Below are 144,179 nucleotides of genomic sequence, written 5' to 3'. Positions count from 1 at the left end.
ATTTGGGTTCGAAACTGATTCAGCTTGAACTAAAAAAACCTGACTTATGGCCTATCAAACATCCTTTGTACATCTGCTTTAACCATTAAACTAAAGAATGCACTCTCTTAAAATAAGAATGCATACTTTCCCTCCTACACCCTATCGGTAATGACCATCTTACTCCCTTTCCTGACATCGGGGTCATGTTGACCTGCTAATTTGCAACTGAATTCCTCTTGAAACTTTGATAAATATGTATTCTGGGTGTGTTTGACGCTCTAAAACGGTATAAGACTGTGCTGAAAACCATTCTTCTCCAGAATGCTTCCTTCCTTTCTGGGAAAGGCCTTCCCGGGTTAGAATCCTCACTCTGGCTCAAGTAAAACTTGCTCACCTCTCTTATCTACAGAATGGTTATTGGTTATTTTGAGCCAACACTCTTCATACATCCTCCATTCCCATGAACTTCCCTGGTTCCAGCTTTTATTTCTCCTTACTCGGGTTCATTCTGTAGGGGAGCAGACAATTCCTCTACCCTCTCTCGGTCCTTCTGGCTGGCCTAAGAATTAAATTGACATGAGACAGAATAACAGGAGAAAATCAGCAAGGCTTTATAAGAAGTGTACATGGGAGAAACCCAGGAAAACTGAGCAACTCAGCCAGAATGGCTGAAGCTGTCATCTTAAATATGATCTTGATCTAAAGACAGAGGAGGGTGTTATGGGCAGGTTTGGGACTTCAAGGGGGAGGAAGGCAATTTACATGGAGATGGAAATGCAAATGTACCAACTATACACAATGTGACTTGAGAGACACATTTTACATTACATTATAGTTATCTTACAGTATTAGCTCCTTCCTGGAACAGGCCCTTCTATTTCAAATTCTTTTAGGAAGTTGAGGGGGCGGTCAAAGCTTTTTTCAGAGTCTTTTCTTTCTAAAAATAATCAAGCCAGCAGCCAACCCCGTGGCGAGCCGAGTGGTTAAAGTTCCACACGGTGCCCTTCGGCAGCCCAGGTTTGCAGGTTCGGGTTCTGGATGCAGACCTACTCTGCTCATCAGCCATGCTGTGGAGGCATCCCACATATAAGATACAGGAGGATTGGCACAGATGTTAGCTCAGAGCTAATCTTTCTCAAGCAGAAAAAGAGGAAGACAGGCAATGGATGTTAGCTCAGGGCAAATCTTCCTCACTGAAAAATAAATAAATAAATAATCAAGCCAAAGAAACACATTTTGGGGTGGCCAATTCTGATCCCCCACAATTCTTTACAAAGCAGCTAGACCATTTGCTAGGTTCAAATAGGCCCATGTCACTTTTTATCCCTAGCTTACTGAGATGCACAGTTGTGCACCACAGGGTAACGTTTTGGTCAATGATGGACCACAGGTATAACAGTGGCCCTGTAGGATGATAATGGAGCTGAAAAATTCCTATCACGTAGTGATGTTGTAGCCATTGTAACATTGTAGTGCAATGCATTACTCATGGGTTTGTGATGATGCTGGTGTAAACAAACCTACTTTACTACCAGTTGTATAAAAGTACAGCACCTACAATTATGTACAGTACATAATACACGATAATGATAATAAATGACTATGTTACTGGTTTATGTATTTACTATACCATACTTTTTATCATTATTTTACAGTATATTCTTTCTACTTATAAAAAAAGTTTACTGTAAAACTGCATGCTTTGTTACACTGACAGCAGCCTCATGCATCTCATCTTTACCACATCTCCTGATTGCATCATTTTCTCTTATGCTTGATTTAGGCTCATGTTATTTTGTTCATCATGGCCTCTAAGTGTAGAAAATCCACTGTTAATGTTGCCAGTAAGAAGCCACAATGAGTGATTGACCTGGAAACCAAATTAAGAGGGATGAAGGACTGTGAAGGAAGAAACTCAGTGATGGTTATTGCTCACCAGTCAGGCATGTCCCATTCCACTATAGCTATGATCTTGGACAACAAGAACAAAGTGATGGAAGCTGTCAAAGGATCTGCTTCATTGAAGGCAACTAGACTAACAGAAATTTGAGGAGGGCCTATATCAGACATGGAGAAACTTCTAATGACCCATATTGAAGACCAGACACAGAGGCATATCCCTCTCAGCATCATGGCCAAAGCAAAAAGTTTGTTTGCAATTTGAAAAACAAAGGAAAGACTGGACCCAACTAGGATGTTGAATTTACTGCTAGCTCTGGGTGGTTTAAACAATTCAAGAATCATTCTTCATTACCTAATGGAAAGTGAGTGGTGATGTGAAGGCAGCTGAAGAATTTTTAAAACTTTAGATAAGCAGATTGTGGAGGAAAATTATTTGTCAGAATAAATACTCAATAGTGATCAAACCTCCCTATTCTGGAAAGTGCTGAAAGGACTTTCATCCATAAGGAGACCAAGTCAATGTCAGGTTTCAAGGGTGTTAAGGACAGGATAACAGTCTTGCTTAGGGGCAATGTTCCAGGCTACAAATTGAAACCCTTTATGATCTGGCACGGTGAGAAGCCCAGGGCCTTCAAGCATATCAGGAAGCACACACTGCCAGTGTACTGCAGGAGCAATAAGAAGTCACGGATGATCCAGCTCCTCATCCAAGATGCCCTTCTGAACTGCTGTGCCAGCAGAATGGAGAAGTACTGTTTGGAGAATAACATACCTTTCAAGATTTTGTTTATTGTCGCTAATGCTCCCAGACATCCTCCTTTGGTGATTTTCATTCCAATATCAAAGCAGTGTTTCTCCCTCCAAACTCCACCTCTTTGATCCAACCAATGGATCCAGGAGTTATGGCAGCTTTTAAGGCTATTGCTGCTGCTAAGGAAGACACTGAGAAGACACTGGTGCAATTCTGGAAGGATTACAAGATCTATGACTGCCTCAAGAACCTTGCTTGGACTTGGGGTGAGGTCGCTAAGGAGTGTACGAGTGCCATCTGGAAGAAGACACTCAAGAGGTTCATCTCTGACTTCAAAGGATTTGCCAAGGATGAAGAGGCTGCAAAAATCAACAAGGCTGTGGTTGAGACGGCAAACAACTTTAGCCTGGGCGTGGATAAGGATGACATGAGGAGCTCCTAGAGGTGGTTGCTGAGGAATTAACTAATGAAAAATCGTTAGAACTGGAAAGGAACGCACAACTGAAGAAGAGGCAAGAGAAAAGGAAACTTGGAGAAGAAAAAGAAGAACCTTCAAGAAAATTCATAGTGAAGGGTTTAGCAGAAGCTTTGGCAGACCTCAACAAGCTCCTTAAAAAATCGGAAAATTTGGTGGGCCCCAACACTGAAAGGTACTCATCAATAGAGAGGAATGTTCATGGTGCATTATCTGCTTATAAGCAAATCTGTGATGACAGAAAGAAACAAACCAAGCAAACTACCATGGACATACTTCTGGGAAGAGTGGCACCTCCTCAAGAAGAGCCTCAGGCAGGTCCTTCAGGAGTATTCCAGAAGATGGCATTGTTATCCTAGGAGATGACAAATCCATGCGTGTCATTGCCCCTGAAGACCTTCCAGTGGGACAAGATGTGGAGGTGGAAGACAGTGATATTGATGATCCTGATTCTGTGTACATCTAGGCTAATGTGTGTGTTTGTGTCTTAGTTTTTAACAAAAATTTTAAAAAGTAAAGAAAACTAAAAAATGTTTAAAATAGAGAAAAGCTTGTAGAATAAGGATATAAAGAAAAAATACTTTTGTACAGCTGTACAATATGTTTGTGTTTTAAGCTAAGTGTTATTACAAGAGTCAAAAAATTTAAAAAATGAGGGGCTTGCCTGGTGGTGCAGTGGTTAAGTTCACACACTCTGCTTCGGTGGCCCAGGGTTCACCTGTTCAGATCCCAGGTGTGGACCTCGACGCCGCTCATCAAGCCATGCTGTGGCAGGCGTCCCACATATAAAGCAGAGGAAGATGGGCACAATGTTAGCTCAGGGCTAATCTTCCTCAAAAAAGAAAAATAGAAAAGTTCATAAAGTAAAATGTTACAGTCAGCTAAAGTTAATTTACTATCAAAAAGAAAGTAGTTTTTATAGATTTGGTGTAGCCTAAGTGTACAGTGTTTATAAATTTTACATAGTGTACAGTAACGTCCTAGGCCCTTGCATTGACTCACCACTCGCTCACTGACTCACCCAGAGCAACTTCCAGGCCTGCAAGTTCCATTCAAGGTAAGTGCCCTGTACAGGTGTGCCATTTTTTATCTTTTATACCATATTTTTACTCTACCTTTTCTATATTTAGATGTGTTTAGATATACAAATACTTAACACTGTGCTACAGCTGTCTACAGTATTCAGTGCAGTACATGCAGTAGACCTCTGTAGCCTAGGAGCAATAGCCTACACCAGGTAGCCCAGGTGTGCAGTCGGCTGTACCCTCTAGGTTTATGTAAGTGCACTCTGTGATGTTCACACGATGACGAAATTGCCTATGATGCATTTCTCAGAATGTATTCCCGTCGTTAAGCAATCACGAGTGTAATTGACATATAACGTTGTTAAAGTGTCAGATGTACAATGTAATGATTTGATATGTGTATATATTGCTAAATGATTTTCACAATAAGGTTACTTAACACATCCATCACTTCACATAGTTACAATTTTTTGTATGTGTGGTTAGAACTTTAAAAATCTACTTTCTGAGCAACTTTCAAATACACGAAACAGTATTGCTAACTGTAATCATCATGCTGTATATTACATCCCAATGACTTACTGATCTTATAACTGGAAGTTCGTACCCTTTAACCGCCTTCACCCATTTCCCCCACCCCTCTTCCCCTTGCAACCACTAATCTCGTCTCTATTTCTGTGAATTCAGTTTTTCAGATTTCACATATAAGTGATACTGTGCATTCTTTGTCTTTCTCTGCCTGACTTATTTCACTTAGCATAATGCCCTCAAGCATAATGTCATGTTGTTGCAAATGGCAAGATTTCCTTCTTTTTTATGGTTGAATAATAGTCCACTGTTTATATACTGCATGCCACATCTTCTTTATTCATTCATCATCAGTAGACACTTAGGTTGTTTCCATGTCTTGGCTATTGTAAATAAGGCTGCCATGCCCCTGCTATAATTTAGCCTTTCATGCTATGGCCTTGCATGATTTGACCCCTGCTTGTTTCACAAGCTTTATCTCAAGCCTCGTATCATCTACACTCATAACAGTTCTGGACTTCTTTCAGCTTCTAAAATACTCATTGCTCCTCCCCAAATCAGAGTCCATATAATACAATTCTCTCTACCTGAAAAAGTTCCTGCTTTGGCCTCCTTCTCTTTTAAATATGGGATAGTTTTAAGCTTAAACTGATCCTTGCTTAAATTCTATCTTCTTCTGTAGGAATTCTTGATGCAATGCAACATAGATTAGCTCCCACCCATCCACCACTGCCCGATTCCACCTCCAGGAAAGAAAACGTGCTCTCAGTTTAAGTTGTGCTCCAGCTGGCTTCAAATCTGGAGAACATAACAACTTAAATATAAAGCTATGGTGATGCAATGACCTAAGTTAGCGACAACAGTGAAAAACTCAAGTGTGCATTGATTGTAAAAAAAAAGAAATCTCAAAAGTCCTCAAAGAAAACATGGATAAAACCTATTAAGCTTTCAATAGGAAATCCTCTTTACCATGCTTTGCAACTTAGAAACCAAAGAAGAAAATATACAGTGTCATCATAAAATACTTTTGTGTATACTTCAGTGTATATTCAAGTATCTCCTTATTTATTCATTCATCAATATATATTTATTGAATGTCTACTGTGTACTAGGCCTTTTGCTGGCTCCAGAGTCAGTCCATCTTGAGGCAAGGGGGCCAGCCTTCTGTATTCTACTGTCAGTCAGTGACGGGCTATGGGTTACCCCAGGGTTGGATGGAGCAAGTGTAGCCTCCTAGACAAGATGCTCCTGTTGCTCCAAGGTCAGTCTCTAGAGAAGGTTGCAGCTGTGAGCTCTTAGTAGCCAAAACTCACAAGAGCTGTAGGGTGCAGACACCGGTCTTGTAAAGGGTACATGAGATCCCAACAGCTTTCACTAGAAGGTGTAAATGACAGAGCTGTAATCTTGGAAGCCCCAAAAATGGTACAAGTCTGGGGTAGGCATGAGTCTGATTAACATAAGTATTGTTTCAGGAATGAACAAGGATCTATTATATCATGCAGAACTATTTTTAATGCATTTTAGCACAGTGTGGCAACAACAGAAGCAACGGTGTTCCCAAACTGGGGCCAACTGGGTTGGTCAGTTTCTCTGGTTGTCTCTCCTTGAGACATTTGGAAGCAAGGCTGGCTTCCTTGGATTGAGTAAGTCCTTGGGGTTCTTGATCCATTTGGAGAACAGAAAGGGACAATAAACGTTACGAAAATCCATTATATAAGGGATTCAGATGATTTCCTTAAAAAAAAGAAAAAAGACACGACCCTACTTGTACTCTTACGCTAGTGAAGAGAGCTTACAAAGTAGGGGTTGGAGAGGAGTTGGTTATGGGTGGGGTGTGGGAGAGGCCCTCTAAATCGCTGTTTCTCCCTCTGTGTGGGGCTGAGAATTAATAGCTTTGGAAAGAGGAAATAGTAATCAAGTACCAGGAAGGGCCAGCCTTCAGGCCAAGAAATGGAAGAGGAGACGCACGTGAAAGGGCTCCATGCTGACTGACCCACTCAGCTAATTCTCTCCATTTGAGCAGGGATTGTTGACATGTCAAACAAACACTGATGAATACTTAAGTAATTTAGTAAAGATGTTAAGTACTTTAAAACCAAAAATCTCACAAACTTTCCAAAACTCTGCTCAGATTTACTTCTTTTGTTTGTTTTGCAGCACTAATAGCAATATTTGAAGTTTCATGAAAAGATGCATAATTTTTCTTAGGTCCGTTAGTCTTGTTCTTGCTCTTACAAAACCTTGGCTTTGACCTTTAAAATATCAGGTCATGGGGCTGGCCCAGTGGCACAGTGGTTAAGTGCACACGTTCTGCTTCAGCGGCCAGGGGTTCACAGGTTTGGATCCTGGGTACGGATACGGCACCGCTTGGCAAGCCATGCTGTGGTAGGCATCCCACGTATAAAGTAGAGGAAGATGGGCACGGATATTAGCTCAGGGCCAGTCTTCCACAGCAAAAACAGGAGGATTGGCAGATGTTAGCTCAGGGTTAATCTTCCTCGGGGGGAAAAAAAATATCTGGTCACTAGATAACAAATAGTTCAGCATGAACACTTAGATTTTTTGTTTTACTTATTTTTTTGATTAGGTAATAAATTCACATGGTTCAAAATACGAGAGCTGCAATATGGGAAACAGCGAAAGGCAGGGTTGTGCTGGAGACGGCTGTCAGTGGCTCACCCGCGCTCTTGTACACAACTTTTCCCAACTCTGTGCTCACTGACATCACGTTGGTATCTTGAGAGTGGACATGGTGGGAGTATTCACACCACAGAAATTGGCAAATACTACAAGCCAAGTCCCTCCACGCCCACCTCACTGTTAAACACTTACCAGAACGCCACTGGAGAAAGATCTGCCTCCTCACTCTTCTACCTGGCCTCCTAGTTTCGCTCCCCACTTGCAACTAATATTATTTGGGTTTACTGGGATGTCTTTCTACACATATTTTAAGCATACGTCAACAATATGTTAAATGTAATAAATATATACATTTATTTATTTCTCCCTTTGTGGCACAAATAGTAAGATTTCTTACATGCTCTTCTGCTCCTTGGTTTTTCACTTAACAAAGTACATTGGAGATCGTTTCACAGTGGTGCATAGTGTTTCCATTCTTTTTTTTCCCTTTTTTTTTTTTTTTTTTTGACAGCAAGGTGATCCATTCTATGGATGTACCATAATTTTTATTTAGCCAAACATTTGAGCATGTAGATTGTTTTCCAACTTGGGATGGCGTGATGCTCAGTGATCAGCCTGTACATTGGTCATTTTACATGTGTGCAAGTGTTTCTGCAGAATAAATGCCCAGAAGTGGACTTGTTGCATCTAAAGGCATGTGTATTCTGAATTTTGATGGAGAATGTGATATCGTCTTTCACAAATGTTCCAGTTTGCGCTCCCATCAGTGGTATATAAAGTAAACATTTATAATTAAATTCATAACCATCCTATCATATAGTCAAGATAAACTCATTGTTCTTTGTTAGAAAGAAATACAGTTTTCTATTATTCCTCAATAAATACAGAATAGATACAGAACCCTACTGTTTCATTAAGTAAAAAGCCTTCTTTAACTAAAAATCTCTTCTGCAACTGCTCTATTCTCACTAGTAGTGTTTTGTGCAAAAACGGCTTCACTTAAAACCCTTAGGAAAAAAATTCATAGGATTTGACACAAGAGAAACCTTTTTTGTATTCTTCTCCAAATTCCTTTTCTATCTCATTATTGCCACACACACACAAAAAGTATGAAATGAAACAGAGAACTTTAGTTAGGCAACGATTTATCAGAAAGAGCAGGAACATGCATTTAAAATGCTCATCTTTAAGGAAAAAGAAGGAACAAGATTTTAAAAATGACTTTACTGTACATCTAACAAAAGAATCAATATCTGGCTTTTGCAGGAGCAATCCCATAGTGAAAATAAAATCACTCACCCTTGCAGCTTGAAACAACAAGCTTCTGTGCCTAAGGAGAAAAGAGCGTTTTCTAGAGAAGCTTTAAAAAATAATGAGAAGTGGAAATTACTCATGTTCCATTCTTTTAAAAGCCTTGTTTCTTGAAAATAAAATAATTAATGCACCATTTCTAATGCCCAAAGGCCTTAAATAATTCTTCACAAAGTTTACTAAATAGTCAAGGTTGAAGTGCACGTTAGCCAAGAAAATTTAAAAAGAAGAGAGAATCTGCATTTCATAAAGTATTGTTTAACTTGAAGACCTCAAGCAGATAAAATGCCAATGGAGTTGTTAGAATAAGCTTTTCAAAAGCTACAGGCAGGAAACAAAGAAAAGATACACAATATTTTCTTTAAACGAAATAAGAAGAAATGCAAAGCAGGAAAAGTCAATATTTCACAACTGCCAGTAGCCTTTAGGTTATGGTCCTAAGCCTCTGATTCAACCGTATTCAGTGCTTTGAAAGTCTGCAGTATCTATGAAAATGAAAAAAGAGACAAAGACACACCCAGCATCAGCTGGTATAAGCTGGTCCATTTCTTGCCTCTGAATGCACTTCCATATATGTTTAAATTAAAACTCTCTCCGTTGATTCTCATAATCAGGCTTTTTGGCACATTGGACTCTGGAAATGCATGGTCCTCAGGGCAAAGGTCTCCTTTACACCTGTCTCTTAAAGATTCCTTTCACTGCAGCGTGTGTTCCCTTCCTGCCTGCTATGTATAAAAATGCATTTATAAAAATTTATTTGGAGCAACTGAACGACCAAAAGAAATTCAGAAGCAGGAAGTTGGAAATGCAAGTCTGAGGCTCAGATACAGGGGTATATTTGGAACTCTTCAACATAAAGCTCACAGTAAAAATACGTCGTGAGGGAGAGTGAGGGGAGGAGAATAATGAAATAAACATTACACGGGAGAAGGAGCCAGGAGAGACCGAGGGGCACAGTGCTGGAGGTCACAGCTGCGTGGACAGCAGCTGGTGGAGACAGCCTAGCAGGGGCTGCCTGTGGAACCTGGGCCAACTACAAGGCCTCTCGCTGCCTCAGTTTCCCCATCTGTAAATAGAGGGCCTGTCTAGATCTGACACCCCGTGGATCTCTGATTCTATGCTTGTGCAGGTGTGTGAAAAGGAGGAGAGTAGGGTTGGAGGGCATTACTAGGAATTCTAACTTCCCCCATCCCCTCTGACACGATCTGAAGCATAAATGGTGCTGCCCCCCAAACGGCGCTCCACGTGTCCCAGCCTTCTTGTACTGAGGTGGAGCCATGTGAACAGATGTGGCCAAGGCGCTGTGAGGAAGCTCTGCATCTTTTCTAGGCTGAAGCATAGAAGACCAATGAATGGCCCTCCAGCTGTCTTCCTGCCACAAGAAATTCCACAGCCTGGGTCCCTGAGTGTCTAAGTGGAGCAGAGGCCCCCCCGACCCATATTCCATATGTATCACGAATGAGAAGTAAACTTTTGCTGTTTGTAAGACACAAATATAATATATATTTCATATGTATATATATTATATACAGTGATATACAGTGAATAATACTATATATAGTGTGTAGGCAGATGCTCTTGTCTCACCTCATAAAACAGCAGAACAGTAAACAATGGATAGAGGAAATGTGCAAACACCTGTCAATGAAAAGAAAGGAGTGAGAAGAAAACAGAAAGAGAAGAAAGTGACATGGTAAACCAGGAAATGACTGGTAGACAGAGGCTGTGAACAGGACAGTCTAGAAAAGCGATCAGACCCAGTGGGAACTGTTGCTGTGTGTTATCAGGGGACCACCAGGCTGTAAATCCTCCTACGGAGAAAAACCACAAGAAATATACAGGTCTGTGTTTAGTGGGGGAGGAGAGCATTAAACAGTTAATCATCTTAGGTTTAGTGTGTTGATTCAGAATCAAAATGTCTATTCTTTAAAAAAAATAATTGTTCATTCTTTCATTTCCAGCTGAAGCCCAGTAACCACGCCGTCGGCATTCGGCAGAAAGATTGCACCTCAGGGAGACCTGCTCAAAATAAAAACTCAGAAACGGGTGGTGAGAACACATCTCCAGAGACCTCATCCAAAAATGCTAAATATAAGAGGACAAGGCTAGCTTTAAGAGAGAAAATCACTAAAAAAAATAGTGTTATTTCAAAAGAGGTGTTGCTTCCACACTGTGAGCAAGTCATTTTCTCGGCTAGCAGGAGGCTGACGACGCAGCGCTGAGCCTTAGATGCACAGAGACCTGGAACTCTGCAACAGGAAGCTCCCAGGTGAAATGTGGCGTGAGGCAGATGCTCTGGTTTGGTTTAAGCAGCACGCATTCCGGCACATACCTTGATGGTCCTGTGCTGTAGATCAGGAACCCAGACAAAGTCGCTTCCCAGGCATGCTTCTGACTAGCGCTCCACGTGTGGCCTGGTTCCAACCAGTCTGTGTGTGTTTTTGATGTGACAGTCAGTGAAAAAAGGCAGCTGCCAGTCACGGAAAGAAGTCGTTTTCACACGGGAAGGCATGGTGGCAGAGGCCCTGGGTCTTCTGGGATAGCTGTGGTGGAGGTCCTAGCACCCCTCCCCAAGCATCCTGGAATCTGAGTGATGAGGCTGGTGACTGTGGTTTCTCCTGGGTTTTTCAGCTGGCTGCACTGCTGCTGGTTTTACATTTCAGCCTTGTCCCCAGGAACCCTGGAGTTCCTGTGAGTTTCCCAATAATGTTTTACATCTTTTTTTTTTGGTGAGGAAGATTGGCCCTGAGCTAACATCTGTTGCCAATCTTCCTCTTCTCACTTGAGGAAGAGTGTCACTGAGCTTAAATCCATGCTAATCTTCCTCTATCATGTATGTGAGATGCCCCCACAGCATGGAGCGATGAGTGGTGTGTGGGTCTGTGCCCAGGATCCGGGCCCATGAACCCTGGACCACTGAAGCAGAATGCATCAACTTAACCACTATACCACCGGGCCAGCCCCATTTATGAGTCTTTTTACTTTTAAATTAGTTGGAGTAGATTTTGTGGTCTGCAAGTAGGAGTAAATTATCTAAGGAAGCAGTGAAACACGAGATCCAAACTGGGAAAGAAATATCCAAGAGGAGGAGGGGAAGAGGAGAGTACGGGGTCCTTGTCCCATCCCCAGGTGGGATTCAAGTTTAGATACTATTCTGTCATTAGGGAGGAGACAGGTGTCTCATCCTACTTGGTCTCATCCTTCTGTGTCCTCTGTCCCCCTCACCTGGCCCAGGAGAAGACATTCTACATGGCTGTCAGGTCCTATCTAGTCCTTGGGTGTCACTTGCTACTGATAACAGCAGACCCGGCAATTACTGCTGATGACAAGATCTCTGCCCTCTACAGTTTCCTGGTCCCAAACCCTGTCCTCTTCTCCTCACCGCTCCTTTCAGCATTTCTAAGCCTTGCGTGGGCCCCAGAAACTCTCAGCGGCTTCTTCTGTGCCTCCCGGGCCTGAGGGGGCCCTCCAAAGCTGCTCTCAGACCCACGGCTCTGGAAACTCTCCCTGCCCTTGCTCAGCTACTGCCACCAGGCCATGCGGAATGCAGAGGCACACCAAACAGGGACTTTTCTGGAGCCTCATCGCATCTGCCGGAAACGGCTGGCAAGTGAGCACCAGACTGGAAATTCTGATTGAGAACACCACTCGCCTTTCCAGAATTTCAACTCAAGTCGAGGAAGCCAAAACACTGCTATTTGTTGCAGACTTTGAGAAGTCTAGTTTGGAGAATTCTCATACACTTTGAGTGCAAATTAATACCACCTCTATGGAGGATAATTTGGCAATATTTAACAAATTTTAAATACACATGGCATTGACTAACAATTCTACCTTTAGGAACTTAGACTACAGATATGATCACGTTCTCACAAAATAGCCTTTTTATGAGGTTATTCATTGTGGGATTATAATAGTAAAATACTGTAAACAACCTAAATGACCATCACTATGAAATTGGTTAGATAAAAATGACTGAAAATTCACATAATGGAATATTATGAGGGCATGAAAAATAATGAAGTGGCTTTTTATGTACTGATTTGTAAGATCTCCAAGATACATCTTGAAGGTTTACACCAAAACCAAGACTATTGATTGTGCAGGAAGGAAGTGGCTGAATAAGGTTTAGAAGAGACGGAGAAATTTCACTAGATGTTCTTTTATACTTCTTGAATTTTGAACCATGTGACCATAAACCCTATAAATACCTATAATACATTTTGATCTTAAAAATACATTTGTTTAGGGGCCAGCCCCGTGGCCAAGCAGCTAGGTTCATGTGCTCTGCTTTGGCAGCCCGGGGTTTTGCTGGTTCAGATCCTGGGTGCAGACATGGCACTGCTCATCAAGCCGTGCTGAGGCGGCGTCCCACATGCCACAACTAGAAGGACCTACAACTAAAAATACACAACAATGTACCGGGGGCTTTGGGGAGAAAAAGGAAAAATAAAATCTTTAAAAAAATACATTTGTTTAATTTTTTTAAATATATTTTTTTCTAAATAATATGCACATGTAAATTTTAAAAATTCTTCCAAGTGAACAATTACTTCTTTGTTCTTTGGAGCATCCACATTCCCTGAAGCAACACTTGCTTCGAGTCTGAGGACAATGAACGGCAATTACTAGTTCCTCAGAAAGAGCGCTCACTGGCAACTAGAATTTAACTGTATCAGATCAGCATTTTCAAAACTGCCTTCTCTCTACATATAGTCAGCAGTTGGGATTCGCATCATTCTCTATTCGGACCCTTGTGTTTTCAGTGTTTCTCCTTAGTTCATTTCAATATTTACATTAAAACTCATTCTAAACCTGTCATTCTACAGTTTTTGTAGATTCCATAAAATTATCTCTTAGATATAAAAGGACAACCACAGAGCAATCCTTTGGTTATTCTCAGACAGCTAACAGCAGCCAAGAGTATCACAGAGGGCTCCGTGCACACCAGGCATGCGCTGAGCTCTCTGCTCTCTGTGTTTGTTTAATACTCACTATGACCCTGTTAAGCAGGTACTTTTATCATCATTTTACAGATGAGGAAACTGAGGCACAGAGAAGTTCACCAATGTCATAGAGACAAGAAGTGGTGAACGGAGGATTCATAGCCTAGATCCTGCCCCAATAATGATGATGGGTGTAATAACTAAGATCTTTTGAGCAGTAATGATGTGTCAGGCACTGTCCTAAATTCTTCCACGGAGTAATAATTTTTGAAGAATTAATCAATTTAATCCTTACAACAATCCTATGAGTAAGTACTTAGTCAGTTCCACCTGCTATAACAGAAATCCATAGACTGGGGGCTTCACCAACACACATTTGTTTCTGAGTTCTAGAGGCTGAGAAGTCCAAGATCAAGGTGCAGGCAGGTTCAGCATCTGGTGAGAGCTGGCTTCTTGATTCATACATGGCCACCTTGTCACTGTGTCCTCACATCGGGGAGAGGGGACATAAACATTCAGTTTATAGGACAAAGATACACTCCTTAGTGGGTATCAAGGCACCGAATGTTTAAGAACTTCATCACGTTCTTACCTGCTATAATATAGCACTGCATCACCAAAACAAACCCATGGGGCAAATAAGTTTGTCTGATGTGATCTGACCTAAGTGAATATACATCCTCACAATTGGCAGGTTCTTCTGGGTGAATATTGATGATCTATCATAATTAGGACTCCTTACTAGCTACTGCACTGTCAGGGGATCTGGAGCAATGAGACCAAGGTTCAGACTGATTTCTGTCAAACACACAAATATTCAGTGGCAATCAGGAGTACCAATTCTCTCTCTCTTTAGGTAACCTCACAGCAATTTTCTCAGAAGTTTCACCCCCAGGCAAAGATGTTAACACTGTTATCATAAATTTTCTTTTCTTTTTTTTGCTGAGGAAGATTGGGCCCTGACGTAATGTCTGCTGCCAATCTTCCTCTATTTTGTACATGGGGTGCTGCCAGAGCATGGCCACTGACTAGTGGTGTAGGTCCACACCCAGCAACTGAACCCAGGTCACAGAGGCAGAGCACGCTAAACTTAACCACTAGGCCACTGGGGCTGGCCCTCACAAATTTTCTTTAAAGAGCTGACAGTAGTTCAGTGAAATTTCCTGGTTCACAAAGTAACGAGCAATGGAGAAAGAGTTTGCATCCAGCCCTGTCTGCCTTCTACAACCTGAGCTCTTCCACATGACACCACTGTGCTCCTCCCTAAAGAAAGACCCCTGGAGCCTGTGGCAGATCGCCAGGCTCTGGGCTTAGCTCTGGCACTGACCAGCTATTTGTTTTGTCCAACTTTTCTAACCTTGCTGAGCTTTAATGGGCACACTTTTGAAAAGAGAGAGGAGAACCAGGTGGTCTCTAAAAACGCTGACAGCCCTGGGAGGTTCTGCCATCCAACGATGCCTTTGCTCATGCTGAAACCTCTGCCTTCAAGGCTTCTTCTTTTTCCACTTTGAGGGCTCGAGTCTGTAGTATTCTTCAAGTCCCATGTTAACAGCCTCCTCTCTGTGAGTCCTCCCCTGTTCTCTCTTCCCATTTTGGAAGTCATCTCTCTTGCACCTGATTTAACTTTTTCCCTAACTGCTCACGGATGTCAAAAGCACAGAGAGCACTGCCATTTTATTTGTTTTGTGCTATTATTCCAGCAGTTTTTCTGGTCTAGAAATTCTTCATCATCTCAGGCCAATTCTGCCTGCTACACCGGAAGTCCATCTTAATTTTTTACATGTGAAACCTATAACTATGTTTCTTTAACAAGCAAAGTAATCCCGGTTCCTTTGGCCTTTTCTAAAAGGGTATTTTCTCCCTATTAATATCTTCATTGATTTTCTCTGCCTCTCTCCAACTTTCCTCTCTCCCACTCCCTTCCTCCCTCCTTCGTCTTTCTTTCTCTCTCCTTCATTTCTTTCTTTTTAAATGCATAAATTCAACTCAATTTAGCAAGTATTTGTTGAAGTCCACCTATGTTCAGGACTCTATCACTGGCATTATAGAGGTTAAAAAATTCAGAAATAATCTCTCCCCTCAAGGAATTTATAATCTACTCAGAAAGAAATATGCAAAAACTAATTATGACACAATACAATCTAAGAAATGCTTGGGGAACTGGAGAACAATATTTTAAATCAAATAATGAAATACACACACAAAAGCTATCTTAAAAGCAAACGAAAGAAACACAACACATTTTCAAAATTGCATTAGTTTTACTAAAAGAGAACCCAAGATACAAATTAGTTATAATTTGAAAGTTCTTCCAACGTTAATAAAACAGAAAACCAGCCCATTATTATTGTTAGTTCAAAAACTCATTAAATAAATTTATATCTGGAAGACAAAATGACTTTCTTCTATAGTTATTTAAACAGAAATTAACCTTTCATTTCTGGTATAAAATTTATCTCATTTTTTTGGTTTTTCTTTTGGGGTTGGGTAAGTATTAAGTGGCATTTAGCGGACCCCCCAGCGCTCTGTGACAATGTTTATAAGGTAGTTTGCTTTATGTGGAAGAACCTCAAAGGGTGACGCTATGACGAAATGGCGAGAAGCTATTTACCATCCCAGGCAGTCCAGCAGATATTCTTGGCTCTAACAGGCCAAAGACTGCCTTTCCCATGGTTTATATTCCCCAATTCTAGAACAGGCAGCTTTAGAATCCTTGGAATCTAAGCTCTGGTAGAGACTTCCTTCAGTGGCCCCATCTTGGCCAGAGCGACGCTCCTCAGTCAGGTGAACCACCCCAGAGGCCACTATCTCCCTCCCTGGCAGAGACCAAAGGCAATTTCATTCATTTCTCTGTTTGTCTCAAATGAGCTCTTCCGTATTTTATAACCGCCACAAAAAAAAAAATAGGTCTTCATACATCTGTTAATATATTAGGTTAACAATATAATCAGTGTTATTAATTTACTTTCGTATTGAAGAAATAGAAATAGTCCAAATGACATTACCTACGTAACATAATACAATTCTAGCATTTGGTATTATAACACTTTCGTTGCTGATTTTTGTCACCAAGATCACGTGTCTCAAACATTAGACAGTACACTTACTGAAATAAATCAAAATAATGCAAAAATGTGGTCCAAGCACACATATGTAAACATAAATAATTATGCACATATATGAGTGGAGGATGAAGAAACAGAGGTTGTCATTCCACGGCCCCTCCCGCTCACTTTACAATATCCTACTGTCAAATTGAATTACATTTCTTTTCTCCGCATAACCAAAAGCCTACATATTAAAATATCTCACACATTGAAAAGTAACTTAGTACAAAACTCAGCGAGCAACTGCTCTGCTGAAAACAATTTTGGATAATTATTGTCACTATACTGGCATTGTTCATCTGTAGCGTCAGTCATATACATCTTTATAATGTTCCAATTCATCAGCTTGAAAAACCTAGACAGTATGTAAGTGAAACCCACTAGAACTCTCCCATTATTAACAAGAGGAAACATAAATACAACCTCCTCTCTCTTCCAGGGTGTCCTTAGCAAGATTTGCAATGCATTTTATTATTATATTCACATAAACTGTGCAAAAGGAAATTTAAAGTACAACATAGACGTTGATTTATTTCTACTCCTTTTCAACGTTTCTTCTGATGTGGCTTTGAAATAATGAGTAACACCATATTTTAGTCAATAAAATCAATATTCTGTTTTCAAGAAGTGAATTATAGAAAATTTTTAAATTAATAACAGAAAAATAATACATTGGCTGGGATTCTGTGTATTTCAAAAATCCTGTCAATGGCATAAATATATTTTAGGACTATGACACAAGAAGAATTTTATTTGGCTTATGAGTGTATTTTTATCTCTGCATATTCTATTTTGAGGAACATTGATGGAATGGTTTGCTTCAGCCAGAAACGTTTTTTAGAAAATCAAACAAAGTTTAGGGTCTTTTTCTCTTTATAAATGCAAAAATGTTAGCTGCAGAAGCTTTATATAGTACAGAAAAGTGGAAAGAAAAATAATTGCCCATAATCCCACTAACTATTAATAATATTTTTGGTACAATTTCTTTTGGGTTTTTAATGCATAATTTTTCTTCTGGTGTTATTTTTCCCCCATGGTTAGCATAATGCAATTTGGCATCTCTTTTTTTCACCTTTTCTTCAGCTTTAGGTGCAAGGAAAGGAACGTTAGAATGATATTCAAACCCCCAGCTCTGCCTCTGACTAGATTTTGTCACTGTGGCAAATCACTTATTTCTCTAAGCTTTAAGTTGCTCATCTATCAAATGGGGATAATATTGATATTTGTCTGTTGTGATCTGACCTAAGTGAATATATGTCCTCACAATTGTCACGTTCTTTCGGGTGAATATTGGTGATCTATCATGAGGACTCGTCTCCAGCTACCGCGCTGTCAGGGGATCTGGAGCAATGAGAACAGGCCCAGAGTGATTTCTGTCAAACACACGAATATTCAGCGGCAATCAGGAATACCACTTCTCTCTCTTTTAGGGAACCTCACAGCAGTTTTCTTGGAAGTTTCACCTCCAGGCAAAGGGTCAGCTCTCCTTCTAGCTGGAGCAGATGATGACGTCTAAAGCGCTACTCTAGAGACATTAGGACCTGGCCCTCTGGATTCAGTACACCATTCGGGTAAGTTTGCAGGTGTCTATAAAATACATCTAGCCAGCCCTGGTGGGCTAGTGGTTAAGATTTAGCGCTGTTACCACCGCGAAGGAACCTCGGCTTGGTTTCCCTGTCAGAGGACCACCCAGTCTGTTGGTTGTCATACTGTGGCAGCTGCGTGTTGCTGTGGTGCTGAAAGCTATGCCACTGATATAGTCCTCTCTTCCTTCTCCTACTCATTATTGAAAAAAAGCTGTTTCCTTAGAGAAGACTCTCTTTTCCCACAGACGATCCCTCTAATTCCGAAGAGACTGTGGGTGGTGCAGCTTGAGCAGCAGAGCTGCTTGTCGCACAGCCTGGGCATGCTGCAGAAACCTTTCCTACGCCATGCTTCCCTCACCGCTCACAGCCTTTTGTGTCACTTGGGAAATGAGTTAGAATCATTTTCCAATCCTGGCATATACTCCCTATAAAAGCTGAAGTGGCCTACCAGGCACTGTGCTTCCTTCTAAATGGCAGGAGGTACAACACGCAGCAATTTGTTCTTTATTTCTGAGGGGATATCCCAACACGCCCCCGACACTGGAGTCCTATAACCTACACAGATGAGGACAAGACCCTGAACTTTCATAGGGTTTATTTCTTCCTTTCTGGCCTTTAATGTACTTGCAGATTCTTACTTACCTGGTCCAATTAACATATAATGGATTTAACGGACCAATGTGATGTTCTGCCGATCATCTCAATAGTCCAGGTCCTTCTGACTGTTATGACAGAAGAGGACAGCTGACAGAGGTCTGGAGCAAGACCATAAATGTTTACTCTTATCAATCTCAAGTGAATACAAACTATTTCTGTCTCTTTTCCTGATAGGGTTGGAAAAGGATGAATTCACCAGATCAATGGCTGGGTACTATACACCTTAGGCCACTCTGGCAAAGATGCCACATCTGGCACTGTTCACTCTCATACTTCAGGATTTGTCCAGTTTACATAGAAAGTGATTGGGACCACCAATTCTGCATCCTTCAGTTTAAGGCAGCAGTAATCTCTGCCATTCCCCATGGGAACTGTGATTTACTATTTTGGTAGGGGATATGGGAGCAGTCTTAGAGGCTGCCACTTGGCTTTCTCCCTCATGGTAACTCTTATTCCACAGACCAAGGAATCAATGTGGAGGTTCTTCCAACTGCTGAGTATGCCTGTTGCAATTATTCATTTAGAAATGGGAAAATGATCACTGGTGGTTCTGTGGATCGTTATAAGTAGGACCTGGGCCAAGATTCCACTTATTGTCTGACTCCCAAATACTCATACTCAAACAAGAGAGTTATGTTGCTACTCTGTAGGTCCTTTTGTGAAAGCACAGGGGAATCATTACCGTGTGGCTTTCACTGCTCATTCTCCCGGGAACTCAACCTCTGTTTCATTAAGTGGGTTCTGGGTTCAAAAACAGGCTCATTGTTTGGAAACTAGGCAAGCGGTCTTGACTTTTTATTAGGGACTTCCTTCAATCTCCCGACTATCTTTGATTTCTCTTGACTGTGCACATTTAGAAATATCTATGCTGGCTGCTACCTGTCTTTCTCCTTAAGATACTATATTCTATTAATCATCTTCATAACTCTCTATATTCCTAAATTAGCAAAATTCAAAAAGGCTATTTGAAAGGGATACTGATTGACAAGCACTGTGAAAGGTCTGAGACTTTACCTTACTTGTAAGCTAACTAGTTACCCAACCACAATTTCATGAATGCCTGTTGAAGATGCAAGACTTTGGGGTCAAAGAAATAAGACAGTTTATTACTCACAGCAATAGCAGTAGTAGCCAGGGTATCAGCAACTTTTGTGCTGGTTTCCTAAGCCCCAATTCCCAAAGGGTAATGCAAAGGGAATCAGATGATACTTGCATATGCAGCAGGATGTGTTATAGGAAAGGAACTCTGAGCTTAGGGAACCTGAATCTTTTATAATGGGCAACAAGATGCCTGTCCTTTGTTCCTCGAAGGAGACATTATCTTTATTATACTAGACAGTAAGCATGCCTGCCCTTTACTCTGGAGGGAAACACTATCTCTACCTTCCAAGGCTGTTTGCTATACAGGTAACCTTGAAAAGACAGTTGAAACAAAGAACAGACAGTGCCTCACTTCTCAAGATATGGAGAAATATGAGACACGCATGGAGAATTGTGTCCCAAAACTGATAATATACTTTGAAAAATTTCACAGCATTTGTTCAGTAAAATATGTGGGATCTAAAGTGTTGATCCAGGGAAGCAAACTCTTAATTAAGGGATCATAGTATTTACCTAGGAGAGTAATTTGTTAACGATTCCTTTGTTAATTGAGGTTTTTAAGTTTTGGATTATGTGACTACATTTTATTGATCATGGAGAGATTCTTTTTGTTTGTTTTTTTGAGGAAGATTAGCCCTGAGGTAACATCTGTGCCCATCTTCCTCTCCTTTATATGTGGGATGCCTGTCACAGCACGGCATGCCAAGCAGTGTCATGTCCACACCTGGGATCCGAACCAGCAAACCCCGAGAAGCAGAACGTACAAACTTAACTGCTGCGCCACCGGGCTGGCCCCTATTTTTCTTGACTCTACTGAAATTATATTATTATACTCTTTTGAATTTAAGATCTCAAAGATTACAAGACGTATGATTACTCTATTTACCACTAAGAAAAAAAATTGTCTAATAATTATATGTTGCAATGCTTTCTCATCACATCTGTTGTAAACTGGTTAATGATTTTAAATTAAGGAAAATGTATGTGTCTTACAATCAATGAAATATGCATTTATTTATTGTCTTTCTTTCCCAGCCTGAAGTAAAACTCAAGAGGAAGATAGAGATTTTGTCTATAGTGATCATCAATATGTACCCTAGAACAATGTCTGGCATATAATATAAAATATTTGTTGAATTAATACATGAAAAATTATAGGCTTTATCTCCTCCACTTTCTTTCCCTCCTCACCCCCAACTTTGGTCTACAATAGTAGTTCTCAAATCTACCTACATATAGAATCAACTAGGGAGCTTTAAAAATATGCCAATGACTGGGCTCTATCTAGACTAATTAAGTAAGAATTTCTTGGAACAAGATGTAGACACAAGCTTGCTGTCAAAGCTGTCAGGTGAGTCTAATGCACACTGAGAAGTTCAGAATCGCTGATCCATGCTATGCCATTAATAACATGTACACACGCAGCAGCCATGCATCTCTGCATTGCATCTGCTTCTCCGTATGTAGACACTTGATCACTTGCTGGATGAGAAAAAGCCTTCTAAAGGAAATCATTGATATTCCTTCAAAAAATAATAATCCAATATGGGTGTATAATACATCCTTATTAGCCATCTCATTTGATCCTCAAACAGGTGAGGAAGGTAGAGCAAATATTATCATCTCAAAAACTGGAAAAATCTGCATCTCAGTGATTTACTCAAAGGAAAGGGAAGGCTGTGCACAGATTTTCTTCTTCTCTTTTATGATCTCAAAAAGAACCATCTAAATTATCATTTTATCTCTATATTCGAACAGCATTTCCTAATCAATGTGTCAGCATTAGCAAAACACTGAGGGAAGATCTGATGACCACGAGCCCTTTGACAAATGCTCACTGAATGTTGACCTGTTTCTTGGGTGCCTGCAGTGTTTCAGCTGCTGTTCTAAGGCAAGCTGAGCCTTCCCTGAGCCTTTCACTCTGCGCAGGCAACCTGTACCTTTCCCACGCTCCCACCTCCCACCACCCTCGTGACCTTTCTTTGACTATCCCAGTTCAAGCTGGCGCTCTAGGTACATCAAACAACACAAGTCTATTCACACTATTCTATTGTTTGAAAGATGGTTAATTTTCTTTTGAACTACAATGTCTTACTTTCTTCATGCTTCAAGTCATGATTCTGTGCTCTTTCCTTTCCCTTGTTAGCTTTTAAGCTGTGAGTTTGGGGCCCCTTGAAAACAGATTGAAACATGCTAAGAATAGTATCCAATTAACCATGGGAGGAGTAAAACTTGAGAACTGGGGTCAATTTTGTTTTTCGTCTTTTCAGAGAAATCAAAGTCCCTATATCTCTAATGTGTTAGAAAACATTTTTCCTTGAGGGTGAAGAGAGCCATTAAACTCTCATTATCATTTTATAAACTTAGAAACATTTGCTAGAGTTATAAGAGGGTTAGTTCCAGCAAAGGGAAAATCTGCACTAAATGATTTATGCCCATAAATGAATGGGACTTACAAGAAACCATTTTCCTGAAACAACCGTAAAAGACTCCTGGAGTCAAAAGTCACCATGATGAAAATGTAGGCAAAATAGGTAGTCTGTTCTAACGATCTTTAGCGATAGACCTAATTTCCTCCTAATTTATAACATTATTAAAAAGTTAACAGGATATCAGCCATCCCTGGAAACCTTTAATCCCAAGGATTTATATTACATAATTAAGGTCCTCAATAAAGAATTTAACGTCATTCATAGGCATTTAAATTTATACAGAAACAATAATTCTCTCCTTTGGTTTTTACGCAGTTTATTTTTAAATTTGAGATGAGGCTGGGGATGCAGGATCCATCGTCTCTAAGTACATATTTAAAACCATTTCACAAACATGTGTTCTGTTTTACAAAACATTTCACAAACACTGTTCCATCTAGACTCTCAACATGTTCCAAACATGTTCTTTGGAGATACTGTATACTATTGTATACTATTTCCTTCCTGTGCAAATGTTCACTATCACCTCGAAGGTTCTAATACGACATACAGTGAATTGGGCGACCATACACACGTTTGCCTAGAGCAATCCTTGTCCTTTTCATAGCAACCACAAAAATCACTTGCAGGAAGTAAGTGTGGCAGAAGGAAATGAAGACACAGTCAGGTACATAGGAGAAGGAACCAGTGCGGCCTATCTTTTTTGGGTTGAGGACATTGTTAAACCGTAGCTATGGAGTATCTGGTCTACCATCTTCCATGAGTGGCGGAACCAGGCCTCTCACAATTTTCCCATCTCAGCTGTACCTTAACAAATACACTGGGTGGATTATGGCTGCAATCCATAGCAGCAGGGTTTGCACGCCCCTACGTTAATGACCTAAATTCACTTCCTCCCACTGCTTACCACCTATTATCACCCTTAAATATTGCTGGTCAATGCCAAAAAAAAGCACTGCCCAGTAGCCAGTGGTGGAGTTGCCCTCACACAAGCTTTGTGGTTACCCAGCCTCCATTTCAATTCCCCACTGGCCTTGGCTGGGTTGAGGGAAGACAACATCAAAATCAGGGTAATTCCACTGCTGTAGGGTGGTGGGTTTTTGTCTGTGGCAGTAGATGTCCCAGGGAGTGTAGTTGGTCTGAGAAGTTGACAGCAGCAGAGGATTCCTCTTTGGAGAAAAGAACACATGACCAGGGGATGCTCAAGGTGACTATCATTTTTGCTCAGGCCAGTGTCCTTTTTGATGGGATAAAAGAGAGGAAGACAGACTTGTATCATGATCACTGTCAGAGGACCTTGCAGAGAGAAACAAACCCACATAATATCAAAGACACATCACTACAATTCAAATTCTTCAAATATTTTGTTTTTCCATCTGATCTACTTTTAATGGCAAACTCAACTCCAGAGAAAATCATTACACTAGCCAAACAAAAACCATTGATTACACTGAAATAGACAATTCCTGACAATAAGAAAACCAATTACCATCTCAAACAATTTGTTTGTAACTAATAAGTTACCCAGTGTTCTCTGGAAACCATTTTCTGGAGAATATTCGGGCCCCAAAAAGACCTTCCAATATTGTCCCATATCATTCTTAAATATTTATATGCACTAGTTTTCCCTGTAACGATAGCTAACACTTATACAAAGCTTCCTGTGTCCAAGCACAGTTCTAACATTTAATCCTCCTAACAGTCTTTGGAAATAGATATAAATACTACTGCCCCCATTTACAGATGGGAAAACTGAGATGCAGAGAAGTTTACTAACCTGGCTGGTAAGTAGCAGTCTGTCATGCCCTTACTTACCACACTGCCCCTCCCTCTTTGTAATATGGTATATCTTTATTTGAAATCTTTCGAGGAAAAGTACTATATCTTTTTTGTCTTCCTTTTTCTAACATCTCATACCCTTCCTTACATACTGCAAGCAATCAAGAATGGATGTGATAAATATTTTAATCAATACTAATCATGTTTCAGATAAATGAAAGACCGGTATTCCACAAAGATGTGCCTAGGGCATAGGAAAAGTTCAATAAATATTCGTTGATTCTTTCTGATAAACTGTGCGGAGACTCTGCCAGCATTTCCTTAAAATAGTATCATTAAGTTGCTTCCTAATTCTTTAGTTGGATAAAATTCAATAAAAATTAAACAAAATACTTCCCAAAGAAAATTGCTCAACTGACAGTTGAAGTACACGAATACCAAAAATAGATTCTGAGCCATTTTTCTTTTTAACTGTTAATTTTTTCTTTGCAATGGTTAAGGCACTGTACTGGGTTGAATAGTGTCCCCCCAAAATTTGTGTCCACCCAGACCCTTAGAATATGACTATATTTGGAAATAGGGTCTTTTCAGGTGTAATTAGTTACGATGAAGTCATACTGGATTAGATTGGGCCTTAAATCCAATGACTGGTGTCCTTGAAGAAGGCAATGGACATATACAGGGAAAACGCCACGTGAAGACAGAGGTAGATTTTGGGGTGATGCGTCTACAAGCTAAGGAACACCACGGATTGCTGGCAACCACCAGAAGCCAGGAGAGAGGCATGGAACAGATTCTCCCTCAGAACCAGCAGGAGGAAGCGCAGACACCTTTATTTCAGACTTCTAGCCTCCAGAACTGTGAGAGAAGAAATTCCTATTGTTTTCAGTCACCCAGTTTGTGGTCTTTCGTTATGGCAGCCCAAGGAAACTAAACTAATGGAGACACTAACGTCAAATTTTAATATTTGTTCATTGTTAGCTAGAAATTTGCTGTTGCCATGATTGTTTAGACATTAGCAAGAAAAACTATTTTATAACTATCACTCTTCGTATTTCTGTTGTAAACATACATGGTCTTAATTTATTTAAAATCATCACTTTTCAAAGCAGTTTTTAAATATTTTGTTTAAGCTTTTGAATAAGCTTAATCTCTGCCAGTTAATTACTTGTTGCTATGCATGATGTGAAACTAATACTATATTTTCTCCATTAACGTTAACAATAGATTGTTTCATTCCTGCCTGACAGATAATGGTGTAGGCTTCTCATATTGTACAATCAATTTGGTAGAACCTTTAGTGAAAGGCAAGGTAGAGCTGTTCCCATTGTCTCTTCAAAATGACGGCTTTTCCTTCTTGGTTGTTCATAAAGAGAATGCAACAGCTTTGGAAATAATTTTAAAAGCTACATTCAATCCATTCATTAATAAAATGTTAAATTATTGAATAATGAATTTGGCAATAATTTCACTAAGTTGACAAAAGAAAAAAATTGCTAAAGTCAGTTCTGACTATATGAAGCCATTTGTAATTACACAAAAATAATTTAACTATTTGTTTTATTTGCTCACATAAATCCCTTCCTTTTTACCCAGGAATATTTTCAGTTTGAAATAAGAAGGACAAAGAAAAATTATTAGTATTTAGAATTTGCTTCTGATACCACTTGGCGACTGCATTAAATTCTGAAAATGTAATTCAGATATACTTTACAATAGTGACAACATTAATTAAGGCTAGAACTACTAAATTTTTTCCTATTTTAGCAATATCTTGGCTTTCTAAGAAATACCACTTAAGAAGCTAGGTGCATTTCCAAGCAACAGGGAGAAATATGTGATTTTCAATCAGTCCAAAAGTAATATTTACAGTTGCAATATTTTTCAAATTTTACATTTGGGACTTAGGTGTGTTTGAATCACTAAAAAAGCTTACTTGCTCTTGGCATCATCTATACGTTTACACATATCCTGGAACGGCATCCCTGGGGAAATAACATAGAGAAAGACATGAGAGAAGAGTATGAGATGAAGGTGCTCACTAGCTCTTTATTCTAGCCATCGAAACATGAACAACAGTTCATTAATTTTTCATACGTAAGGTAAAGGCAAGATTATAGTTTCTAAGCACAAAAAGAAGTATTCGAGAGGCAGTATAATAATTGAAGGATTTCTACTCAAATTGTGTTCTAGGAAATATATACAAGTAAACGTTGTAGTCCCGCTTAATTCATCAATTTTATATGTGGATGAGGCTGCTGAGTTACCTCTTCATGAAGACAGACCCTATCCTCATAGCAGGCTCTCATACACATAGTATTAATGCTACACTATGAAGTTTTCATGGAATATATTTCCTAATGGCTATGGCCATCTTAAATGGCTATTGAGAGTTCCGTTTTAAATGAGGACACTCTTTAGAACATAGACATTATATAAAAATTATTACTCATATCCAGCCATAGAATGTTTTCTTTTCAAAGCTATCTGAAAACAAAAAGTATAACATTAAGATTCCTTTCAGAAGCCAGTTCCTGGCTTAGTATAAACTTTGTCTTATTTTTTACTCTTATGATATCAAATTTAAAAAAGGAATGGGATGTTGGCCAGTGGCCAGCTGGTCCTTCCGCCTGGATCTTGGCTCGCAGCATCTTGACTTTACCAGGCTGCTGGTATAAGAAGAATGGTTGGTGGGTGCAGAGGAAGGGACCACAGCCAAGGGGGCCAAGCTTGCCTATAAACACGGAGCATACACATCAGTTCAAAAGCTGAGAACAGACCACAGGGAAACACCCAAAGGATTAAAGCCACATATGCCTCTGCTGTGCCATGTGCATAGGCACACTATTTACGAATTCAGCTGTCTGTCCTCAAAAACCGGGAATATTTATAGATGTAGAGCTGCAGTCATGGTCTCCATTCCGTTAGCCTTGACGGTGCCCATGAGCCTTCCTACAGCTCCGAGGCAATAGAGGCCAAGGTCCTATGAAAAGGGAGAACAGAAGAGGCTCCCCAGGGCTGTTAAAACCCACTCCAAAGTTGGGGTACAGAATAAAGTTACCAACTCCTTTAAGAAATCAGAGTCAGCAATCTATTGGGATGAAAGTAGCTACTCCTAAGGTTTGCAAGGATCATAATCTTTGAACGCAATATATATGCTTTTTACTTTACTCACAGCTGAAGGCAAACAAGATGTGCGGGCTTTAGGCAAATCCATCTGCAGCCCTCCTTCCTCATTCCCCAGCCCCGAGGCAGCCAGCATCCTCTGGCTCTTACTCAGCAGCAGATTCAGTAATATGCACGTTAGTGACCTGAGATTTTGTGGAGGTGGATGAACTGCTTCACCCACCCGGAACCCTGTGCCAAATCGTTCATTCCTGATTGAGGACTTCAGGTCTTCAAGTTCTAGTGTTCAGGTAAGGACATTTCGAATATTAGAAAGCTGGTTAGCAAAAAAAGAAGAAACCAATAACAACAAGACGGGAAAAGAACAAGTAGGAAGTACCTCTATGGTTCATTGAAGTTACAGCAGCCCGGTGAGATATTGCACTGGAGATACTCCCAGAGGCCAGGAAAAGGGCCCCAGGGCATCCAGACACAGATGCTCCTGACCTGGGCTGTCCTGTGGTGTAACCAACTGGTAGTATGCAAGAGTCAAAACTTCAATGTGAGTGTACACATTAAATTCAAATGCATTCTCAAAGTGAGAAGCCAAGATTTCCTTTTGCAGTCCCCTCCTGCGTGACCTATATTTCTAGGTTCAACACTGGCATTTCTTCCCTTTCTAAAGGTACATTATAGCTGATTTTCCTCCCGATCCAGTTTCCTTCTTATTAAACATGGATTGTACTCTTTAGCCACCTTAGGAATTTTGTCACACTTCAAATAACATATTTCTCCTGCTGTTGGAGGAGTCTTCAAGGGGATGTGGCCGCTGGTTGATCTGTGAGCTGGTCCCAGGCAAGCAGGGGTCCCTCACACCCGCATCTGTCCTTGGAAGGTACATTCTGTCCACCATTCCCACACTAGGAGCTATTTCAAGGGTACAGCCTTGAGAGAGTAAGGCGTTGAGGCCATCTGGACAGGATACATGGCTCAACCCAGTTAAGGCCTCTATATAAACTTTTAAGATTCTGTGGAGCCGGTGTGGTGACCTCCTCATCTTGTAGCCATCCAAGACAAGCCTTGTATGTCAGTTCCCTTGCTTATTAAATCTACCGCCTACCAATCTGGAGTGGCCTGCCTCTGTCATGGGTCTGTCCTTGCCTGCCGTGTACGGGGGCCAGTTTCGGATTTCAACTGGGAACTCCTGGGTTGCAAACCAACACCTGCTTTACTCTCAGGATTAGCAGGCTTTTCAATCTAAAAGCCATCCCGGAGACTTAAATCAATTGAACTACCCTAATTTAACCACAAACATTGCATCAGGGTCGCTGTGCTTTCCTCCATGTCTTGGAAAATTTCTGGTCTTGGCTTGAATAGAAAACTTCTGGTCTTGGGCTAAATAGCACATGTTCGTGAATGAGAACTGCTGTCCAGGTTGCGAATAAAGAACAGGGCTGGCTGCCATGAGACAACCGCCCTCCAGGGCCCCCGCCCCAATCACAGAAACGAGAGGCAGAACGAAGTAGCTGCTTTGCCTTGTGGTTGACTTCTCGGTGTTCACTTGCATTTTGCACGATTTACATGTCTGTACATAGAGCATATGTTTCCATGTCTCTAAAGTTTTAGAAAGTTCCCTAGTGAATATCTGAATAAACGCTGCTTAGTTTGCTAGGTCCCCAGATGCCCTGGGATGCCCTGGACGTGGGTTAATGGCGAGAAATTCAACCAGGGCTGTTTATGTGTTTGTGTGGCCATGCCTGTGCACTGAGACTGTTTGCACAACTTTTTTCTTAGTGAAGATAATCGTCTCATTTTCCTCATATGCTGTTGGTTTTCCACAAGGCAAATCCATAAAAGTGACACTCTCCTGATCATTTTAAAGTCAGGCTGTGGACAGGGCAGATCAGCTTGGATTACTTCTCAGTTCCCGTTGGCCAGACAACTGCTTACTTTATTCTTCTGCCTCCAGCCAGAGTGTCCCAAATCACTGGAGATTAAAGAATTTATACTGTTTTTAAGTTCTTTGAATATTTCATATATTGAAAGTTCTGGTAAGACCTGCCTACCACGCAACATCATTCAAAGGAAAAAGACAATAAATTCAGGGTTAGTCTTCTGGCCTCCGAGCTAAGAAACAGCTCGGGGCTTCCATGTCCAGCCTCTTCCTCAGTGAGTCTTAAATGTGGATGAAGGGAAAAGAACCTTAGGAGTTGTGCACGTCTGATGAGGATTCGGTGATCCCAAGCACAGCCTGAAGGCTGCTGCCATTATTCCCATTTTACGAGGGAGCAAATGGAAACACATAAAGATCAGGAAACCTGCCTAACTTCAGAAAGTTAGAGAATAGTGCAGCCAAGAGACGAATTCCTATCCATCTCCTTGTCTCCTTGCCTCATGGCGGGAAGGAGCAGAGACACCTGTTGGGATTCTCCCAGAATATTCAAATTGTGATGTTCTCACCATTATATGCATTATGATAGCGAGATACTGAGTCAGGACCAACACTGCCATGGAATAGAATAAAATAGGAAGGGCACAAGTTCTTCTTGAAACTTCTGCTTCATTTATATGATATATACACACATATCCATGCACACTGTTTTGTGAAATAAAATGTATTTATTGCTTCCTGTGATCCTACTCAGAAATGAAACCAATTAAACTGCCAAATTACTCTCCTTTTGGGATTCTTCGTTATCCTATAAAAACCACACTTTATCGGTTTGAGAAACATTGTTTTGAGGCAAAACAATTGCATTGTGAGTTTTTTCTCCAAGAGCAGAGATTAATAGAAGTATTGATGCGTGCAATTGCCCACTGCAATCTTCTGAAGTTCCCCCACTGTGAATCTGAGAGGAAGCCATATCTCACTATTAACAGTATTCATAATTTTCCTTGAAAGACTTCAGCATTGACAATATGGTGTATTCTATACATGGATGTGTGCATATGTGTGGTTAGAGGAGGTTGTTAACTTAGGAAGATGACACTAACAGGGCCCCAACTGTGCAGGAACATCCCAGAGATGGTGGATCAGCTCTTGAAAGAATCTAATGCAGTGACTCCCAACCCTGCTGTATGCTAGAATCATCGGAGGCTTTTAAAAAGAATTAAAAGTTGTGATATTTTTTTAATTATCATACAAGATTAACCATTTCTCCCCTTTTGTTGTACAGTTCTTTGAGTGTTAATACATGTATAGATTTTTGTAACACTCTCACAATCAGAACACAGAAGAGTTTCACCATCCACAAAACTCCCTCATGTATCCTATCCCTTTAGGGTCACACCTCCCCGCCACCCTAACCCCTGGCAATCGTGATTTGTTGAGAGGCTCTTAAAAACTGCCAGTGCCCAGGCTCCATCCTCAGAGTTTCTGATTTAATTTGACTGGGGACGGGGCTGGGGTCTTTGTTAAGTTTCTTCAGTGGCTCTCTATGTGCATCCGGGGCTGAGAAACTGGGGCTTTCGTCAATGCCCATCCTTAAGAGGCTGCTGCCACAAGATCTTCTACTCTCTTCAGCTTAAATCAGCACTAAGTGTTTTGTTAGACAGCATCATGAATATTAAAGATTTTTTTTTTCCATTCTGGAAATGAATGGTGCTCAAAATATGTGGGGGAGCTGGTGTGAGTCCTGCACAGGTACCTCCCCGCTTCTACAAAGAGGGCTGAGCACCTGGCGAGCCCAGCACCCACTGCAGAAGGGCCGGGGCCTCTTAAGGGAAGACTGGCGGGCACAGGATGTGACCAGAAGTTTCGCTGAATTTTGTCCCTGGAATATTACAGCATCTGTCCTAAGCAAATCCTTCATGCCCCGTGCCTGTCTAGCATGCCTAAAAGGATAGGGATCCGTGACTTTATTGAGACTTCAGAAAAGTTTAACGTCTGTTTCTGCTTGCCTGTAAATATTTGCTTTGCAAATTTGGTCTGAGACTTGCTTTCATTGTAATTTACCATCTGGCAGAGAGATGTTGGGGAGGCAACATTACTCTTTCCACCTTCTCACTTGGAAAGCAGCAGTTCTCAGTTTCAGCTGCACCTTACAATCACCTGGGAAACTTTTTAAATCCTGATGCCCAGACTATACCCTGGTGCAATTAGTTCAGAGTTTCTAGGAGTGGGACCCAGGCATCACTATTTTGGAAATTCTCCAGGTTGAGAACCACTGTATTCGAGGCTACTAATATCTGCCAAGAATAATCTAATAATTTTGAAAGAATAAATTGTCTTAAATTTATTCAACTCATTAAGTTGAACTCCATCCTCCCTTGCCAACACTTCTAGGTCTGGCTTCCAGCACAGCAACTGGCTAGATGCCCAGTTACACCACGCAGCTATACATCATCTTCACCACTGGTCACTCCACTTTGAGACATAAACACCCCTTAGAAGATGTATGAGTTATCTACTGCTCTATAACCAATTACCCCAAAACCTAAAAGAATAAACATTTGTTATATCAAGTTTGTATGGGCCATGAATCTGGGAACGACTTATCTGGATGGTTCTGGCTCAGGGTTCCTAACGAGGTTACAATCAAATTGTAGACTGAAGGCTTGACTGGAGCTGGAAGATCTCCTCCAAACTCACTCATGGGGCTGGTTGGCAATAGGTCTCTGGTCCTCACTTGCTGTTGGCCAGAGGCTTCCATTTCTTGCCACAGAGATGTAGGTGTCAACCTAAGGCTGTTTGAAGATGCTCATGACTTTCTGGCTGACTTCCAAGAGAGAGCATGGAGGAAGCCACATTGTCTTTTATGACCTAATCTCTGAGTCACACACCATCACTGCCCTTTAGTTTTATTTGTTAGAAGCCAGTAACTAAGTCTAGCCCATACTCAAGGGAAGAGGAATTGGACTCCACCTCTTGAAAGGAAGACCATCAAAGATTTTATGGACAAATCTTAAACCAGCATGGAAGATAATTGGTCAGGGTTAGGGGAATATAAAAGGTGCTTGAATTGCCTTTATGGAAAAAAAGTCTAATTGCACTAGGATGCAAAACTTAACAGGAATCAGACACCCGTAGGACCCAAAAAACTCTTGGAGTTGAGATCACAAATTTGATTATTGTTAATGTATTAATGTGCAGCCATGGTAATTGGTTCCCATACCTTAAATCCTAAAAGGAGAAAGAACACACCAACCCAAAAGAAGTCATCTCATCTTGCTCAAACCCACGTTTTCCAATGAATCAGTTCTTTAAACGACATGCATTTTATGGGGAATGTTGTGTATGTGTTAACAGATAAACAGAAATGACATTTAATTTCAAGCTCCATTAGTAACATACAGGGAATAGTGAGAACAAAGTCAGCCAAGATGGTAAAGGACAAAAGTATTCCATTTCCAATTACTTAGTGTACAAATGCAGCAGCTAAGATAACGTTGAGTGCTTGCCAACTTAAAATGGAAGGGATTATAAGAAATAGAAAGCCCTGCTATCTAAAGATCTCAAAATATTTGTATTGTCTGTTGAAATAATTGTTTTTACAGCAAGCAGGTGAAATCTGGCATGATTTCTGTTTATTTAAATAAAGTTTTATTGGCAAACAGCCATGCTCACTCCTTTATGTATTGTCTCTGGCTACTTTCAGAGTACAACAGCAGAGGTGAGTCATTTTGAAACAGGCTCTATGGCCACAAAAACTAAAAGATTTACTATCTGGCCCTTTACAGAAAAAGTTTGCCAATTTTTGGTGTGGACTAAAGAATGGGGATATATGAGTATTCTTAACTTTATTACAATAATCTCTAGGGTTTTTTTACACGTTCTCTGGGCCTTAAAGATTGATCCAAGAGAAAACATGACGATCAAGATATTGGCAAAAAGCATGTCATTATTTTTTAAAACTTGCTACATTTAGGGCAATAGGACTAAAAGTTAATGAAAAGTATTTCTTCCCACCCTAATGTTGTTCTGCCTCATAAAGAAAAACATAGTGCTGAAGTCAGTCAGTATTCTTTAGGCTGTGCTAGAAAAGAACCTCAAACTTGCTTAAGGGAAAAAAAGGGAGATTTATTGGCAAATAAAATCAAAGAAAGTCAGAACCTGGGAATTTGAACACCATTTTCTTTATGACTCTGTCTCTCTCTCTCTCCCTTTCTCACTTTTCTTCCCCCCTCCCCCCCCCCCCCCCCCCCCCCCCCCACAACTATACAATAATCCCGTCCCTCTTTCTGTGTTGGCTTCATTCCTTCCTGGTACAACTGGGTTTTCTCAACATCATGAAGAGGATGACTCCCGGCAGCTCCAGATGTACATTTCCTGCCATCACCAGAGCAGCCAGAGAGCATTTCTCTTAACTGGCCGCAGTACAGAAACTGCAGAAGATGGAATACAAGGATTGGTTTGGGGCCACCCCTGCGGTTATAGGGTTAGGCCTTTCTACAAATGAAGAGCAGAAGAGGAAATGGTGTGCAGACAAGAGAACCACCAGTGGATGAACACATTAGACTACTCCACCATTATCAGCTGGCCGTCCCACAACAGATAGTCACAAGACCCAAGAAAATTCCAAGGGGATATTGCATCTCTTCCTCGGCTTAGGCAGGGCTCTTGTAAATCTTAATTCTTTAATACATTCGGATTTGAAAACCTCTCTAGATTTCACAACTCCGTTCACCTGTTTCTCAAGAAATTCTTTATTCCTGATGCTACAACTGATGCTTTGAAGAAGACAGACATACAATGTTACATCTTCCTTTGACTATGTCTTTCTCAGGTCAAATAATACCAATTTCTTGGTTCCTCCTCAAGATCCTATGGCTGAGACTTCACTTTTTTTTTTTTGACTCCCATTAAGATTTGTTTTTGCAAAATTGAACATACCTTCTTAATGTATTAAACTCAGAATGTTACACTGGATAGTGAGCCACATAACCCCGGCTATATTTGAGATTCATATTGGAATCTGATTCACCCAGGAAGAAATCATAGCTCTGCCACTTCGTCGTATGATCTTGAAATAATCAATATCCCCATTTTACAGATGAGGACTGTAAGATATTCATTTAGTAAATAGTTACTGAAGGTATCAGTGCTTGGGATGCAAAAAATAAACAAGAGAAATAAGGTCTCTACCCTCATAGAACATGTATGTCAAGGAGAGAACAGACAAGTTCATAGGCTGTTTCCATACACTGTGGTAAGCTCTTTGCTATGAAATACAGGATGCTACTGCGGGACAAAGAAAAGGTGTGCAACCTAGACTGAAGGTGGGGTGGCAGTGAACGGGAGAGAGACCCCTCCTAGAGGAAATGCTGTCTGAGGTGAGACCTAAAGCAACGAGCCAGGCAAAGTAGAAGAGGAGAGAGAATAGGGATTGACCAGCATTTCTGGGGAGAGTAGGTAGCAAATATACCATGATATCAAAGCATAATGATTTAAAGGAACCGAATGTTAGTCAAGTATTACTCAGGAATCTCCAGGTGGCAAGTGACAGAAATCCATTTCCAACTATCTCAAATGAAAAAGTAGTATTTATTGGCTCATTAATCAACCTACGGGTAGACCTGGCTGGCATCAGGGATGGGAAGGTATGGGGACTGAAAAAATGCCACAACTCTTTTCATCTCTGCCTCTGCCTTGTGCTTATCTTTGTGGATTAGGTCTGTTCTCTACTTCTGAGGAGTATTTTCTCCACACAACTGACAAAAGCTGAAGAACACTAATATTTAAGGGACAGGCATAAGAAGAGAAACCAGCAAAAGACTAAGAAAGAGCAGCCAAGATGATAAGAAGAAAACTAGGAACAGACAAAAAAAGACAAAAGCTGATTCCAGAATAGAAATTGACCTTATTTTTTTTAATAGCTATGCAACATGCCACAGTATGAATGTATCATAGTGTAATAAGAAAACTAAAAATGAAACAATGAACTCAAACCGGTTAAACGGTGTCAAATGCTCCAGGAGGACAAAATTCTTCAGTTGTGAGAGAGGGATTCTAACAACCTTAAAAGAGCAGTGTGGGAATAAAGCGGGTCCTATTCACACACTCTTTATACTGTGAAGGCATTCAGTAAACGTCAACAATTTTCCTTTATAAAAGTGAGTCGCTATGACTTACACGTGGCTCAGATTATACTTACTCCTTGATCTTTTTTAATCACTCTTACAAATATCCAGTCATTTCTTTTTTTTGTCCTCTTCTGCACTTGTCCCTAATAAACTGCCTTGTTTTTTTTCTTCTGATTATGCCACTTGTACCAAATTCTTTAACTTACTGGTTGCACCGAAAGTCACGGATTAATTTGCAGGATAAACAAGTGACATTTTATTTCTGTTCACCTCATTAATGTAGATCAGCTCTGGCTGATTAGTTCTCCTCCAAACATTAGCTGACATGGCCCTATAACTTTGTGCCATAGAGACAGCAGAATGGGTTGAGGTTGCTGCTTTCCTGGGGGTGAGTTTAATCGTTTCATTATTTTACGTGTGTGCCACATGAGACTCTCTTACATTTCTGTACCTATTTGTTTTTTCTTCCCCCAGAACCAGCTCAAATAAAATAAAAACTCTTAGCTCTTTCTTTAGGAAAGGGAAAAAAAAAATCACATACTAATCCAAGTAGAGAAGGAGATAAGGAATCAGGAACAGGTTGGGAGAGGCATTTTATAATTCATTAATATATATTGATACCTCTTAGAAGTTTTCCTTTTATGAAAAGGAACTGAGGGATAAGATCAGAAACTAATAAGAAATCACATACTTTAAAAATTTACCACTTGCTTTTTATAGCTTTATTGACTATTACCAAGTTTCAATATGCTTCAAATAATTAAATACTGCAACTGGGACATTAAAAATACAACTAATTTACCAAAATAATTGTATTCTGAATATTATGTACAATATTATACATTTTACATTACATAAAGGGTTTTTATACACAAATGTAAGATTTGATTTATGATTATTGAAAATCCAAAATACATTTGAACAAAACATCCCTATTCACACATACACAATCACTCAACTGGGATAATCAAACCATACATGAGTATGGTTGTTAAAAAATAAAATTACATTCATACAATGGTAGAAATTGAAATTTGTTTTTATTAATTTGAGAGTATTATTATAAAACCACACACATAGGAATTATATAACCTAATTTTACATATTTAAAAATCTATGCTTGAGACAGAAATATGTCTCTATCTCAAGGGAAATTTTTGATTTTTAATTTTTTTTATTTTAAAGGATTGTTATAATTCATAATCACTAAAATGCTTATATGTGGGCAGAATGCAGGCCCAGTCCCAGCAAAAAACAGAAAAGCCATGAGAGTCTGTCATATCGACACGTGTATTTCACCGTACAGTTTTCAAAAAATAATCCTATTCAATTGTACAATTTGGTATGCCTTCATATTCAGATTTGTCACCAAAGTAATTACATATTGAGGCACAGAGCTTATAGGGGAAATATATATTACTGTAGAGAACTAGATACTGAAACAAGGATTTCACTAGGTGACTTCAGGAAAAAAACAGGATAGGTGCTCACATAGAAAACACCACCCATACACACTAAATTAGTCAGTAAACAAGGAGTCAGTCCTTCAAAAAGGCGAATACACTCATGTGTCATACCTTGTCGAATACTGAAATATCTAAGTCCAGAATACTGTGACGTGAGTTTTAGTATTATTCCATTTGTAAATTTAATTCCTTTCACGAAGAACAGCTGTGATTTTAAGTAAAGCCAAACATTTTCTTAACTGATCTGAAAAGTTGGAAACAAGTTCTTTACAAGAGAAATGTCTTTCCAACTGCATGTCACTCTGTACGTGGCTCTTACTTGAGAGCGAGACAGACTGTGACAATCCCATCAGAACTATACACAAGACCCTGGGAAGGGCAGACGGGAGTCAACTGGCCGTTCTCCTGGAAGTCTGCACGGCACCTTGCAGTGTTCCCTCTTCAGAAATCCTGTATTTTATCAAAGGCAAACAACAGATCACCTGGAAACTAGAAGATAGGAAAGTTGAAACATGTACAAAATCGACATCCTTCCCAACACCACATAGTCTATAAAAAGTCAGCTCCAGAGTCTAAGGTTTGCTTTACTGTTTTTCTTCCTGCTCATGTTTAGTTTGAATATAAAAGAAGCTCTAACCTAGGTTATCAAAATATATTTGTATAAATGTATGAGCTTTTCTAATACAAAAGTTAAAAAATGTCTAAATTCTTAATTTTTGTAATTAAATATCCTAGAGTTCAGTAGGCAGATGTATTTTCGAGCAGCGTGAACAGAAGCCGCTGGCTGAGCGCTGTGTGAAGGCGGCACCGTTACATTTCAGCTCGTCGCCGGGACTTCTCAGCAACAGCAGCCCCGTCTTCCTCCTCCTCTTCCTCCTCCTCATAATGTTCCTCTCGGCCTTTGGGGCGGTTGTCATCTCGAACTTCCTGTTCTTCTCCATCGTTGTTTTTCTCATCAGCCTTAAAGTTAAAAGAAAAGAAAAACTAAGAGAGAGGGTGTGGGGTTGGTGATGTAACTAACTCCCTCTAGAAAGTAAAGGGTGCGATGGTACTCCTTCTTGGAGAAAGGAAACAAGTGAAGAAAAATGTTCCAATAGGCAACACTGCTGCAGTCTTTCCCAATCTATGAAGGTTGTCACAAATTTTCTGAACTCCAGGTTGGCCTGTTAAACCCCATGGCACCTTAGAGGCACCTGCTGGTATCTATCCGACTAGACAGACAGATCTCCTACACATGCGCACACACGCAGCAGAAATATAGATCCTACACATACGTTTTCATCATTTTCACCGTAGGTCTCTTCAGCATTATGCTCCAATTCCCTTTTTTTCTCTTCGGTCAAATCTTCCTGAACCTAAAACAAACCAGAGATACTGGGTGACGCTTTTATCATTTAAACACTTGCAACATATTTTGATTTCCAAAAAGTTCATTCAGAGTAGCAGGAACAAAAATAAACTAAAAATAAACTTGAAAAAAGATAAAAGTCAAAGATGTGACTTGTCTATCAGCTATGAAGAAATGTGTAACACACCTACTACAAAAAATCAGGGTGAATGATTCAGAACCTAGGACTTTTGAGACTGAGTTTCTGATTTATTTGAATAAGGGTTAACACCCCAAGTGTAACACCTGAAGAAATTCAGCTGATGAAATTTAAAATTCCCCTTTTCGAAACGGGAGAACTATAGACGTCTGAAGGCTCTGACACAATGTAAGCTCTACAAAGACAGGAACCATCTGGCTTCCTCAACTAATTGTCTTTAATACCTAGATGTTTACCCGACACACTGTAATTGCTTAATAAATATTCAAGGAATGAATCAATCAATCAATGCAAAAAAAATCTGCTCTGTAACAGCAAACAGACACCATTACTTATATACAACGCAGTAGAAAACTGAGAAAAAAAAGTGTATCTATATTTTTATAACTAGGAATAAACTCCTCTGGCTAAAATATCTCTAACGTAGAACACAATCATTTCAATTTCTTCATGAAACAGTTATTAAAGTGCCTCAAATCCCTACATCTCTTTAGTGTTCTAACACAGTAGTTCTGTTTTAAGGAGCTTTCTGTTATGTAAGCTAATACTGTTATGTGTCAGTGATCTCCATTATTTTTTCAAAATGCAAATCAAAGCAAGCATCCAAATATTTTTGCTGAATAATCTTGAACAACACACAAAATGACCTGATACTTTTGGGGGGGGTTTAAATGGGCAAGGGAAGGAAAGTCTGCGGGTGCTGTAATTAAGGGCTGCCTCAAGGTGTCCAGTCCAGGGGCCTGCCAGACAAGCTGTAGGGGGAGGCTGGCCTGTTCGGAGCCTACAAAGACGACCCTCAAAGACGCCCTTGGACAGAGCCCAGCCTTCACGAACCTCTTCTAACCAGCCCTATGTCGGCTGGACTCACAACTCCTAAACTCCATTGGCACCAAATACCTTCTGAGGACAGAGGATAGAGCATCTTTTGTATTCACATGTCCTGGTGGGGCGAGCTAAAGAGAAGACACCCCTGTCTCACCAGCAGACTGGTGGCCCAGGACATCTCTTCTGCCCTGAGTCACAGAAGCTCATAACACCAGCCCCAGGACTCTAGGATGAAAACAAGGAAGCACTTATTTCAGGATCTAATAATGTTTCGCTAATTGAAACATAGTTAAATTGTTGTGTCCTGGTCGATTTCAGTAAACGAAGACATGTTTTCTGTAGCCTCTATAATGAAAATATACTAGGACACCAAACGTGGTTTCATTGGCGTGGGGAGGGAACTGCCTGGAAAGCACTATGGTGGAAAGAATACATAAATCAGGGCCAGCAAACTTCTTCTGTAAAGGGCCAGATAGTAAATATTCAGGCCTTCTCAGCCATAAGGTCTCTGCAGAAACTACCCAGCCCCACCGCTGCAGGGCAGAGGCAGCCTTAGATGCTGCGTAAAGCAGGCTGGCTGTGTGCCAACAAGACTTTCTTTACAGAAGAAGCCGAGGCTGGCACTTTGCCAGCCCCTCACACAGATTGCGCAGTCAGCCAGACCTGGACAAAACCTTGGGTCTCCAACTTTCTGGCTATATAAACAATGAGGTCATTTGTTTTTATGATGAAAATTTTCAAGCACATACAAATAAAGACAATAATTCAAGGAACCCCTTACAGCCATCACCAAGCTTCAAAAGTCATCTCAGTGTCGCCACACTGTATCATCTATTCTTAAAAATTCTAGACATCATGTAATTTCACCCTCACCCATCTCAGTATACATCTCTAACATCCATGGACTTTTCTTATATAACCATAATGCCATTAGCATCCTGATAAATAATACCACGGTATCATCTAATGTCTAGTTCATACCTACATTTTCCTGATTGTCTTAAAAATGTCTATTTACAGTTGATTTGCTCTAATCATGATCCAAAGGCCGCACACACATCAGTTCCACTCCTCTCGTTTTTCTTTATTGCTATTGATTTATCGCCCTGGAGAATGACCCGCATTCTGGATTTATCTGCCTCTTTAAGGTATCACTTAACTCATTCCTTTAGCCCCCACATTTCTCGTAAAAGGAAGGTTGCTTAAAGGCGTGAAGGAATTCAGATTCAATTTGCAAAGCAAGGGTTTCAGAGGTCATGTGGTAGCTTTCAGATCTTGTCTGGCTTTCAGTGGGGCTAAGATTGGTCAGTGAGCTCAGATGGTGACGGCCTGATCGCTCCATGGTAAAGTTCCCTGACCTCCATTCACCCAGTGATATCATCCACTGATGAGTGCTCTGAAATCAATAGTTTTAATTAAGAGTCACAAAAATAGTAACTTTCTAATTCCATCATTCCTTCTGTATTCACCTAACTTCTATAAAGAAGGACTTGCCCACATCAACTATTTAGTTATCTTGCTTGGTATACTTAATTATGGTGGCCTTTAAAATCAGACCTGGGTGGGCTCTAATCATGGTTCTAACAATAACAAACTGTGAGACCTTCGAAAATTTAGCTAACCTCTCTGAAACTCAAATTTCTTATCTGTAAAATAAAAGGGATGGGTAAACATCATTGATTTTTAATCTTCTGTGTGTGTGTGTGTGTGTGTGGTAGGGGGTCGTGAACCCTTTTAAGGATTTGGTAAGAAAGGCTTCAGCAAACGGGCATAGATACACGTTATTTTGCATAGAAGTTTCAGGACGTTCAGACTTCCCCAAGTCCACCCGCAGCCACAGGTCCTATACTGCTTCTCTAAACAGTGTGTTCTGGAAATGTTGGCATCAGCTGGGGGCTTGTGAAGAACTCTGACTTCTAGGCCCCAGCACAGATAAAATAAAAACCTCTAAGCTAAGGTCTGGCCCAGGAATTTGTATTTTTCACACACCCTCCAAGGGATTCTCAGCCACAGCAAAGACTGAGCACCACCTGCCCAAGCGACAACGGACGCCAGGTTAATAATGTCTCCGGCTGAAGAGATGAATACCCTTTTGTTAGTTCTTTCTTCACTTCTCTTGGGATCTCTTGTAGAAAATTCAGGTGGTTTCCCAGTTGTCAATATACTTTGAAGTGGGAAGCACTGAATTAAATTACTCTTTAATTTAGGGAACCCACAAATGAAAATTTTGTAATTTTTCAGATTTACAGATACTCCTTATTATTCTAATAATATATTCCTCATGTTTGGGGCAAAAGTAATTTAAACTCATCTTAAAGGCATTACTGAAGAGGAACAAAATCATATGGAGTTTCTAACTTTAAAATATGCTTAGACTAATCACCAGAACCAAATGTTAGTTTCCCTCTCGTGACATAAACACACCAGTTATGTCTTCCACGTTCGGCCCTCTTTAGTGTCCTGCTCAAGCTGATGCAAACATTTGTCCAAGATTTCCCAGCACTGCTCCTCGTTACTCATTTTTATTCGCTGAAATATAATGTTTTAGGCATTTTAGAAATGGTCCATATGCGATATGGCAAGTTTAATAAATAGCCCAAACCCCAAGTAGAATAGGTCTACTGAGTTTGAAATGGGCATAGGCCAGCTACCCCATCCCTGTAGGTATTAATGCCTTTCTTTACACATCAAAGATGTTACAGGAACTAGAAGGCTGAACCTCAAGTAGTCAAGAACGCGGAGATCCCAAGAGGCGGATGGAATGGGACAAAGGAAGGGCCTTCAGCAACGTCAGCTGCAGCGATGGACACCACTGCTTGCTGCGAGATGTCTACTAGGAGAGTTTTTGCCATCCATCCGGACAGCTTCTTGACGTGGTGATTCACAGGCCGCAGGACCACGGAAGGCGGGTCAATAAACCACGCTCGCTCTCTCAGGGGTCTTCCGATCCATCTGTTGTCAGTTATACCGGGGAGACAGAGCACTCAGATTTTTCAAGCAGTCACTGAATCTATATATTTTTTTGAACATTCAAATAATTTTAAAGCACAAATAACACTTTTTGGCAAAGTCATAATTTGCCTTGTTTGCTCATAAGTAGACACAAAATCTGGAAAGTAGGCAACAGGAGGATGGCATCACCACGTGGACACGTTCCACTGGAACAAGCCCCCCAACGAAGAGGGAGTGCTTGTTAAGAACGCTGCTGTGCTAAGACAAGAGAAGGCAGGGGGAGTGCCAGCCGCCTAACATCACACTTGTGTTGGGTCCTCTCCCCTCAGAGCTTAAGTCACAAGCCTGATGGGCTGGATCTCAGAACAGGGACAGTCCTGGCAGGACACTGTCCCTCCCGAGGAGCAAATGCCGACAGAAGTCAGGGTGACTGTGGCCAGGCAGGAGGGGACTGAGGGCAGCAATGGGCCTTACACTCGGGGGCCAGCTGCGGCAGCGGAAGACTCTGAGGCTAATGGAGGGAAGAACGACGCCCATTACCCAGCCTTCGAGGGTTTTCAGAGGGCCCTGCAAAAGCTGTCTCACACACACGTGGCTTATACACAGCACAGCCCGCGTGCGCCCCTGCTGTAGTGCTCGCATGTGTCTCCCTCTGCTGCAGTCGCTGAGCAGCTCCTCTCCGACTATCACAAGTCCCTGAAGGGTACTGGGGAACCACCCTCCTCAAGGGAAGAACTAGGAACAACAGGAAGGGGTGGGAAGACCCAATACAGCGGGCTGAGGGGGGAGGAGGAGCAGGGCCCCAGGGGAAGAGGAGAGGGGTTCTGAGGGAGGAGGAGCAGTGATCTGAGGGAGGAGGAACAGGGGCCTGAGGGAAGAAGAGTGGGGTTCTGAGGGGTGGAGTTTTGAGGGGTGGGGGTCTGAGGGAAGAGGGGCAGGGGTCTGAGGGAGGAGGAGCAGGGGCCTGAGGGAGGAGGAGCGGGGTTCTGAGGGAGCAGGAGCGGGGTTCTGAGGGAGGAGGAGCAAGGGCCTGAGGGAGGAGGAGCGGGTTTCTGAGGGAGGAGGAGCAGGGGCCTGAGGGGGGAAGGATCAGGGGCCTGAGGGAACAGGAGTGGGGTTCTGAGGGAGGAGGGGCGGGGTTCTGAGGGAGGAGGAGCAGGGGCCAGAGGGAGTGGCTGCGGAGTGTCAGGCGCTCACCTCCACCTTGTCACCACTCTCCTTCCCTCTTGCCTCTCTGTCTTTTCTTTCCATCCTGATCCCTCATGGATCACAGGATTTCTCCCTCCGCCTTAGCTGATATAATATAGAGGTAAGAAGTATCAGTAAATACTGATTAAAATTTTATGTTTACCCTTTTGAATTTTTAAAAAGCAGCCAAGGTGACTCTCTTCTCTTTTAATCCCTCAAAGACTGCTGGCATCTGACAGAATGGAACAAAGTAATATTAGTCTAGACATCCTGTTACAAGAGAAATCCAGATGAATATCTTTTCCTTGCCAAATGTCTTAATATCCAAGCCTGCTGGTTTTCTAATGCTCTCTTCTGATAAGACAGCTCAGGGTCTTGATTAGGATGAACAGCAGGAAGAGAAGAGAGAGAGGGCAAAACGATCCAGTCAGTTAGAGGCACGTGACCAGCGATGTAGGTCACCAAGGGCTGCAGAGAGCAACATCCTTTTCTGTTTTCCTGGTATAAGCACAAATTTTAGCATCAGCTCTGAAAGGCTGACAAATGCAATAAAAATGAGAAAGCGGACCTAGTCAAGGGAACTGTGGACGTGAGCACAGAAGCACGCGTATTCTGAGCAGAGTCTCCAGCAGGGGGTGCTTGTTCAGGCTGCCATTTGTCCATCCTCTTGTGTGGCTCCCTTCAGGGTCAAAGGCGCACATATGTAGGACGCTTGGCCGAGAAGCACCTCTGAAGCAGGATTGTAGTGCAATGGCTCATTTACTGGTCCAGAGAGAGACTAAACGTGGGGCCTTGGCCTCATCCCTATCATATTCCCAAGTCCTGAGCTTCAGTGGTCCACACAGTAGAGTGCTGTGACTAACCAGCTACGACCAAGAGCACTCATCGCTCAGTCACGCAAACGCGGCACCACGAGAGACATCTATAAACTTCAATGACAATTATATGCTAGAAGTTCACAATAAAAAGCAAACTAAAATGAAACGTTAAGAAATTCCACCCAAATGCATTTTCTCCAACTGAGCTCCTTCTATATTTTTCCTTTTATTGTTAAATTTAATTTAGGTCTTAAATTCTCAGGAGGGAAGAAGCTAAAAAAGTAGAGACCATAAATTTTTTTAAAAGTCTGGAGGGTGCTGAGTGTATTACGATGGACACTCTGGGGTACCCCTCAGAGGCAGGCCCTGTGGCGACATCTCCAGAGAAAGTCACAAGGGTTAGTCCAGACTCCCTCAACCTGCCGAGGTTTTTCTCTCTTTTATGAGGGAAAGAGATAGAAGAAAATATTCTTAGAAAGATCACTTCAATCACATTCCTGAAAGGCCAAATTTCTTAATTCAAAATTTCTAGTGAGAACCAAGGAGGATTCTATTACCCCGTTTTTATCTTCTATCCAAATGTCTCCACTGCCATGGTCCATTTCCTCTTGAAACTGTCTTCCTTATCCTGCCTAAGTCTTTCTGAACATTTCTACAGAGGGCCTGTCAGAGCTGATGCTGCTGAGGTTTGTTTAGGGTTAGGGCTATGACAAGCAGATCGCTCAGAGTTCCTACCTCCTCCTCTCCCTCCTCCTGGTACTGCTCATCAACATTGTCCTCCTGCTGGTCTGGATTTCCTGCCATCTGTTGAAACAAAAGAGGGGGCTCGGGTGACTGGTCACTGGAGACGCGTTTTACAGAACTCTGGGACAAAGAACAAGCACGCCCCGTGAAAAGCGCACTTTCAATGCATCAGTGGCCAGGAAATGATGAATAATCATTCTCAGCACAAAGCCCAGGATGTCCGCTACCCTCTCCCTCTGAGAGCAGGCATATCATTTCATGCAACGGTCTGAAAACCAACCAAAGAGGCAAACCTTTCATCAATGGAGGTTCTGACTAACTTTTTGCATATACCAGGCCCTTATGAAAATACCCAGGTTACCACCACCCTCCGCTGTGGCATCTGCTCACCACCAGATGCTCCTCCATTTCTGCATTCTGCTTTTGATTACTTTGTTTTTGCTCTTCATTTTCATCTGGCAGATTTTCTTCTCTCACTTGCTCGGCTTCCTCAAATTCATCTTCGCCTTGATTATTAGGGTCATCTGCTGGGTTTATATCCTCTACAGCAGCCCTCTGTAAAATTTTAATAAAAATCAACCGCCACTTCAAAATCCAGGATCAAGTTTAATTTCATTTGAAAGGCCACACACTGGCAGAAAATGAACTTGTCCTTCACCAGCTTGTTCAGATCTATCCTTGCCGAGACTCACAAGGACACAGCCCACCGTCAAAAGATAGAACTCCTGCTTTGTCAGTGGCTGATGAATCACAACATACAAGTAGCACTTATTTTCTGCAAGTGACTGCAAAACAGTCCTCAAAATGATATCACAGGTAGTGAGCATAACCAAACAGACAACAAAAAAAATAATTAATAAAAGCCAAAAGACCAAGTAGGAGAAATAATTAAAATGGGAGATTTAGATAGGCAAATAGTAACTTTTTTCACTGGTATGATGATTTTTATACAGATGAGCTTTCCTTTGCAAGCAACATTTTATATCTAAGTGGGTGAAGAGCAGCTGAAGAAAGAGAAAGCCCACACCAGAAAGGACCCAAGAAGAGGGCCTGCCTGCAAAGGAGACAAGAAGAGGCCTCATTCAAAAGTAAATGACCAATTTCTAGTACGGAGCAAGTTTCTTTATAGGAAACACTACCATGAACCTGAGATGTTGCACTGGCAAGGGACAGGAGAAAAAGAACTGAGCTCACCCAATCATGGCGATATATTTTGAAAAGCATCTCCCCCACCCCACCTCCCAAGGTAGTTCTCAGTTACTGTGCTCAGCAAATGCCCTTCATATATTATCAGCTTCAGAATTATCTCGATTTTCCACTTAAGCTCCCAAAGCACCTTTTAAAATAACACACGTCCTCATAAAGATTCAGATTTTAGAGCCTGAGCTGGGCAGAAACGGAGTTGCTTGCAGGAGCTTTCCGACCACTCCAGGGTCATCAATAGGACACTTAACGGAAGCAGCAAATGCTTCTCCCCAGAGACGGGGGTGCTCAGAGTAAATTTAGTCTCTATGGGTGTGCTCCAGACCGCAGGACCCCACTTCAGTGCACTTCCGAGCCTTGAACACGTTCAAGAGCTCCGGGCAGGCTCGGCTGATCCACTGTCTGCACATCCTGGCTGGAGACTTCATTCAAGTGCCAATGACACTATTCTTGGGAATACAGAGCGTGACAAACAGTCACCTTCACGCTGAACTCCAATCACTCCACAATGTCCTGTCATATGGATTTCTATTTGTGTGTGATCAATATTTTGTGTGGAAATATACGAAAAGCGTAACACACCTTCTTCAGAAGAAAGATGCCAAAAGCTTTCGTAAAAGCTCATAAAAATGTACACACTAGCTTCAACTCTCATCAAGAAACAAGCAGTGAGGTTTAACAGGCATGACTGTTACATTTAGATAAAACAGTTAGATGATCAATTATACCTCAACAAAGCTGGACAAAACACTTTTTAATTAAAAAATAAATAAATAACTAAAAGAGTTAGATGAGACAAAGAAGGACAAGCCGGCAACACTTTCTAATGAAAAGAAGGCACGGTAGAAAGGCCACTTCTCCAGAACAAGTAACCTGGTGAGAAGAGAACAGAGGATTGCACAGTCAAGGAACAAAAGTGCACAGCGCCTCCCCAAGGTCAGTGACTGAGCACTCGCCCTCTCCCTGTCCCTGTCGGGCGCTCTCAGGCATGCTCTCAGGCACGCCCTCAGGCTTGTGCACACTCCCTTTCTTGTTCTCCTACGGACACTCCGTGGCTCTTTCATATTCTCCGGCTCTCTCATACTCTCCGACTCTCTACAGCTCTTGCTCTTTCCAGAAAATATTTCAGGGCTGGGATCCCTGAAGCTACTTTCAGATATGCTAACTCAGGGGCTGGCAGGTGAACACGCGCTGCCACATCTCTGTGCAAGTTAAGTGGAAAAGCCGTTTCCATCAAGGCGGCTTTAAAGAGCTATCAGGAAGACTTTCTCCATGATTATCAAGGCAGGATGTGGATCCTCCGTCCAGCCCATGGGATCCACCCAAACAGGACCCACATGCTAGCACAGACTGAACTCTATACACTGGGTGGTTCACTTACTAGCAGAAGATGACAGGAGAGCTAAAGTAAGTTGAAAAAATCATCTATACAAAAGCACAAGAACACACTCACTCAACATTGCTTGCCTTACTTGTAGGCAGAGGCACAGCCCCAGACAACCCAGCTGAACTGGGAGTCTTGGTCCTTTCTTGGTAAACACAAACAACATTCCTGGTTATGAGGTCTCTACTTATATATATTCTAATTTTTCTATAGCATCACGGTACCTGAGCCATTTTTTTCATTTCTCAAACCACACATCCTTATCCATGTATTTATTAAAATGGTCACTGACTGCTGGGAGATTACAGAGTCAGAGGACATACATCACACCCTAGCAGACTGCTCGCCATGCTCCATAATGGTTCATTTCCTTTCTCAGGTTCTCCAACTCCCACACTTGTTTTATTTTTCATCTTTCAGAATTACTACATATTTCAATGCCTCTCAATTTTGCTTTTCGCAGTTTTAATTTTATTCATCTAAAAGTCACCAGAGGGAAACTCCTTTGCTGTTTTCCCAGAGCAACGCCCCCCCCGCACCCCGCCGTGGTTTATAGTTAACAACCCTGCTCACATCATATGATAATGCAAGCCACCTTCCTTCTGTGTTGATGAAACAGCAGACATATCTGGAGCCAGACGCGTGGGGTCAGGCAAACCTTCAGGTTCCCTTTCTGCCTTGTGAGTTTCCAGGTGTTGTACCAGAAGAGAGGACACTTACATCTGCCTCCGATTCTGGGTCAGTTTCATGAGGCCCTTGTTCTCGAGGTTCACGTCCATTGTCTGGGTCTTCTTCTGCCTCATCTTGGTGCTGGTTATCTCTCTCATAGGCTAGCAAATCAAAGGAACTAACATCAGCCCAGATGAACCAGACAGGATTCTTCCCTTTCACTCAAAGAAAAGCCACCGGTGGGCTTTCCTAAGACCACCTCATCCCATTTCTCCTCCAGCGAGGGTAAGTCAACGTCAGGCATAGTCTCAGCTTTCCCAAATAAAGTTACATCTTTTTCCCAGACCGTGCGTTGAAAGAGACCGGGCAGGTGAGTGACACCATTCTAACCCTCTAAAACAAATGTTCATAACAGAAGCTGCAATTCTTACCCTGTTATGCAAAAAATAACAACACTTTCTCAACAAAAGAAAACCCAGTCAGGTGGACATTGCTAAAATTATCAACTAATTTTTGGTAACATCAGAGGAAACAGCAAGTACCAAAAGAAGAAATGGATAATGTTTCAGGAAATGAAGGAAAGAACAACCCCATTTGTGGAGCTCAAGACAAATACGGCCATCCTGTGTTCTCTGATATGGCGGTGGTGACTGCCACACTCAGAGACATCCCACATTTACTCTCACACAGACACGCACTTGCCACTTTTCAAAAAAAATTTCCACAAAGAGAATTTAGATAAGAGGAGACAAAGAGAAAAACAAACTAATTTTTAAAGAAGGCATAAGAGGAAAGGTTAAGTATATGGTTGAGCATTCAGCCTACAGAAAACAGAGACGCTGGGTAACTTACCATTAGGTTTCAAAGTGCACCAAGGGATTCATTAAATAGAGAAGGGAACAAACCGTTCTCTAGTCTTACTGATAATGAAACAGAAGAGCTTAAAGTGCTGCACGGGGGGACATAAGGAAAACAATTTCTGACTGTAAGGGCTATAAAATATCAGAATAGGCTTTGGGTAATCATCTTCCTTTAGACTCTTTAGAAAAGGATCCATATCTAAGTGTTAGTGTTGCCAGAGAGACAGTTTCTTTCTAGTTCTATTAGCACAGTCAGCGATATTTCATAAATTACATACTAGATACGCACTTAAATGAAAGCTACCATCGACTTAACATGAAAAACTTCTAAGGCAATGACCCAAAGCCTCCAAGGTAAGGAGAAAATGTAGAAGTTGCCCAAAACATAACAGTCCTATGATAAGGTGTCAGAAATAACTATTTAGTATAAAAAAAGCTTAAATTACCATCTCCTTTCCATTCTAAAATTTTAGAGAGGAAATAGATTATCTTGGGCAATTTTGACTACCGATGTGCACTGTTTGGGAGGATTCAGGAAAACACAAGGACAACGACAACATAAACACAGTACACAAATCTTCTTTGTGTGTACTCAGATATGCATATAACTCAGAGTTGATATTACAAATTACCAAGCAATTTTATTAAAACATTCATCATCTAAGAAGTCTCACCACCTCCTTCCTCTTCCTGGATGCCCTGGTCCTCTGCTCCCTGAACAATATCATTATCCATAGCATCGTAATGAGCTTGCTGCCTGCAAGGGACACAAACATTATCCACTCGGTGACACAAATTACGTAGCACAGTTTGACGTACGTCATTTATCTTTAAAGACAGTTAAACAAAATTTTCAACATTTTTTAAAAAGCCATAAGAAGATGTGATATTTATACACAATGGAATACTACTCAGCCATAAGAAATGATGAAACCTGGCCATTTGCCACAACATGGTTGGTCCTTGAGGATATTATGCTGAGTGAAATTAGTCAGAGGGAGAAAGTCAAATACAATATGATCTCACTCATAAGCAGAAGATAAAAACAAGGACAAACAGACACATAGCATTGGAGATTGGATTGGTGGTTACCATAGCTGAAGGGGGCAGGCCAAAAGGGGTGATTAAGCTCACATGTGAGGGGATAGACTATAATTAGTTTTTGGGTGGTGAACATGATGTAATCTACGCAGAATTCAAAATATATTACAATGTACATCTGAAAGCTATATAATGTTACAATCCAATGTTACTGCAAATAAAAAAATTAAAAATTAAAAAGCCATACTAATTTTTTAAAAAACTATGTGATTAGGTTTGATAAAGATTCCAGATATACTTTCAAAAGATACCTTAAAAAAAGATAAAACATATTTCGAATGCTAAAATAAAGTTAGCGCAAGACCTGCTAGGTTATTTTGAGACTTCAACTATCACTTTTAAGCAGAAAAAAAAATGTTGATTATTTTTAAACTGAAGTCCTTGGAATTTCTCAGGTGGTTGTTCTGCCTCAGCTACATGAGCAATCCGAGCCCCTCAAGTTCACAGAGGACAAATAACAGATCTGTTTTAATCTGCCTCTGAAATCTACACGCATCAGGCTACCGTGGCTGCTGCGGGCGCTGCTCCGGCCCCTCCCCCTCCTCGGGCCCCGCCGGTCTCTGCTGTGCCGTCTCTCTGGCCAGGAGCTGCTGCTGTTGCTGCTGCTGCCGCAACAAGTGTCCCTGCAGCCTCTGCTGGTGCAGGGCCTCCTGCTGTCGTCTCAGCCGCTGGGCCTCCTCGTCCCGCCTCACTGCCAGTCTCTGCTGCTCCAGCTGCTCCTCATACGGTGATCGGAATCTGGTGATCGGCTTGGCGGAAGGATACACCTGGGGAAAAAATGAGCGGGTGCTGAGCAAGAGCAGCCAGGTCCCCTGGTCTCCCTTCATTTGTTTCTCACGACAAACTCGGGAGTCAGAGGTGGTTTATTAACCCCGATCTGTCAGGTGAACTGTGATTATACATCAGGTCCAAGGTCACCCGGCGCTGGAACGCTTGTTTCCCAGCTCCCTCCCAACTCGCCCTGGGCGTCTTTTGGCAACCCATCTTCCCAATTTGCTGGCACTGAGGCAGATTTTTAATGTGCTCCCTCTCAACTGAAGAGGACACAACAGAAGAAACCAGTTTCAAACCTTAACAAAACCTGTGTTCAGAAGGCTCTGCTACGAGCCGGCATGGGTAACCTCATCCTAATCGGGGACTCCGTGAGCTGGTGCTGAGGCTAAAGCCTTCCATGAAGAGTGAACAACCTAGGGATGCTAATTAACTCCAGCAACGAATATACCAATCTCTGGCTAAGCACAGCCAAAAAAGGGTCAAATTTCAGATTAGGATGGAAAAGCAGAGAATCAATTTTCTTCAAAGCAACAAAGAATGGGTGAGAAGACAGTACCTTCTGATTAAAGGAAAAACAGGAATTCTTAAACTCTGCTTCTCCTTAAACAATCTACCACTCTCTCCTCCACCCCCCAACTAACACGAGCACACAGGGTTCTCACAAAGGGGACAGGGTGCACGTGGAGGGGAAGTAAACTGGCGCGAAGGACTTCTGAAGAAAGCGATGAAGGACACAAGATGGGAGAGGCCTCTCAGTGCTAACTTTGCAACAACCTAAGAATGCAACCACCGAGGCCTTCAGACTTACTCAGCCTACAGCCTCAAGCAGCTTGAAGTCTTGGAAAGTCTGAGGCCAAACGAAGCTTCAGAGTTAGAAATAAAAGCTGACAGCATCTATGTAAAGGCCAGGTAGCCTATTGTTGGGTTTCAGCTTAGAGACAGTGAGGAAAGGTACCTAGCTATGCACAGTGTTGCTGTAAGATCTTCTAAAGTATCATTTATAATAATGAAGGATATTTTTTCCTTTCTTCTTCTTTTTTTTGGTGAGGAAGACTGGCCCTGAGCTAACATCTGGGCCAATCTTCCTCTATTTTGGATGTGGATGCCATCACAGCATGGCTTGATGAGTGGTGTGTAGGTCTGCACCCGGGATCCAAACTCTCGAACCCAGGGCCCCCGAAGAGGAGCGTGCCAACTTAACCACTATGCCACTGAGTGAGAGGGCAGTGCTCAGACGTGGAAGCCTGAGCAGGGACTGGTTAAACACACCACCTAGTGGAATAGCCTTAAGTGATAAGATCAGCTTTTAGATAACTTACTAACCACCTGGCAAGTGAATGTGCAAAAGCCAACATACAATTCGACAGTAAATGAACAGGGAGAAGAGGACCTTTGACGATAGAAAATGAGACACTTCTCAGCCTCAAGATGCCCCCAGGACCGGAGCACAAACCGGGAAGGTGCCGAATCAGGTGCTCAGCTCTTCTCTTACTGTTAAAGGGATGTGAGTGTGTCTCCCTTCCTGGGCACTACGGACAAAGGGAAGGCATACATACACAACAGCCCGTCCTCTTTACCCCAGTCATCTTTCTGAGGGATGTAAGTAGCTATGCTATTAATATTACATTAGAAAACTTCAATATGGGCATGTAACATTTAGTAATATCACTCAAATTTTAGTTTAGAGATTTTTATAAATGGGGAGGGGCTCTTTCTTTAATATTTAAAAACGAAGCCACACTCCCTATTCCAGCCAGCAAGACACAATCCCAGCCGACCTGACGTGGATGGCCTCGCACCTCCGCAGGAGCGTGCCCTTCCAGAAGGTGGGCTTCTTCCTTTTGTTCCCGCTGCTCCTTCCACTCCCGATCCTGCTCCTCTGGGGACGGGTCGTGTTCCTCCTCCAGGTGTTCCGCCTGCCCGACCTGCTCCATGGCCTCCTCTTCGAGGGCCTTTCTGTGCTCCTCTTCCGCCTGACGCTCCTCAGGCCCTCTACGTTCTGCCTCTTGCTGGTGCAGATCTGCTGGGGCCTGGAATTCCGCCTCCCTCTGGGTGGGAGAATACGGTTTTGTTTCTTCTGTTCTTCCAGGAACTGCTTCATGGTCCTGCCACACATCACTATTTCGAGATACCTAGGCCAAGCACGTCACCGGAAATGACACTCTTGCATCTCAAAAGGAGTGACAGAATTTCTTTATTATCATGTCTGTGGGGTTACAACATAAGCAAGATCCTGGATTCTAGAACAGAGACTCGTGACTGAGAAGTATGGCTGCAGTGGAGCCACTCAACTCCCCGCTGTGTAATCTCACCTCTAACATGGAGATAACATAAGCAAAACGTCCTCTCAGATCACAGTAAATGACCTAAAAGTAAAGCTCAGGCGTAACCACATCTCAGCAGACCCTTCCCACACAAGCAATCTAACTGCTATTTTCCCACAGAAAAAACAGGAAAAAAAACCCTCAAACTTCGTGATGAATGTTTACATAATTTTCCTCAATGTAAATTTTGTTTTCAAGAATTATTTGAAAAGATAAGATCAAAGTGAGGATGAGTTGGGTTCACTTTTTATTAGCTAATAAAGAAAAAGAATGCCAAATGTCACTACTAATGGACATCCGTGGTTAGCTAAAAATAGCGCCCACTAAACCAGATACAATAAAACATTTTTTAATGTATTAAAGTAGTATTTCTTCATGAACTAGAGAAAGTCTTTGGTAAATATTTTGTATTGTTAATATAAACTCTGAATGGAAAAAAGACATCTTTTACTCCTCTTCTCAAATTGGTTGATTTAAACCAGTTTTCCTTGCAGTTTCAGAGATTTCTATATGGTCTTCATGACTTAGAAAAGAGGGGTTAAAAAGAGATGATATAATGTCAACAGGAAAATTTGTCACTTTCCCCCCAACCTGCTTTATGCGAAAAATAACTTCTTTGGTCAGATTGCTCTCCCGTAATTGACATAAAAGTGAAGCCTTCTTAAATTAGCAGAAATATAACTGAGAAATTGGACTGTATAAATAAATAAACCAAGGGGAAAAGTCCATTCTCAGACATCTGAGGGTAACTTTTGGAGATGGACATCTTACCAGGGTCTTTGCCTACCTGCCAAGTTTTACATTACACTGCCCTGGCTTTATATGAAATATTTCTCTGAAGAGCCCTATGTGCTTTCAAACACCTGTCATTTATCTCCACAATGCCCCTGTGAGAAAGGTTAGAGCAGACAACTACTCTCTCTCTACCTCACAGATGGAAAAACTAAACGTCTGCCCCATTAAAAGATTAACCCAGTAAACTGGTAATCAAACTAGATAGTGAATAGAATGGATTCCCAGGCCAGGGATGTGGTCGGTTTTCTTCAGCCAGTACTAGCCGAAGACCCAGACGAAGGACAAGCACCCACGAGGACACGGAACTGTCTGTGAAGGAATGTTCTGCACGGAGTGAAGACTCTTATGAGCTCCACTCATCTCAACTTATTTACTCCCGTAAGGCGGTAACTTGGGGCAACTTTTCTCAAACATTGTTCTCAAACACAATGTTAAATACAGCCTTGTCAGGGTTTGGATAACCATACTTGCTACACATGTGATTGCAAAACAACTTTGTTCGGGATAAGGGTGACACTACTTGTGACGTTCCACTTGTGAAATATTCTTAAGCAAGGCTTAATTTTTATGAAGAATACAAAAAGTGGATGGAGACACTAGCACCTAGAGCCATAGTAGTTTTAAAAGGTCTCCTAATACAAGTTTTGGCATGTTTGGGGGGGACCTAGCACTGCATTAACTTTAACTATATTATCAGCTTTAATATAACAGTGGGCTGACCGTCACATAATATCCTCATGATCATTTAACCTTCTCACTCTACCCCCTGAAAAAAAACCCTTAAAAAGCTCAGACAGGACAGCTCCTTTCAAACAAATAAACCCACGAATAAAGACACAGCCAGTAGAGCAGTAGTTCTCAAAATGCACCTCCCCAGACCAGCTGAGTCAGAAATGCAAATCCACAGGCCTCACCCCAAATTAACTGAATCGGAAACTCTGGGCTGAGGCCCAGCTATCTGTGTTTTAACAGCCCTGCTGGACACTCTGATACACACTAAAATTTGAGAACCACTGTTCTACAGGAAGAGTTGGCAATATTTTGAGCAGTTCACCTGATGACAGCTTAACAGGGAGAGTGACGCAGTGGGCCACAGATTAGCGGTTCACGCCCCTTACCTCCCGCGGCTCTCCAGCTGACTTCTTCCTTGCTGTGCTGTCACCTTGTGGAGAACGCGCCAGCTGGGTAAAATTCTGCTGCTCTGCCTGTTCTGGTTTTCGAAAGCTTGGAATCCTATTCAGAGTATCTTTCAGTTGCTTATATTCTGCAACTTGAGTCTGCACATAAATTGCACAATTGGATGCAAATTGCACAATTTGGGGAGGGAAAAAGATATCATTCATGGATGGTTCACTGGAAAAGTAGACAAAAAATTTATACCTAAATATAAGTTAGGAAAAATATGCAGATTGTCTCCATGCATTAGCTATACTTACTTGGACATGCTTAACCATTTTTAAGCACATGCAAAATAGAAGTAGAGTTAAAGGGAACAGAGAAAAAATATCTAAGACAGGTGTTAGTTTCCCATGCTACATTAAACAAAGTCAGAATTTTTATAAATAATTTTTCTAGTATAAATACCATTATTAAAAGTAAGACAGCTATGTAGTCAGTTTTATAGCATTAAAAAAAATCTATTAAAAAATTCCACAATTATATAAATACAGGTGCAGATATCTTTTACCAGTACAGTCTGAGTAACACTCTTCAGTGGAAAGGAATCATAGGTTTAAAATAAGTAACTGAATCTATATATTAAATCACTCAGGCCACCCTCTTGCCCCAGGCCACTTGTGCTCAAACAGGGTCCCTTACTTTCCAGAACACTTTTAGTATTGTGCTGTGTGGTTTTGGAAAGCAGGAGCATAGGTGTGAAATGAGGCTGGACTTTTGCTCCTCAATGTCCTTTTCTGATACAGCATAAAGGCACTAATGTGGGTATAGGACTAGAATATACTCATATTGGTGTATCTATGTATATGTGGTGGAGTGTGTGTGTGTCTGTGTGCACGTAATATTTTTAATACAAGAAGCTAAGAAGGCAGAAAAAAATCAAATACTTTAAGACAATCAATAGACACTGCTTATCTTAGCACATCATATGTACCAACACTGTTCTCCTAAGACAGAAATGCTGTGTGCAAACACACATTTACATAAACACATACAAAGAACACAGAAACCTTTTCTGAACAAGCCTCCCAGACAGGGCCACCTCCCTCAGTGTGCACAGCAGAGCTGCCAGCAGAGGCTGGAATCCAGCCGGCGCTCCCGCTGCCACATCCGTGCACCCAGCCCAGGAAGAGGCACCTTTCTGCCTTTTTTTAATTCACACAAAGGTGAAGTGCTTGCCAAATCTGTCTCAGGGGAGTACCTCTTTATAACGTGTACAAAGGTGTGCCATACGGCTAACAGCAGGCCTTAGCTCGAAAATCTATCAAAACATTTGCAAACTAACTTTGGAGGTCAAAGGAAAAAAGAAATGACATCCACAGGATGATACTTTTAATAAGACAAATATGAAGGAATACACAAACCTTATTTCTAGCCTTTTTTCTTTCTTCTACTATGTATAATCTTAGAAGGCAGTGACGTGGTGGTTCTCAAATAGTGTGCATTAATAATCACAGAAGGATCATGTTAAACATGCAGGTTCCTGGGCCTCCACCTTGAAATCATGACTCAACGGGTCTGGGGCAAGGCCCAGGGAACCGATGTGGGGAAATTTCCAAAAACACTGGTGGGCTTAAGAGTGAAGCATGACTCTGACGTCAGGTTGACCTAAGCTTCAAGCCTGGTTCTTGGGCCAGCTACCTTATTCCTTTGGACCTCACTTTATTAAGTTATAAAAAGGGTACAATATTATATAACTCAATACGTTGTGAATAGTAAAGAAATTTTGTATATAAGGTTATTGTGGTAATCCTTAATAAATTGTAAACTCTCAAATTCTATTCTGTTCTTGCTTTCTTAGACAGAATCTCTTACGATGATTTACATGAAAAATGCAGAGGCCTGAAACAGCACTTGATTTCTTAGGAGACTCAGGAGAAGTTTTAATACGGGATTAGACGTGGACGCTAAGTCTTGTGCCTAGTTCTGCCATAACTACCAAAAAAAGGGAGGGGGCAGGACAAACTTGGAGCCCCTTCTCAAAAGAGCCAAAAAGATATTTAAAGAAATAGAAAACTATAAAGGTATATATATTTTTTCTATACAAAACCCTGTCAGTAATATTCCTAGTGTATTAACTACAGAATTTGGTTTTGGTCATTAAATGAGCTATTTCACTTATATTTCTCTGAACTTGCAAATTGTTGCTTAGTCTAATATTTTTGGCCATTGTAGCACATAGAGTATTCAATTGGTTTGTCACATTTTTCAGTATGGAAAATAGCCTCATATAAAAATAATAATACTTGACAAAAATTTTATAAAGTTTTGAATGAAATCATCTCCTCTAAAGTCAACTTGATTTATACCCATGTAAAAAATCACCACACAGCTGCAGTTTCGTAGGGAGACACCCCATCAATGACAACCTTGAAATGGGGTCCCCCAAACACAGATGCCACACCCTGTGAGATGGGTCAGGGCCCAGCATATGACACTTTGAATAATTTTATAACAACAAAAAATAATAGTTGGTCTCCTGCTAAGTACAGATAAAGTTGGTTTTCCTTTGCCCTTTCCTCTGAATTCTTCCAAGAGAAGAAAAGTGAAGACTAGTGGCTAAGAAGACAGTGACTAAGCCCACCATTTCCATTTCTTTGCTTCCGCTAGAAAGCAGGACAACACTCAGCATGATATTGCTGTAATTAGCTCCCCAACACTTGTGTTTGATCGTTTGTTCATTCAGTAAATATCTGCTGAGGGCCTGCCTTGTGCCAGGGACTGTTCTAGGCTTTGAACAAATGGAGCTTATAATTCTCATTTTTTGTTCTTTATTGACATGAGATCTTTTCTTATTTTCTGTAATTTGACCAACAGCACATGAGCCTAGTCCCAAAAGGAGTGTGTGTGGGCTGCGATGCTGGGAGCAAGGGCGGGAGGGGCGGAAGAGAAAGTATGACAATGATTTGCTTAGGTCGCTGGCATCATAAAATCCCACAGATCATATAGCAGGAGTCAACAGAGGTCAGAGAGTGGCCAAAGACCATATTTATAGGATAATTTCTATGATTTAAACAAGTATTAATCTACTGCATGTAGGGGCTGATGGAAGGTAGAAATAGTCATATGCAGCCAACTACTAGTGCAAAAAACAACGGAAGGTTATTTAATATTCCCTTGATTGAATTCTGAAAGCATGCACGATGCTCAGGATCAGGATAGCGCTGTCCGAAGAAACCCACCGAAGGTTGGGTGGTGAGAGGCTACATGCAGAAAGGAATTCAGAAATGTTAAAGCAGACTTTAAAAAGAACCCAGAGGCTGCGACCCTTCTAACCTGCGCAGCAGCCAGCGCACTCTTGTGGTCTTCCAAAGTCACTACAAGCTGCTCATGCTCGGAGAGTAAATTCTTATGCTGTTGCTACACGAAAAAGAATTTTACACATTGAGTTTTAACATTCGAAGACAAATCCCACTTTGGCTGACAGTGGTGTGAGCACCCACATAGCGCTTGCGTGTTTCTCTGTTGTGGTTTTGGCAGCACTGATTAAGTTTAAAAGTCTTTGTAGAGAACAGACTATGATTAATGTAGTATTCCAAAATCTAAAACGTGCTACCCGAATATCATAATCACGTACAATGAAATCGAAACAAAAAGAAAAAATATTTCATCATTAATAAACCTTTGTAAATAAAAAGCTTATGAAAATGCAGCCACCTAGCAAAAGAATCATTTCTGTACTAATGAACATGTTTGGATTTTCAGATCATCTTTTGGCTTATGATGCAGACGTGATAGAAGTATTGGGCGGATTCCAGTTTATGCAAAGCCCAAAATGATAACGTGGATTAGGAAAGCAGGTCAGTTGGGGAGTGACTTTTACAGCCATTCTACAAAGTACAGTAGGCAAACAGCACAGAGTCAGAAGCTCAGTTTTTCTTTACCTTGACGTCTTGGAGCTGTGTGTGCATGTCCTGGTGCGCTTTCCTTAGCTGTCTATTCTCTTCTCTCAAATTGTACACGGTTTCTATTTTAGAACAAGAAAAATCACACATAAAGCCTTGAGCTTTTCAGTTTTTTGAGTCCACTGTTTTCATATCCACAGCTTCACACAACTTGTTTTAGGATTTGTTTTGAACTTTGACAGTATAATATTCCAAATCAACAGAAACTGTATCATTTTGGGATGTGGTCTGGATTGGGCTGGACATCACAATACGATCTGGTTCAGTAGTTTAAATACTTTTAAACAAACTACACAATGGAGAAGAAGTTAAGGATTTTTAATTACTCAGGAGTTAAAAATGAAATATCTGCTAATAAAGCATGTCCTCAGGAATAAAATGTCATGGGCAGGGGTGGTCTAAGATTTGAGTCTCTTTACAAATTTAAGTTATCAAGAAGTACAAACTCTGTTTTTTATGGCATGAATAATTTCCACAGATCCCAAAAGGTATTTCAATTATGAAGGCAACTCAAAGAAATAAAACAAGAGAGTAAAACCCCACTTACCTGTTGAAAAGTTCTAAATATATTTTCTTTCTCCTACCATTGAGTTCTTGATGGATCCGAATTCTCCCTCCAATAGCTACAGGCCAGTTCCTTCCAGGACTACCAGTGAGACTGCAGCAGTCAGAGCCACGTCCCAGAATTTCCCCACCCTCACACCCTCCTGTTCGGGGAACAGCCTCAGTGACTTAAAGATTCGGGACGCATCTCTGTGACCCTCTTGGTAATTTTCTCACACTCCCTGTATCTGAACATTAGATGTTATGAACTGGTAGCCGTTGGGCTGAATCCAAATCACAAACATTTTTTTTTTGCCCCTGCAGTGTTGGCTTAGACAGCGTCTTCCACATTTGAATAGTTGTCACCATTTAAAAATCAGGAATCTGGGTCTGGTAACACAAGGCCAATTCTCTGTGACAACACTCAGCAGAAGCTGCCTGGTGGCAGGGTGACACTGTGATTCATTTTTTCAATGGGAGGTACTTTCGAGAATGAAAGTGGATGCTGAGACGGCAGGGGTAAGCCTTGCCTGCGCTGGGCAAACCGTCTCTGAGTGGCATTGCCCTCTGCAGACGAAATCCTACCTCTCCAGCGTGGCACTCGGCGCTGAAGGAAAGTGCCAGGCACCATCTCTCACTGTATTTTCTGTCCCTTTCACTCCTTTTTAGTCCCTGCCTAATCCCTGGGCATTGGATTGGTCATGGGTTTAGGGGAGAGATCAAGAGCAAGATGGGAAATGTGGCTAGTGTCCACCTGCATGTAATGATGGATTTTCTCAAAGGTCAAAACAGGATGCCGCTGCCAATCCAAGAGGACGGTAAGTGTGCTGTTGGTTGCATGGGGCTTCAGTCTAGACAGACAGACAGACAGACAGAGAGAGACACACACACACACACACACACACACCTGAAATACACAAACTTTGCTAGCTTTTAAATGGATTTCAGATTATAAACTTATCAGCAGTGGCTCCCGTGCCTTTGCTGTGTTACCTTGAGCAAGTTATTTAACTTTAGTAGGACTCAATTTCTTCATTTGTTAAATTGGGCTAAACATAAGGCCTACCTTACAGGTTGTTATGAGAATGAAACAAGATTGCATGAGGAGTTTCACCGAGTACTGGCACATGGTAAACATTTGTTGAGTGTCAGCTATTTTTATAACAATAATGAAAAGGATAATTAGGTAAGCTTCTATGCTATCAGCTCATCGCTAGACATAGTCTAAATTCTAAATTCTCTCCTCATATCACATGCAACCACCACAGACTACTTAGACTACACACCTTACAGTTTGCACTACTGACCTGCATCTTTCACAATATGCTTTCGCTTACTATCCTAAGCTTTTATCAAGGACCATAATCAACAAAAGTGCTGATGTGAAAACTGCTTATGAAAGTGTCATCAAAAGCACTGTCATACTCTGTTGTTTCAGGTCTGAGAAATGCTTTCCAAAAATTAACTGGTACCAGAAATACTGTTCTCTTTCTCGCTCTCTTTTACTCTCTGTCTCCGTCTCTCTCTCTGTCTCTCCCTCACCCCCATGATACTAGTATATTCTCTCTTTCTGATAACAAGAGCCCTATAACTTACTCTATTTCCTCTTTTGTCCTGGGTGCCAGGAAGTTCAGACCAAGTTACAAGATTTGAATTATCCCACTACGCAGAACTCACATACATGTGTCCCCCTATTTTCTGTGGTTCTGATTTCTTGTTAAAATTTTATTATACATGGACTTTGTTTTAAAGAAAGGAGTAAATATAGAGTAGACATAAGAAAACATGACTTTCAGGGCTATTGCTAAAATTAAATGAACTAAACTATGTAAAGTATGCCATGCAGAGTTCAGATATCTAGAAAATTTTCTTTCTCATTCCTTAACAAATCTACTTGGTATCAGTATAATTGAATGTACTTACTCAGCTCAGGTCAGGTTTGCAGATGCTAAACAGTGAATCCAAGAAGCCCAGTGTCTCCTCCCTCACCACCCACAGCAGAGCTTCCCCAGGCCCGGCAAGTGCTCCCTGACGCTGGAGACCTTTCCTCCTCTACACTGCCTCTGTGAGGACCTTCCGTGTTCAGTCTTTCTTCCTTTCTCTGTTTGTTTCTTCAATGACCCCTCACCACCTGGCACATCACCAACAAGCCAAGGCCCCACATGTCCACATCTCTTGGATATCATCTGAGGACACCTGGACCAACTCAATCAAGGCCACCTCAACCCTTTGCAGACCGCCTTAATGGCTACTTAACTCCCATGTGCCTTTTTCTGGTAACCTATTATTTTGAAATACTTATAGATAGAACATTGCAAGAAAAAGTACAGAGAGATCACCCAGCTTCCTTCTGTGATGACACCTCACATAAAACCAAGAAATTGTTTGGCACAGTACAATTTACTAGACTACAGACCTTACTCAGATTTCACTATTGTTTTTCCCAGCACCACGTGCCTTTTTAAAGCAATTTTCACACTTTAAACTTACTTAGCACCTGAACAGGTGATTGTAGAATACGCTATTTCTCTTTTCCAGAACTCACATCTACTCAGAGAAGTGATGCATTTTGATCCATATTACTATGAAAATAACTGCTGCTGATACGGACGGCAGTTAGTGTATACTGAAGGTTTACCATGTACCAGAAACTGTTCTAGGTGCTTACATAAATTATTTAATCCTCACACCAACCCTGCGAGGTTGATACTTTTTATGACTTTCCCAGCTTCACAGATGAGGATAATGAAGCCTGCGGTGACCACACAACATGCCTATGGTCATATAACCAGTAAGTGAAGAGGCCAAGATTCACCAGGACAGCCTGACTTGGGAGCCTGGGCTTTCTGAAGCTACTATTAGCAATCAACAGGGGGTCTTCTTGCCCCTTTGGAGATCTAGAAATGCATGGGGCAATTTTCGGTCATCACAATGACAGGGGAGCACTGATGGCATTTTGTGGGTAGGGGTGAGAGATGCTAAATTGTTCTTGCAACACACATAAAGAGCCCTGTCTTGCCCATCACGGCCAGTGTGCCCTGTTGAGAAACACTAAGTATTCTATTCTGATTCCCTAAACAAACCCAGAGATCAGGACAGATATGAAATGTTACAAAGAAGTAAGTGGCTGGTAAAGGACCACATGATAAATGTACATCAGTCACCATGCAAAAATCAAAATACAACAAAAAGTCTACTGTTCCATTGAAATGTTAATGTGAGCACTTATTTCCATATAAACTGGCTAATTAGATTTCCAAATACCTTTTAGCTTAGAAAGCTCCTGTTCTTTCTCTTGCTGCAGCTGCAGGTATTTCTGCTTATGGTCATTGAATGTCCGACTGAAGTCTTCTCCTTGTTTGCGATGTTCCTCTTCCAAGTCACTGTGCTGTTTCTTTAGCTCCTCATGTTGACTCTGCAAAGATGAAAACTTGAGCAAACATGGACAGTCTCTAAATTCCATTAGAGTCTATTTCTTGACAGCATAACCTTTCTCTTGCAAGAAAGTAAGAACCAGTGAAGAAGTGAAGAAGGCTTCGTTTTCCTCTGGTCGCTTTTAATTTGTGCAGCTCCCTTCCATTTCCCTCACATTCCAAACGAATAGTTTGAGATCACAGCCAAAGAGAATTTTCTCCTTAATGTTTAACATTAATGTGAACAAGCAGAAGTTAGAAATTCGCATGACAGATAGAAAGGAGAGGGATTGGGGGAAATTCCCAGGGACTCAAATTACTGCGGAAAAAAGTAAGGCTAATGGAACAATGATCCCTCCCCGGGTGCTCCAGACTTCCTCTTTCAATCTATGTTTGCCCAGCAACGTTTCTGATCTTCCTTCTTTGATTTCCAGCCTTCCTGGTAACCTGGTTTAAAGGAGAAGAAAGAAAAAGACTCTTTTCTCTTTTGGGGAAGTAATAAATTTATTGTTTATAGAATGATTCTTATTTATCTCACTCCTGATTATAATACCATGCTGTCATCACAATCTAGATAAATTTCCCAGTCTCTAAATGCTTGCTGTGAGAGGATGGTCTACTCTAATTCACGTATGGCTTTCTTGATAATAGGAAAGGTTCTGGTTTCAATAAAAAGCACACGCCCCACTGCTACAGGAGGAAAGGCAATCCCAACACCAAGCTGGGTGCTGGGGTGGAGATCACCGCCCGGGCTTCCTGCAGCGCAGAATGCATAATGGCAGCTGCTCATCTCCTCCAGCTTCACAGAATCAAGGAATCTCTTTCTTTCTCTCTATTTTTTTTTAGTCTTCCTGACACACAATAATGGGTTTTACCCAAGAACCAAGGAAGGAGAATCTTTAAATATAAATTGCCTTCCTGTGGTCGGTAAAAGGATGCATTAAATATTAGTAACACGAAGGAAGCATTTTAATAGTTCTACTGCCTCCAGTGTGTCTAAGGGAAAACAAAATATCTAAGGAAAACAACCATGAGAAATTAAACAAACAAAAAGCCTTAAAGGATAAAGAGAGGAACAACATTAAAAATTCATTGACCAGGGAGCCTGATTTATAAGAAAATGTGATAAGGTAAATATGTTCTTTGTAATTGGGTGATGTATATGATAGGGCATTACAACTATACATCGTTTTTAGCCAAATATGACTTTAATATACATTATTACAATACAAATCAACTTTCTGCAAACTTTCCTTAATCACTTAAGCTAGTTAGCCTTCCATTCATTCATGAAGAACAACTTTAAATTACTCACTTTCAACATCTGATGTTGCACATTCAATGCACTGTATCTACTATTGGAATCTTGCTGTAAATCAAAAAGAAAATAGTTAAGACAAAGATGAAAAATCTGTCCCTTTTGCTAAACACAGCTTAAAGCTCTTAAGAGAAGAATTCATTCATTTCGCTTGTGTAACTAAAATGAATTCTACGTTTGAACCAGGATGTCTCTGAGGCCATCTCTTTATAGAATAGCTGAAGTGAGGTTTTAACATTCCCTTAAGTTTGCTAGATTTTAGTAATGAAAAAGCAGGACATCGAATCACAAAACAGAGCTTGACAGGGCCGGTGGAGATGACTGACTTCCATTCTCCTACTGAGAACCGAGGCCCAGACGCACGAGGAGCTTGTCCTGAGACAGTCACCACATATGGCTAAGACATTGTGCTCCAAGGGGACGAGGGCATAAACCAGCTAGGACCAGGCCTCACAAGCCTAGCATGGCTTCAAGGAGGGAGAAAAAAGGCGCTTTCCTTCCCTGAGCTTCAGTGGGTAAGAAATTCTACATACATTACTTTACCTCAGTAAGACTCCATTGCACAGAGTGAGAAACTGAAACAGGATAAGGAAGGGGCCAGGGGCAAACATTTCCTTTAGTAGCAGAGCCAGGACTGAAACTTGAACTTAAGCCTAAGCCGACCTCCATGTTCCTGTAGCACATCTTTGTTGCCCGGAGGAGCATCTTCACCCGTGGACCTCACACATTGCCACAGGCCTGGGCAGCCATAACCAGTACAAAGGATGCCCGGAGGTTCTCTCCCCAGGCTGCCTTGTTCTACCTTACGGGCCACAATCCTCGCTCTACCCCACCGCCAGCACAAGGACACTCTCAATCATATCTTTTTTCCAAATTTTTACAACTTCTAAAATGAACTGCATTTTTGCTTTACCACTTTATTGCTTTACTATTTTAATTTATAAGAAAATTACATTATAAAATGCACACCAGGCTGCACACAGTTTGATTAGGGCTTGTAAAAGCAAGTAAGAGTTGAGAGCTGGCTGAGGGCCTCCCGGCGCCCAAGGAACTGACTCTTTTCAGTTTTAATACCCAAAATGCCAGTGTTTTATTCAACTCATGCTTATATTCTTTCTCTAGAGTAAAAGAAAGACTTGTTTTTCTCCAGTTAATTTGGACTTTAAAAACTTTTTTAAATGCCAATATCATCTATTTATTCATTCATTCCACAAATGTTTTTGAATGTGGACTCTAAGCCAGGGACTGTGTCAGACTACACAGTAACAAACCAAAAAAATATTGCAGTCTATAGAAAAGAGAGACTACACACAAATGAACAAATAAGTGGATAAAAATAATCTTCTCTTTACTGTTGAACATTAATAAGGCCATTCCTAACGTATCACTATCATCAATAACATGATAAGTAAGGGTAATCTTTAAAAGAACAATCTTTGAGGTCTTCTTCTTGGAATTTTTTGGCAGTAAAAAAGAAAAGCGTATTTTAGCCCTACAATCCTAATGATCAACAGAGTAAAAGATTTTTCTATTACATTTCCCTCTCCTTTAAGTTTCATTTAAAAAATTAAGGAAAAAAAACTTACCCTTCCTTTATTTAGTGTTTCTTGTGCTTCTAATTTATAAACAAGAAAATCTAGAAAATACCAAATGAAGAAAACAGATGGTAAGTTAATTCACTGTGGAATTTTTAAACATCTAAAAGAATACAGGCAAACTTTACTCAGACTTCTAAAAAATGTTTTAGGTTTAAAAGAATCTACTTGGTGCCTTACATACTTTATTTTGCCTCTTAATGCTTTAAAAAACTATTGTATAATTCTCCTCTTTACCTTAAAGCTGTAAATCTTAATCAACTAGTTGATTAAAAGTGCATTGAGAATGTGCACTCTATGACTCACTCTCCTTGAAATTAAGGAGAAAAAACCATGAAGCACACTTAAAGACAGACACGACTTATTGCTATCCACTAGATGGCACACGAAAATCACGCAGGACCTGGAAAGACGCATCAAGCCGTGGAAACCATCTTCAATGCTCTTAAAGCTTTACTATCCACTAGATGGCCCTGTAAAATCACTCTGCATTTCAAGATACGAAAACCCAAATCCTGTTGAAGCATTTTTATGACAGTAAACTTCTACTCCCCACACAGGCTTCATTCGAGGGTCAGTATGACATCCTAACCATACTGGCCTCCCTGTTCCCCCTCCTCCTACCCATACCGGGGTAATCAGACAGAACACCGACCTGAAATCTTAAGATTTATCAGAAAACATGACGAATAAATGAATGCTGATGACTTCAAATCACGAGCTGTATAAAGCCTATGCTTTATAGAAAAATTCCAATAAAAATCAATAGCATTGCCTAATACCTGTGCTACATGTTAATTTTTCAAACTGAACCAATTGGCTGTGCCAAAAAAAAGGCTTCCCAAGAAAAAAACAAGTGCATAACTTAAAAGACACTATACAATGTGATCAATTCATTATGTTATAAATGCGAGTGTGTGTACGTGTATCTGCACGTATATATACAAAATCTGTCATATTCCGAACAATGTATGCTGCTACTTTCTAGATATCTGTGGTCAGAAGTTCCAGGTATGAGTAACATGTGTGTGAGCTTCACATGAAAAGCTTTTATTTCTGAAGCAATATGTAGACACAATATAAGTATCTCAAGGCGGCACAAACTGAATTAAAGATTCTGAATGCCATCTTGAGCAGGAATTATTTTATTGCATGGTGCAGAGCATAATCCTTAACATCTCTTTCTCTATCCACTTATAAAACTGACTTTGGGTTGATTTGAAAGATTTCTCAGCAAAAAAACAGTAAAGCAAATGCATGATGCTTCAGTGAAGACACGGCAAAAACACAGAACACAATCATATTATTTATTTACCTTCCTTTGCTTTCTTATGTTCAAGTCTTTCCTTTTGCAAGGATTTCTCTAATCTTGATCTGTGTTCATACACAACTGTAAAACAAAAGAGTTAAAATTTGTCTTCAAAGAATCAGAAATTCTCAAGTAAAATTTTCAAAATAAGAGGAAAACAGTTTAAGGTCTTCTCACAATCAAAATAAAAACGGATGTATTCTAAGTTCCACATTCAGTAAAAAACAGACGCAATAACAGACATCATTCTGCACTGACTCCTATGGAGTCTGCCCCTCTATAGAACCAAGACTCCAGAAAAGGCGTCCACCTTCTCTGCCAGCTCCTTTTCCGTCTCCTGCTTCTTAAACTCAAGCGTCTCTGTGAGGTTCCACGTCTCTCCCTGGGCAACCGTGTCCACGCTCATGACTTCAACCACCACTGGCACAGCATCTACCCCACATCTATACTGCCAACTTCCACCTCTCTATTAGGCACGAGAAGAACATTTTCTAAAGCCTACACGTTGTTTCCATACTGATACCCCACACGTACTGCCAAGTCGACATGATATGAATCTGAGTTAAGGCTGCCTGGACCAGTGAGGAAACCTCCGTAGTGTACCACTGGGATGAAAGAGGTAGGGTGCACTCCCGTGTGTCAAGGAAAACACACGTGAGAGCGCCTCGGAAATGAAGGAGGGAGGGACTCTCCAAAGAACCTATACAAGTGCCCAGAGAAGAACAAGTCAGGTTTACATCTGCCTTGGCCAGAAGAAACAATGGCAAACTGCTGTCACTCTGTCAGACCTCCCTGCACGTCACCATCCCTACCTAGCCAGTCTACTCGGAAGCAGCCGGAGTCACCTGGCAAGTCGAGGAGGAAGAGCAGATGTGTTGGCGGCAAGCAGGGAGAGGAAGCCTATTAGAACTCTCTTCCCCACTACAGGCTCCACATCTACAGCAAAGGGAGGCTGCAAGAGAGGGGAAGGTTCACCTTTAACGAATAAAGTACCTATTACACCGGACTAGACCAGACATGATACTTACTAAACTGAGACTGTGTTTATGAATAAAAGCTATTGAAAGGTTTTTTTTTTTAATCTGAGAGAAGCCAAGAACCAACCAAGTGTGTCTTAGATTTCATCCAGGGACAGAAAACCCAGCCCCACAGAATGGATTGAATAGGCAAGGAGAGGAGAGGAGAAGAGGATAAAGTAGATTTCTGATGGACCCTTTGAATCCTGTTGGTTCAACATTATGGTCACATATGATCTCATTCCCTGGCAAACTAAACCAAATCTGTCAAAGTCATTTAGTTCTTTTACCAGTCTCCAGCTTCCCACGACTGCCTAAGATACAATTTCATCATCAATCATGGACTGAGCATACAAATCCCCCCATGGTCGTCCAAAGTTGCCATGGTCACAGCAGTTCCCCTCCCTACACCTGCTACAATCTCTTGCTGCTGAAGGTCCTTCCTCTCATCCTTTCCCCACTGCCACTGTTGTCCTCCTTCTAACACAACCATCATCTCCTGGGTCTTCCACCTTCTCCCTACACTGCATCTCTCATCTTCTTGTCCCATATAAACCCATTCCCAGGGCTCCATCTATGACTACCACACCCCTACCTCTGCTCACACCTCTGCTATCATCTCTGTCCACAACTCCTAGAATGTCTGCCACCACCCAAACCGGTATAGTGTTGTCCCCTAATGGCATAGCTGCCTCAATCTCATCTCTTCCCTCATCCTCACCCCCCTACTAATCATTGCAATAATCCCTGCCCCATTCCCCTTCTCCACCTGGGTTCCTATTCTATGCGCCAGATGACCTCTTTCCCCCCACTGCTATTATTATAAAGGAATCCAGTACAACTCTAGTTATTGAGCCCCTGCTATGTTCCTGGCACCGTATCACGAGTAGAAATGCAAAATGGATAGACGTGGGCCTTGGCCTCAAGAAGCTCAAGTCTAACACGGGAGAGAGCTCTGGATGGGAGAGGGGTGAAGGAAGACCTCTCAGAGGTGGTGATCTCCTGGCTGGTTTTGAGAGTGAAAAGACCAACTTGGTAGACAGGGGCACCAGAGGAGAAAGTCACTCTTGGAAGACACCCCAGGGACAAAGGCAATGAGGTGTGAAATTGGACTAAACGTAGCTGTTTTCCAAAAAGCTTAGTTCCAGTCCATTGTTGAGAAATCACATTTTTTAAAACATATACATGTACGGTATATAAGTCACTGAGCCAATTTCTAAAAGCCTGTTAAAACCAAGAGGTTCCTTGGATTGGTACTATCAGTACCATCTTGAATGATGATTGCAACACGGCAGCAAAAACAAGGATTAGCGCTACAGAACGTCACCATGCCAAGCCCTGAACTGTGGCTCAGTCTCTGGGAATTTCAGGCAGGTCGGGGAAACGTACAGGAAACAGCTAAATTACAACGCTGTCAGGACATAACAGAGGCAGGGACAGAATGCTATAGGACCACCTGAGCTCCCCAGCTGGGAGAAAACACACTCCCTCATCTCCAGTCCACCGGCCAAAGGTCCCGTGTTCTGGGTGGAGGGCCCCAGGAACGTAAACATGCCAGTTAAAAGGGAATCTTGCTGGACGAACTGGACACATTATAGACGACTGCAGCAAGCATGTGCTTCACTTTCCAAGAAAGGAACCAGCAGAGTCATCACCATCATGCTCCAATGGAACTGAAGTGGCAGCGGGAGTCCGAGTTAGGGGGCTCCTGCAGAGGTCAGGCTCATTAGGGGGAAACAATTCCAGCCTAGCAACACCCATGATAAAACACACACACACACACACACACACACGTCAGGAAGACCTACACAAGAGGACTGCTCATCACCCATCCCCAGCCACCTCAGACTCTAAGTGTTAAACATTAGCGTGGAAGGGTAAGCACAGAGGGGAAAGGCTGCATTTACAAATTACAATCCTGTGAAATTCTTCTTTACTTAGTAAAATATAGCAGAATCACTGTAAAGTCACTGTTGCAAACTCAATGTTGTGCGGTACTCAGTAATGATGTAATGATTATCTTTGGTTTAGGAACCATAAAACTCGTCAGCATGGATTCATCTTCACTAAGAGTGGAGGGTCTGCTGGATTACACCAAAGAGAGAGGGAGAGTGGGCGATGGGGTGTGGGAGGGCAGGAGATGGTGCTCCCTTCTTTAGTCTCTTCTCTGTGATTCAGTCAGGAAGACAATGTGCCACAACTGGTCCAAAGTACCCATTTATCAAACTGAATGACACACTGTCTTTGACAGTTTTGCCCTCAACGCGAATTTACACATTCGACATATTAATATATTAATAGCAGTGTGTCTCAAGAGCCAGGAGATCACAGTTATAAACTTTCACAGATAACCTGAATAGATGCCATATGATGTCCACAAAGAGGCAAACATGGCTGTGGATTATAGTCAAAATTCCAAGGTCTTGGGAAATCTAAGACATATTCATGAATACACAAAATGGCATCACCAATAGCAAGATCTAAGGCAAGAATGCATTTTCGCAATTGTAGTAGAAAAAAATGATGTGGTAAACAGGAATAGAGGATATATATAGAAACCATGAGGTAATCATACTATTATCTTACTCAGAACTGGTCAAGCCATTATTATAGACCAGCTTCTAGTCCTGATATAATGTAACTTAAGAATGCAGAAATGGTTTGGGGTTGGACAGAATCACCAAGGAGGAAGATGAGAGAATGGAGCGGCAGTGGCTGATGGAAAGTTGGAGAAGTGTTCTTCTTCATTAGGCTCAGAAAAAGGAAAACAAGCCAAAAAGGAGCCTTAAACTATATGCTGAGAAAACCCTATTAGGGAAAGGAAAGTGAGAGTGAAAATTAACCCTTGGAATTAGAAATCCTAAAGAGAAGGGGAGAGGGAAAGAGGTGGGTGGTGACAGAATGGTGGAAAGCACACACTCTGGTGTCTGGGTTCGCATCCCAGACCAGCTGCTTCCAGGGCAAGCTGTTCAACTTCTCTGTACTTCACTTTCCCACACGGTCTGCGGGGATAATGACTGCAGCCATCTCTTTGGGAGGATGTCAGGGCTAAACGTGTTAATATATGTCAAGTACTTAGAACAATGCTTGGCACAAAATAAATGCTAGAAAATACTAAAATGTTGTTTCACCTATCTGTGATGGCTTAAAAGTGTCAAAGAACTGGGTGATTCCCCGAGCCCTTTCAACCCTACAATTAAAGTCTAATAGTAACAAAGTAATGAGAAAGAGAGAGACAGACACTCAAAAAGGCAATAAAATATTCATCTGTTTTCTTTTACTTAAAAAAAATTTTCCTTAAAAAAAGAGAAAGCAAATAATCATTCCAACAGCTTAGTAAAACGCATAAGCCTATTATTTTTTATAAAAACTCAAGGACAGTAAACAGACCAGACAGAATCTCTATGTCCTTGTAGCTCTTCTAGAAAATTTCCCTATCAATTAAACACAGATGCACACACTCACGCTACCCTTAATTCTTTAAACATGCATTCTCCAGGCTTCTAAGCTAGTGATTTATCTAGATAGGTTTACTGTTTCGCCTACCAGGAGGATTGCTAATCAATCCTTGTCACCTATCTCTATTTTTCTATTTATACTCTGAAGTCAAGGGCATCGGTCAAGATGAACTAATGCTGATACAACATCTGCAACTGAAAAGGTCTATAATGAATATTCGCAAAGCACCAAACAAGTTTCAGGAAAAATAAGTATAAAAATAAAGGTTCAATCTCAGCATTCAGAATCTTTAACGCAGAGTAGCACTGCAACAGGGACATAACCCTGCAACGGGGACAGGATTTGAATCACAAGACCTCATGAGAAAAAGATGAAAATCCACAATACTCAGCATCTCCTCTGTTTACCGAAAAAGAGTTTAATATTTTCCATGCAGCTGAGAATGGAAAGAGGTTTTATTTCCCCTTAAAGCACTCAAGAGTTTAAAAACATGCCAGCTTCTTACAGCAATTTTCCATTCTAACTCTGATTTCCATCTGAAAGTCACAAGAGAAATTAGCTGTTTACATCCACTTATGGGCAAAATACATATCTATGACATTTCAGGGCAAACTGCTCCAACTCAGAATTAGAAAGCAACCCTCTTAAAAATAGACACAAAACATTGCTCAGTGTTTTAACACCTTAAGCCAAGAGAGGGCAATGTTTCTTTGGCAGAAGCAACAGCCCATGAAATTTTGCTTTCAGGCCTGACAATAACATAAGGTTTTATCTTTATTTAAAACACAAAAAACTGAGGCTTGGTATGAAAGCACACAATTCAACTTTTGAAAATATTAAGATTTCCAAGTACCTTTATCATTTTACATATGATAAAAGTTAAGATGAACAAATTTGTGCTTTTGATAATTGTGGCTGAAGATTTTCAAGTAGGATAGCAAGAGAGATAAAAAAAGGAAAATAAATTAAAATCAATACAGTGCCCAGAACACAACACTTTTGAGGTTTTGTTTTGTTTTTGTCTTTTAGGCCTAAAATCGTAGATATTTCTCATAGTCTTTAGGAACAGTTTCCAGAGGTGGCTCTAAGCTGCCAGAAGCAGGTGGAGGCCAGCCTCTTGCCCACTCCCCGCTCTGGAGAACAATGAGTTGGTACATAACATGAAGACAACCTCACAGATGCAGTTTCCAATTATCTCTCCTTCCTTCTTTCATAATTTTACCTCCTAAGAAGTCTGAGAAAGAATACAGGAGCCTTCCATAGAAAACAACCCACATAAAACAAGTAAATAAAAGAAAAAAGAAGGGGGACAACTATTGCCATTTTGAGGACCAGACTGGAGAGAAGGGCACCCCTAAAGCTCTGTCCTCAGTGTCTCAGCAGCCGCTGTTGACAGTCTCCTGAGCTCCGCGTCCATCTTCATGACTTCACTCCGACCTCTCCCAGACGACTAAACCGTTAAGTCCAGCTTTTACTTCTCAACTCCACCCCAGTTTCACATCTCCCAGTACACCTCAACCTTTCCAGTCTGCCTGACCATTTATAGCTGAGTTTAATTATTAATTAACCTTTCCCTGTGGTTAGCTCCCTTTACTAAATTACATATTCACCTTCCAGGCCTGGGGGCGAAACCTTCCAACAGCTTCCCTCCACACCCTGAGCAAACCTCCAAGTCCTCCAGGCCTCACCCCATTGTTCATCCCCCTCCAGCCACCGCAGCCTCCTTGTCATTCCCTGAGCACGCCTGGCACACCTTCACCTCCGCACCTCAGCCCGCCTCCTCCGGCACCCCACCGCTCCTCCTCCAGACCTGCAGGACCAGCTCCCTCACTGCCTTCAGATCCCGACCAGAAAGACGCCTTCTCACCAAGCCCTTTCCTGGCCAGCCCATCTAAACTTGCAACCTCCTTCCCACCCTCAACACTTCCAGTCTCCTTTTCTACTTTATTTTTCTCCTTAGCACTCAACACTTGCTACCGTATTTTTCACTTATTTATTGCCTTTCTATCCCAGCTCAGTCAAAGCAAGAATTTCTGGTTTGCTTTATTTCACTACTGTATCTCCGGTACACTGAACTGTAGGCAGTCAATAAATAAATAAATAATGAATGAATGAATGAATGAACTCTAAGAGCATTGAAGGCTCAGATTGGCTGTCTCCTTTTTCCTTCTCTTCTACAACCCAAACCCTCACTACCACATCAGTCCCAATGCCCCAGCTCTAGTATCTACTGATATTCAGTAATAGTTGTTAAGTGAATGAGCACATTTAGAAGACATTTCCTTCTTTTCCTCATTTGCCTGCCATTCTTTATGTCCCAGCACTTTTAAACTGAATTTCCACATTTGTTGGATCATTGGAACTCGCACATCCCAGAGAAGAGGCCAGTAACAGAATAGAGATTAAATATAAATTTACCTGTTGATGTACAGGCTCATAAGATTAGTGTTAGTTAAATCTTAGCCCTGAAATGTAGAAGCTTTCAGAATGCTGAGAGAAAAAAGGACAGTCTGATTAGGTATTTTTCTACTGCATAGCAACTGAAGTATTCTTTTTACTGCACAATAAAGTTCCTATAATAGTTCACACAAGAGTCTATTTTTAAGTTTGCTAATGCACACAGTTTATGAAGCTGTTTAAATGGAAATTTTAACCATGATTTGAATTGGTGCTTAACTGCCTTTTCTATTTTGGATAAAACTATACGCAGGCTTTCCCTTATGACACTATCTAATTGAGATTTGGCTTTTTCAAACACGTATTATATTAGCTGACTTAAGATATATTTCTTCATTCAAGTCTTCTTTTGGCATTCTTTCAAGTGGTGAGCCACTAGTAATCACTCTTATTATTAGATGAAATCTATTCACCCCTCATGAAAGGATGCTTCTCTCAGCTGCTCAGAGGTATTATATCACAGCCCAGCAGTGTGCCAGGCACCTTGGGAGACACTAAAGTGTAGAACTGACTCTTAAAAAAGCTTATAGTCAATAAATTCAGGCTGTGAGATGAGGCCAAGACAGGTAAAACAGTAAGAAGACAATCAGAGGTCACCAAAGGTTAGATGAGCTGGGATGACATAATGACTTGCCGAGCCCGCAGATTTCACACAGAATCCCTTTGCAAGCCGACAGGAAAATAGCCTCCTGTCCCATGAAAACGCTGTGCTCTACAAAGCAAAAATGACACGTAGAAGTATACATGCATATATACTGGAAACTTAAGGACTCACAGAAGCAGACGGTATCCCCAAATTAGATGGATATAAATAGACCCTGTTTAGTAATACTCTTCTTACCCAGAAGTCAGATTTCAGCAGGACAGCATCATAGCATTTCAGGAAATGATGCATGAGAGACAGAAAAAGAGAGAAAGAGGCTTAGGTTTCTGGTCGCCCCAAACTGATGCAAGGATGTATACGAATGTCCTTCAAATGGGCTAAAATATGCAAAAGCACATTGGTTTTATAATGGGACTACGAATTTCTGCAAATACTTTTCAAAATTGATGTGTTTGAACCAAACTTAAGACATTTAATCTTCATAAGTTTTATGAGCTCTTCATGGGAACCTGCCTCAATGGACACTTCAAGTAATGTCACCAAAGAGAGAACAACCGAAAATTCAGTACTCAGGTATCAACCCCTCAGAGGTTTTTACTTTGAATAAACCTACACCCCAGAGAATACCCACAACTAAGGCAGGTGAGCCAGGCTACAAACGGCTTCTCCTTCAAATCATCGCACCAGTACACAAGCAACCCCAGCTTCATCCGAACCCCCAACGTCAAGTTTTCACTTCAAAATGTGAAAATATGGAATGCATCTTGGAAAAGCTTTCATGAAAATCTTCCTTACAAAGAGATACTATTTAAGGTCTCCTATCTATTGCATCCTGAATATTTCATTCAAGAAATCAAACAATATTCACTGAGCACTTACTCTGTGCTAGGCATTGTTCTGATATTTGGGAATACATCATGAGCACAACAGTAAAAAACGTCTGCCTCAGGGGAGTTCATATTCTGGCAGAGAGATAACAAACATAATTAATAGTATATTAGAAGTTAGTGAATGCCACAGAGGCAAAAAAGAGCAGAGTAAAAGAGATTGGCGGGGGTGGCCAGGTGGCGTGGTGGTTAAGTGCGTGTGCTCCGCTTCGGGGGCCCAGGTTTTGCAGGTTTGGATCCCGGGTTCAGACCTAGAACTGCTCATCAAGCCACACTGTGGCGGTGTCCCACATAAAATAGAGGAAGATTGTCACAGATGTTAACTCAGTGATAATCTTCCTTAAGCAAAACGAGGGAGACTGGCAACAGACGTGAGCTCAGGGCCAAGCTACTTCACACAAATCAAGGAGACTTGAGATGAGGGAAGGATGGGTCAGTCTTCTTTGTTAAATTGGATGGTCGAGGCAGGACTCACTGGGAAGATGGCATGTGATGCAAGATTTGAAAAAAGTGAAGGAGTGAGTACTACAGACATCTAGGGAGAAATGTTCCAGAGAAGGAACAGGCAATGCAAAAGCCAACCAGTGCGAGCACACCTGGGACGTTCTACGAAAAGCAGGGAGGCCCGTGTTGCTGAGGCAGAGGGAGCCTGGCAGGTCAAAGGGTGAAGGTGAGGACAGGGCAGATGGCGATGGGCCTCTCGGGACCTACTGAAGACTCTGGTTTTCACTTTGTGAGAGATGAGGAGCCTTTGGAGGGTTCTGAGCAGGAACATGTGATGCTGACTTAAATTTTAAAATAACGATCACTCTGACCACAAGGGTGCAAGCTGCAAGCAGGGAAACTAGTTATTAGCAGGCTTCTGCAGTCATCCAGGCATGAGGTAAAACAGAAGAGGAGCAGTGTGCAAGCTGTGGCAGATTCTGCATTTACCCTGACATAACGGCAGTGCGTGCTGTCAGCTGAGAGGGGGAAGGCCACTAGTGGGATAGGTTTGTGAGGAAGATCAGGAATAGGCACTTACTGATTGCACAGTGATTTACTCCACCTGCAGGGGTCAAGATGGAGTCCCAGAGGCAACATCTGTGTGGATGGTAAAAGATGACAACGGAGGAAGGACAAAGAAAAATCCAGACAGTGGGGAGAGAACGTGCAAGAGCACTGTGGGAAAAGCAACAACCTGCTGGCAGTATTTCTCAGGTTTCCCTGAAGTTAAGAGTAACCTGGAGTGCTTGTTAACAGCACAGATTCCTGGGGCCCAACCTGAATCTACTCAATCAGAACTTCCAGGGAAGATGCTGGATAACTTGAATAGTCAGCAAGTGTGCCCCTCCTGTTCCCCCATGAAGTTTTACAGGGGGATCTGGAAACACTGTGTTTAGCATGGGGCTGATAGGAAGGCGGGGAATCAGGGTGAGGAGAGAATGGATGAGACGCGGCTGCAACTGAATTGGCCGATCTGCGTGGTTATAAAAAACCACTTTATGGGAAGTGTAGAAGATAGAGAATGCAACAGAGTAGAGGCCGATAGATTACTTAGGAAGTCATTGCAATAACCTAAAAGAAAGTAACGTGAAGGTTAAACTTCCATATTGACCAAATGTAAGATGATCTCCAGTTCTGCCAATAAATAAAAGTTGATTTTTTTCTTTTTGCCCACAGGAATACACCAAACTTTAGGGCAGCAAAAAAGAGTGGGAAGTGAAAAAGAAAATGAACAGGCACTTAAAGATATTCTAATAGTGATTAAATGTATGAAAAAGTGGTCAAATCAGTCATCAGGGAAATGAAATCAAAATCATGCACTGTCACTATTCTCCCACCAAAATGGCTCAAGTTAAAAAAGACAGAGAATACCAAGAGTTGGCAAGAACGTGGAGGAAGGAACTCCCCCGCTTTGCTGATGGATGCTTAAACTGGTAGAACCATTTTAGAAAACTGTTTGACACTATCTGCCAGAGCTGACGAAGGCATACTTTGTGGCCAATAAATCCCGCTGCTAGGCATGTACCCAACCAAATGCTTGATATGCAGTCACCAGAGGTCACACACGAGAGTCTTAAGGGCAGCACTATTCCTAACAGTCCCAAACTGGAAACGACACAAACATCTATCATAGAATGGATAAGCTGTGGTTGTTCAAAAAATGAAACATCACTCAGCAATGTGAACAAACTAAATGGAAGAAGAAGATGAATTTCACAAACATGATGTTGAGGACAGAACCAAACAGCAAAGTGGTACTTACAGAATGATTCTACTTATAAAAACTTCAAAAACAAGCAAAACTAATCCGTGGTGACGGAAGACAGGATACTGCTCACACTGTGCATATGGCGGTGGGAGGCGGCAGGCGAGGACTGGAAGAGAGCAGGAGGGGGCGTTTTCGGGTGCTGGCAATGCTCTGGTTCTTGGTCTGAGCGCCAGCTACACTGTTTGCTTTGTGAAAATTCGTTGAGCTATATACTTAAAATTCATATACTTTTCTGAATGTATAATTGTTTATATAAGATCATGGTATTTGTTATTTTTGGTTACATTAATAGTGAAATATAAAACACATTTAGAAATGTCACTTGTTTCTCAAGCCACATCTCCCCAAACAATTTGCTTCAAACTCCTCATGTGTGTGTCTGACACGTGTATCTGCATCACCTCGGGTCAGCGTTTCGTCCTTGGACGGTTTTCTCAAGCACACCCATCTTCACTGCAGATACAGCATTTGTGGCATCTCTGTCTGATGCCATCACTGGAAATGTCCTAAGCCACAGATATTTGGTAAAAATTAGGATAGCTGCTGTTTTCATTTGTCCTGTAGGTGCATATTCATGCTTTCTATATCCCTAACTCCTGAAAGTACTGGGTGTTTTTTGGGGGGGGGGGGGGGGGCAGAGGGGACTGGTGAAAAGGCTTGTTTATAAAAACATTTTGCATTTGCAATTGGAGGACACATTCCTGGGAAATAAATGCCACATTATTTTAAATGCTACTCCATCCTTTAAAAAAAAAGATTTTGTCGAGTGCCCTCTATAAATATCTGACGGCACTACACGAGGTCATTTTGGGCTAATGTGTCTTGCTCACACAGTGCTCTGCTGTTTAAAATAAAGCAGTCGGGAAAGCACCCAGTAATAGCAGAGGCTTTGTACGGACTCCAATACAAAAAGCCCCCCTCTTTCCTGAGGGATAATTTTGCAGTATGAAGGGATCCTTGCCTTATAATATTCAAGCATATGCAATAATCACTTGACAGACAGAGAGGAGTGCACAGAAGCAAAATATATTTAAGGAAACAAAATCAAAATGCCTGAATGATTGATTTAAAGTACACCAAGAAGGTGGATCCAAGGATGGGACAAATATTTCTGACTTAGGCTACTGTGTGAAAGTGAATCCAGGACCAAGGAGGACTAGGGGGTGGGCACATCACGCATCCCACGTTGGACGTGGGTAATGTTTGATGGGGATAATCAAGATAGCACAGAGAAGGCCAGCCTCGACGGCCTAGTGGTTAAAGTTCAGCATGCTCCACTTCAGCAGCCCGGGTTTGGATCCTGGGCACAGAACCACACCACTCATCTGTCAGCGGCCATGCTGTGGCAGAGGCTCATATTTAAAAAAAAAAGAGGAAGATTGGCAACAGATGTCAGCTCAGGGCAAATCTTCCCCAGCAGAAAAGAAAGAAAAGAGAGACAGCACAGAGAAGTATAAAGAGTAACCTAAGAAACACTCATGCTGCTGGTCGCTGGAGGATCCCTGCTGGGAAGGTCTAGTTCTCCATCACATTCAGGTCTAGAGCCCAACACAAGGAGCCCTCTGAGTAAGGCCCAGCCTGTCCTCCACCACCACCTCTTACTCTCCCTGACATTTTCTGTCCCTCCACCACACTGCTTAACTACCTGTAGTTACCATGAGGGAACTCAGATGGATAAGAGACTGTGGGACAAAGTCGACACTGGTTGTCTGAAACCTGTTTCATCAGTTTTATCGGAATTCTTAGTGATATCCTGCTTCTCTTTTCATTTTCGGACATTCATTTTTAAGCTCTCCTTTGGGACAAGAGGATAATTCAGGATAATTCTCTTCTTTCCTCATCTTTGCTGCAGAAAATGAGTATTTTCCTGATGGTTTGTTAGGAAGAACACCCGTGGCGCTCGGTGGGATGACCTGCCTGATTTGGGGAGGTTCCATTTTGATCACCAATCACCGCACAGCATGTGAAAGTCCCTGAAAGTCGAAGGTTGGGGTCACTGGGGAAGCCCCTCAAAGGTCAAACAAAAGCGTTAGCCTTTTTCATCCTTAAAGGAAGGGCACCCTACTTATCAGGAAGTGTGGGTTCTAGGGTGACCATGGGAGACACGATGATGATGTGATGTGGCGGGCTCTAGAGGGTTTCGTGAAAGCTTATTCTGGTGAGCAGGCCTTGAGAGTCTTCCATTCTACTGGCCTGCATCACGTAAATAAAGTCACCCACAACGTGACACCCAACACACGAGGTCAGCATCTGCCTTCCCTGTGGTCCCCAGAGGCCTCCCAGGTAGTGTGGGTGCCCCTCCTCTGTTCTCCCACAGGATCCTGGGCACATCTCCACCCACGGTCCCATTTTAACACTTTACGTGCATGTGTCACTCCCACTCCATCGCGGACCACTTATGAGAGGGCTGGTCTCTTTACAATCTGTGCACTAGCCGTGAGTTTGGTACAAGGTGGGGACCTGCTGAGTGTTTATTAAGTGACTGAACCAACACAAACGAACGAATGACTGAATCCAAGGCGGCACATGACATTAACCATGCACTCTTCACATCACTTAGCACAAAACTTATGCAGGAAAAACTTTAGTGGTTACATATCAAGGTAGATTTCCAAGAGTCCAGTTTAAGGAAACTTTGAATTTGATACAGCGCATTTACACCAGTATAAGCATAAGAATTCGTTGGTACCCTCTAAAGTTAACAAAGGACATGGGGATTTTTGAAAGCACAGTAAAATCAATCAACCTGTAGAAAGGTGCATGACAGGATGCTGAAAGAAAGAACAAATCTTTAACGATATCAGCATTCTAATTAGAGTCAGACTTCTGATTTTTCTTTTCAACCCATTTCCATAGTTAGAATTCAGATTAAATCCTCTGAAAATTACTTAAATAGGTCTGAGATGGATTAGCCTAGAAGAAAAAACAGAGAGAAAGAAAAAAGAAACAGACTGACAGAGATACAGACAGAAACAGATGGGGCCAAGAGATAACTTAATGAGGATTTTTCAAGTAATTTAGGGCAAATAACACTGGCCTGAGCCAAGATTCCTGAGCTGCACGCTGCCTGACAGTAACCAGTTCTGTGCTCACAATGAAGAAACTTCACCTTCTAGGTCATTTCCTCAGCAATAAAATGAAGTTGTTGGGCTGATGGGTCATGGAAGTTCTTCCAATGCTAAAATTCTAAATATGCATATTTATGGTAAAGGAGAAGAATAGTGACATGGGCAATACATAAATCATTTCAAACTGGTTTTGAATATTCTCAGTGTCTTAAATTTGAATAAGAGAGGAGAGACTCAGTTTAGCAGAATGCTAGGAAAATCTCTGATTTTTTAGGAAAAGGCTTTTGACAAAAGAATACTATTTCAGATTTATCTGTCACCTCTGATTTTCAAAAAGGTGAGAACTATTAAATATAAGCTAAGGCCCTATGTTACACTTAAGGTGTCCTGTAGTGGAGATCTCCTTTTCTATAGTTACGACTGTGAAAAATACAAACACATTATCCTTTTCTGACACTGAATGAATAATAAAAGCAGTAAAGTACATACGAATACAGCTGCCACTCTAATTGCAAGTGGGTCTCAGGGGTGTGTCTGCTCGTTTTTTTCTCTGCCTAATATGTGCTTCCATCTGCTCTCCCCAGAGTAACTCTTCCACATACTGGGAAATAACCAAGCACATCCGGGACCGCCTGGACACAGCGGTGGGAGAAGGTGGGCGTTGGGAGCTCCTTCAGAGGAAGCAGGTTTCTGCGTGTCTACTTGCTTATTTCTACAGGCCACACATCATGGTGGAACAAGCCAAAAGGCTAGAAGTCGAGAGATTTGGGTTTCATTTTTAATCTGAAAAGTATTTATTTAATGTCATATGTTTCACCCTGGTAAAATAAAAGGGCTTACCAACTGATTTCTAAGGCCTCTTCCAGCTCTGAAATTCTCTGATTCTCTGATGTGGTTTAGCAGGCAAGGATACAGAATCAGAATCGTGAATGACCTGGATACATGTTTAAGATCTTAGAGCGTAATAGCAATGTTCAGAAGGAACGCCGGCCGGACCAGAATAAAAGGACCCAGCAGGGCTATAAAGGAAGATGGGAAAAGGAGGGACAGCATCTTTTTGGCTGAAGGGCTTTAGGCCCTTTTCTTCTGCAAAGTATCTGAAAGTGATTAAAATTATTTTGACAGCTGAAAGTAATTGGGAGGTAGGTGAAAACAGGAAGTTCAGGCACAGAATAACCTTACTAGCTCCAGATTCAACCAATTCAATATTTATAGTAATTTGCACATGAATAACTGATGTTTATTATTATACGACATATTGATTTTCAAGCAACAGAGAATAAAACTAATTATAACCATAGCTCTTAAAACAAGATTAATTAACATACTAGATACTTCACCTCTGATTTTATGTTATTTCCCCATTGACAAAGTGTAAATCAGAATTTCTCAGGAAGAGCAAACAGTTATTTCACTAAAGATCTCGGTTCAATTGTTTATCACCTTGTAGATAAACCTGTCACTAAGAGGTTAAATATCTTTGCAGATGACTGTTTACATATTCAGGGGAGAAAATGTCCTTTAAAACCCACTTCGGCAGCAATGATAATAAACTTTGCTTTTATAGTCCTTTATAGTTTATATACAAAGAGCTTTTACATCCCATTCACATGTAATTTGTGGGTGAACAGGGTGCTAATTAGAAATTACTCCCATCTATTCATTAGAAGATCTAGTGACCTTTCTTTAGCCATTAGCTCATCTTACAAGTACAGTATTTAAAAGTGCATTGACTGAAGAAGCATTAAAATTTTTGGTGATTTAATATGGTCTTGTTCCATTATTCTGAATTTCTGAAGAGTTAGTTCATAAGAAAAGGAATCCACTTATTAAGGTAATTTTGTGACTGAGAAAGAAAGGAGACGATCCTCTTTAAATTTACCTTAAAATCATTTATACAACATAGTTCCCCCCATAAAGCGATATGAATATAAGTACACAGACAAAAGAAAGGTTTTTTGTAATTACTACCGAATATGAATTATCATAGGAGAATTAGGTCAAGTTTTAGTTAATATTCATGCCACATTCTTTCATCTTTACTTTAGAATCTTGAGAAAACACTAGGTAAATTTTTTTAACATTTTAAAGAAACCACATCTGAGTGTTACTATTATTTTTATTTTTATTGTTTGGCGAGGAAGATTGGCCCTGAGCTGACATCTGTAGTAAATCTTTCTCTTTTGCCTGAGGAAGATTGTGCCTGAACTAACATCTGTGCCAATCGTCCTTTATTTTCTATGTGGGATGCTGCCACAGCACGGCTTGATGAATGGTGTGTAGGTCCACGCCCGGGATCCAGACTAGTGAACCCTGGGCTGCTGAAGCAGTGTGTGAACTTAACCACTATGCCACCAGACTGGCCCCTGAGTGTTACTTTTAATAAAGATAATTTTGTGGCTACTTCATTACTTACTCCATGACAGACTAACAGCTACAGTACTTACAAGTAGCCTATTCCTTCAACACCAAAAATTTATGAACTAAGAATTCCAGCCCTTGATCCAAAGCAATAAACCCAGGAATACACATTAGGCAGTTGCCTAAATAGATAATTAGCAGTACATGTAGGCAAACACAAAAATAAAACTAAGTAGTTATTAGCTTTTCTTCCCAAGCTAGCACACACAAACACACACACACACAACATATAAAAACCAAAAACCAAAACAATCCCTCTGATCTAAACGTAGTTGCCAATGTACTGAGGGAACTCAGTGAACCGGCCCCATACTAAATGCATCAGAGAATACAACACAGCCACTTGAGAAATTAAGAAAAGGCCAAGATTCACAAAAAATTTCCTTAAGGCAGAAAGGACAATTCTACATCATCAATATGCAAAATAGACATGACATTTATCCAAGGTGCAGAAAGTGGGTATTTCCATCATCTTGTCTTTCAGAGTTTTGAGAATCTGAAAAGGACATACATGAAATCTAACCAGAGAACATGAATATTTTCTGGCCTGGTGTTTCGCTAGGAATATACAAAAATAATTTTACAATTCCTTAACTTCAGAACTAAAAGGATGCTATGTGCTTAAGTTCTCATCTGAATTTAAATGAGTTTATAAAATATCACTATATATGATATATATCTGATAAAAATACATATCTGATAATACCACATTATAGAATTAAAATAACTTTCCTAAGATTTCCCTTACAAAGTCACTGATCAGCAATTAATTTATGTGAGATAAAACAAATATTGATAATTCATGGATACATTTTTCTGTTAGGCTTATATTCCTTACAGTGATGGAAAAACCCTGAAAGGAAACCAACAAAAAATTACTGTGATAAAAATTGCTCATTCAACACTCCAAGTAGGAAAACAAAGCAGAAAAAAAATCTCAAAATTTGCTTTCTGAATGGTTCTATTTTTCCAGAGCAATTTTTTTTCCTGAATTCTGAAAGAAGTATGTGATTTACTATTTACATATCAACTTCTTGCAGAATAAAAAACTTTAAAAAAACAGTCTGTTATTTTTTCCTGCATACCCAAGAAGATACTGCAATGTTGATTGAGTAAAGGACAGATTTTTAAATTTTTAAACCATAATGGGAAGCTTTATTTCTGCTCTTTTCATCCATTTTTTTCCTTATAATTTCCCTAAAACTTAAAAGGGAAATAAAAATACATAAAGCAAAACACCAACTTAGTGAGGTTTAAAAAAATTTAAACAAGTTAAAAAAAACTGCAAATCCATTTGCCTTTGATTCTGTAAACAAAGACGAGATTAAATACTAAACTTGTATGGAGAGTGCTCCGGTTCTTGAGATTATGAATGACTTTTTCCTTTCGCCTCTTAAAAATTTTCTGTACTTTTCACATTTGTACACAAACATAAACTACTCTTTTAAGCCTATATCATATCAATTAATTATGTTGATGCTCATTTCACCATAACTTAAATAAGTGGATTTTTTTTGCACTCAAGTTCTAGAAGAAAGGGAAAGATCAAAATTTACTGATAAGGCTAGTTCATTACTATGTCCAAGGGACAGTAGACACTCAGTTGAATCTTCCTCAGATCTGATCTACATTGTTAGTACGAGAAGAGAACTGACGTTTCTAATGATGACCCTTCTTATCAATGAAGCAACTAATACAGTTTGGAATGCTTTTTAGTAATATAACTTGAAACAAAAAGGAATTCTGTTCATTGCTTTCCTTCTCTTTTACCAGGAAAAAAAAAAAAAACTTGGTACAGAGCTTTCAATACAAATTCAAATTCAATGGAATGATTTAAATATGGAGACCAGAAACCATATGAGTAGAGAAGGTAATAAGTTTTCTATTTCACATTGACAATTAAATTTACCAGAATATTCCATCTCCTGACTAGTTCACTTAACTGAGTTTTGCTGCTTTGATGTTCATAGTCTCTGAGTAAAACGAATTAACCATTGAAATGGCAGCCTTTCAAAGATCATTCCAACATATACTTCATGAGAGAAATGTAAAAAAAATCATGTCTCATAATACGCTAAACTTACTTTCCTTAATGAAGATCTTAAAAGGGTGTCAAATGGAGCTTTATGTCATCTCCATTTTATGTTCTAAGTTAGTGTTATATAAAACCTTTGAGATAATGTAGCAAGTTTTCAACTATGAAGCCTTTGTATATAAAGATGAAGTTACTAACTCACCATTACTAAGGCAAATACTTTCTTTTTCCCTTAAGTTGTAATTTCTCAACTGATTAAAATGGTGCGTGGGTTGACTAACTTTTTCAAAATATCGAACACACACCAGGCACAGTATAGATGCTTTCATTAGACTCATTAACTCCAGAAAGCAAGCAGAATTCTTATGTGAACAGGCAATGAAATAGGCCAAGTGACTGGGTAACTTGCCAAAGGTCATCCAATTGTTTAATCATGGAATCCAATTTGAATGCAAGTCTACACTCATTCCAGATTTTGAGAAGGTGCATAGTTTTCCCATCCTCCTGAGTTGGGTATTCACAATGTGGCTTCATTAAAGTCCTTGAAGAAATCTACCTCATCAAATACAGATTCAAAGGTAAGCTCTAAATACACATTAGGAGACCCAAAATGAGCTATTTTTAATATTCTCTTCCAATAATATAATTAAATCAGTAATTGCCTGTTTTTCAACTCATGGAAACCACCTTCACTTTCATAAGGTTATTGAAGTTAAAAAAAAAAAGAAAAAACAATGTCTGTGACCTGTCTAGACAGAGGCATGAGGCTTCAAAACTTGAAAGGGAAAGCTTACTCAATAAAATACCCTTCTGAGTAAAGATTAAATCCATATTCTGACTAAACTGAAGTCGGAGAGTTCCCCCAACTTCTTCACATTTACTGACAAGCTCACTCTTCATAGTGAGTGCAGGTTTTCTATCCTAAATCGCTAGATCTACTTTTAAGACAAGTCCTTTTTTTAAAAAAGATCAACAGTGAAGATAACATCTTTCTGTCTATCCTACAGGCCAGCGTTACAGAGTCAAACTGGACCCAGAAATGGTGCCTGGGGCATATCTGCCACACACTGCTGCCAGCAGTCACCGAGTCAGCAGAGGGCACAGACTCAAGCATGACCTAAAGGAGCCAAGCCTTCCAGCTCACATCATCAGTGTTTCTCAATGTCTTGGCACGCCTGGAGGAAAGGGGAGTTATGCTAAATTGCAAAGAAAACTGAATTTGGAGTCAGCAGATTTGCATTCAAATTCCTTCTATCTTTCATTACCATCGTCATTCTGGACACACAATCTTTCTGAACCTCATTCCTATAATCCCTAACGTAAGTACCGGGGCCTAATTCAATGTATGGCACATAATAGGTACTCAGTGAATTTCAGCTGAATTTAAAACTAGAAAAAGGCTGAATCTTAGTAGGATTTTCAAGGCATGGATGATGAATGAATATAAGATATGCAATATTTAGACGACAGCAACCTGGAGTGAAGGAGCTGGCCATGGGTTGATATAAACCAGCCCAAGAGGAAAACAAGGAGACATGGTGGCAGGAAGAGGCCCAAACTGAAATGAGATTCTCTGGGACACACTAGAGAATCCAGTTGGCCACGGAGATGACCCATTTTTGCTTGATGAGTAGAAGAGAATGCTGATTTCACTGATTTTCTGACTGAATGAGTCACAAGGGTGGGTAAGCTGAGAAAATATGTGAGGGAGTAGAAGAATGTAAATAATTACACGGACGTTGTAGAACTTACCTTAATTAAAAAATTCCTTGCTCTGAATGTTTGTTAACTTTGAGCATCTACAGTGACTGATACCTCCCCCTATGAAAGCCCCACGGTCTTACTCTTCTCAAAGGCTGAGATGCCTCTGAGTTCCACTACTGGAAACCCCAGGCAGGGCATGAAATATCATGTAGCAGTTAAACCTGCCTTGTGGGTATCAAATCTCTGAAGGAAACCTAGAAAGCAAGTTTACTTTTATGGCCAGTCTTGGACTCTGGATTTTCCACAGAGCCAAGTGACTGGTACCACTCTGCAATGAAACTCAACATGGCATCACTCCCCAAGTTGTGCTGATTATCTTAGGAAAAAAGGTGCCTGCAGGACTGGGCTTCCTGGTCCAGTCCTGCACTGCTGGCTGGAGATAAGCCAAGTGGCATGTGTTACAGATGCCGCTTACTGAGGCATTTGCCACCAGGCAGTTGGTGATAGAGTGTGAAGCCCGTCAACCTGGTGGGGAGAACGGGGAAGGGGGAAAGGAGGGAAGGAGAGAGACTGCCAGGTAACATTCTAGGTCCTTAACATAGTCACTCACTCTTGACACTAACACTGGAAGGAAGACATGAGCTTTTTTTTTTAATGACACTCAGAAAGATTCAACAATTTATTTTAGGACATAAAACAAAATTTGGCAGACCTATGAGTCAGTCTGACTTCAAAGCCAACTATGATACATTGAATGAGACAAAAAGTTCAAGAGGAAACCTGAGTAAAGTCACATCCTGTCTATTAAAAGAATTCTTAAAACATTGGTGGGTACTACAAAGAAGTAAAAGATGGGCCACAAATGGCTAAGCGAGAAGTAAAATCTCCCTTAAAACTTAATTACTTGAAAACTTTTTTCAGTCTGACTTACTCCTACAACACATAATTCTATCAAGTTTGGTTCTTGGGCTTTCAAGTCCACAGCAAAATCAGATGAGGCAACTTTAAGGAGAGGGAGATAATGTGTCCAGTGAGAAGACAACAGCAGCGAAGCATACTATAGAAAAGAATCACTACCATGAGAACCAACGCCAAAGACACACTGATCCAGAGCCGCTTACCGCACGGGCCACTGCCCTACGTATGATCACATATAACGAAACGCAATTTCATACATCTTCAGTCATTTCAGCAAGGCGATTTTTAAAAACATATAACTAAATAATTTACCATTTCTACTTACGTAGACTAGGTTTCCTAATTTTTCTGTTGTTCAAAAAATATGGTTTCTCTCCTTCTTACATTCCAAGCATGCTACAAGAACACAACAGTACAGCACAAAATAACTGTACTGACCCCAGGACATCGAGAGGGTGTCCCATTGGGCAGCCTCCTCCCCCTCTCACCCTTCCCCTCGCCCTGTAGTTTCTCCTTCATTTCACTTGTTCTCAAATGGCCCATCCCAGAGTCAGCCCTTCCTGACTAAGAGGACTCCTCGGGAGTAGGGAGCATGACTTATTTGTGTTTGTAACTAGCACAGTGCCTTCTACATAAGGTACACTCTGCAAATATTACTTGAACTAATGAAATTTATGTTCCGTATACTCAATTTCAGAACACAGGGATGCACGCAGAAACACTTCCATATAAAGTGGCTAAAATAAAACTTCTAGGGCTTGAAAAGGCAAACCTACTTATTCATTTATCAAATAACTATCTACTATATTTCAAGCACTGTTCTAAGCTCAAGGATTAAAATAGCGGATGTGAAATACCAGTTTTCCGAATTCAAGGTCTTAAAATCTCATAGAGGAAGACAGACAAACAAGATAGACAATAAGGAGATACAACATGAGATTTGCAACAGTCCTCAGTGTAAATAAGATAAAAATGTAGGATAACAGGATAGATAGCCCTTGGGTACCAACTATGACCATCTTTCTGCTTACGCAGAGTATTCCCTCATATCAAGGAAGAGAAGACTTCTACAGATTGTTCAGATTACCTCTGGACAAATATGAAAGGTACAGGGTTCTCGAAACTAAGCAGTGAAATCCCCATGGGTGGCAGGGCTGCTGGAGCAGCAAGGCCTCCAGATTGCTCCCTAGGACCCCCACCTCCTGGTACTCATACCCTTGTGTACTCCCCTCCTACACTGTACCAGGGCTGGTCTGTGTGACTAATAGCATCCAGCACAAGTGATGTTATCTCACTTTCAAGATTAGGTTATAAAAGACTGGGGCTTCCACGTTGGGCTCGTCTTCTGTTAGATCCCTCACTCTATGGGAAGCCAGCTGCCACGTCATGAAGACACAGGCAATCCATGGACGGGCATTCCAGAGTAAAATACTGAGGTGTCTGGCCAGTAGTGAGGAGCTGAAGCCTTCCAACAACCATGTGAATGAGCTTGCAAGTGGATCCTTTTCCAGCTGATCCTCAGATGACTACAGTCCAGCCAACAGCTTGGTTACAGCCTCACGAGAGATCCCGAGCCAGAACCATCCATCTATGCTGCTCCTGGATTCACAACCCTCACGAAACGGCGTGTAAAAGTTAATGTTTATATGTTTGTTGCTTGAAGGTGCAAAGTTTGGGGTAATTTGTTATGCAGCAATAGATAACTAATACAGCTGCCTTTCTAGGAGTTGAAATCTGAGCAGAGGCCTGAATACAGTCATGCATCGCTTAATACGGTCGTGTCAGTTAACGAGGCGCATACGTTCTGAGAAATGTGTTGTCGTGCAAACAGCACAGAGTGCACTTACAATACTACACACCTAGGCTACATGGTACTAATCTAAAGGGACCACCATCATATATGTGGTCCGTCTTTGACTGAAATATCATTATGCAGCGCATGACTATAAAAAGGAGCCAGTGATGAAGAGATCTCAGGGAAGAACGTTCTAGACAGACAGAATAGCAGGTAAAAAGGCTCTGAGAAAGGTGTGAGTTTGGGATGTCCCTGAAACAGCCAGAAGGCCCATGTGGCTGGAATCTTGTTGGTGAAGTAAAACAAAGGTAAGGGAAGAGTTAAAATTTCCTCCCAAGAGAGAAGGGAAATAACATTACCTAATTCATATTGCACAACGAATAATTTGTAAACTATTGGGGTACTATGGGGGAGGTAAGGGTGGAAGCAGGAAAACCAGGTGGAAGCCTACTGCAATTAGTCCAGTCAACAGATGACAGTAAATCAGACTAGGATATTAGAAATAGAAATATTATAGATGGGCAAAATTCAGGACATGTATTTTGAAGGTAGAGTCAAGGCAACTACATAAAAAACTTATCCATGTAGCCTCCACCATGCCAATAGGTTCTGCTTTTTGAGTGACCTGGATTACACTGGAACAGACTTAGACGGAGGGGAAACTAGATATGACCTACTGAAACGTAACTCAAAAGTCAAGAAATAATTTTAGGTGTGGTGGTGAAAAATTGTAACCTCGGGGCCAGCCTCGTGGTGCAGTGGTTAAGTTCGCACGTTCTTCTTCTCAGCGGCCCAGGGTTCACCGGTTCGGATCCCAGGTGTGGATATGGCAACGCTTGGCAAGCCACGCTGTGGCAGGTGTCCCACATATAAACTAGAGGAAGATGGGCACCAATGTTAGCTCAGGGCCAGTCTTCCTCAACAAAACGAGGAGGATTGGCAGTAGTTAGCTCAGGGCTAATCTTCCTCAAAAAAAATAAATAAATAAATACAATAAAATAAGAAAAATTGTAACCTCTTATAGTTAATACGCTATGGGGCCTGGAAAGAAAGATTTTTCCCTTTATAGAATAATTAAGCAGTCAAGAGAAATGTTCTTTTTGGTGTCTGTTCTGACTGGTGCTAACAAGACTGTTAAAAAAAAGTGTTCAAGCAATCAACCAGCAAACTGAAAAACAAAAAATAAGTAATAAAACAGAGATGAGGAAGACCAAAAAGAAAACCAGATTTTCTTTCCAGAGCAACATACTTCCAAAGGAACAAAGTTAACGACAAGAAGTACTTTAAGTTAGAGAACAAATACTTTCCCTGGTTACTGGCCCACTATTCACTGGTTTCAGAGAGCATTAGAACCTCACTCATTAGAGCTGAACAAGAATCTACATGTCCCTGTTCTGGAAATTTTCTGAGCAGGTATTGTTCACAAAAAGTACAGAAATGAACTTGTCAAAAATACCCTGCCTCTTCTTACTGCTGCTTCTCTTGTACACACAAAAAGCATGTCGGGATGACTCACAGGAAATATCCATTTCCAAATTGAGGCCATATTTTTCTATCTAGGGACCAGCCCTCGGCTTCCCTTTTTCAGTAGAAAATTCTGATATTCTCAAACGGAGACATGAAGAATCAAGCTTTAAAAAGTAAAAGTATATATAAATTGCTATTAGGATTATCTTACTAAAGAAGGCCAATATAATAACTGACCAGCCATACACACACATATATACAATCATACATATATACACAATCTCACGTTAAATGGATGGAATTAATAAATGTGCAACTTGAAGAGTAAGGGTGTTTTAAAGAAATGCTTAAAATCAGATAAGTTCTTAAAAAGACGAAAGAAAGTCAGAAAGACAGACTGACAAAAAGGGCATCTGACCATGAATTTTCCAGTTTTTTCCCAAGCCCTTGAGTATAAACATACAGAGTTGCCATAGTAGGCGCTAGAACCTTCAAGTAAACACTACTGGCATAATTCTTTTCCTTTTCTTTGCACAAAAGAATCCCAGCACAACAAAATTTTTTAAAAAGCAAGGGACTACGTGTCCACAGGAAGTCTACAGAAACTTTCAAATGACCAAACTGATCCATAGATCCACGTTCTCAATTGTTCTAGTTCCTTTATTACCCACATAAATTAGTGTATAAAAGCAAATCCTCTGTTTGATCATATCTGCTTTTGCTGCTAAAATCGGCGTATTAAATGTTAAAATACTTCGGTGGAGAAGTTTTCAGTCTACATCGCTGCAAGAGCAGAGACACAAAGATCCAAGAGAAAAGCCTTCAGCTTTAAAGGCTCCTCCATTTACACTTTTTCTTGATGCCAGCAGCTGCATAATCAAATTTACATCCTCCAAGAAAGCCTGTGGAGAGTAGGTGCTTCAGGAAAAGTTTGTTGAATAAAAAAAACACATTTGCTTATTGCCTTTTGTTTAAAATTTATGCTAAGTGCTTCATTATAAACTCATACCCTTTGCCAAGAAAACACAACTATGACTAAAATTATGTTATTTAGTCTTTTCATAAGTCTACAGCAAATCGCTGTAAAATAATTCTTCAAACAAAAGAAACCGCCTTCTTTTACCTCACACTGTACCAATTTTGAAATTGACTATGGTAGATGGGGTCATCATTCCAAATTCTTCACCCCTCACTGTTGTGATTATACACCCACAGCCTGCCATTGACCCTGTAGTGCTTAATGCTATGGGCAGAGTATTCCTCCGCACCCCAATCCGTTAATGTTGGGAATGACCCTGTGACTTGCTTGGCCAACAGAATGCGGACAAAATGACAGCGAGCCAGTTCCAAGAGAAGGCTTTAAGGGGCATCGCCATGTTGACACTTGCCCTCTTGTGCTCCAGTGATCCACCCTGAGAAGAACACCCCCAGGCAGATGAAATCCTTTCAGTGCTGGTCAGAGTCTGCCTGACACTGACCAAAAACCTGTTGTCTATGCCTGGGTCCAGACAAGTCAGGCCCAGCCAAGTCCAAGCCATGATGGCCAAACCACAACCAAATTGCAGACCGATGAACAGGAATATGTTTGTTATTGTAAGCCACTGAGATTCTGGAATTGTTACAAAACAAAAACTAATATATTGATGCTCAAGTCTCTTTCTACTCATGTAAGGTTAGTCACATCAAACCACGCCTTCTTGATTTATCTATCCTAAACTAACAATAGTTTTCTTTGGCTATCTTTTATTTCAGAGAACAGAATTAGAAATCTTTGTAACACAGGAACTTGTTATGAAAAAGTTGTCACAGAAAGACATTCATTTTATAACTAAAGTCTGATTTCCAGAAATAAACTATAGTATACTGAATAAACTGTATTTTAAGAAACCCAAGTTATAATTTTGTAACCTCCGGTGTTTCTACAACTTAAGCAGCAGTTGCCTAAGTGAACTGGAAAAGTACAGCGCTGCCCTAAATATCTGATCCACTCTAGAACCCCTTGTCTGGTTCTTTGAACAGTTTCCGAACAGCTTCCCTTCAAACACTCATTGGTGTGAACTAGTGTTGGGAGGAGGAGCCAGTATGAATTAGTAAAAATCTTGAATTAAAGGAGTTCAGTGAGTGCAATTTTATTACTTTTGAAAACGGATACGTGGAGAGTCTGCCTGAATCACTAGATGGAAATCATCTGTTAATTCTTTGGCTAGAAGGATATCTTTCCTTTTTATGTTCCTAAGTGATTTAGAAATCTGTTCTTTTAAAAAGCGGGATAGATTTTTGTTTACACAAATATTTTACTATTTTTTTCTATCATAATTTGCATGAAGACAAATTGTAGCCTAATAAAAGTTCAATTATCACAAGCTATAAAAGTAATATTAATGAGATTTTCACGGATCAACTCTAAGAACATCATTGCTCTTTTTGCCATTTATATACAATAAAGCAAAACTATACTGTGAAAATTTACTGTGTATTAATAAATTGCTGAGCATAAGTCACTACAAGTAATTATTATTTTCATTATTGTTCACTTAAGCAAGTATCTTAGAATATAAAAATCACAAAATTGTAGTTGAGAAAGAATCTTAAGGACAGTTCAACCACCCACCCGATATTTCAGTTAATCCATAACATTCCTCCTGTATGCTGAGATAGTCATATTCTGGACGCTTCCATTGGGAGGCAATGTTCCCAAACCAGAGGGAGTGTGAATACATTTCAGGAAATTAATTTAGCAAAAGGCAGTAACTGAGCTTGTTATAATTTCTACTTTTTAAATAAATTACTTTAAAAATGACCCTTTTGCACAATACAAATGGAAAAAGAATGTACCAAATGAACATGAATGAGGGTGAATAGAGACCAGATAGGCCGGCTCATATCTGGGCAGTTCCTTGGGTAGCTTATCCTTGGCTGAACAATGATACCAATGCTTGTATTCTGAACATCAGGTTTTAGTTGCTTTCATCGTACTGGTAATAGTCCAGTGCATACAGACAGGATATTAAATCAACACTAGCAGAGAGGCAATAATAAGACAATTCTGCCAATGCACCAAAATAGTCTTAAGTTGCATTATCTTACTCAAAATCGTCATCAAACACATCAAGAAGTTGCTAGTCCTTAAAAAAAAAAAGTCAAATGAACTAGAACATTCATAGCAGCAGAAATTGACATCATCCAAACATCCATCAACAGTGGAATGGATAAACTGTGACAGACTTACACATGGGCATACTAATAGAAATGAACTATCTATGTAACATGTATCAGCTTGGATGAAATGTTCAGCAAAAGAAGCCAGATGCAAGAGTATACACTGTTTGATTTCATTTATGTAAAGTACAAAAACAGGCAAAATTAATCCATAGTGATTACCCTTGGGGGGGGAGCAAATGCGGAAAGGGGCTCAAGGAAACTTCTGGGGGGCTGGTATTGTTGTGTATTTCAATCAGGTTGCTGCTTACACAAATGTGTTTGTGAAAATTCATCAAGCTGTATGCTTAGAATTTGTGCACTTTTATGTACATATGTTATAATTCATAGTTCAATCTAAAACGTCAAAGAAAAAGGTAAAGGTTAGATTTGACTGGGCTACTCACATGCCCAATGTTTTACTTGTGAAGTATTCGATTCTTACCTTGTCAAATGTAAGAACTCAATCTATCAGATCTAAAAGTAACTTTGTCCCATTTTAAAGCTAAAAGATAGAATTAATTTTAGACTCATTTTAATATACATCTCTGCCAAAATCAAACACAATGTTATTTTAAAAATGTTAAAAATTGTTTGCTTACACAAATAATTCAGAGAAAATTAAACAGGCAGTATCACCCAAAATGAGAAAAAAATTAAAAAGTCTTTATATATCATGAATATTGGTTTTATCATCTTTAAAATTACCTTTATTTATATAATTGTTGATGATACACGGAGCTAAATTTTCTTTTACATAAAATCACTTCTGTATTATGTACCATGGAAAAATAAGGAAAAACAAATTCCTACAGGATGAGATCCTACGTTATAATGAAGAGGTTTTGAGAATTAGAAGAAAAGTCAGGCAACACTTTAGTAATGGAGAAAAAATATGGTGAGCACTGTGGATATCCACTGACAAATTCCAGACCTGCCACCAACAAGCTGCGTGAGCTCTGTCAGGTCAGTGCTGTCCAGTGAAACACACTGTGAGCCACCATGGTAATTTTTAAATGTCTAGCAGCTGCATTTTAAAAAGTAGAAAGTCTATGTGCACTGTCATATGTCACTAACATCTAACGTGACACAACAGTTAAATGAAACGTAGGGCCACCAAAACAATAAAGCTGTGTTTAACAGAAAAATATTTCACAATGTTTTAGTTTTAACTCTTCAATTTAGTTAAAATTTGAAGTTCAGTTCCTCAGTCACAGTAGCTGCATTGTAAGTGTTTTTGCCACAAAAGACCTCTGGCTACCACACTGGACAGCACAGTTGTCAAGTCATTCAATCTCTCTGAGGCTCACTTTCTTCACGGATAAACTAAAGAAGTTATTAGGAACTCCCAGTGGCAATTTCTGCCACTGAAGCCCACATGCCCCATTCAACATGTATCATTCACCAGGAAGGAATGCAGCCCAGTAATGAGGAATCATGACTTCAAAGTTGGAAATCTGGATGTTTACATAAAATAACTCTTTTTCTATGTACACAACTACCGTGAAATTTTTCAGAGCCTGTGTGGTCAAATCAAAACATGTTCATATGCTGCTGTTTGCAACCTGGCTTCTACAAGCTTTCTCTCCTACTCTCCCAGTCTATGATTTAGTTAGGAGTGATCTAACTATTACATCTGGAAGCTAAAAAACACAGCTAGAGAATCAGTTGAGGTGTGAGCTTCAAAGCCCCTGTGTGAAGTCAAGGTGAAGCTACGACGCCATCAGGAGGAGACAGCCCGTGGTGCAAGTTAGCAGGATCCCAGTGTGAGCTGAAGCCCTATCCACATCCCAGCATGCAGAGGAGCCTGAAACAGAATCATCCTGAGCTAAGGGACAGCCCACCCCCTAATTTTGCATCAGGACAATGTACCAGATGTAGATGGAATGGGGGATGAGGCCAAATTCACCACAGTGACTGTCACCCTCACTGCCCAGGGACCCAATCCCTACGGAGCCTGCTGAGAGTCTCCAGGGCACATGAGACCTGAAAAGGAACCAGGCAAGAGTGCCCCTGATGGTGGACAGCTGCAGAAGCGAAGCAGGAAGTAACAGCTTGGGCAGCCATCGCGCCTCCCGTGGACACAGAGATGGGAAGAGGTGGGGGGTGACAGGGCGACTCCAAGGAGATCAGTTCTCAAGTCCAGGTGAGTCACCATCAGGGAATATGTCTAACTGTTTGACAGAATCTGAAAAGGAGGGAGCTCCCTCCGAGGAGGCAAAGTCAGACACACTGTTTCGTGAATACTGTTAAAACTTCATCTTAGTTCCAGGGCGAGGTAGCCTGGGAAGCTGAGGATTAGCAAGAGCTGTGAGTTAGGCTTCAAGCAATTGGAGCATTCACCTCAAGTGTGTCACTGTCTCGCTGTGTGACTTCTGTTTCCCCAAATCTAAAAGGGTAATAATATAGCTATTGCTTTATTCTACATCATAGGGCTGCTTTCAGGATATCATGAATATAAAGCAATTTGAAAAGTATAAATTCTTCATGCAATTGCAAGGCATTCTTTATTATTTACTAAGCAATTACTCATGGATTCCAGGAATGCAATTTATTAAATGCCATTTAAGCATCTAATCAGGATTCTTCTTAGGTTTGAGGCGGCCGGCATGGGTCAGGGCTTTAGGGGAACAGCAGTGAGCAGTGACTACCTCATTACAAACTCAGCCACTTTCTAGAGGGTGCATGGAGTGGGACCAGGGGAGGTCAAATTCCAAGATGGACTTGAAAGGCCCTCAGAAGGAGGAAGTTGCCCTGGAGCAATAGTCTTCACCTTTTTCAGGTCACTGACGCTTTCAGTCTCTGATAAAAGCTACGGCTCCTGTCTTGGAAAAAGGCAAAACTGACATATATTTTCAGAAAGTTCATAGATCCCAAATTGAAAATGTCACCCTTAAGGAAGAGAAAGTCACAGACAAGACACACAGTGTGGTCTTAGGAATGAGCTGTTGCCGGGCAGGAGGCAGCTTTGAGAACAGCTGGAGGTCTACAATAAAAACAAAGCAATCTTTCTGCAAAGGTTCAGCCTTTACTCAAAGTATTGCTACTGTGGGACCCTCAGATGAAGACTTCTTGGGGTCTACATAAGGGGTCTCACATGCACTCACAAATACCATCATTCTAGCTAACTGGGTTAGTAGCTCCTGCTTCCTTGGACAGTTTCAAGAGAAGACAGCATCCTCTAGTTTAATCCATATGGATCCTAACCAACCCAGGCAGCAACAGGTATATGAGAAAAACACAGTATGCAACGTCTAAGTCTCCCTAAGAACCGCACTGTGCCTATTAGCACTACATTGTAGAACACGTATGGCATTTTTCCCATTTGGGTTTTTGGGGCAGAGAACAGGGCCACATGTCACAAGGGACTTAACGGTTTTCATGTGAATATCACCAAGGGAGAAGTCCACAGCAACCTAGAGTAACAGGGAATATCATGGCAGCAATCTGGCACCCACACGGAGAGCAGTGCAGCTGGAAGACAGTCACTGAGTCTACAGAAATTAAGCAGCAAGTTCTCACTGACAAGCACAGAACTCTCCTTGATTCTTGAACGGAATATGGTCTCAAATATACTTTGACAAAATACTCTCTATCCACTTCCCAATCCAATCTCTGACAGAAATATGCTTAAGAAAGTACAATGGAAGTCAAATAGAAAATAGAAATATTTATCTCATATATTTCTAATTACAAAAATTTGTTTATAAGAAGGAGGTCATACTATGAATTTGGAATGACAATTGTTAGAAAACATTTAATGACTTTTTCATAACATGCCCTTATGCTCTATTTTTTATTTTAGTAATATCACAAAAGAAAACTCATACATTGCAATATTTTAAACTTGACTTTCAAAGTAGGGATGAGTAAGCTGAACTTACCAGTCATGCGATTAATGCTCTTTCTTTAAATCAAAGATATTTATCTAAGACCAGTATAACTCTACAAAAAAAAACCTATCTTCTGATTATCAAATAACAAGATCATTACCAAGGACTGCAGTCTATAAAGTCGGAAGGAACACTCAGAAGCAAGTGAAAATGTTCTATGTACAAACACACTACACTGCATTCCTATCTACTTGCCAAATAGTCACTTGTGGGGGTGGGAAATTTTCACATATTGTCAATGGATTTTGAAACTCCCCAAGGACACGATGCTTTCCACTTTGGGATTTCCCTTGACAGCCGACTGATTGGGTTTATGCTTCGGAGTTACCTGGAACCCTCTTTGAATTTTAATTCTTCCAGGTCAGATGCCACTTCTTGCTAATATACTTCAAACTAAATGGTAAATTGCATTTTAAATGTAGTAAAATATTTTTACAAAAGTATTATGTTGGATAATCCAAGAAAATAATTTAGAACGGTGCCTGGTATATAGCAAGTATGCTAACAATGAGAATAATGACATTCTCACCTTGTGGTAGGCAGCCACCAAGATGGCCCCAATGATCCCCAGCTTCTGTTATGCATGCCCTCGACAAACCCCTTTTCTTGAGCACAGGCTGAACTTAGCCATTTGATTCTAATGAACAGAATATGGCAGAGGTCGTGGGATATCACTTTCAAGATCAGGCTATAAAATACTTTCACTTTCATCGTGGGTTCTTGCACGCTCTCTAGCTCCCTCTTGGATCTCTTGGTCTGAGGAAGCCAGCTATCATGTTGTAAATTCCATGCTGGAGCTGTGGAAAGTCCTATGGAAAGGCCCAGATGAGTGAGATTGGAAGCAGATCTTGTAGGACCTGCCAACAATCACATTAGTGAATTTCGAAGCAGATCCTTCAATTCCAGTCAAATTTTGAGATGTCTAGAATCCTGATCAGCAGCTTGACTGCAACATCCTGAGAGAGCTTGAGAGAATCACCTAGCTGAGCCCAGATTCCTTTCCTGCTGAAACGGGGAAATAATATATGTTGTTCTAAGCCAATTCAGTTCGGGGATATTTTGCTATGCAACAGGATAACAGACAGATTTGGAAGTGGGGTGCTGCAGTAACAAAAAATCTAAAAGGCGGGAGCGACTCTGGAACTGCATAGTGGGCCTTAAGAAGAGTAAAACTGCCAAGTGCCTTGAATACTTTGTTCACAGAATTTTGGACTTTGAAGGGATTGCTAGTAAAGGCATGCATGAAAGTGAGGAAAATTCTGTTGGAAACTGGAAATTATGTAGGGCAGAAGGTTTAACAATACCCGCACTTATGTATAGTTACATGACCTGCAGTCACGTGCAGTTACACGAGAAGTAAAAAATGTACGGAATGAACTGGGTGATTCAGCAAAGGAGATTTTCCAACAGAGTGTTGAAGGTGCTACCTGGTTTCTTCTTGCTGTATATAGCGAACTGTGAGGAGATAAACTGACAGAAGGACTACTAAACCAAAAGGAGGCAGACTTGATGGTTTTGAAAATTCTCAGCCTTTCTAGACAGCAAACAATGCTAAAATTAAGAAACAGCTTTCAAGCAAAAATCAATTTCAGGGAACTGTCAGAAGAAAACCATGGTCTAAAGCTGAGACTGAAGGCGCGGCTTCTGAACTCCTTGGTAAGACCTTGGAGATGTGGTGTCTCAGAGTACTACTCAGTCAGATCATAGGATCTTCTAAAAGTTTAGGGATGTGACTCACAGATCCTCTCAATAGGACTTGCGGAAGTTAAAGGGCACCGTCTCTCCCTTATCTCAGCAGAAGCCCAAGGTAGAGAAGGATTTTTCTCCAAGAAATATGTGGGTGTGGTTTTTGTCCAATAGAGTGAGCCCCAACAAGTTTCAGAGGAGATCCACAAAAGTTTCGAGAGGATTTCACTAGCAGGAACACTGTCAATTTGGACTGAAAGGGACTGAGATGGTACTAAATGAAAAAAGGCCATAGATTTCAAAAATTCTACTGGCAAAAAGCAGGCTGAGAAAACCCAGCTGCAAACACATGCTCCTTTTCATGACAAAGGAAGGGTGACTCAGAGAATAGAACAAATAGCCCAAAAGGTAGAATAAAGAGCTGTGGAGAATTATTCCTACACCTGGAGACCTCATCAAGAAGCATGTGTCTAGATGGATTTCAGAACTGCTATGGACCAGTGTCTCCTACATACCGTGTATTTTCCACTTTTTGAACAAGAATATTTAGGCATCTTATACCTGTACCACTGTTGTACGTTGGCTGTGTTGAGGTCAGGTATCTTGACTCTTTAGTTTCATAGATCTACAGATGAAAGAGAGCTGTATGTGAGAAGCTGTACTTGAGGAATTACACTCTAGGAGCTTCACCAACACCCAGATCAAACGTGGATGACTCCTGGATTTTGAGCTGATGCTCACCTACACAGTCAAGAGGATTTATTTTTCACCATCTCATAAAAGTGATGTCTGACATCTGTTCAATTTAACATATTTTATATCATCAAACCTTTAAAAAGGATATAAAGTCTTTTCAAAAACTCTCTCTTGGGCCAGCCCTGGTGGCCTAGTGGTTAAGTTCAGCACATTCTGCTTTGGCAGCCTGGCTTCAGTTCCCGGGCACAGACCTACACTGCTCTGTTAGCGGCCATAGTACTGGCAGTCCACATACTAAAAAAAAATAGAGGAATACTGGCATGGATGTTACCTCAGGGTGAATCTTCCTCAGCAAAAAAAAAAACACAATAAACAAAAAAAAACCCTCCCTCTAAATGTTTGTTAATAGGTTGAGATGAACATGAACTATAGATTTATAATAATGAATCTCACTAATGTAAAACAATAAATTGTTCTACACTAAACAAACGAATCAAGTACTTAACAGCTGCCCAATTTTAATCTATGTTTAGAATATTTATTTTATAGCATCATAGCTATTGTCGAGAGCATACAAGCAATGTTAAAGCACTCTTAAATATCCTGATTTACAGATTTTTTTGTTGTTTGTAACAAAATTCCACTTAAAGAGGGGCTTAAATGAGATGGGAAATGGGAAATGGGATGTTTGACTCTCCTAAAATGATTATATATTTTTCTTAAATTCACTTACTCTCAAAGAAAGGAAATGGTGTCATTCAAATGGTCTGTAATGCCTTATCCTTCAGAACGACAGCACATCTTTTACTTTTCTATTCGCTATCTATCCTATTGTGACATTTTAAATATGAAAAATAGTTAGAGCAATATTTTTTTAAATGTCATACTGTTATTAAGAGCAATCTATTTCGTGCCCATGTCCCTCCAGGCTGTGAGCCTATTCAGTGAGGCTCCCTAGCAAAGGGCAACCACTGGCATGTCCTCTGGATAAGCACTCACAGGCCAGTGAAAACAAAGAACACAAATCTGACATTCAGAAATACACAACATTGTTTAAAAATAGCAACGCCCATTTCTGCTCAGAGAAGCCGGTGCTGCTGGCCTCTAGAGACGGCGAGCGCAGGGGCGGGATGCTGCGCTGCCCTGGAAGTCCGGAGGTGCAAGCTCCGTGCTCAGCTTGAGACACATGGTGAGTGATTCATCCACTTCAGGATTGTTCTCTTAGCTGTAAAATTTAGTGTCTGTATCAGATATGAGCAGTTAATGTGTTCCGAAACTTTGGACATGCAGGTACTCCAAACACAAGTTCTTCCTTTACGCATGCAAAATCTGTACAGGGACCATGGGCTACCAAATACTCGCGTTTTCCCCTAAAATAAACTTCCCAAAAGGAAACTTTAACTACTATCTTGTAAATAAAAATCTGACTTACATGGCATTAATGGATGGTAACTGCAAAATTTAAATGCAACAAAACAAGAAACAACTATTAAAACTCTAGCTGTTAGGCTGTTGGCTGCCTGAAGTCTGCTCTCTTTGAGAAAAACAAATGAGCAACTATATCTAGGAAAGAGATTCTGGCATTAAACTGAGAGTCCCTCCTTGACTTGTCAAGAAAACACTGAAAGGGAATGCAAAAGGGTGTTAAGTTTTTTATTACGTGATTCAATGCTATTTTATGCAGCATGTGGATACGACCTAAAACCAACTGCATTGTCAACCAAAATCACCTTCTGGAACAGCAGCAAATGTCCTACACTCCAAAAATGCTACAGCAAAAAATACTCACACCTGTTACTTCTGTTTCTAAATTTTATCTTGAATCCTCATACGACCCACCTAACCTACTTTTTCAAAACCATTAATATCGTCATGAGAGACGCTAAAATAATTTTGAGGGCAATGGAGTACAATGGAAAGAACACGGGCTGGGATGGCACATCAGGGTTCTAAGCCCAGTTTCATTAGATTTGGCCTTGACCCTGCAAGTTCAGTAACCCCTCTGAGCCTCAGATCGCTCATCCACATTCAAGTGCTGGTGTCCCCGTTAGCTGAGAAAATGCACGTCACGTGCCTCATGCCACACCTGCACACAGTAGATGCTCAAGAAATGTTATGTATTTAAAATAATTCAATTCCTTCAAATAAATTCTCAAAATTCCATTGAACGAAATTCACTTCACATACCAGTGGCTTGAAAGAAAAACACAGTTTGCCATTTTTCTTTTATAATAAAGTTACATTATATATAACTTTCACTTCCAAACAAAGCTACAAAAACCCACAAACCACTGACTGACGAAAGCCGCAAAACCATTCTGTCCGCAAAACCATTCTGTCCTCGATGATAAAAGGAGAACACTCAGTTGTCAAAATGAAAAATAGTAACTCTTCTTTGCTACCACATAAAGCGCTTTCAGATCTTTTCTTCCCTAAAAAGGGTCAACAGGGTAGAAAAGACAGTGAGAGGGTCTTAAATCAAATACAAGTTTCAGCCAAGTTAGGCACACAGCTCACATTTGGGCCACAACTAATCCCACTATTACCTACTTGATGTGGTAAATTGTGGGCAAGACAAAAAGGAGCCCGATGGCCCAATGCTAATCCAGTCACAGTAGTCCTGTCACCTAATAAATGCAGCTGTACTGTGCTCCAGGATTCGTGCTAGGCACTTCAGATGTGTTAGTTCTAATCTACACAAGCATGCAAGACAGATATTGTTATCCCCAATTACAAATGAAGAAGCCCAAGTTCAGAGGTCACTTGCCCACTCTACATAGCTCTTCTGGTACACACGAGAGTTGCATTCAAACCATACCTGATGCCAAACCTACTCTCCCTTCGCTATTCCCTGTTTCTTTCCTTTTAGGGCATAAAGATGTGAGGCAGAAGCTTTCTCCAAGCTTTGAGAAGTCATAAACTGATATTAGTCCCCTCTTCTCTCTCTTGCTTCTTCTGGCTTCTGTCAAATCCTTTGCATTTGGGTCCACAGCAGCTTCAGTCATCATTTCCCCAACTCAACTCACTCATTCCTTAGGGCATTCACACCTGGCCCTGTGGCCCAGCCCTACAAAAAGTGGCCTTGGTAAGGCAGGAGAGAATTTGAAAATGTCAAGGTAAGGCTTCCAAGCTACCTGGGAGCTAAAAGCTCACTGATAATGAACAATTTCCTCACGGTCAACCAATATTGCCACGTTGCAATTTACAAGGATGACTGAGGCAGACACACCGTGCGGAATCATATATATTTGCGTAAATCGGATACAGTTAACAGATTGCTTCATTAAGTCAGATTTTCAAAAATTATCTAGAAAATTATCTAAAATTATTTTTTATTCAGGGAATGAATTTTAAGGCAGGGTTTTACATACAAATTTACATACAAATTTTACATACAAATTTTCATACAAATAAAAACTACTGAACTTAAAGAGAATTTATTTCTGTTCCATTTTTTAAATGAAACAGAATAAAAACAGCTATTTGATAAACATCTCCTTTTAACTGCAAGATGTACTTCAGTGAAGATGTCCATTTAATAGATGGATCTAATTGACGTTTCTAAGTCCTCACTTTGCACTTGGAAATGCCTGTCCCTAATGCATACTACCCGCACTTGTGGGGCTGAACTACGGAGGTCTGCAAACACTCTGCTGTACATGGGGGTCCCCAAGAGTCCGAAACGCAAGACACTCGTCTGAGCACTGTACACCAGCTAACACTCCTGATCCTCGTGACAACTTATTATGAGCACTATTATCCTGATTATTACATATGATGAAAAGGAGTCACAGAGAAGTTAAGCAACTTGCCCAGGACCACACAGCTGGTAAAAAAAAAAATAGCAAGAAATCAAATCCAAGTGCTCTGACCCCTCAGCCTGTATCCACTACACTTCACTGCGCACCATATCATAGAGGCACATTTACAGGCAGATTAAAATATCACAGAGGTATAGATCTACCATAGAGCACCCACTTTATATCAAGAACTGGAGAAGAAAGAATAAAAAAAAGCCTGGCCCTGAACCGAAGAACTTTTGTTTTTAAACAAAGCAAATTTAGGGTAGGTTGAAAACAAAGAAGAATCCAGTTCACAATATGCTGTGTTCATGCCCAGGCTAGCCAGCCATCCTGTGTGCAAGGGACACACGATGCAAAGGCACAACTAACTTAGATAACAATGCTGCCCTTAGAAGCATCAAACTTGTTTATTCTGCATAGTTGTAATACACTGCTCTGGAACAGGAGCATAGGAAACACGATAGAAACCTTTTCTTGAAGGTTCCTGGTCATCACTGGGAAGACCAAGGGCAGGGCTGCAATAATGCAATCCGGTGTTTCAGGAACGAGGGGCTCTTTGCCTCTACTTTTTTTAAACTTCAAAAAGTCCTCTCTCCCTCCCAGGTCTTATTACACATGGTCACTGCCTCTCTAGTCATCACCTGCCTCCTCACCTGATGTGAAGCAAGGAGAGTTAATCAGCAACCATACTAAGTTCTAAATTTAAATTGTCAGCGAAGGCCCTCGTCCGGGTTAAAGTACTTGGATTTCAGCCACTTTACCCATTTTCTTTGATGTTCATTTAGGTACAACAAAAGGAGGTGCCTGGCTCTAAAACCAAATTCCACCAACTGCAACACTGTACCCATGACAAACCTGAGACGAGAAAGAGATGAAGCATTTTCCCTCAAACAGGGACTGCGATGATAGTAACAGCTAATCTTTAATTAGCAGCACCTACTATGTGCTAGGTGTGTGCTAGGAGCTTTATAGATATTATTGTATCGCACAATACCTCTATGAAATAGGTCATTCTGATCTCCATTTTATAAATAAGAAAAATGAGGCCCCAGTTCACACAAAAAGTTGCAGGGCTAGAATTTGAATCACATGCTCTGGTTAAAAAAAAAAAAAACCTCAATGTCTTTGCTGCCAAGGAGGTAAAGTGAATGTGTGAAGTGGCTCAGTTTTATGATTATAAAGCTGTGCTTCTCAGCCTTGGCTGCACACTGGAGTACCTGGGGAGACTGCCAGGTGCGTTCCACCCCCACAGACTGTGATTTAATTGGTCTGGGAGCCGCCCAGGTGATTCTAATGGGCAGTCAAAGCTGAGAACCAGTATGTACAGACACAGAAAATGGTGCACGGCCTCCTGAAAGCAGTTTTTTAAAAAATGTAAAGGTTGATTAAACACTGTGCTGTTCAAAGGCTGTAACTACTGTCTCTGCCGCCAGTATGTAACCTCTGCCCCACTCCTCAGAATAATTAAGGTACAGTATGAGTGGGACACAGCCAGCCCTGGTGGTCTAGTGGTTAGGCCCCAGTTCGTTTCCTGGTCAGGGAACCACACCAAACATCTGTTGGGTGTCATCCTGTGGTGACTGCATGTTGCTGTGATGCTGGAAGTTACACACCAAGTTATTTCAAATACCAGCAGGGTCACCCATGGTGGAGAGGTTTCAGCGCAGCTTCCAGACTCAGATAGACTAGGAAGAAGGACCTGGCGAAAAAACTGGCCATGAAAACCCTGTGAATAGCAGCAGAGCACTGTCTGATACAGGACCGGAAGGTGAGAGGATGGCACCAAAGACCAGGCAGGGTTCCGCTCTGCTGTACACAGGGACGCTAGGAGTCAGAATCAACCAGATGGCACTGACAACAACAAATGGGTGGGAGACAAATAAACAGGTAAACAGGCTGGCAGACATAGAAATTTGTTTTTAGTGGAGGGGAGGTTGCCTAGTCTTGGAACTTCCCCATGTCACCCACCGACCACCATCTCCTATTTACGGAACAGTTGTACTGCAAAATGCACTTAGAGTTAAACATTACCTACTTTCAAAATACTCTCTGGAGTACAACCCTTTCTTAAACTGAAGATGACCTAAATAGGTTCACTTAACAAACGTACACCTTCAGATTATAGGGCCAAACTACTTAAACATTTCAAGAGTCATATTTTTTAAAGAAGGCAACTCATAATTTACTCTGATCTTAATCCAAGCCGGGTCAAGAGATCTCACGTAACTAAACAAGTCTTAACAATGGAGTCTAATGCCCTAAAAACAAATCTATGCAGGTGGTACATGGCACTGCTGAGCAAAATGTCATTTGTCATTGGAAAGGGGAAGCAAAAGCTGCATACCATCAGAAAGTCTTCATTAAATAGCCTGCAGATGTGAAATCCAAAATAAACGCTACAGAAGTCAATCGTGAACCCACCAAAAAGAAGAAGAAACTGTAGCCTGCTTGGGACATAACTTCATGCATAATCACACTGTAATTATTGCAGCAACACAACTCAAGAGGAAATGGCAAAAGAGTATATCAAGAAACGGACTTTACGTGCCACTCATTCAAACTACCTAGAATATTTTTTCATCTCCTGCTGCAAAGCAGATGTGGTTTTTTTTCCCCTCCCCAAAGCCCCAGTACATGGCTGTACATCCCAGCTCTAGGTCCTTCTAGTTCTTCTATGTGAGCTGCCACCACAGCATGGCAGCTGACAGATGGGTGGGGAGGTTCTGTGACTAGGAAATGAACCAGGACCACTGAAGCAATGAGTGCACAACTTTAACCACTAGGCCATCAGGGCTGGCTTACTTGGGTATTTTAACGGTCTCCTATTACCATTTACCACCATTCTCCCCCACTACCACCACCAAGAGAAGGTAAATAAAAGGAGAACAAAAACCTAGATTGATTTTTCCAAATGGCATACTGCAAATAAAGGCCATGACTCAGAAATCAGGGCCTCAGTCAATGAGTTCCAGCACTGGCAGTTGAGTCAACTGTGTTATTCAGGCAAAACATTTTGTCATTACTTTGGTTTTTTTCAAAAAGCAGAAACAGAAAAGTGAAGCCTGAGAAAGCGGACAAAAGTGTTTGGGATTAATAGTCTCAAAGTTCAGGCTAAGTTTGTTTGTTGATTGAGTAACTCATATGAGTGCCAGGCACTGTGCAGGGCTGAGGATATATTGGTGAACGTGACAGCGCCTGCTCTCATGGGTCTCCTTAACTGAGAGACCGAGGCACCAGCCTCATAGAACCCACCATCCACACCTCTTCCAGCCATGGGTGTGAAAATGCAGTCGTGCCACTCTACAGTTAGACGGCAAGTTTTCCCTTTGGTCTAAAGGCACTGAACTTCACAGGGAAACTTGCTGGTACCTTCTAAGTAAGTAAATATCCATACTTGCATGCCAACAATAATTCAGGAGTAAATTTCAACAAGTTTAAAGAAAAAAGTTTTAAACCTAAGATGGTATCAAAACAAGTTTTCCCTTTAAACCAAGCCCAGCTCGCATATTTTCACTGCCTGTGGCTATGCAGCTTCAGGAAGCTAAAAATACTCCCCGTACTAAGTTGGGAAGAGCAAAGAAGCAGCAGCAATCAGCCGTACGTCATTTTCTCTCACTTAAAAAAATTCTTTTACTAGAAAACACTCAAAATAGCTGAAGCAACGAAAAGGCATCTGTTTTATATTTGTATACACATACACAGACAGAAACATCCATCCAGCTTGTATCTTCCTAGTAACATGAAATAAGTATATTTGCATTATCAGCAAAGACCGTCAACATTTCACTACTCACACCTTTTTGCTATTATTCTTTTGGTTGGAGAGAGGGCTGCATAAGTGAAAACTAGCCAGGAGTACAAGTAAAAGCTTTCAAAAAATATGTATAGCATGACTATGCTCTTAACAAGACCACATGGTGCTTACTTTGCAGTCATGCATCATTTATGTTTCTGAAATTTACATTAAAGGAGATTCAAAAATAGAAGGAGAGGAGCTTTAAGTCTTTCTAAAGGTCTTGCTCAAGTTGTGTTTGCTGTGTCTGGCAAAGTGAAAAACACAGTTTTGTCCTCTTGGACTTCTCAGGGCTAATTGTAAAACACACACACCCCTCTACCTCGGTGAAAAAAACTAAAAGTTACTCAGGAAGACGAATAAACCCTTTTTTTTTTTTTTCCAAAATATACCTGCAGGATGGTAAACAGCAGTGGTGTGGATTTCTCCAACATCTCTAAACTCATCCCATTAAGTCAACAGAAACTAGCAGGTCTACGTTCCACGCGACTGGGCCATTAGTTTGGGCTGCTGGATCATGGCTTAATTTCCCTTGAAAAAACAGCCCAGTTTAAGAAATCTCTGCCAAACTCCCCATTTCTTAGGCTACTGACAAAGTCAACTGAAAAGCAAATACCTAGAAACCAGGAAACCATGTCCCTCCGGGATGGGCTGGCAGGAGCGGAGGGAGGGCTCCCGGTTTGCCTGCCCGGACTGCAGCTGGGCCTTTGACAAGCGCTGGGGTAAAGGGCCCCGTACGCACCCGGCCGGCCGACGCCCCGCGGGCCCAGGGGCTGCTGCCACCACTTTCAAACGTAACCTCCGGAGGAAGCGGGAAAATGGGGATGTCATGGCCCCATCATCTCCCAGACACTCCGGAGGCCCGGCGGCCCGGCTCTGATGTCCCTGAAGGTCAGAGGTGGCACCCGCAGCGCCAAGGGCTCACCGAAGCCACTTTTCCAGATGCGCGGGAGGCGCGGGGCAAAGTCAGCCGCTGGCCGCGCACGTCCCGTTAACCGTACCTTGTAACTGGGCGGAAAGGGACTCCTGGTGCTGCTGGTACTTGAGCGCCACCGCCTCGGCTTTCCGCAGCTGCGTCTGCAACTCGTAGTAGAGCATCGCGCCGTAGAGGAAGCCGACCACCACGGTGAGCAGCAGCAGCGTCTGGAAGATCCGCTTCTGCTTTCGGGAGCACATCCCGTTTCCCATAGTCCTGCCTGGCCCCCGCGCCGCGGCCGCCCCGCCGCCGTCCCGTCCCCGCTCGGTCCCCCGCTCGGCCCGGGAGAGCGCTCAGCAGCGGCCGCCGCAGGAGGGGGCCGGACGCAGCATGAGCAGGAGGCTCGAGACACAAAAGCGGGGCCGGAGGGGAGGTGACGCCCGCTCAGCCCCCGCGCGACGCGGGGCGCGCGGCCATCCACGCCGCCGGGGCAGCCGCCGCCGCCAAACTTTTGCGAGACTGGCTCTCCGCGGGTGCCCGGGCCCCGGAGGGGGCCCTCCGCATACTTCTGAGCGGGCTGTCCGCGCGCCGGGCCCCGCACGCCGCCTGCCTTTTCCCTCCTCCCCACTTTTTGGCCCGGCTGTCCCCGGAGTCCCGCCCCGCCAGCTCCCCGCCCCCTCGCGGCGGCTCCCACTGCGCGACTTTGTTGCCACCAAAAGGAGGGGGTGCGCGCCCAACAAAGAGACCCGGGCTCCAGGCGGCCCCTCAGCGCGCGGCCCGGGGTGGGTGGATGGGTGGGGGCCGGCCGCCCCGGCCGGGTTTGGGGGACAGCGGACCGGTGTCACTGATGAGGCTCCCGAGCCTCAGCAGCCGCCGCCGCCTCCCACCCAACTTACGTGTCACCCACGGCCCCGCTATTCTGGTCAACGGGATTCCGGGAGGAAGTCCCACTCGGGCTCCCCGCTCATTGGGCCCGTCCGAGCCGCCGCTCCCTCCCTTCGGGGAGGCACTGCCGGGCTTGATTGGACGTCTGCGTTGTCCGTCCGGACCCGGGCCGCGCCTTCCCTCCCCCCGCGGGCGCCGGCTGGGGGTTCCGTGGCCGCGCGACCGCCTGGTGCCCGGGGCGCCCACGTGGAGTGCGGGTGGTGGGGAGAGGCGGCGGAGCGAGGGCCGGGGAGGTTGGAGTGCACTGGGGACGTGTCCCGGCTTGCAGCTGGGCGAGGTACTGTGCGCACGTGTGTGTGGGTTTGTGTTCTAGCACTCGGAGCGCACGTGGGGAGAGCACTACAGTGTTATACGTGGGAGAGGATGTATGGGAACAACCGTGTACACTCCACCGAGTACCCTTTCTTTCCCTCCCCATCCATGGGCAGATGCTGCGGACACACGGGATAGCTACATCGTGGGCGCAGTCTTCGCAGTAGAACCAGAGATGCCTTGCCCGCTGAGTCTTGCCCCATCCAGCGTACTAGGGTGGATGCGTGTGTGCCCCCAGATGGCGGGACGCGAGTCAGGACTCGAGCATGCTAGCACGCTAGACTTACTGCTCAACTGCCCGCGTGGGTTGGGGAAATCAGTTTGCCTTTGGCAGAGGGGAAAGAAATGATCTCATATTTTTCCCCTGGCTGCTAAGAGAATAATTTAAAAAGAAGTCTTACAGGCTGAAATGAGCATGCATTCATTTTGTCATACGTATTGTTTCATTGGTCGCAAAAGTACGTCAGTTACATTGCTAAATTACATTTTAAAGGCCAGCAAAGATTCCCTATGTAAAAACAAGTAAACCAACGTAATATCCACAAACGTCTTCAAAGAAAATCTGTAGTGCTTTTGTTCTTTCTGTGTACTTGAGGGGGGAAAATTGAGGTTATGCATAAATCATCATTTTATTTCTGCCCTTGACCTGAATTCTCAGAAAGTAAATTTAATTTCTCAGATGCCTCAGTAGTGTGGAATTTATTACATACTCCATAATTTTAATGATATAGTAACTGGATTTTAGTCATCACTATCACTAATGGCCAGTGAGTGCTCAAAATGAGGGTAGAGCTGTTTAGCCAAGTACAAACAAGGCAGTCCCTGATGCAGATTTTTTTTTTTAAGGAAGATTAGCTCTGAGCTAACATCCATGCCCATCTTCCTCTACTTTATATGTGGGACACCTACCACAGCATGGCGTGCCAAGTGGTGCCATGTCGGCACCCCGGATCCAAACCAGCAAACCCAACCCCCGAAGTGGAACATGGAAACTTAACCCCTGCACCGAAGGGCCAGCCCTTGATGCAGAATTTTTTCAAGTGGACTCTGAAATTAAAGGATGCTAAAAACCATAAAGTAAGTTGAATTTACAGCCTGTGACATTTATACTGCGGTGAAAACTAAGTGTGCCTGGCATGTGCTTTTCCCTAATAAATAATAATTTACATTATATTGCTCAAAATGCTTTCATTTACGGATACACTGTCTCACTCATCACAGCCAGGCTAAGTATTAGGCTTACATTTTAGTAAATAAAGACACCAAATCTTGTCAAAGTGACTATGATAGCTCTGGGACCGTCTGGGTCATGCACAAATTTAGGAGCTCAGCAGAATTATAATCCACGTCAGAATTCTCCCCTTTCCATCTCTTTTTCTTATAGAAGCCAGGTTCTCATTCTTTTTAAACAAGTTCTATTTAACAAATTGTATCTGGTCCATTAAATGAGAACCAAGTTTAAAAACCAAAAGATCTAAAGAAGTTTTAGAGTTTTGTTCTGTCATGTTAATACTATATAGCCTGACGTTATTGAACCTACTTCTGTTTAAATTTCCCTCTTTCTGTCTGACTCTTAGAAATTGAGACTGGATAATTCCTGAAACCTTACTAGAATTCCTCATAACTAAAAATTTTTACCATTGTCAGTGTACAGTTTGCTAAATAAACTCTTCCTCCAAAAAAACTACCATAACTGCTCTGGAGGAAATGAAGGTTTACAGCAACAATTGTTCCTGCCCCACACTTGAATAAAAAGTTATCCTAGCCACAAAAGAAAAAGAAATTGTACCAAGGGTTGGAAAATTATTGCTCATATCTTACACAGTATGCAGTATTTAGTTGTATTTCAGAATCTTTGGGAAATTCATATGCTTCCAGAATACATGATTACTCATTTTCAACCTCTGCTTCTTTCCGATCTGATTGCAGACTCCGAAGGTATTCTTTGCCTAAAGCTGCCGGCTGACTGCAGAATAATAATAAATACAGGCCATAAAATACAACTCAATATTTTAGTCATAAAATTTGAAGGAGAACAAAAATTATTACCTGAACTTATCTATTATTTCAAATTCAAGAAGGGTATGTAGAAGTACATAAAATCACTAATGGCAGTGTCTTTATAATATTACTTTCCCAAGGTGAAGTATGCTGCCAGTTTCTTGAAAATATCAGTACAGAGCTTTTGAAAGGCCAACACTGGGAAAGCTATCCGGGGCCTATAAACTGAATTTGCCTAACATTGCCTTTGGGTAGAGCTTGTGATAGATGAGCTATTTATGCTGGTCTTGCTAGGTCTGTTGTAAGTTTATTTTATTTTTGTTTCTTTATCACTTTGAAAATACTATTAGACAATTATATTCCTATATGCCATATATTTAACTCGATATAATTTAAAAATTGTAAGTCGTGAGGAATTTCACCAATTTAATATTTTATTTCTAAGGCAGGAAGAAATTAACTTAAAGAGATTCAAGGTCTTACATTTGAGAAGGGCTAAGGTAACATTTGGGACCTTAGTATTCTCTCCAGTTTCAGTAAATTTGTCATTTCAGTAAGATTTGTTCCTTTTCAAAATAGAGGACGGCAAGAAAAATACAGTTGAGGGATACAGCTGATGTATTATTTGTAAAAATAGATAATTTTAAATTAATAATGTTCAAGATGCTAGAGTAAATAATTTCCATTGTCTGTGAAATTTTTCATTTAAATCTCGTTGAATTGAATTGAATTGAATCTCGTTGAAACTAATTGAATCCAGTATTTTTTAATTTGCAAGAGAAATCAACACTTAAGAAAAGATAATGAATGTTAAATAAAATTTTTTAAAAATTTCTAACTGTGTGTGGTGATGGATGTTAAGTAGACATTTTGTGGTGATCATTTCCCAATAAATAGGTAACATATCAAATCATTATGTTATCTGCCTGAAACTAATATAGTGTTAAATGTCAATTATATTCAATAAAAAACAAATAAAATTTTAAATGGTGTTTCAGTATTCATAAACCACAGTTTTAATTTTTTCATGTGGAAATTGCTAAAATCAGCTTTCCTTTTTCCTCTAGGAAACTTTACTCATTATCTCTGTTTTTTTTTTGCCACTTCACCATTTGCTGTCACTTAATTAACACACACTCTTGGCTGCTTGCCACCTATACCTAACCTGTTTGGAGGGGTAAAGAAACCTACCTTCAAGGTATTCTGTCTTTTTGAAGGTTCTGTGAGAGATATCTTGAAACTCCTTTTTCACAAAATTTTGCTAATTACCTGGCGATAATTGTTAAGAGATTAACAAAGTAAGAATTAGCTGAATGCACAACAAAGCGATGGAAGCTCGCTCAGTTTGTCTTGCTTTGGTCTGTCTCTAAACTGCCAACTTGATCATTTTGAACTATTCAGAGTTAAAGGAGAGTAAAGGGGAAAATAGATGACTACCCATTATTTGTAAAATGCTTTTCAATAAGAGAAACCTCACCGTCAGCACCACCAATAAATATCTTTTGGACATAGACTACATTGATAATGGAAGAAATGATCTAGAAGGCCCTACTTGCTATAAGATGTGTAGCTAAACTAAAGACACAGGAACTATCATTTCAAATTCTTTAACAACCTTCTAAAGCAGGACCATCTAGCATACCCTAAACTCTTCCAAATTCTAAGGTGGGACAAGAAATTATTTTGAATTTGTTGCTTAATGTTTGTAATAGCTAGCATGTTTAGTTTCCTAGGAATGTTAGAATGAATAGAAAGGGACCATATATGAGACTCAGAAGTGAAGTGAGCTTCCCAAATCTTCCGTTGGCTCCTTCAGGCAGCTTTTCACTAGCTCGCTCCCTTCAGTAACTCAGAGACTTCAGGTAAGCAGAGACCAAGGAAAAGATCAGCGGCCAATGAAACATGACGTTTTTAATGTTTCCCCCCAAACATATAGTTTATTGGATTCCTTTGTATAAAAGACATTCTTGGTTTATCCACAACCATTTTAAAGAGTTAGTATTATAATTTTAATATGTTATATGATAGGTATTTATAGTAACTTCTTAATTACCATGAAACATGGCTGGTCATGTTTATGGTATATCCAATGCTAAACCCTGGGTCAGAAGTTCAACATTCAATTTCAGAACTATTCTTAAGGGGAATCATAATCTGCTTCATAAACATTCTTTATGCTCTGGTTTCCAGGAACATTTTGAGTCAAAACAAAGGGACTATCAATGTGTTTACTTAGAAATAAAGTAGGGCAAACTTTCAAATAAAAAATAATAAGAATCAAGTTGCCTCAGCATTAAGTCCTGCTCAGATTAAAATTGTGAAATAGAAACATTTGTCTTGGGTTACTCTGCTCTTTCTCATTCTATTCTCTAATTCAACTCTTCAACTCCTGGCATCCAACATCCTAGTTATCCCCTTTGGTTTCCCAGAATCCTCATCTATGACTATGCCTGTCACACCCCACCACCCACTCACATAGACACACACGAGACTTTCCTACTTGAAGACAAAGTACATTAATCTAAAATCATCCTTCCTGAAAATGCCTGTTACCGTCCTTTCCTTTTCTTCAAGTAACCACTTAGTTAAAGGAAAGCAAATTGGATATATTAATTAATAGGAAGATATTAAAGCATGCATTATTAATTTATTATTCCTCTCAAGAATTTTGTGGGAAAATATGTTAAATCAAAAGACTGACCTCTAATGACATAATCTTAGACAGCCTGGTAAGTAAATGAGTAATAACTGTGGATAGAAGCATTTGACTTTTTGCCAATTAGTTCCTGATTCTCCTGCCCAGTTTAAAAGGGTTAGAAACATTTAAAAGGTGACTCAAGATGCCTGCTGCCAGGGTACAAATCCCACTTAAGTCATGAACTATCTCTAAGGTCAAGAGTAAGTCAGTAACTGTTTGAACCATTAATTCTCTCATCTATGAAATGGAAGGGGTAATCTTGTCTGCCCTGACTAGCTCCGAGACAGTTGCTTCAGAGAGAATAAGCCCACAGGATTCAAGGGAGAAGCAAAATGCAGACTTCATTTAAGTAAAGTTGAACGTCATAGCAGTGTTTGTTGTCATTCACCTAAATTTGTACATTTCTGGAAAACTATAGTTGATTTTTTAAAAGATCAGCTTCAGCTACCTAATTTAAAATAATTTTCCAATCATTTTTATCAATTGAGCTTCTTTCCTTTCATGGTTGTGAAGGGGTAAATTATGACTTTAAAAGAAAGGAATTTTCTTGTAATACACTTATTCAAGCCAGATTTCTAATTCCTGGGTTATAATTATGGACTAATGTTTTCATTATGCTTTAAATCTCAACAATTTTTTGTCAGTAGTTACTGTGTGCAAGGCCCAACGCAGGGAGGGAAGTGGAAGGCAGGGGATGTGATGATGAATGAACCACGGACCCTCTCTGCGAAGAGCCTGCAGATTTGGTACTTATTTGTTTAAAGGCAAAATTGAAGCTCTGGTTGGAAACTAAATTTCTCAAGGAGAAAGCAGAGTGAGGAAAGAAGAAGCTTCATGATGCAATCAAGATATTTCTAGAAAAGGAGGCCTCTTAGACAAGGCAATTGGGACAAGCTAATCAGTAGAGCCAGTAAAAGCTGGGAAAACGGAAGTGATACATAGACACTTTGAAACATGTAAATGTACTTTCCTTTAATTCTCTTTTGATGTGGGGCCAAGGCCTTTGCTTTACATGTGTATCTGTTGTTGGTTGGAGCTCAGCTTCATCTTTTAAGCCATAGAGCATCATTCAGATTTCAGCTTCAGCTTTGTAGAATGGTGCTAGAACTTAAAGACACTTGCATGCTAAGGTGATTCCATATAAAATATCTCTAAATTTGAAGGATTTTTTTCTTGGTCTTGTTTTGCACCTAATTGACTGCAATTTCTCTTTAAGCTACCAGCCATTGTGGAACTTTTCCAAAGCACTCATCTTAATTTTCACAGAAACAACTCTTCTTTTCACTCTCATATTAATCTAGTTTACATAATATTTGATCGTTACATAATTAAAACAGCAGGTGCAATTACATGAACAGTTTTTAGAACAAACCGTTGGTCTCTGCTAAGCATACAGCACCGTAGGTGTGCACAGGCCAATTCGAGATGAGTTTACATGCCAGGGGTCTTCAGCCCTTTAGTGTGGAGGGGGAAAGAGTGATTTACAGAGAGAGGAAGAGCCTCCCCTCATCCAGTGAGTGGGTTAAGTGGAGGTAAGGGCTTCTCCTGTACAATCAAATGAATAGTGAGGGAAACACAGGAATTGGTGGTCAATAAAGGTTTGTGAGGGAAGTAACAGGGCAACCAAAGGTATTGGGAAGTGAATCCTTTGGAGAGAGAGGTAAGTGTTCATTGATAGGACTACAGAGAAGGCAAGTTAAGATAAAGCCTAGAACAAGGTCATAGAGTGAACTGATGAGGGATGGGGTGGAAGATCGCAGTAGGCTGGGGAATAAATGGGTAACAGGTAAATATCAGAAGAGGAGAGGTCGGGATGGACTCTGCTTTTGACGTGTTTGGCAGAGAAGGAAGATAGATTGGGTGGCGCTTGAGGAAGAAACTAGGTTGAGAGACAGTTTGGTTTTGGGGTTTTTTTTAAAGAATTTATGGAAAGGAGCTAGTAGAGAGGGATAGGTTAAAGATGTAAAGTGCTACATTTAAATATAGTTTCTAAGAAGCAAAGAAAAGTCTGCCTCAGTCATTAGAATGCATGGAACATTATTCCTTAAGGCAATGCCCTAGTATAGTTCATTTTCCATCTTAGAGGCTAGTAAATTATGGAATCAATGGTCTTAAGAGCTACCAAAAAGAAGAAAATTGAAAAGCCTGCCTGGCTAATTGAAAAAGAAATTTGTTTGAGGACCTAAGGTGGTGTATGCTTGTATTAATTCACTTTGATTAAATGTGTACACCCCCCAAAAATGGGCATGATTATATCATAATATCCCAAGTAGTGAATCTATAAAACAATATCTATTTATTTAAGAATAGGAACTACCTCTGCTTTGAAAAGAGTAACTGGTCCATTTAAAAGCATTTATGTATAACCATTAGATATGATGTTTATGAAGTAGTTTATGACATGTGCAAATGTTTCATAATGTTAAATGGAAAAAGTAGAACATAAAATTCTATAAACAATATGATTACAACCATGTTAAAATACTTCTAGAAAAAATAATTTGTTATATCTTACTACTTTTAAGTAATTAGATGGAGAGGAAAAAAGGAGGATATTTTAAATAGCTCATGAAAATCTATTAATTCCCCTCAAGATAATACTTTCTACTCTTTTGTGGTTTTTAACATTGTTGAGCATATCCTTGATCATAAGTTCTGTTTTTTTATAAGGAGTGAGTTGACATTACACTACATGTAAAAGGAGGGCAAAATCCCAAGCACTGGGCTCCATTCCACACATTTCCCCCCTCGCCTCTCTCTCCCACCATCAGTAATCAATTAAGCGCACTCTCCCACTGAGTGACTTTCGTATTCCCCTCACCATTTGCCTCTACCAGTCATGTCTAGGGCCGTGCCTGGTACACAGGAAACACTGAAGACCTTTTTCCTGAGTGAGTATATAAACTTGGCACACAAGATGTAATCTATTTTTGATCTCTGCCTTATGTCAAAATAAATAGAGGAATTCACAAGATAAGTGTTAAAGAGAGAGAGAGAAAAGAAAGAAAAAATTCTAGAGGAAAATGTAAGATAAAATTTATCTGATTTTAAATGTAGTACAACTTTCCAAGTAGGAAAGCATTAGAAGAAATCACAAAGGAAAACAAATAAATAGATTGGATTACTGGAAAAGCAAAATTGTTGCATTTCAAACAATACTAAAAAATTTAAAAACAAACACATCCAGAGAATATTTGCATGGATTAAACAGATTGCATAAATTACATAGACTTTAAATTATATAATTGTACGAGTATTATTTAAAAAACACTAAGTTAATTAACAAAAAATTGCAAAGTTCATAAACAGATAATTCGCAAAAGATAAAGAATCAGTAAATATGTGAAAAAATATTCAATTTCAGTAATCAAAGAAATAAAAACAATACTAATAATCTCATCACTAGTAAAATTAGCAAGGTTTTTGGAAAGTTTACATTAAGATTGACTTAATGAGGTAAGAAATTTTTTAAAAATATATGCTGCAGGGGCAGCCCTGTGGACAAGTGGTTAAGTTCTCACGCTCAGCTTCGGCAGCCCAAGGTTTCACCGGTTTGGATCCTGAGCATGGACATGGCACGACTCATCAAGCCATGCTGAGGCGGCGTCCCACATAGCACAACCAGAGGCACTCACAAGTAGAATATATACAGCTATGTACTGGGGGGCTTTGGGGAGAAGACAAAGAAAAAAAAAAGATTGGCAACAGTTGTTAGCTCAGGTGCCAATCTTTTAAAAAAAAGAAAATATGCTGCAAAGGGAACTATGAATCAATACACATTTTCTGGAAAGTGAATTGGCAATACAGATCAAGCACTGTAAAATATTCATGCACTTTGATTAGTAATTTCCCTTCTAGGAATCTATTCATAGAGAGTAGTCTAGTACCCAAGAAAACACTTTTGCATGCAAAGATAATCAGTACAAAGCTATTTATTGTAGAAAAAATAGAAACAACTAAATGCTGAACTATTGGGAAATAGTTAAATAAATTATGATATAAATGGTATATAAAGAGTAGAATATTCACCAGCCATTTAATCTGGTTTTCTAGTTTAGGATCCTCAGAAAGGAACCCTGAAAAAAGGATTTGTGTGAAGGAGGGTTATTAGGAAAAATTCCTATGAAAAATCAGTATAGTAGCAGGAAAAATGGCCAACAAGCAGTCTCATAGAAAGTAACTTTTGTCCAATCTCTCAGAAGAGCTTTGGAGAAATGTAGATCATATCTCACTGTTGTTCCCATCAGGAGCAAGGGAGCTGGCATGTTTATATTCCTGCTCCATCGAGTCATTAGTTAACAGCTGGGGTGAGGGGAGTAAATTTGCTGGTGCCACTTATGTAAACAGTAATGTTTACTACACATATTGAAGATTTTGTTCTTATTGTCTTTAAACTAAATCAGAGTATAGGGCGTTGCTCCAGTCTGTGATGCATATCCAGTAAAACAAAAGACTATCAGAAACTAAGACCAGATGTCTGCCCCACCTGGAGACCAGCCGCTATATGACTGGTCTGTAGTCTTTGTTCTGTAAGATGGTTCTTTCAGATGTTAGTCCCCCATCTTCCACCTTGCTAGCAAGCTGTAATAAAACCCTTTCTCTCCTACCTCTCTACTGTTGGCTTGTGGCAAGTAGAAGACCTCCTCCCTTTGGCAGTAAGAAATTCCCGGGAATTTTCCTGCCCTTCATGCACAAAGAGCAAAGTGGCCTCAGCAGCCTGAGTCACAGGTACTGGCTGTGGGCGTGAAAGCACACTGGAAGCCTGTGTGTGAGGAAAATGGTAAAGGTATCCATGCAAATGTGAGTGGAGCACTGATGAACCTGCTAAACTGGTGTTTTCAAAGAATACTGTGTGATCTGTTGAGTGCTAAATGAGAAAAAAACCAACAGCTATATAAGGTGACCAGGTTTATGCTACAGTCTGAAATGACTAAAAACCTGTATAACATATGAAACAATGGTTTAGAAATAAGACATCAGACAAAAGTAATCCCAGAGAGAGAGGAAACTGCATGCCTGCTCTAACTACTGCCCGGGGAGAAGGCTGCAGCACGGAGAAGGAGGAGTCCAGGTGGGGCACGGCCATTTCCCTAGCGGAGGAGACAAAACTGGGAGACTGAAAAGACGTTTTACGTTGGGGGAAGCTGGGTGAATGGTATATGAGAACTAGTTTTGCATCTTTTCTGTAAGTCTAAAGTTATTTCAAAATAACAAACTTTAAAAATCCCCAAAAAGGAAAAAATATACCTTGAGAACACTAGTCAAAAGAAAGATGGAAGGCCTATATTAATATTAGACAAAGTAGATTTCAGAGAAAAGAATATTATCAGGAATAAAGAAAGTCATTTCATAATGATAAAGGGATCAATTTATTGAGAGGGCATAATTAACCTAAATGTTTATCCACCTATGAGCGGGGCTTTAAATACAAGAAGCAAAAATTAACAGAACAAGGAGAAATAGACAAATCCACAATTACAGTTGGAGACTTCGACACTCTTCTCTTAATACTTGACAAAACAAGTAAAGATATAAAAGACCTGAACAACGCTAACAACCGATATGACCCAATTGATATTTATAGAACATTCCACCCAACCACAGCAGAATCACATTCTTTTTAAGTACACATGGACCATTTGCTGAGATGGACCATTTGCTGAGATGGACCATATTCTGAGACAAATAAGTCTCGATAAATTGCAACCGTATCATGTATATTCCACTTATATTTGATGATGAGGTGTTGCCGGGCATGCCAGCTTTATGGTTTGATGGGTCAGATAACACTCAGTTCATGATGAGCAGCTCAGGCTGCACAGTAACTTGGTGGTCTTTGATTAAGCCTTCAGTCTCTGCTAAGATCCACTAGCAGGCCAGAGTAACACACTCAAATGAGTAACATGGTGCCTCCCAAATCAAGAAACCTACTAGGCATTGTGCCTGTTTTTCGTTTGTAGGAGGGACCAGATGCAACAACTTATCCTTCATCTTAAAAGGGTTATTTTTTCATGCCCCGTACCACTGGGTCCTTAGAAATTTCGCTGAGATAGAAGGCTGCTGAATTTTTGTTGGATTTATTTTACACCCTCTAACATGCAAATGTTTAGAGTAGTTGCTACTTTTTGCTCACTAGGTCCAATCAGCACAGTGTCATCCATATAATGGACCAGTGTGATATCTGATGGAAGGGAAAGATGATCAAGGCCCCTACAAATTAAATTATGACATAGGGCTGGTGGGTTGATATACTCCTGAGGTAGGACAGTGAAGGTGTATTGCTGGCCTCCTCAGCTCAAAGCAAGCTGCTTCTGGTGGTGTTTATTAAAGGATAGCCAGGAAAATCATTTGCCAGATCAACAGCTGCATCCCAGGTACCAGGGGATGTGTTAATTTGCTCAAGCAATGAAGTCACATCTAGTACAGCAGCTACAATTAGAGTTACCACCTGGTTAGGCTCATAATAGTCCACTGTCATTCTCCAAGATCTGTCTGTCTTCTGCAAAGCCCAAATAGGTAAGTTGAATGGGGATATGGTGGGAATCGCCATCCCTGCATCTTTCAAGTCCTTGATGGTGGCACTAATCTCTGCAATCCCTCAGGGAATACAGTATTGCTTTTGGTTTACTATTTTCCCAGTTAGAGGCAGTTCCAGTGGCTTCCACTTGGCCTTTCTGACCATAATAACCCTCATCTCACAGGTCAAGTAGCCAATTTGGGGATTCTCCCAGCTGTTGATTATATCTATTCCAGTTACATAATCCAGAACTGGAAAGATAATGACAGGAAGGATTCGAGAACCCACCAGGCCAACTGTGCGAGGGAACTGAACTAAAATTCACAGACTACTTAACCTCCATAAGCCCCTCCTCTGACTGATGGATCACAGTGATGTTTCAGGTCTCCTCGAATCTGTGTCTGATGAGAGCCAGTGTCCAGTAGCACCCAAAAGGTCTGATTATTTCCTTTTCCCCAAGGCATGGTTACCGTGATAAAAGACTGTAGGTCCCTTTGGCAAAGGCTTGGAGAAAGATTTGTGGCAGTGTACTGGGGTCCTGCCTCAAGGTGACCCGGCCTCCTCTCTATTCAAGGGGTTCTGGGTCTGTAAACTGATTCAAGTCTGGGAATCAGTCGAGAGGCCATGACTGTTTTTTATGATTCAGGTTAGACTTTCGTTCACTCAATCTAAAACTTTTCTGCTGACACAGATCAAGTAAGAATTTAATAGGCTTCCTATCTATTTCACCTCTCGGAACACCATGATCAAACAACCAATACCATAGGTCTGTGTGGTTCATACTATTCTGATTGCTGAATGACTCTGCTGATTGCTGCTGGACCCTGCTGTCCGTCATGGTAACTATGCTCACCTTGCCTTCAGTGGTTGCATGGTGCCACTTGGCCCCTACAACCCCAGGATCCAACACTCTCGTTGCATTTAGGTTTCCTGATTCAGTGACTGCAGTTCCCACCATAAGGTCTGGCCTACAGAGAAGAGTGATCGTGGAGCTCTTCAAGGATGCTGGGGCTCCACTCACAAATTCATTTCTCAAAGTAGCAGTGAAAGATATGTATGTCTTCTTGGCTCTCTGGTATGTCTCCTGGTATGTCACTTGGACTCTCAATGTGGGTGAATAGGTCTTAAATTAAAAATCCACTAATTTGACAAATCCACACTCCAAACTCCCTAAGCCTTTAAATTTCTTTCTTTACATTAAACTGAGGCAGGTCCAGTGTTTCTAGTTTGCTCACAGTGGTCCATGTTTCATCCAATCAACCAAAACAAACATCAGACCCCTTTCCAACTCTGCAAGCTACAACATCACATCCAGAATCTCTGCTGAGTAAGCCCCTGTTGATAATTTTGGCCTGATCCAATTTTGTTTCTTCTACCATTATCCTGCGCCCTCAGTATCCATTCCCACACTTGTTCCCCAGATTTCTGTCTGTATAAATCAGAAAACTTACCTAGTTCTCTTTAAGTATAGCACACTTCCTCATAGTTTGCACTTTGTACCTCACCTTTGGGACCTGCTGGGACTTGAGTAGTTTTAGGTCTAAGAGAAAAGAGTAGTAGAGGTGGGTCCTGAGGAGAATCAGCTTTGTGTTGCTTGGCAACTCCCTCAGAGGAGGCCCTTAGAGCATTACAGTTTCCTCGGGCAACGCAGAGTTAAATGCCCTCCATCACAGGAGGGGGGGAGTTGGAGAGGCTCATACCATTGAGGGTGAGGAGGCTGCTTCTACTGAGAAAGAAGACTCGTCAGAATTTAGGGGCTCAGTGTCCCCAGCTTCCTCAGGATTTTCCCACACGTCTCCATTCCAGTTTACAAGATCCCATTCTTTTCCAGTCAATGCCCTCACTTTAACAGTAGACACCCTGCGAAGCTGGGAGCTCAATTGTGTTGTAATAGGGCCGATTGCAGGATAAAATTTTGTGTTTGATTTTCAGCAGTCTCAGCCCTGAGGCTACAGGAGATAAGGGTCTCCTTCAGGGCACACGTAGAAGTGTCCAGGGCATTTATGTGGCTCTGGAACTGAGAATTTGAATCCCTGAGCTCATCCTTTTCTCTCACCACTTTGTCCAGCAACGTTAGAAGCAACCAACCAACCTCATTGCATTCACTAGATTTCCAAAAATGTTCGAAAGTATCATACATGGAGTCACCAAACTCCTTGCTTCTTATAAGTGGTTGATTACAAGTATCTAATGAGGATACTTTGCACATCTCTATTGCCACATCATGCCATTGCTCTCCGTGCTTTCTTTACCACTGAAATAGAGTCATTCACATCTTTCAATCTAATCAGGTTGGAGAGCCAATTCCAGAAACCCCAGAACAAATTCAGAAAACTCATCCTTAAAATTCTGTTCTAGAACCACTCTCAGTACCAAAATCTGTATTAGTCAGAGTTCTCCAGAGAAACAAAACCAACAAGATATATATTCTTTTCTGTAGAAGGAGATGTACTATAAGGAATTGTCTCACATGATTAGGGAGGCTGAGAAGTCCAAGATTTGCAGTCAGTAAGCTGCAGGCTCAGAAGAGCAGGTGGTAAAGTTCTGGTCTGAGTCTGAAGCCTGAGAACCAGGGAAGCTAGAGGGTAAGTTCTGGATGGAGTTTGCATCTGAAGGCAGGAGAAGACCAATGTCTCAGCTCCAAGACAGTCAGGCAGAGAGAGAGAATTCTTTCTTACTTAGCCTTTTATTCTATCCAGGCCTAATCAAAGAAAAATCCCTGTGTTCTACCTTAGACTCTTGCATGAATGGTGGCTCCATAAATTCTGAAAAGAATATGGAAGGAAGAACAGACTTCAGGTACTAGTAAGAAGTTCAGCGCTGGCCATGTGCTGGGGAGCATCTGTGGGACTTTTAATTATAAATATATGGCTTTGGATCTGGATCGGAGATATAGAACTGATAGCTATCAGTATATAAGCTTTAGAGGGAGTGGATGAAATTCCCCAGAGAAAGTGTCTATAATGAGAAAGAGCAGAGGGTGAAGGATGGAATCCTGGAGAATTATTAACATGAAAGGACAGGAGAAAGTCCAGGGCACAGAAGCAAAATAAGGCAGAATGAGACCCAGAAGCCAAGGCAGGAGTTTCAAGAATGAAGGAAAGGAAAACTATATCATCCACGGCAGAAAGGTTGAATATAGTGACTACTGAGAAGTGTCCAATAGAAATAGCAAATAGAAGGTTTGTGTTATCTTCAGGGAGAAAAATTGCAGAGGTGGGATGGACTGAGAAGGGACTTAGTGCAGAGGAGATGGGGACATGAAATGTACACTGACTCTGTCAGCAGCTTCGGTTGATGAAAAGTGGAGAGATGTCCCAGGATGGAAATAGGGTTAAAGAATGTTTTTCTAAAATGCTGAAGGGAAGATTAGTGATGAGAAGAGGAAAAGTAGGGAAAAAGTTTCCTGAAGAAGAATGGGATCAAGAAAACAAGAAAAGTTTGTTTTTGGATGTGCTGGTATCACTGCCCATTCATTCCTTTTTGGGCCAAATAAACATAGGAAAGTTTGATGGTACACTAGTAAATTGTATTCTATGTGATGAATTCTATATGCTATTCTAGGCAATGAATAACAATTTCTATATTTTAGATGTGACCTTTTTATATGAGATTAGGACATTTCTCAATTTCATGATTTCAAAAAGCGTCTACATCCAAATTAAATAATATGTTGGAAATTACTGTGTAAACTGCAAAGAGCTATATAACTGCCAGCAGTAAAGTCATTAGGAGTGATTTGAAAGAAACGTAATTTTTGTCCTTTGTTCTCTACCTAAATAATAATAATTGGTCCAGCGTGTGTATTTCTTTTGTAAGAGATGCACAAAATCCCTCTTCTTTGGTTTCTTTCTTTTTCTTTTTTTCTTGAAAAACCTCCCAAATCTCTCCTTTGCTTTGTCTTATGGTCCACTTTTTTTCTGCACTACTCTTTGCGTAGTTCTCTATTTTGCTAATTTCTACCCCTTGAGTCTATCCTAAACCTGTAGCTTAAATTTAATTTTCCTAAGACGCTGATTTTAACTTCACTATTCTATTCAAAATCCTTCAATGGCTTCCCCAATTGCTCCCATGCATTAAATACAGAATAAAGTCCTTACTCCTTAGCCTGGAATTCAAGGCACTCCACACTCTAGTCTTCACTTTTCTCTTCAATCTTCTCTCTAACTTCTACCTAGCACCTGCCTGTCTTTCATTCCCATCAAATTGATGTGTTCTTTGTTTCTTGAAAGCCATCTAGATGGGCCGTACGTTGTTATAAGGGTTGTGCACTGAACAAGGAGTACCTTAGGAGGTACCATTCACACTGTAATGTGATTGGTGCCCACTAGGGTTGTGCAGCTCACAACCTGCATACATGGAAGTGGTGGTCCCTATTTTACAGCACAAATATGATCCAACTTCTGAACTCCTCTTATATCATGACCTGCAGCTGGATTTTCCTCTCTATTCCTCTTCAAACCTATGTATAGTGAAATTATAATTAAATAAAATTCATACTCATAAACCCAGTATTCTAAATCTTCTTTAAGCTAACTTCACTGTAATCTTGCCTTATTCCCAACAAAAATTCTCCATTATAAGTGAACTGTTGTTTACAACTATGTCTCTACGAATAGAATGCTTACCTCTGGGCCATTTTGTTCTCTTTCCTTCCTCCCTTATTCCTTCCCACCCTCTTGTAGCAATTCAAAAACAACCAATCTCCCATTAAACAAAACAGTTTTTACCACCTCCATAAAACCTTCAATGATTATCCTATTCCATAATCACCCTTTCTTCCCTGAGTTATTATTAAGGTTATAGTCTGTGCTGCAACATTTAACACTTGGTTAATATCATGTCTTACATTCTTTATTTGTCATGCATCAAATTTTGTCAACCACCAAGCAGGCTATGATTCCTCAGTGGTTGAAACTTTGACTTTTACATCATTTGTATCCCTTGAGCATAATACGCAGTCATATAATATATGCTTTTTGATTTGATATTTTCACTAAAATTGAAAGTGAAAAAGCTAATCCTTATGTGAGTCTATAAAAAGTTAATTTGTCATTTGTAGTGTAACTTTGTAGTTTTTTACTGCCCAACATGGATTCTTATCATCTGTCTTGGAGTTCCATCAGGGAACTCTGCTTTCATTTTATATCTGGTGTGGGTTTATGAAATCCAAGCAGAGCCAATGGTTGTCTTTTCTGGAATATGTGACCTGAGGCTGCTGCTGCCTTTCTTAACCACCGTGTGGAAAATATCCCCTGGAAAAATGAAGACAAAGACATAATAGAAAAAGCAGAGAGATGGAGAGAGAGAACAGTAATGACATTCTTTGAGCTCCTCAATCCTTTTATAATTGAAGTCAGCTGCATCCCTGGATTGGCCATGTACACGAGTCAATAAATTCCCCTTTTAGAAACTAAGCCAGTTTGAATTGGTTTCTGTTATTTTGCAATTGAAAGAGGCTTGACTCATACATATGTAATATCATTTGATTATCTTGCATTTTGTATATGCAAGACACTGTGTTAGGTATTGTGGGTGATACCCATATGGCCAGATAACTCATATTCTACCCTTAAGTTACTGTACAATCTGGTAAGAGAGAGAAGATGTGTACAGCTAATAATACAATACATGGTGGATGCCGCATGGGAAGTACAAAGGACTACAGAAGTTTGGATAAAGGACCCATCTCTTTTGATTGGAGAGATCACAGAGGCTTCATGGAGAAGGTGACATTAGAGATGGCCCAAGGACAGTGCAAGGTTTTCTCAAGGAAAGATGAAATGTCTAATAATGTGGGAGTATGGATTTTGTATAGGAGGATTAGAAACTAAATTGGAAAGATAAATTGGGGCTGAAGAGTGGATAAACTTAAAAATGCTAAAATAATGCATATGGGCTTCATTAGGGAAAAGGAAGCCAAGACAGGATTTTGGAGAGGATCAAAGTATTGTAAAATACATCTAGTATAAAAAAAGAAAATTGAAACTAGTATATAATGCAGGAACTTGGGAAAGGAAAGTTTGATGGTATGAATTATAACCCCTGCAAGTGTCTCTTTGTTCATAATGTTTTCTTAAATATCATTATCCATGTCTGTCAACAAAGCATATTTCTAGCAGAGTATATCCAAGTATGTGAAGGGGTTTTAATTAGTTTTTCTCTTACAGATGTTTTAATTATTTATAGTATCTGTATTCTTCAAAGATCAACCCTTTGCCCAAATTATAGAACAATTATTACTATGACTGAGTCTGAATTATTTTTTAGTATTTCAAAACATGTTTATAATCTTTAATTAGCCATTTGGTTCAATTTACTTGAAATAGCCGTAGGCTTGAAGGTAGGGTGCATTCTTTGGGTTGCATTCCTCAAGGTAGTTTTAGAGAATAGATTACCTTATTCTTTTGTCCTTTATCCAGTTATACTTGGCTCTCAGAAGGCTTGTTTCTGCATTGCGTGCACATGCTGAGAGAGGAGCTCAGAGAAGTTCTCTTTCACCAAGTTGTGGGCAGAAAATGACATACCGTGCCACACAAGCCAAGTAAAGAAGCAAACTTCCCACAGAATCACGAGACAGCCCCATCTGTAATTCTGGGTGTAGCTGTGGTCGCATGCCAAATCTTTGCTCTGGGGGAGTTAAATAGGACTCTTTCCCAGAACTTCTTTTTTTTTTTTTTTTTTATAGGTTCGTGATCTTTTTTTTTTTTTTTTTAAAGATTTTATTTTTTCCTTTTTCTCCCCAAAGCCCCCCGGTACATAGTTGTGTATTCTTTGTTGTGGGTTCTTCTAGTTGTGGCATGTGGGACGCTGCCTCAGCGTGGTCTGATGAGCAGTGCCATGTCCGCGCCCAGGATTCGAACCAACGAAACACTGGGCCGCCTGCAGCGGAGCGCGCGAACTTAACCACTCGGCCACGGGGCCAGCCCCAGAACTTCTGAAAACAGTCATGTCAGGGCCCCAGTTGAAGGTCTTGATGCTAAGTATCTGATGACCACTGGGCCAGACTCAGAGGGGTAGCTCCTACCTAGTAGCTGCCTGGCTTGCCACAGTTCACTTAGGAGAGGCCATGTTGCTCTGACAAAGACATGTCTTAATCAGGAAGACCAGGACCCACTTCGATGATATTGAGATTAGCATCAAATTAAATTATGGTTTGTTGACTCTATTGGTAGAGTCATGAAACTTATGCATTTAGAAAGATTTACACTTAAAATGTGCTAAAATAAAAAATAATGTATGGAAAGCATAATTATTAGTGGAGAAAAAAAATGGCTGGGCTAATTTTCTCTCCTTGGTGGTGGACCCAACACAAATCACCAGCTAGGCATTTCTATATCGAATTTGAATTGCCAGCTGAAAAGCTAAACCAGTTCTGAATTTGATAATCTTCAGGGAGCAGTTTACATCTGATGTGAGCTCAGTGAATTACATATCTTTTATACTTCTGATTCCAGTCTCCTGTTGTGACTGACCAGAGACAGATGAGTTCACCTAGGAAGAAACCGGGGCTATGAGAAAAAGCAGTTGGAGGTGTGAAATTTGAGAGACAAGGGGCCTGAGAGAGAATGCTGTTTCTTGGGGTGGCCCTTCAGGGAGTTGTTGCTTTGTTGCTGCAAGCATGCCTGAAGGGTTTCTTCCTTTTGTTTATTTCTTTTCGTTCCTCTGCACTCATCTCTGTTAGTGTTAATAAATTACTCTTTGCTTAGGCGCTCCATGTAAGAGCCCATTTTCCCCATGGCCTGGATCAATGCCACCACCACCACAAGATGAAACAAGCATGAACGATGGAGAGGTGCTGCAGGGGAGCAACTTTCCACTTCGTTTTCTTTGCTCTTCGGTTAATAATGTCTCTGGGGAAGGAAGAGAAACTCCAGAACTACTTTGTTCTCTTCAAAGCCTGAGCCTTAGGAGAAAAAGGAAGAAGACAGGCCACTTCTCAGGCCAAGAGGCCACAACACACAACAGCCCTGGGCCCTTATTTTATTGTATTGGTGATACGGAGTTCAAAATACACTTACTTTTTTAAAGAACAGCTATGAGTGGTGGATAGAAAAAAACCTTAGTGGTGGCATTTAAATCAAAACTTTAGTTTGTTCTTACCCATTTTCCATGACATTTACCCTTGAAGCATGTGATGTTTTAATGCACAAGAGAGAAAAAGAACAAAAGTGAATGAAAAAACTCTGGATTCTCACCAAGCAATCAAATAAATAAAATGAGCATGTATTCTTAATTGCTGGATTTACAAAATAAAGAATTGCTGGAATTCACTGTTAGTTGCCATACTGGTTTCCAGTAAAAAAGCAAACACAAGCCCTTGGACTGTCAGTAAGAGCACTGCGGAGTAAGCCTAAGGGACCGGTGATGTGCAGAGTGACGAGCAACTGGACCACGGAAGGGAGGGGAGGGGAGGTGGTTTTCCAGGAGGATATCTTTTGAGAGCAGGTTCCCCTTCTCCCGGCTCAGCCATGTCCAGGCTCCTGTCCTAATGACAGGCTCTTGAGGTTTCAGCTTGCCTATCTCCAACTGCCTCTGCACTCTCTGTGACCTTGAATAAGCAGCTTTGCCTCTCCCATCCTTGTTTACACATCTGTTGTCATGGACTGAATGTTTGTGTTCCCCAAAATTCATATGTTGAAGCCCTAACCCACCTTGTGATTGTATTTGGAGCTAGGGCCTTTGAGGAGGTTAAACGAAGTCATAAGGGTGGGGGCCCTAATCCAATAGTGCTGGCCCCTTATAAGAAGAGGAAAAGAGGGGCCAGCCCAGTGGCGCAGCCGGTTAGGAGCCCGGGTGCGGACATGGCACTCCTCATCAAGTTTGAAACAAATAATTGGATATCATATTTACATCTCTTCTTAGCTGAATGTATATATGTATGTGTTTGTGTATATACATGTGTCTCTAGATCTTTCTAGATCCTGGTGTGATTCCTCCTGATTTCTTTAAATGCCCATATTCTCTTACACATATTTGCCATCCCTGAGTAGAATGTACCGCCCTCAAATTGTTCAATCATATCTTTCCCATAATTAACCCACTTCAATTTCAGCTGCGCCGGTCAACCCTACGAGAACCGCCTTGGGGGGCTACGGGAAAGGATCTGGAGACCAGGACAGGAGAGCAGAAAAGCTGCCGAAGTAGGGATGTTTTTCGGACAATTAATGAATACAACTGACATTATTCAAGGTAGATATAATTGCAGCTCAAATACCATTCATGGTACTCTATTTTCCTCACAATTTTTTGATGCTCCTTTAAACATATAAGCCTTGTTTACCAGGATTCCCTCAGAGTCCATGAAATGACTCTCCTTTTGCTGATTAGGTAGTTTATTTTAAATTTTTGCTAGTAAGGTTTGGAGCTATGATTACTCTTCTTTGAAAGTTGAATGGGTGAAAAAGATCAATTTGTTTTTTTAAAATGAAATTTATACCATGAAACATGTTAGTTGTGATATTAAAACCTTAACATGTGATATTAAAAATTAATATACTTAATAAAATTTGTAATATATTATAGGACTTAATGTAAGTCCTGGAATAGTAGAACATCTATCTTTTATTATACATAATATAATAATATTGTTTATAAACAATAATATTGTTTATAAACAAAAGTATACTTTTTTTTTTTGGTGAGGAAGATTGGCCCTGAGCTAACATCTGTTGCCAATCTTCCTCTTTTATTTTTTTCTCCCCAAAGGCCCACTACATAGCTGTATATCCTAATTGTAAGTCCTTCTAGTTCCTCTATGTGGGATGCCGTCACACCATGGTTTGATGAGCCGTGTGTAGATCCATGACAAGGATCCAAACCAGTGAACCCCAGGCCATCGAAGCAGAGTGCACAAACTTAACCACTGGGCCACGGGGCCGGCCCCAATATAAACAATATTTTAAAAAGCAGCGTCAAAGACCTTTTTGAAATAGGCAGGAATATATGCTTTTGTGTATTTATTTACACGAACACATATTATCATTATTTCAGTATTTATTCCCTCTTAGGATTCTCCAACAGTTTGTCCCGCCAGTCCTCTGAAACCCCACCAACAAGTTTTTAACCTAATATTTACCAGTTTGACCAGAGGGAACAGGGACATTCATTCTCATTAACCCATCTGATCCTATTTATAACAATAGTTTTGTTTGTATTTTGAGGGACAGATTATAAAGTACATTCACACAAGTCTCATTTAACTCTCACAACCACCTCCCAGAGTAGCTTATGTGGGCGGGTTATGCCCTCTCCTAGAACCTGCTTTTTCTCTGCAGGATTTGGTAATTGCCTGTTTAATATCTGTCTGCGCGCCTTGCCAGCGCTTGGCAGACAGTTACTGTCAATCAATATTTGCCAAAGGACTGTATGAATTGATGAATGAAACTTTCTCTCTCTATTTTAGGGTTGAGAAAACTGAGACTCAGAACATCTGAGGAGCTTGCCTAAATTCAAAGAGTTAAAAAGAGGCTGAGTCAGGGCCCAAACTCTTCTGGATCTCACGCCCTTCCTTTCCCATCCCACAGCTGCTAGACTGCGGAGAAAGAACCAAGAGCTAGTCCCCCAACAAACAGAACCGACCGAAGCCAAATAGGAAGTATGATTGTGTATTAGTTTCCTAGGGCTAACAAAGGACCACAAACTGGGTGGCTTCAAACGACAGACATTTCTTTTCTCACGGTTCTGGAGACCACAAGAACAAAATCAAGGTGTCAGCAGGGTTGGTTCTTCTTGGGGGCTCCAAGGAAGGCTGTCTGTGGCGCTCTCCCAGCTCCTGGTGACTGCCAGCAGTCCTTGGCATTCCTCGGCTTGCAGCTGCGTCCCTGTAGTCTCGGCCTCTGTCTTCACTTGCCCTGCTCCTCTGAGTGTCTGTGTATCCTTTGTTCTTCTAGGGACCCCCGCGATTGGATCTGAGCCCGCCATAATCCGGTAGGACCTCATCTTAATTTGTATCTTAATAAAATCTACAAAGACCCTATATCCAAATTAAATCACATACACAGGTCCCAGGGGTTAGAACTTCAGCACCTCTTTTGGGGGCACAGAATTCAACCCACATCTGATGGTTAAAAAAAGAAAAGAGACTAATATATGGATAATTTAACTATGGCTGAATTATTTCCACAGGTAACACTTGCCACAACACTAAAGTTATACCTTTATTAAATCACTTAGTACAGCATTTCCTTAAGTGTGTTTTTGAACACTGGCGTGCAAGGATATTAAGAGATACTGCCTATGAGAAAAAAAGAGTTTATTATTAAATAATTTTAAAAAACAAATCAAAGAAAGTTAAATAGCTTTCTTGCTACAGGACTCCTCAGAGTCTCTAACATGGCAGAGTATTTCACTGATCTTTGAATCCCCAGGACATGTTTAGCATCCGGCAGCTACAGGGCCACGTGGGTGTACAGGATACAAGTAAATGATGCTCTCTGGACTTGTGAATACAACCACCCTGGACGCATAGAGTGTTATTTTATCAGTGAGGATTTCTTCCAGCCACAATGTCACAAATCCTGACCATTCTTCCTTGAACATAAAGGGATTTCTTTTTTTCAGATAATAAGAAATCTGAGAGGAGGCAGCCAGAACTGATGTACAGCTCCTCAAAAGGAATTGTCAAGGACACAGACCATCTTGCTTCCCGTTCCACCTTCTGTAATAAGAGGTTTTCATCTCAATGTTGCAGAATGGTTGCTTCATGGCCAGCCACCCCTTTCCTGAGCTCCAGGCGGGAAAGGAGTCTTGTCTTGTCTTTCTCTTCCTTCCTTCCTTCCCTTATTCTTCTTTTGCTTTTCTTTCTTTCCCTTTTTCTCTTCCTTCCTTCCTTCCTTTCTTTCCTTTCTTACTTTCTTCTTCCTTCCTTCCTTTCTTCCTTCCTTCTTTTTTCTCTCTCTCTTTTTTTAAACATTCAGGAAAACGATAGCTTTCCTAGAAACCTCATCAAGAATTTCAGTCTATATTTTATTGTTTAGAACCAGGTCACGCCGTCTCGCCCAGAAGCAAGGGAGTGTAAGAAGGTGTGTACTTTCAGACTCATTGTCAAGCCTCCCCCCACCAAAACAATGGGATCCTATTGGCAAAGAAGAATGAAAGGAAAGCTTTTGCGTAACAGAGTCTCCAACAGTGTGCAATCTACACTTGTTTGTCTCTATTGTTATTGTTAACTGTATTGGAGTTGTGACTAGTGCTGGCCTATTGTCTTCAGAGGAAAAAAACAGGCTTTTTTTTTTTAAATTTAAATTTTGGTATATTTTAAATTTCATGGAGAAGGAAATTGTTTCAATAATCATGTAGGCTGTTAGGTTATATAACCTGTTAGTAATAAACCATCCTGATGGGAGACAAAAATGTGTTGGAGAGTGTCCCAGGAGTTCTGGACCCAGAACAGTAGGCTAATTGAGTGATTATGCAATCGTTGGATAAACTTACGATAAAACTGAACAAAGAATTAAATATATAACTTCAAAACATTCCATTGATTTGTTGTGTTGGGAAATCAGTATGAACTTACTGCATCCTATCCATTCAGTATGATAAATAGAGCTTTTTAATGGAAACTTTGATTCCATAACGATTCAGTTTCCAACATCTGTGGAAATCTTAGATCTGCCAGAAAAACAGCTAGCAAGCCTTGAGCCATGCTGGTGTGATGTTTGCTTTCTAAAGTTTGGTGCCCTTTCCCTCTTAGATACAGCCACACTCAATTAAAATCATGCATTGTTGGCTAAGTAACAGGGCAGCAACCAACGTTTAAATTGTGGAGAAAAAATTCCAAAGTGTTGTCTGAATTATAGGAAGCAGGAACTCAAAAATAGAGACTGTTTTCTGTTGTGATCACACCAGCGCAGCCATTAGAGAGTTTTTCATTGATTTGGGGAGTGTAGGAGACGCAAAATAAAAATAAGTAACGGTAGCAGCATTTCCATGACTTTATCTGTCACACTTAACTAATTAGAAGTTTGGGAAGCTTAGGACTTTGATATAGCTGTTTTATTTGTCTTTCTTTCTATTCTTAGGCTTCCCGTTCATATTTAGTAGGTGGATTTCTGAGCTATAGGACTAGTTCTCCTTTAGGTTTTCTTTTAATCTTAATATCAAGATGATTAATCAAGGAACTGCTCATGATTAAACATGATGCGATGGCACCTCTGGCTTCTCAAACATGAATCAAGTGGGACTGACCTCACTCTCCTTCAGATGTCAGCTCATAAAACTCTATTTTTAGGGAAAGAATGCAGAAGCTTTTTGCTCTGTCACGTCTCCCAAAGATTATGGGATTGGAAAGAAGATAAAACCTCCAGAAAACCCACTGAGACAGGACTCAGATGTTTTGTCAAACCTCAGCCCCTAACTTTGTGGCCAGTTCTCAGGAATTCCCTGTGGGACACAAGATACATTGTCACTTCCTTCAGGTTCTACATGAAGCCCTGTGGATTGAGCTGCGGACAAGGAAAGACCTATACTGTCCATTATGGTCACCTCTAGCCACATGTTGCTATTGAGCATTTGAAGTGTGGCTGGTCTGGATCACAATATGCTATGACTATAAAATATATGCTGGATTTTGGGCCAGCCCTGTGGCCTAGAGGTTAAGTTCAGTACGCTCTGCTTCAGCAGCCCAGGTTTGAGGGTTCAGATCTTTAGCGTGGACCTACACCACTTGTCAGCCATGCTGTGGTGTTGACCCACATACAAAATAGAGGAAGATAGGCACAGATGTTAGCTCAGGGTAAATCTTCCTCAGCAAAAAAAAAAAAATTATATATATATAGAGAGAGAGAGATACACACACTGGATTTTGAAGACTCAGAATGGAAAAACAAGAATGTAAAAATATCTTATTAATTGTAATGTTAATTTCATGTTTATGTGATGATACTTTGGATATGTTGGATAAAATAAAATAAAATCTAAAATTCATTTCATCTTTTTATTTTGACTTTTATTAATATGGCTACTAAAATTTTTAAATTACATATGTGGCTTACATAAGTGGTACACATTATATTTCTATTTGATAATGTTGCTATAGAATTTCAGAGGTAGTGTTCTTTCTGGATAATGCCCAGGTAACTTTAACGGCCACTGAAGTGAGACAAACTGCCATCAATGAAGAGGGTTGGGGAAGACATTCCAGGCCTGTGTTAACTAAAGCCAAAGACAGAGATGCTTGAGCCTACATGGGGGACATTGCATGGCTTGTATGTTTAGGAATGAATGCTCATGGCCGAAGTAGTTGTCTATAAAATTTTTGAGTAGACAGAGCAAACCCCAGAGTAGATAGAAAAGGAAGACTGTGAAAGCACTGTGGCAAGGTTTAATGTTCCAGAATAAACAAAAATGTCTGTCTTGTGTGGCTCAACGTGGCAGTCAAGATAAGAGGCTTGAGGAGACATAGTTGAAGAGTTGAAGGCAGAGGGATGGCAAAGAGTATCAGGTCTAGGGAAGTTTCATTGCAAGGACAAGTGCTGTAAGGACCACAAGCAGGCAGTCAATTGACATGAGTCAAGAAAGTGGTTCAGGACCAAGGCTTTTGTAGGTTCACTTCTATTTGGTATTAGGTGTGCGGCGTGGAGCAGGCCTTAAAGTTCAAAGTTTGCTTGGAAGATGAGAAAATAGTGTGCTGTGTATGGCCTTCAATGCCAGACTAAACACTTTGGATATAGAGCGAAGGAATTTGAAGGATTTGAGTAGCAGAATGTTAAGTGATTTAAAGTATCCTTTACAGACTCACCTAGAGGTAATGTGAAAGCATCTGTTAAACAAGGGGTCAGGGAGGGGGATGCAGGGCAGGAGACAAAAGAAAGATTTCAGAATTTTATGTAATAGTCCAGCATTAGGTAATATATAGATGATAGAGAGGTAGTTGGGGTAGGAGAAAGAAGAGGACTATGAGATGGATTACAGAAACAATTTACAAAGTTGAGGGATGGGATGTGCGCTGGAAACAGAGATGAAGAATCAAAGAAGGCTCCCGGGTTTTGAATTTGATTTATTGGAAGAACAATAGAAACTTCGAAGTCAGGAGGGAGATCTTTTTTAAGGGAAAAACATCATTATTAAACAAGTTTGAATTTGAGGTACTTGCAGGACATTCAAATGGAGATTTTCCTTGAGCAGTTAGAAATATAACCCAGGATAAAGGTCAACGAAAGAGCAGACAGTGGAAATTTGGGAAGCGTCTACAGAGAAAAATATAGTAACAATGGGTGGATCACAGTGAAAGAAAAGTTCAAGTGAACAGCAGAGGGCCCTAAGGAATGGCTATGATTATGGGAGCAGAGAAGGAGTGAGGCCAAGAAGGGAATCAAAAAGTTGGCCAAGACAAGGCGGTGTCACAGAAGGCAGGGGGTCAAGCAAGTCAGCTTTAAGGACAGCCAGCCCTGAGGTGAACTCAGTGATGTGTCCATCACTCTAGAGCGTTCAGTTCCAACAGAGCAGAAAGGGGATATCTGCAGGAGATTTTGTTGGTAGTCTGCAATGATCTCTAACTTTCTTTCTTAAATTACTGTTAATATATCATCCATGAATTTATCTAATGCCTTCGTAAAATTGTTCGCTTATTTCTTCCCCAAAAGATGTGAGAGATTCCTAACTTGAATATATACTATCTTAGCAGGAGAGTCAAAGGCAATGTGCATTGAAGGAAATAATTTTTTTTTTTTTTTTGAGGAAATTGGCCCTGAGCTAACATCCGTGCCCATCTTCCTCTACTTTCTATGTGGGACGCCTGCCACGGTATGGCTTGCCAAGTGGTGCCATGTCCACACCCGGGATCCAAACCAGTGAACCCTGGGCCACCAAAGCAGAACATGCGAACTTAACTGCTGTGCCACCGGGCAGGCCCAAAGGAAATAATTTTGAGAGCAAAATGTGACCAGGATTAGGGGTCCTGAGATTAGGTTCTAGTCTCAGATCTGTCATTAGTTAGCTCTGTGATCTTGAGCAAACTGCTTAATTTCTCTGGACCGAAATCTCCTCATCTGGAACAGGGTGAGTCTGGACTATATGCTAGATTTAGCGTTCTGTATGTTTGTCTTTAATTGGTTTCTTTGTAATATGTTTTTTGCTTGTAAAATTTTAAAGGCAAACATTTTTTGTTAGAAGAACTTTAAAACCAGGCATGTTTCTCAGTATTATCACACCTTTCTCAAGAAAGCACTACCTACCATAATTATATTACACTCCTTATCCATATTGCCCCTATGGGATGGAGAAGCAACTTATTTTAGAACTCATTTCGGTGGCCAGAAGGGGTAACGCATTAGAATAAAGAGATGGCATAAGTCTACAGGTGTGAACTTAAATGCTACGCAGTTTATAAAGCACGTCATAATGAAATTCTGCATATTGGTTAGAGCAATGCCTCAGAATACTGAAGATACAAACACGGAGTTAAAACGAGAGGGCGGAAATATTTTCACAGGATGTGGAGGAGAAGCAAGACATGACACTAATGGAAGTTTACTATTTTTAGGACTTGCTTCGGGCATAGTCATGTGTCTCAACAACACATAGAAGTTTGTAAAATATTATTCGCTTCTGAATTTTGTACTATGTGAATGAACTATCTGTTCAAAAACAGAATTAAGAACAGGAAAAAAGAAAAATGGTAATATTAACATGTTTTATTTTTAACTTTTGATTAATACATCTTTTCAAGTTGATTATAGAAACATCATCTTAGAAGACGATTTTTTTAATTGTAAACATATTTTAGTAAAAATATAGTTTGAAGATGGGCTTCAGAAAAGGAAGATAGAAATATGTAGCTTATCTGACAATGGGGATAATAGAGCCATAACTCCAACACGTATAGATTATGGAGACCTTGCAGAGAGCACATTTACGGAACTGCTTCCCAGATAACTGGTTTCATGAAGCTCTTTCTTGATTCTGTGACAGTTTTGATTTCTGTCATCATTATTCTATAATTAAGAAGTTGCGGTTTTCCAACAGTTTCAGGTTTTCAGGAGTTTCAAGAATTTCGCTTTCATCCTTTTGATGTGCAGAACGTCCTTACTATTCCCACCCTCAAATCAGCTTTCCACCTAATTATTTTTTATTACAAAGGAATTTAACGTATTAAAAATATTTCTATGACTGAAAGGTTAAGAATATGTCTAGTTTCATAATGGATGCAATGAATGCATACGTTCCAGTCAAGATGTCTGCTTTAAAGTTTGGTTGGTGTTTAATGCATTCTGTGAACGCACTGACTGCATTAGCGCTGTCCATTTATAAAAAAAGCTACACTTTATAGTCAATATATCAAGTAGTTACCAGATAAATCTTCCAAATCCTCCAGAGAAAGTTAAATTTCCCTCTGTAATATTGCAAAAACATGTTTCTCTCAAGACTCATAATAACTTCAAATAGTTTTCAAAGTATATCTGTTTTTTGTTTTCAGTTAATATAGAAAAATTAGTTGATTCCTTAAATATTGTAAGTTGAATGGGAGTTTCCCCTGCTTTAACAGATTGAAAATCGATTTATGACAAAACGTTAAATCTCTTAGATTTGCTTCCGTGTGTCTGAGACATGGCCTTTGACTTGTTTGGCTCTTAATGTCACATGAGATTTCAGTAAGGCATACGTCACGCCAAATCCCACTTTTGTAATGACAGCATGCAGGGGGCGAGAAATCATATGCAACTGTGTTTTGATTAGCTGTCAAGTGTGGAGGTTCATGATCATTAAAATAGTTATTTTTCAATAATATACTTTAAATGTAAATATAAAGAGGGGGACATATCTTCCAAAATATTACGTGTTACAGCGAAATATGGTTTATTGACCACTCTCTTAATCTGGCATTTTTCTTAATAATGACATTTGTATTTTGGAAGTAACAAGTTAAATTGTGTTAATTGGTGTTTGTTATGGTGACCCTGAAATTGTATAAGATTTAAAAATACCTTCTGATCTATCAAAAAAGGATAAAATCATATTTTCCAAATCACTTCAATGTCTGGAAAATTATAATTCTTTGAAAATAGTTAATCTATACACAATTTGGCAATGATCCTATATTTATTAGAATACCTTATTCCTAGGCTATGTTTTAAAAAAAACTTTGGAATTTGCAGTCGTTTTCCATTTCAAGTACTTCTTTACAACATATTGAAAATTCCTGACATACTAAGATTAATTACTATAGAATGCAACTAACTTTTATTTTCCTTTTATTCATATATTCTGTGGAAAATGTAAAGTTACAATTAAAAGATTTGGATAATTTTCTGTTTAGGAAAAAACAAAATGATGAAACATTGCCAAGTTATTTGGTCCCCTTAACAGTATCATTATTGGTGATTTTCTTTAGTCTAACACAGGAGCTTACATTGAATAAGAAATAATTGGACTTTTCTAACTGGGAAAAGCAGACTCTGAAAATTTTAAATACAGCTAAGGTTTTTTATGGGTTTTTTTTTGTCCATTGTAGTCAAACCAAGCAGAACATGTTAGATTCAGCATAAAAAGTGGGTAATGTAATCAGTGAGTGTACATAAATTGGGCTATGAAAAGGATCTTGTGGCATACAGAGATAAAGATTAAACCAATAAGCCAGGTTTTCTAACTGTTTTGCTTAGAAATGAGTAAGTAAATAGGCTGAACTTTAGGTTAACTAAACTCTAGGTGTTTAATCGATCATCTTTCAAGCCCCTGAGCTCATTTTTCCCACTGGGTTAACCTCCTTCATTTCACAAGAGCTCAAAGGCCGGCCGATGGAATTTACGTTCCTCAAAGCGGCGCTGGCAGCCCAGGCAGGCTTAGTTTCGACATAAGCAGCAGCCAGGGGCAGAATTCAAGCTACTGGTGAGTTTGCACTTTGCACGGTCCAGCAGGATAGACATTCTTCTTCAAATATACCTTAAAGCAAAAGAAGGGAGGGCACATACCGTATTGCACCTGGCTGGAATCCAGGGGAAATGTAAACCAAGCCCACAGGACTAGTAACAAGCCTAACTTGTTTGGGTCCCAGGATTTACTTTCAATGAAAACTATTAAAAGGTGGAATGTATCCTTGGCACAATTTCAGCTGTTTTACGTCTTCATTTCTACTTCATTTTATCCTGGCTTGCTATTTATGATATGATCTTAAACTCGATTTAAACTTGAGAAAGCTCAGATCTGGAGGTTCTTTCTGTCAAATTAATAAACAGAAACCTCTTTTAATTGGAGTCGGGGGCCAAAAGGGGAGTGCTCACACCCTATGTCAACAGCAGAACCCAACAGGAAGAAGAAAGACTTCCTTTTTTTGACTGGCAAGAAGCTCAGCCAATGACAGACTGTCACAACTCAATGAAAAGTCACTACCTTTCCAACTCTTTGTTTACAACAGCCCTCCCAACTTCCTCTTCCCTTCTATGATAGAGTTTCTCCTTCCTTGCTGCTGGGGGTCTTGCTCCTGGCTTGCAGTGGTTGTAGGGCTGGAATTGCAATCTTCTGATCTGGAATCTGGCCATCCATTTGTTCAAGGTCAACATTTCAAAGTTTGTTTCAGGAGGTTGGACTAACTGGAGTCATAGAGTGCCCACTAGGAGTAGGTTCAAACCCCAGCTCTGCCAAATCCATGTCTCCTCTGAGGTTCCTCATCTGTAAAATGAGGTTCCTAACAACTTCCGCAGAGAGTGTTACTGAATGTTTAAAACTCGGATATACCCGAAGCACATGCACGTAGTAAGGATCCAGTAATGATTGTTCTGAGCCTCTTTTTCTCCTGTTCTTTTTCTCCTTCTTAAGGTAATACAAGGCTCCGATAACACCCAGATTTTCTGGTGTTTGTTTGTAGTGTTGTTTTCTTTTTGCTCTGATTCTTATTCTTTCCTCCTTCTCTGAAACTGAGCCCTATACTTGCTATTAAATTATTTTAGGTCGGGGCGATCCTCCTAGCATTCTGACAACTCCCTAAGAGTTTACTATTTGTCATTAAAAAGCCATTGGCTTACCAAAGAACTGCTATCTTAGTGTCAGGAAATGAGCTTTGCATCTTATTATTCAAAGAAAAGTAGTTTTTTTTTTTTTGTGCTGATATTTATGCTGTATTGAGTGTCATTCTGTATATTCTGGCCAGAGTTTCTTTTTAGTATGGATTTTACCTTTTCTGAAGAGGTAACATTCCATATATTCAAGGTTGCACTGGGGCAGTAGAGGGATGAAAAGGCAGAGAATGATATTACTGGAAAATGACAGTTAAATTGTTTTCTCTCTTCCGATCCTTTCTTGGCCTATGGATCCAGTATTTGCTTTCTCAATCTAAGGAGGGGAAAATATCTTTTCTCTCCTGTTTTCAAGATTAAATACAAAAAAAAATTCAGGGCTCTTGACATATAAAACTGATAACTGTTGAAATAAGCAGGCTGAAAAGGAGTAAATTATAGCGTTTATATGTATTGTGCTTGCTCTGTATGAAGCATGTTATAAGGATTGCAGACGAATTAATTCGTTAATTTCACAAACCCTGTCGTTATCCCTCTGCTGCAGATGAGGAAGTTGAGGCACAAATATGGTAAGATGACTTGCATAACAAATAACTCCTGTCACACAGGAGTGTCAGGGCCAGCCTCTGAACCCAGGCAGTCTGGTGCTACGGGGCACCTTATCTGCTTTATAATACACGACATGAACTCCATGAAGGCTAGGATCAGTCTCCATCACCATGATGCCACACAAGGTGTTCTCCTTGACCAGGTACACCAACATGATCTGCGGGCTTAGTAACAGTACAGAATCTTGGGCATCACCCCAGACCTACTGAATTCTAATTTGTATTTTAACAAGATCCCCAGGTTAAGTAGCGTGCATACCAAAGTTTGGGAAGCACAGAACTAAAGCATTTCTGGGATCGTATATACTTTTCATGGGATACAGGGAGGAAAAAAATCACAGAATTTTAGATCTCAAAGGGATGAAGATTTAGAGACAATATAGTTCAATCTCTTCCTTTTATAAATGTTGAAAATGAGTTACATGGTCGTTAAGCATGTATTTAAGAATAAATATTTATTGAGTTCGTAAAAATTCAATAAACATTTATTGAGGATCTGTCACCTGCCAAACTATATGCCAAGTGGGATGGGGATATGAAGGCATACAAATCATGCCCTCTGGGAACCCAGTGGAGGAGACAAGTGCATGGAATTTACGGGTGCAATGATAAACCACAAATATACAGTGTATAATATAGCATGCAGGAAAAAAGAGATTGGGATGGAAAGAGGTTGGGTTCAGGAAAGACATCGTTACAGAGATAATACAGGAGCTGAGTCTCGAAAGATCAATGGGTATTGACCAAAGTACTGGAATTTGAGCCTTTTCATTTGCAATTGAGCCAATGAACGTCATCAGTCAGGGTAAAAGCTATTCAGAGAAAGTTGGTATTTAGAAAAGTGGATCTCACCTAGATACAGATAGAATCACCCGGAGAACTTTTAGAATATCTATTCTGGATCCACCTCCAGAATTACTGATTTAGTTCATCTGGGAGGAGACCTGGACATTCATATGTTTTTTTGTTTACACTCTGCAGGTGATCCTAGTGTCCACTCAGGCTGTTACAGTGCTCTTGTGCCTGGTTTCCCCCCCAGTTGCCTGTATCTTCTGACTGTTTCATCTGGCTCCTGACCTAGCTTTCTCTCCCAGACTTGAGAGCCATGCTTGTCATGAATCACAAATTACCTCTTGCATCCTGAGCTGAGTGTGACAGCAAATGCCATATTCTTGTAACCCCCGTGAGCATGGAGTGCTCCTTCTGCAAATCCTCACATGAAAATGAGTTACATGGTCGTTAAGCATGTATTTAAGAATAAATATTTATTGAGTTCGTAAAAATTCAATAAACATTTATTGAGGATCTGGAATTTACGGCCACGCCACAGTCAGGGAAGTCAGCATTAGAGCCGGGCCTCCTGGTCTCTAACTAGTCTGCAGCCCTACCTACAGCAGAAGAGGTCAGAATTTTCTCCCCCAAAGTAAATAAATGTCAAAAGATTTTCCTTTACAGTTTTAATGAGCCTGATTTCCAAACTAATTATTTCACCTGGATTCAGTGAGGGAGACATCAAAAATCTTTGTAGATGAGACAAAATTCAGACACATTTTACTGATACACAATGAACCAAGTGCAAAAGGTAGAGTGCATGTTTCCCAAAGCATGGCCCATGGGCCAACCGCATCAGAATTACCTGGGGAGGTGCAGGGGTGGAGACATTCTCCCTTTTTCCCTTCTAGGTTAATAACTAAATTAATAGAAAACAGATAAAGAGGAGAAAAACAAATTTAATTATGTATGTATGGGAGCCCCATAAAAATATAAAGACTCAAAAGGCAACCAAGTGCTTGAAGCTCATATTACATCCTGATAAGGAAT

At 40.8% G+C, this 144,179-nt stretch overlaps 1 protein-coding gene across 7 annotated transcripts; it reads right to left on the bottom strand.

Annotated features, from left to right (window-relative positions):
* Positions 1-36,372: 36,372 nt before the first annotated feature.
* GOLIM4 (golgi integral membrane protein 4) lies at positions 36,373-110,213 on the bottom strand. 7 transcript variants are annotated; one of them, XM_046658255.1, is made up of 16 exons: positions 109,414-110,213; positions 67,265-67,339; positions 65,941-65,990; positions 64,352-64,405; positions 62,888-63,038; positions 59,060-59,142; positions 58,452-58,535; positions 55,118-55,276; positions 52,659-52,928; positions 50,611-50,873; positions 49,680-49,762; positions 48,197-48,306; positions 45,280-45,444; positions 44,881-44,949; positions 38,090-38,170; positions 36,373-37,775 (listed from the first exon to the last, which is right to left on the bottom strand). In XM_046658255.1, exons 1-16 carry the CDS (start codon positions 109,598-109,600, stop codon positions 37,626-37,628), a joined length of 2,034 nt encoding a protein of 677 aa, XP_046514211.1. In that variant the 5' UTR covers positions 109,601-110,213; the 3' UTR covers positions 36,373-37,625. The 7 variants fall into 7 exon arrangements, with proteins under 7 accessions (XP_046514211.1, XP_046514207.1, XP_046514206.1 ...); XM_046658251.1 differs by having other exon boundaries at positions 49,683-49,762; positions 52,659-53,012; positions 109,414-110,211; XM_046658250.1 differs by having other exon boundaries at positions 52,659-53,012; positions 109,414-110,210.
* Positions 110,214-144,179: the final 33,966 nt, after the last annotated feature.

The sequence above is a fragment of the Equus quagga genome, chromosome 4 (genome assembly GCF_021613505.1).
Source record: "Equus quagga isolate Etosha38 chromosome 4, UCLA_HA_Equagga_1.0, whole genome shotgun sequence".
NCBI classification, from domain to species: Eukaryota; Metazoa; Chordata; class Mammalia; order Perissodactyla; family Equidae; genus Equus; species Equus quagga.
This window is presented reverse-complemented; position numbering and strand designations above follow the sequence as displayed.

Excerpts from the sequence above, each read along its gene's own strand:
- GOLIM4 (XM_046658250.1), bottom strand. The coding sequence starts at position 109,600 with ATGGGAAACGGGATGTGCTCCCGAAAGCAGAAGCGGATCTTCCAGACG. Across the intron at positions 67,340-109,413 it reads CCTTTCCGCCCAGTTACAAG|TTGTGTATGAACACAGATCA; the intron begins GTACGGTTAACG and ends TTTGTTTTACAG. Across the intron at positions 49,763-50,610 it reads CAGCGCCCGCAGCAGCCACG|GCAGCAAGCTCATTACGATG; the intron begins GTAGCCTGATGC and ends TGTCCCTTGCAG.